Source organism: Phocoena phocoena, chromosome 3, assembly GCF_963924675.1.
Source record: "Phocoena phocoena chromosome 3, mPhoPho1.1, whole genome shotgun sequence".
Classification (NCBI taxonomy): Eukaryota; Metazoa; Chordata; class Mammalia; order Artiodactyla; family Phocoenidae; genus Phocoena; species Phocoena phocoena.
In genome coordinates, this window is record NC_089221.1 from 131,349,529 (window position 1) to 131,493,707 (window position 144,179).

Genomic DNA, 144,179 nt, shown 5'->3' on the forward strand with positions numbered 1-144,179 from the left:
TCAAGGTAGCCTGTGTGTCTGAAAAGGATATAACCTCTAGTATCTAGTGTTTATGATGTTACTTTTGTCTGCAAGTCTTTAAGCAGAAGTTGTCTCAGTCCATAGGGCACATCTGTTCCACAGGTATGGTGAATTTGACTGGCAGTGTTAAAGCAGTTTTTAAAAAGTAGTTGCCAACATTTAAAAATCAAGAGACCTTACTTAAATTCCAGATTTCTGGTATCTGGAAGAAATGGACAGATCTGGCATTATAGGGTCTACATTCCTGCCTGACACTGAGTGGCTGGAGGGAGGCACGTATCATAGTGATATCAAGAGCCTCTTTTAGGGGCGGCATGTACCCTTTAGTTTGCTCCAGTCCCCATTACTCATAACCATTTTAATACCCCGCACACTTTACTCTGTTACGTTAGCTGCCTGGAGTTTGCAACTCCTGCTATGGAGGGTGTAGAATTATGTCTTTAGCCTGGTATTCAGAACTCTCTCTGATCTTGTTCCAGGCTTTTTACTTTAAGCCAAATGTGGCTATTTATTACTTTTGTTGAATGGCTGTTTCACTTTCCTGTATTTGCATTTTTATTTATATAGTGTTTTGTTCTCAACCTAGACTGTTCCTAATTAACTGTATATGAACCTAGAATGTTCTTTTTTTTTTGGCGGGGTGGGGGGCGTGCTGCGTGGCTTGTGGGATCTTAGTTCCTCAACCAGGGATCGAACCATTGGACCGCCAGGGAATTCCCGAACCTAGAATGTTCTTAATAGACCTAGAGTTAGTCAACTACTTCTATTCACATCCTGCTTAGGATCTCCAAGTTGTTGTGTAAAGCTTCATGTTTCTAGTGCTCCTTCTGTATACATCAATGAAATCAGTATTTTAAGGTGAATTTTTGTGCCTGAGCTTGGGGCTTTTCACATAACTTTTATAAATTGAGGTAAAACTTTTATTTATGAATGGTCAAGTCAGCATTCAGTGTTTTGTTTTGTTTTTTTTTTTCCCCCCAGCATTCAGTGTTTTGTGAAACCTTACAATGAGAGATTTTTTCCTTTTCTAGGACACAGAATTTCCAGGTGTTGTGGTGCGACCCATTGGTGAATTTCGTAGTTCCATAGATTACCAGTATCAGCTTTTACGGTGCAATGTTGACCTTTTAAAAATTATCCAGCTGGGCCTTACATTCACGAATGAGAAGGGAGAATATCCTTCTGGAATCAACACTTGGCAGTTCAACTTCAAATTCAACCTTACGTAAGTGTCTAAGACACTTCTCAATGTTATTCTTAGATTTGCTACATTTGTACAGACTGATTTCTAACTGATTTTATTAATTTTAAGTTTTGTTTTCACCAAACCCAAGTAGGGGGTTGGAGAGAGTAGTCAAGCAGAAGATGGAGTAAAGAATCTCAAAAAGTAAAGTCCCTCTTAAAGAACTCTTACAAGTCAACAATAAAAAGACAGCCTAATTAAAAATGGGCACAAGGGGGCTTCCCTGGTGGTGCAGTGGTTGAAAGTCCACCTGCCGATGCAGGGGACACGGGTTTGTGACCTGGTCCAGGAAGATCCCACATGCCGCGGAGCGGCTGGGCCCGTGAGCCATGGCCGCTGAGCCTGCGCGTCCGGAGGCTGTGCTCCGCAACGGGAGAAGCCACAACAGTGAGAGGCCTGCGTACTGCAAAAAAAAAAAAAAAAAAAATGGGCACAAGGACTTCCTTGGTGGCACAGTGGTTAAGAATCTGCCTGCCAATGCAGGGAACACGGGCTTCAGCCCTGGTCCGGGAAGATTTCCTGTGCCACGGAGCAACTAAGCCCGTGCACCACAACTACTGAGCCTGTGCTCTAAAGCCTGCGAGCCACAGCTACTGAGCCCGCAAGCCACAACTACTGAAGCTCACCTGCCTAGAGCCTGTGCTCCGCAACGAGAAGCCACTGCAATGAGAAGCCTGCACACTGCTACGAAGAGTAGCCCCTGCTCGCCGCAAACAGAGAAAAGCCCATGCGCAGCAACGAAGACCCAACACAGCCGTAAATAAATAAATAAATAAATAAATAAATAAAATGGGCACAAGATCTGAATAGACATTTCTCCGAAGAAGATTTAGAAATGGCTAGTAAGCTTATGAAAAGATGGTCACCACCATTAGTCATTAGGGAAATGCAAACCAAAACCATGAGATACTACTTCATACCCACTAGGTGGCTGTGATCAAAAAGACATAATAACAAATGTTGGTGAGGGTGTGGAGAAATTAGAACTCTCATACATTGCTATTGGGAATATAAAATGATGCAACCTCCTTGGAAAACAGGCAGTTTCTCAAAAGGTTAAAAATAGAGTTACCGTATGACCCAGCAATTCCATCCAAGAGAAATGAAGACATACATCCGTGTAAAAACTTGTATGTGAGTGTTCATAGCAGCATTATTCATAAAGGCCCCAAATTGGAAACTGTCCAACTGTCTGTGATCTGAGGAATGGCTATATGTGGTATATCCATGCCATGGAATGTTACTGCACAGTACAGAGAGATAAAGTACTGACATATGCTATGCATGGATGAGTTTTGAAAACATGCTAAGGGAAAGAAGCCAGACACAAAAGATCGCATTCTTAACCACTGCACCACCAGGGAAGTCCTGCTTTTCATTAAATAATGAGAAAATGTGGATCTTTCATAATTAAGATACTTATTTTGTGGGGCAAAAATCCCATTTTTCTTTCTGTCCCAGGTAAGATTACTTTGTGTGTTTGCTAGAATACTGGAAGGAATGAATTGATTTATTCTTAAATTATGAAAGTATTTCAAGAATACTTACTCTCGGGACTTCCCTGGTGGCACAGAGGTTAAGAATCCACCTGCCAACGCAGGGGACATGGGTTTGAGCCCTGGTGCAGGAAGATCCCACATGCTGCGGAGCACCTAAGCCCGTGCGCCACAACTACTGAGCCTGTGCTCTAGAGCCTGCGAGCTACAACTGCAGAGCCCGCGTGCTGCAACTACTGAAGCCCCTGCGCCTAGAACCCGTGCTCCACAACGAGAAGCCACTACAATAAGAAGCCTACGCACCACGACAAAGAGTATCCCCCATTCGCCACAACTGGAGAAAGCCCGCATGCAGCAGTGAAGATCCAACATAGCCAAAAATAAATAAATAAAATATAAAAAAATAAATTAAAAAAAAAGAATACTTATTCTATAATTTATAAGGTGATGGTAATATTGTTGCCCACTACTTCTTTTACCTTACCAGCAGCTAAGAAGTAAACACCTTCTCTTTTTAGAGAGGACATGTACTCCCAGGATTCCATAGATCTCCTTGCTAACTCAGGACTGCAGTTTCAGAAGCATGAAGAGGAAGGGATTGACACATTGCACTTTGCAGAGCTGCTTATGACATCAGGGGTGGTTCTCTGTGACAATGTCAAATGGCTTTCATTTCACAGGTCAGTCTCAAGAGAGTGTTTCTCTCTTCCTTTGGAAGCAAGAATTCTTATGTTATTTTTGCAGTCCTCTTGGCGCTCTTTTGTTGCTCACTAGCAGTTATAAAGTTGAAATGGTAACAGTTGCTCACATGTCAGTTTTTCAGAAAACACTTTGGAGCGCATACTGGTTTCTTTCACACAGTACTAGGCTGTATCATGTGGCTGCAGTGGGCATATGTCAAGTGGAAAGATGGAGGGTGGGGAGGATGGAAGTACTTGGTCATCTTTTTCTTGTCATTTAAATGGCTGGCCTGGAGTTTCCTGGGTACTCAAAAGCAAATTCCCCTTAGGAGAAGTTATTTTACCTTTCAATACCTTTTCTTTTTTTTTGGTCGCCCCGCCTGGCTTGTGGGATCTCAGTCCCCAAACAGGGAGTCAACGTGGGCCACAGCAGTGAAAGTGCCAAATCCTAACCACTAGCCCACCAGGGGACTCCATACCTTTCAGTACTTTTGAATTTTTGATGAATAAAACCCCCATTTATAAACCCTTGGGTTCTCTTATATATCTCCCATATTAATCTGTTATGTGGTTATTTAGTGGAAAGTTCAGAGGACAGGATAATCTACTTTGGAAAACTGAAAGTTCCTAACATGAGGTAGCATCATAAGTTCTGAGAAATGAAGCAGTTGAATGCTGGGGCCTGTTAACTCCTGCTCTTTCACCTTACTGCCTCATTCTCTCCTCGTAGTGGCTATGATTTTGGCTACATGGTTAAGTTACTTACGGATTCTCGTTTGCCAGAAGAGGAACATGAATTCTTTCACATTCTGAACCTTTTCTTCCCATCCATATATGATGTGAAATACCTGATGAAAAGTTGCAAAAATCTTAAGGTACACAATATTTTTCTTAATAGTAGTAACGACGACAAGACAACAATGCAGACTTGTCATTTTGCTTTATTGCAGTTTGTTCAGCATGTGTCCTTCAGTACCTGCTAGGTGCCAGCATGGTGCTAGACAGGGTGTATATAGAGTTGATTGGCAGAGAGATTTGTGTGGTAACTGTCTTTAACCTGGGCACGAAGGGAGCCTTCTGCTACTCTCACCCTAAGGCAGGCATTCTTCACTTAGGGCCCGCCCACGAACCTAGTGAAACAGTTGGAGACATGAGGTATATGTATGATTTGCTAGGAATGAGGTCTACAGTGTACCAGACTCTCAGAGGGGTTCTTAGCTCTAGACAATTTAAGAACTCCTTCCTCTAATAAATTGTTGATATAAGAGGTTTGCCATCTAGAATTGGATTGGCATTTATTTCCCCAACCTTGTTTTACAGCAGTGAGGACTTTCAGGGGCGGAGGTCTGACAAAACTAACGATACAGAAAAGAATGAAGGGAGTGAAAAGTGGAATATAACATAGTGTATCATTTGGAGGGCTAAAAAGGGGATACTGCTGGGGAAGACCTGTTATGTAAATGGCCTGTTCCTACTTCCTGTCACCACAAGAAGTAAACTCAAGAATAGACATAGTTGACTCCAGTAGAGAAGTCGGGTCTGTAATATTATATTTGTTTTCCTTACATCTCCAGGGAGGTCTTCAGGAAGTTGCTGATCAGTTGGATTTGCAGAGAATTGGAAGGCAGCACCAGGCAGGCTCAGACTCACTGCTAACGGGAATGGCATTCTTCAGGATGAAAGAGGTAAGGCAAAGGTTTTTTGGGCTGAGGTTTGTTGAAAATTTATAGTTTCTCTTGGAAGTTGGTGATCACCTTGAAAGCAGTGGGTTGTTTTTCTTTTTTGGTTTGTTTGTTATGCATGTGTTCAGTATATTAGATGTGATATGGGAGGCAAAGAAGCATTCTGAAATGGAGGTCACTCAGAAGTGTACTTGGTGTTCCTAGCACCTCTCATCCTTGCAGTTATTTGCTTTTCTTTTGATTTCTATAATATGAACACATTTGTGAACCTACCCACTTATTTTATGCTAAGTTCTATTAATTATCAAATGTCCCACAGCTAACATCATATTCAGTGGTGAAAAGCTGAAAGCTTTTCCTCTAAGATCAGGAACAAGACAAGGATGCCCACTCTCTCCACTTTTATTCAACATGTTATTGGAAGTCCTAGCTGGAGCAGTTAGGCAAGAAAAAGAAATACAAGGCATCCAAATCAGAAAGGAGGAAAACTGTCACTGTTTGCAGATGACATATATAGAAAACCCTAAAGACTCCACCAAAAAACTGTTAGAGCTAATAAACGAATCCAGTAAAATTGCAGGATAAAAGGTTAATATAAAAAATATGTTGTTTCTATACACTAATAGTGAACTATCAGAAAGAGAAATTATGAAACAATCCCATTTACAATTGCATCAAAAAGAATAAAATAACCTTGGAATAAATTTTACCAAGGAGGTGAAAGACCTGTCTACTGAAAACTCTTAAGACATTGATGAAAGAAATTGAAGAAGACACAAATAAATGGAAAGATATTCTGGGCTCATGGATTGGAAGAATTAATATTGTCAAAATGTCCATACTACCCAAAGTAGTCTACAGATTGAATGTAATCCTGATCAAAATTCCAGTGGCATTTTTCACAGGAATAGAAAAAATAATCCTCAAATTTGCATGGAACCACAAAAGACTCCAAATAGCCGAAGCAATCTTGAGGAAGAAGAACAAAGCTGGCAGCACCATGCTCCCAATTTTGCCCTCTGAGGTACCTTTGGCGATGTCTGGAGACATTTTCGGCTGTCGTAACCTGTGGGAGTTGGGTTGTGTGCTGTTAGCCAGGGATGCCGCTGAACATCCTACAGTGCTACAATACACTGGACAACCTTCCTCGCCCCCCAGCAGAGAGTTATCCTGCCTAGTAGTGCCCAAAAGGGTGAGATACCTTGCTGTGTATGTGCTTCCTGTCCATTTTCTCACTCATAACAACCTATTATTATACTACCCATTTTATGGATAGGAAACCGTGGCTTAAGGAGCGTTGAAGTGATTTTTCTAAGATCACACAGTGAGTCAGTCTGAGTCTAGAGCTCAAGCTCTTCACCATTGCACTGCCTGTTAAAGAGAAGGGAGGAGATAGAGGCAGTTGTATTAAACAGCAACAGCAGCACAGGGATCCTGGCAGTAAAAACTCATGGAAAGTGGAAGTCTGTTCAGAAAGGGGAGCCTATGTAGAGAGAACGGAACATGAAAAGACTGTGTAGGAAAGGTTTGGAGCCTTTCTTGATGAAGTTAGTTTCTAGGTGGCTAGGTTTTCAAGGCTTTAAGAGAGCTGGGAGGTGTTGATGTAGTAGTATTGCGGCTTGGCCTGATTCTTGGCATGACTCTTGGCATGATTCTCACCAGGGGTTCTCTGTCCTATTCTGCAGTTGTTTTTTGAGGACAGTATTGATGATGCCAAGTACTGTGGGCGGCTCTATGGCCTAGGCACGGGAGTGGCCCAGAAGCAGAATGAGGATGTGGACTCTGCCCAGGAGAAGATGAGCATCCTGGCAATCATCAACAACATGCAGCAGTGACGGCGGCGAGGCTCTGCAGGGTGGGCCTGGTCCCAGAGTGGTGCTTAATGTGCCGACTGTGTGTACTTATCTTCCTCCCCAAGAGAAGACGCTTCTTTTGAGCAAACTGTACCTACCATCAGCGTTGACAGAAAGACTTTTGTTTTACTGAAGACAAAAGATGTCTTTTAGATCCGGAAGAAGGGAGTTTGCTCTGAATCTGTAAACACGTCTTCCCTATTCCTCATCCCTAAGCCTCTTCTCCAGTTGCCTCCTGCCACCAGCATCCATGGCTCATTTGACACCTTCTAAAATCCAGGACAAGTCAGAAACAAACTAGTAAAATGTATATAACTCTTACCTGTGTCATTCTTTTTCTTTTAAATTTGTTGCTAATCTCTGAGGATGAAGACTTCTTGCTGTGATTCTCAGCTGAGCTGAGGGCTTCAAGGGAAAGTGGAACCAAGTGGTGGTCTTGTGAAGTGGGTTATAGATGTTGAACCTTTCCTTTCCTTCCTTCCTTTTCGTTTATTTTGACCCTTCTTGAGGACATTTGCTTTCCTCACACTTTGTTGGTCTTTATGTATTATTCCGTGGAAATGAATTACTCAGTGCTGAAATACGAAGACCAGATAATGAAAACTTTCCTTAAAAACAAAATTCTAGAATCTGTCTACCCTTTATTCACAAGGAACTCCAGAATGGGTATTAAGTTAAGCACTTTCTTTAAGTCTGTGTTCCGTTGCGCCACTGAGATTGGCTGTCACATGTGCATCATTTGAAATCATTTTAAGTTTTCATTTCATAAAATACCTTGGATTTGATCCCGAAGGAAACTACTAAGAGCAGGTTTTTGGATCGTAAGTCTGTTACATTTTCAGTAATGTGATTTCAGATGGTCATCTGTATTCTCCTGCCTCTCTTCTCTGTTTTCCCTGCCTTTCCTTTTCAGCAAACTGAGGAGAAGTTAGGGAGATGGATTATGGTGAGTACCAGCGATGTGAGTCTTTAAAAAGTTATAGTGGTTACATGTAAACAGGACAGTAAGGAATTTGGTTTATAGGGTTCTCTTGGAGTAATATCCCACAACTGGGGTAGGAAGCTCAGGACTGTGATTTTTTTTTTTTTTAAACTAATCATTTAAAAAGTACACTGTATTTTTTTTTGAATGACTACAGTATGGACAATTTCAAAAAAACCCAAAAACTCCTTTGGAATAGTGGAAATGAAAACTGGTAACTCACTGAAGTGGTGGAATAGTCTTGCATATTAAAAGCTTATGGAAAACTCAATTTAAAATGATTCAAAAGTGTCAAGTATTATAAGCTGGTATTTAAGATGCTTGTAAATATTATTTATGTTTTTAATTTTGTAAAATAAAGATTTCTTTTTAACCACTGGCATGAAGGTTTGGTCTTTCAAAGCTCTGAATTGCTGGCTTTAGAAGACGGTTGTTCGCTGTCAGTGATATGGAAGCATCTTGTCTGTTCCCTATCTCTTGCCTTCATTTTCCACAAGTTGGCTTGCATTACAGAATGTCTCACTTTGTAGGAAGCTTTTAACGAGCAGCTGTGTAAACGGAATTGTCCCTTTACTTCATACGCCTCGCTGATTATTGGGCCTTACTAGGAAATCAGTTTTAATTCTACTTCCTGGTGCTACTCCATTATATATGGCAGATTCACTTATTAATTAGTGGACTTCTTTTGGATAAATTGAACGTCTGATATCCTAAACTTGGTTCAGGACTTTGTTTCCAGTCCTGTCTATTGGCCCAAAAATGTGGGGTTGTAAGAAGTCAGGTACAGGAGCAGATCTAGGATTTTGACTGGGATGTTCACATACTGGAAGAGATACATTTATCGTAAGATTTGTGGTAAAGCAGCATAGGTCAGTGGTTCTCAACCAAGGTGCTTTAGCATGCTGGTGACTGTGAGCCCTACACATATATCCTTAACAAATTTGGATTTAAAATAGGTGTTTATTTTTGCCACAGTTGACAACAGGCTTACTGACATGTCAGGAGAAATGTTGAGATGAAGGATTGAGGAACTAAGTGTTGAGTAGGGGTGTGCTCATTGCATGGGAGAGATAAGAAACAGCTTATTAAAGTGGTGCTAAAGAAAGGGGCGCAAGTGTAGTAGAACTGTAAAGAACTTTGCCTTGTGTATATATATGAGTGTGTGTAGGGCTGTGTTAGTGGTCATCCTCAGAAAGGGATGGTCCTGAAGAGTAACCAAGAGAATACTAACTATGGGTGTAATTCAGCCCCTCCATATACAGTAGTCTCCCCTTATCTGCAGGGGTTATGTTTCAAGACCCACAGTAGAGGCCTGAAACCATGGGTAGTACTGAGCCCTATAATGTATGCTTTGTGGTCTTCCTATACTAATGGGCAGGTAGTATATACAGCATGGGTATGCTGGACAAAGGGATGAGTCATGTGCTGGGTAGGACGGAGTGGGAACGCCGTGAGATTTCATCATGCTACTCTGAATGGCCACAGTTTAAAACTGATAAAAGTTGTCTATTTCTGGAATTTCCCATTTAATATTTTTGGACTGCTATTGACTGGGGGTAACTGAAACTGTGGAAAGGGAAATCGTGGCTGACGGGGGTGCTATTGTACTGCCAGATGTTCTTGAATTCCTGTGTTCTGCTAACACAGTAAGGTCAACTACCAATCACAAGCCTTAGTTGTCAGCCAGTGCTGGTATCAGTGACCTCAGTTTAGAGTTCTTTAAGTCTAAGCTGTTGATGAGCACTCTTTCTGTTTCCCAACTTATTCAGTTGAAAGTTTCCATTATGTACCTATTAGATACTAGACACTCTGAAGTGAGTGCTAGGGGTAAAATAGTAAAGGGAAGACATAATCTCTACCCTCAAACAAGAGTGTACATGTTTATGATCAGGCAAAGCATTTATAAAGGTAGCTTGTGTTTAAGAATGTAACACTTTGGGTGATTAAAATAGTTTCTCCTCTTTGGACGAAACCTGCATAAGGCTTTAGAGATTATCAACAATCACTTTGCAGGTGTTAGTTCTGAGTAACCACTGCTGGCTTTTCATGATCTTTCTTCCAGTAGGAGACCACAATTGAGTCCAAAGTCAGATTTGTGTTTAAGTGTAGAGTTGATTGAAACTTGACTCTCATTTGTATTATCTGGATCATTGCAGAAACATACAGGGATCAAAGTGAAGGTCTGGCGAGGTGTAAATGCAGAGGTGAAAGGTGTTGGATGTTTTGAATTTGGCACTGTTTCTTAGAGGTGCTTGAAAGTTCACGTGCAGAGGGTCTCGTAGTGTCGTTTGTAAACTTTAGTGCTGCCGTATTTCTGAAGGAGCTCTTGAGCCTGTTGCTGCATTTCCTGGGTCACGAAGCCAGAATATTGGGACCCGATGTGAAGCAGGATGAGGCAGCACTCCAGCACATCTGGGAAGGGCCAGGTCTGAAAGATGACACGGGGATAAATAAGGAAGCATTTGCAAAAAAAAAAAAAGCCACAGACACCTGCACAGAGGCATGAGTGTCTCAAGTCTTATCTCATGACACTTCTCTGGCACAGTTGAGCCATTATCTCTCCTAAGACTTCACCAGTTACTCTAAGGAGAGATGATACTCAAAACTGAGATGTCCCTCTCAAATGATACAATCTTTTCTAGAGCCCTACTCAAATGAATTTAAAACATGATGCTTCTGTTACTACTAGGGCCACATCCAAATATACCTATCCATTTGTAAGCGATCAGATACATGGGACCAACTGTAATTTTACTCTACCTCATCATTAGAAAATTTGTTACATTTCTCTGAAGGCTAAGGTATAAAATTGCTTGTGGTGTCAATAATTCTACTCTCACAAAACATTTTAGCTCACCGAAGGCAACTGGATCTTCAATTTTTAAGCACATACAAATGTGTACAGATTTCAGATGACATTAAAGAATTTGGTGTAGTCAATTGATAATATAAAAAGTAATGTTTTACCAAATGAACTGCTATATAAATCTTACCTTAATACTCTCAGGAAACTTAGCTATTCTCTCATTTGCCTCTGTAATCCTTTTGGTTAATTCAGGCAAAGAAACTGGTTCATTTTTTTCTTCTTTACTAGTGATAATAATAATAAAAAAAGTACAAGTTATACGTCTTGCCCCTAACTTTTAAATCTGTTGTCCTGTAAATAAAATTACTTTGTCACCTGGGTCTTTATCTCTTATCTTTAAATACAAAGGCTAAGAGAAGGGAATTTAACGTGATGTGATGTAAAATTTTCAAAATGCAGTATTGTTCCTCACCACTTTCCAAATCCCCACTTCTTAGACATGGAGCTCCAATGAAAACTAAGGACCTTTAGGGGATTCAATCCGCAGCCAAATGCAAAGGGCTTGGACTTCCCTGGGGAATGGGTTAGACAGAGCCTGGGTTCCTACCCTCAGGGTGTATGGATGCACATTTTTCTGGGAAGAGTGTCTTAAGCTTCTCAAAGGGGCCCTCTGATCCAAACGGTAAGAGCCGCTGGGTTAGAGAACTTTTTTGTGTTTTTCTTGTTACTAAAACCGAACTTAAAGCGCTGCCTAGAATGTGGTAGCTCACTAGAGAAGTAACTCAAAACTCTGACTCAGGATTTCACTTGTAGTATTTTTAGAGCAGCAAATGTAACTTTAATTTTTAAAAGTTTAGTAATAATAGCTATAAGTTTATTGACTGTGCTAGTTACTATATTTTAGGCCCTGTGTTGCGGGGGGACATAATCAAGGTAAAAGGCACTCGGCATAACAACTCATCAGTAACCGTTAATCACTGCAAATGCCCATAGCCAAGTGCCGTGGGATAATGCAAAAGGGCTCTGAAGTGATTAATAATCATCTATATCTACCTGGCCCTTATTTTCAATGGAAACGATTAGGATGCTGCAGCAATCTGATCATTTGGGATTTTTTACAGTTTAGTGTGTAATTCTGTACACTACCCTTTTTGTGTATTTTTTGGGATACTGCTTTCACTGCCGAGGGTGCGGGTTCAATCCCTGGTTGGGGAACTGAGATCCCATAAGTCGCATGGCACGGTGGAAAAAAAAAGAAAAAAAAAAAGAAAATCAGTGGTTTTCATTAATGATTCAATAATGCGACTCCCTATTTTACATGATTGATGATTTAGGAATCTATTGCACAAAAGTAGGGTTTTATTGTACTGTTGTTATTAACAATATTTGTGATTCTGTTTAATTCTCAAGCAAGGATGGAGTTGGTACTCCATTTATGGATGAGGGAACTAAAGCTCAGAGACATTAAAGACTCCTGCCTGAAAAAAAAAAAAAAAAAAGACTCCTGCCTGAGGTCACTGAACAGGGCCAGGATTGGAAGCCCACATCTGACTTCAAAGCCTGTGCCTTAATGACTGCATTGTGGTGCTTCCAAGTGACCTGATCAATCTCATCAAGTACTATGTGAGAATCCAGCAGGGTATTTTAGTTCCATGTTGTATTGAATCAGTACTTACCACTGGTTCTGGGGACTAGAGAGGGACTGTTCTGCTTCCTGTTCAGGTTCATTCTTATCAGGGCCATTTGCTGTGGATTTACAAAGTTGACTCTTCTGGTGTAGGCGGATCATTTCTGCCAAGGTCTCTTGGACTTCAGCAATGGTTCTCTGTGCATTTTGGAGACCAGCGTGCTCTTCTGAAAAGAGCTCCTTACAAGCGTTCAGCATTTGCTCACCTTCTTCTGTGAGTCTCACGTCTAGTTCTAGAGTCCTGCTTGGCTCTGGCTGGGAAGCTTTGGGGTCAGTTTCTTCAGGGCTGACTTTGTCAAGCTGTTGGCTCTGCTCAACAGAGGTTGTCCTTCTGTGAGCAGCCCTTACCCAGACGCTGGATTCGGGGCAAGGCCCGGAGAGAGACCACCAGAATTCATACAGACGTCCATAAATAAAAAAGGCCTCCAAACTTTTGAAAGCTGGTGTGGTGGGGGACTGATGGTCACCCAGTTTGTCTCTTAGGTGGTCACAGCCTAGGAGAGAAGAAGAGGATTTAGGGTTGTTCATTTCTTTATCTGTCAGAAATCTGGCTTCCTGCCCACATGTTGTTTCCTATCACCCAAGAGGCATATCAGATCCCAAGAAACAGAACAGCAGTGATCCATGGGACCACATGCTTTCCACCAGAAGCCAACCACAGCTAAACATTTCTTGGCCTAAGGCAGTGTCCTCATTGCTACAGGCCATTTAAAGCATGATAGAAAAAGTACTTCATCTGTCCCACTGAAGGCTCTGGGGTAAGATCCCACTGTGTCTCTGAAAAACCACAGTGTTTTAGGTTAGTGACTAATTGTACAGCTCAAGGAATGTCTTCTCCATTCCTAATAACTTGTGAGCACACTGCTATTTCCCTGGAGCTGTGTGTAGGAAAGTATACAGGAGGCAGTGAGGCAGGTAGGTAGGACCAGGTAAAGGAAAACAGCTTAGTCATTCTGGCTACCTCTTAAGGAGGTGGGGTAAGAGAATTCAAACTTCCTACTATATGACACACTGGCCCACGTCTGTCTTTCAATAACCTATGTACTCCTGGTGCCACAACACTGGCGGTGGTTATATCATCCTTTAGTGGGTGTGCTACAGCAGAGCTGGGGGTCTTTTACCCTCTGGAAGAAAGGCTGAGTGCACTTCCTGCATGATGGTGAAGTTTCCTGAGGTGTAGCTCCGGATCACAGCCCGAAGCAGTCCTTCCACAGCTGCGTCCCAGGAGGCCACCTGCTGGCTTAGCACCGCCAAGGTCAGGTCATGGCAAATGTGAAGCAGGAGCTGGAGAGAGGAGCCAGAGACTCAGTTAAACATCCTCTCACATCAGGCACTGGGAATGACACCAAAAATGTTCCTATTAACTGCATTTGGGAAGTACACACAGTCCACAATTAAGAAAGGTCCTCCCTATCTCCACCACCCATTTTTGCTTCCTCACTGGAAACTTTCATATTTAGTTGTACAGCAACATACACTGTCTGGTGTTAAAGTCTGTTCATGCTAAGAAAATGCCTTGACATTTGCTAAATGCAAATTAAAACAAAAAATTAAAATTAAAACAAAATTTAAAAAATTAAACAAAAATTAAAACAAAAAGTGAGTTTCTTGAACTAAAAGCTGTAATTAAAAAAAATCTGGAGTGTAATTAAGATTTATCAATTTTAAGTGTGCAATATGATGAGTTTTGACAAATATATATATGTGTATATATATATGTATACATGTATATATATACACACACATACACATGGTATAACTACCACCAAAATCAAGACATAGAACATTTTCATTGTAAGATACTCCTTTGTGCCCCTTTGCATTCACCTCCCCTCTCCCCATCCCTTGGCAACCAGTGATCTAGTTTTTGCCAGTATAATTTTGGCTTTTCTATAATTCATATGAATGGAACAGTAGAGTATGTAGTCTTTTGTGACTTGATTCTTTGACTTACCATAATGCTTTCAAGATTCACTGATACTCTTTTTGCATTAGTAATTTGTTCCTTTTTATTGTTGCATAGTATAGTTTTCCACTCTATGGATGTACTGCAGTTTGTATACCCATTCACCAGCTGATGGACATTTGTGTTGTTTCTATTTGGCTATTATGAACTAAGCTTCTATGAACATTTCTGTACAAGACTGTGTAGACACCTGGGTTCACTTCTTTCAGTGAAATATCTAAGCAATGGGGTTGCTGGGTGTCATCGTGCACAGGTATGTTTAAGATTTTATAAACTGATCACATAAGGAGGCCACAAAATAACATATGTGGTCTGATGCAGGGGCTGAAATTTTTGTGAGCTAGGGCAGGGAAATGGCACTGGGGAAGGAAGCATGAGGGACTTCAACTTGATTCTTCTACCAAAAGCAAAGGAATATACAAAACAAAACCAAAAGACTCCATGAAGCAAAAATGACAAAATGTGAACATCTGTTAATTAATTCTAATTGATGGGTACCTATTATTATATTAGTTTCTGTGCTTTTCTTTGTTTTTAGACTTTTTTCTTTTTATTTTAGAAGGGAATTCGGATCGAAGACTAACTTTAAAGATAAAGGGCTCTAATTCATCTGAAGGGATCTTTCCAGGTTTCCTGGGCCTGGCTTAATCTTTTCTGAAATACAAACTGGCCTTCTACATGTTTTCTTATTATACTAGACATGGATTAGAGAAGTCTTAGACTACTGATTAATATCAAAAGCTCATGCAGAAGGGGTACCTGTTTGGAGGGAGTGTTACTTGTAGCAGATGGGTACTTGATATCTTGCAGCTGCTGAAATGCTGCCTGGGACTGCTCTGGGGAGTCGAGGCTGAAGGCGCTTTTCCATACTGCAGTCACCCTCTCCACAAAAGGCCTCTCGCTGCCTGCGGGCCACGCATTGTAAGAAGAGGAGGAGCTTTTGCCCTCTGAAAGCTGCTTTTCCTCCAGGTGCTTGGACAGTAGCTCAAGAAGGCAAAACACCAATCTCTGACCCTGGAACCCAATAACAAAGGAGAGGAGCTGTTATGCAGGGAAGTGCTCCATTATCTAGAGCTCTCCCCAGTCTCTCAGATTCTCCCCCTTTGCATTTGCAGCAGCCTTCCCCTCTGTGCTGCCAGCCCAGTGAGTCTTGTGGGAGGGAAAAAGAGGTGATCTAACAGACAGTTTTTCCAAATGCCTTTTGGGGGATTCCTACCCACAGCTCTTGGGGCTCAAGCAACCATATTTATTACTTTTTTTTTTAGCAACCATATTTATAATATGACACCCCAGCTATAGCCCTACTCACTGAAATTTAAGCCACATGCAGGCCAGCCACTTAAGACTTGTGGCCCAGTTTGAGAAAAGATGGGCTGGACTCATCTAGTTCTTTTCTCTGCCCAAACTTCAGATTAAAGCGTACAGAAGTTAAAGCATCATAGGCAGAAGGTGCTGGAGCAGACAAGCTGTGTAGATCTGAGAGCTGGGGGAGTGGTTAGGGGCTGTATCCAAGTAGGTTTAACAGAGGGAATCAGCTGGAAGGGAAGAGAGCACAGAGAAAAGGTCTAAAAAAAATCCTCACTTCTGCTGGGTTTTCAGTTGCCATGAGATTCCTTGTATATCCCTATAATATTTTCTCACTTAAGCTTGGGAAGGTCTCTGTTTCATATAGGCAGAATTACAGCTAATAGCTGAAGAGGGCTGCTACAGGTAGAGCAACATGATTTCTGTTAAAGCCAATCCATTTTCTTCAAAGCAGACCCTCTTCCCCTTCATTTTTGTGCTGATGACATCAATGAAGAAACACGGGCTGAAGTGACTGAAGGCTATTCGACTGCTAAGCAGTGGGAATTACTGTCAGTAACCACATTGTCTTTTACTCTGAGTGGGGCAACTGACAAGCCACAGTACTTAAATGGGATAGTATGGCCAGGGCTTGCTGGACACTTCTAAGGATACACACCAAATCGGTACAGCTTGTGCAACTGGGTAATTCACTTGGAATTTGACTAGAAAAGGGTTTGGGGCTCATCCCTCTTAAAAGCAGGAGAGGCAGTAACAGACTGACCTTTAGACTTTCGTGGAGCTGCAGGGCTTCCTGGGCTCCCACCCAGTTCCTGGCCAGAAGCAGTTCTTGGGCACATCTGAGAGCCAGGGTAGCAGACAACTCATTCTCTCCTACGATGGAAGCCAACTCTGCAGCCGTTCTAAGTGATGCCACATCCCCCTTTTTGGCCAAAACTTTGGCTGCATCATAAGCTGAAGTGGCTCCTAAATAGCTAAAATACAAAAGAAAACTCAAGCAGAGTGTCATAAACAGATCGCCTACACCCGCTCCCCAGAGGGTTGAATCATTTCTTTCTGTCCACTTTGCCTTGCGTGCCTTCCTGTGGTCCCAGGTGTGTCATTACCTGTGGCTGTCCCTGTGAAGGCTGAGGCCAGTGCAGCAGAAGCTGAAGAGGCAGCCTTATACAGGTTAAGGAAATAAAGGAACTTCAGCAGTTGCTGAGTTGAACCCAAGCAAAGGAGGCATTCCCTCCCATTTCCCATATTTAATGATACAAGACATCCCTAAAGAAAGGAGTGATTTCCAAGTCCACGACTTGGATTTCTTGAAGTTAGGGTGACTTACATAAATACCAAGTAGGTAGATCCTGATGAATCTTATGAAGCTGCTTTAATACATATACGCTTTTTAATTTGCTAGTTATTTCACCCCCACCTCTAAACTTCTTTCTTCCACCCTTGTCCAGCTCTTTCACAGCTCTTCTTTGTTTGGGTGCACTCCTGTTTCCCTCAGACTTACCATTTGGCTGCTAAGGCATAATGGCCGTCTTTTTCTAGGATGGCTCCCCAGCTGAGGTACAGGTCTTTCAGGATCGGGTCTTCTGGGCGCAGCCGGGCCTTGGCAATTGCAATAGCCTCCCTAGAGGCAAGAATAGGTAATTAGCCAATCTGAAAGAGGCGCTAGGAGGGGCTGCAAGGTAGGATAAGCTGTTCCCTTTGTGTTTTTTGTCTTGTTCCAACTTCCCATAAAAAAACTGTATCCCTGCATTACAGGGCAAGTTAGAACTGCGTGCTGTGTTCAATTCTTCACCTATGTCAGCAGCTCTTAAAGTGTGGTTTGTGGATTCCCGGAGTTCCAAAGGCTCTTTCAGGGGGTTCGTGAGGTCAAGACTATTTTCACAATAATGTCAAGGGGTTATTTGCCTTTTGTCAGTGTGTTGACATTTGTACCGATTATGCGAAAGCAATGGTGGGTAAACTGCTGGCGTCTGGAGCAGGAATCCAGTTAGTGGCCCTTGTCGTTAAAAAATAAAAAAGTTAATTTCCTTGAAAGGCAGAAATGATTAATTTCAGTAAATCCTGCACATCGTGTTAATATTCTATGTGACAAAATGGGAAGAACGTTTTGTATTCTTTGCTGAATTCCAAAGTACAATGGTTCTATGAAAAACCTGTATGAACGGATTGCAAGCTGAACTAGTTGCTTTTTTTTTTAGATGGAATCTCATTACTTCTGGAAAGAATGACTAACAAACTATAGTTATTTAGTGTTGAGTATTTGGCAGATGTTTTCTCAAAAATGAACAAAGCAAGCCTGTCATTTCATGGAAAACGACCAACAGTACTGTTGCCAATGATAAAATTTGAGCTTTCAGGTGAAAATTAGAGTTTTAGGAAACTTGTGCCTGCCACTGTGAGCTTGACGGCTTCCCCAAAGTTAAAGACTTTTCTGATGAAGTAAGCAATGTGATTTTTTTTGATATTTTATAGTGAGATATGTTAACATTTGGAGGATCTGTGTTAACTGACTGAACTACTATTTTCCAAATGACATACAACTTCTGAGTTGCAGCCAACATAAAGTTGTAGCTGGAATAGAAGTGTTTTAGACTAAGGTGATTTAGACACAGCAATATTTAAGAAGTACATAGTTTGAGACCTCTACTTCCAGCCATGATGGAGTGACAACTAGGACCAGACGTATCCTCCTGTTGGAAAATTAAAACACTGGAGAAAATAGGTATGAAGCAACTGTTTGCAGCCACTGGACACCAGGCAGCACAGGACTGTCATCCCGGAGAGAACGAAACAAATGTGAGCCCAATCATGGCCCTGGCTTTCTGCCTAAAACCATTTTCCCAGAAGGAATCCCAGCAGAGCTTCAGCAGTCAGGGCTGAGGGGAGACGAAGCAATTGGAATTTGTGGGGCACTACAGTAGGAAGGAAGAAGCTGTCCAGAGAAAGAGCTCCGCAACAGTGCTTAGGGATCCTGTTGAGTCTCTGGTTTAAACACAAAGCTCTGCATATGTAGGAAAGTCCTTAAGGCTGTACAAAGAATAATCAGGGAACGATAAGCTGAATAATCCCCAGGGCTCACTCAGGTTGTGGAGACATAGAAGTTCTGACCACCCAGACATTTGAGTTCTGATTTGTTGACTTACACAAGGCATTCGGTAAAGACACCAGAAGGCAGGAGGGCAAACTAATTCTAGAGTATGGATTTCTCTGAACTTGCCCTAAGAAAGCTTAAAACAGCCAGGAAAAGATCAAGTTGATCTGCAGGTAACTTTACGGCTTGCCAAAACAGAGTCTGGCATTCTCTAAAGGAAGACAACACACCAAAATAGGATTAAAAGAAAGTCCCACCAAAGCCATCATGAAATGGCTGAAAATCAGTGGTGGAGAAAGTCCTAAAAACAGAGAAAAAAGACATAGTTCCTGTGTAACAAAGATAAGAATAAATGCAGTAGTCAAGTCAACAATGCAAGCCAAGAAAAAATGGAATGATATCTATGAAGCACAAAATGACAGAACCTTCCAATCTAGAAGTCTACACCCACTGAAAGATCCTTTAAAATAGAGGCAAAATTAAAGACTTTTATAGACAAACAAAAGTTGATGGAATATGTCACCAGTGGGACCACACTACAAAAAAAAATGTTGAAGTTCTTCACGGGAAAGAAGGAATTGACAGCAATTGGAAACTTGGATCTACATAAGAGAATGGAAAGTGCTGGAAATAAATATACGGGCAAATATAAGAAAATGTTAAAAAACTTAAAGAAAGGTAATTGTTTAAAGCAAGAATTCTAATATTGTAATGTGGGGTTATAACATGTATATAGTGAAATATAAGACAGCAATAGTGGAAGGGACAGGAAGAAAGAAAGAAGTATGATGTATGCAAGAAGTGGTACAATATTATCTGAAGGTAAACTGATAAGTTAAAAATGCTCATCATAAACCCTAAAGTAACCATTAAAAAAAATAAAGGATTATAGCTGACATGCCAGTATTGGAGATAAAAAAAAATTTAACTAATCTGAAAGAAAGCAGGAAAAGAAGAAATGAAATAGCAACATGGTAGATTTAAATCAGTCGCACTAATATTTACATTAAAACACTCCAATTAAAAGGCAGAGACTATCAGACTGGATAAAAAACAAGACCCAACTGTATGCTGTCTACAAGAAATATTTTGTTGCTTTTGTTTTGTGTAGTTAAATATGTACTGTAGTGGAAGAATAATAATTTGAACAGAAAGGATTCATACCAGTCTCAGAAGAGTGGTTACTGCTAGAGAAGGGATGAGGACAGAATCGGGGAAAGGCAATTCAACTAAGTCTGGAATGTTATACTTCTCACTTAACAGGTGGGGCTTAAAAAAGTTCCTCTCTTAGTAATTCATTAAGCTGTTCATTTGTGTCATGCTCTTTTCCTTATTTGTATTAACAATAAAGAAATTAAAAAAAAATATCAGTAGCAAATATTGCTGAAAGTTAACATTTGTTAAGTATAGGTGGTGGGTGCACTGATGTTTAAGCTAGCGAACATACATTTGTGTACATTTGAGATGTTTAATTACAATAAGGGTTTTATGGTGGTTATAATGAAACAGAACTGTTACGTAGATTAATTTCACATTACATCCAACTGCTGGTTCAACTGTTGGGTCATACAGACCTGTAGAAATGGTTTGACTTGAGCAGCTCCACAGCTTCATACACTTTGTGGATAGAAAGTAGGTGAGAGGCAGCCTTGACATACTGGTCCTGAAAACACAGTTGTTTGGCAAAAGCTTCCACGGCCCATACCCACACGTGGTAACCGGCTTCAAACAAACAAACAAACAAAGAACAGCAGATTTAAGGAAAAAAAGCACGTACATTTGGGTTGAAAATGCTTGTTAGTCACTGTATTAAGCAGAACATTTAGATAGTAATTCAGTTGCTGTTTCATCTGATCGTGTTTCATCTACCTCTCCCCGTCCCTACATTTTGAAACGTAAATTGTTTCTCTGATTATGTAATACATAAAAAATAGTACAAAATTCAAATGTACATGAGTATGGAAGTCAGACAGTGCTTACCCTTGTTGGGGTGCATGTAGACTGACTGAAAGGGAGCATGAGAGAAGCTTCTAGGGTGCTGGTAATGTTATGTTTCTTTTTATGGGTGCTAGTTACAAGGGTGTATTCAGTTAGTGAAATTCAAGTACACTCATGACCTGTGTACTTCCATCTCTCTCTCTGGCATACTTCAATTAAAAGCTAAAAAATGAGGCATGGCATAAAAAATTTCCTTGTTATCCTGGCATCCTTCTACCCAAACTTGTCCAAATTCCTTTCCCTGGAGACAACCGTTATTATTAGTTTCTTTTGAAACCTTTGGCAATAATCTATGAATATATAACCACACATGTATAAGTATCAAGGACAGAGTATTAAATATTCTGTTGTGCATCTATACCTTGATTCTTTTCACTTACTAAATTTTGGAGCTCCGCTCTGTATCAGAATGCACAGAGCTGCCTCGTTTCTTGGGTATCTATAGGAGTTTCTACTGTATAGATATACAAGATTTAACCAGTCTTATACTGATGGACATAGAGGTTCTTGCGATCTTTTGCTATTACAAACACCACTGCAATCATAGTCCATATATAGCTGCCATTTTGCATGTGTAGGTGCAGTTAAATTCCTACAGTTAGAACTGCTGGGTCCAAGGGATGTGGATTTTAAATTTAATTGTTAGACATGGCCAAATTGTCCTTCAAGACAAGTCTGTCTTTAGTGGATGTATCCTAGAGATGCTAGGGCTTTTGTTGAAAAGAACATACCGACTGGTGCCATAGCCACAAGATTGTCTGTCAGCTCCCCTCTTTCTGCTGCAGTCTGCAGAACACCTTTTAGATCTCCTTTCCAAAGCATGAGCTGGTGAAATAATTCAGGGTGGCCATTTTCCAAGTGACCTTTTCCTGTTTGGAGGAGAAATATTTGGAAGATGTTTCAGAAACATGTGTCTGCACTGTCTTCTAGAAAAAGAAAGGCAGGATGAACGACAGGAATAAATTCCTAGAATATGTAGTCACTGGCTGATGGGTAAGTCACTTCCCAGAGTGTTCATAATGGGGACTGAAGCCCACTCAGTCACTTGTCCACCCACCCACCCACTTTCACTTGCACTCAGACACTCAGAATGAACACTGTTTAGGGTCCTGTGACAGATGCGAGTGAGGGGTGTTTATGAACATGTAAATAAGGGAACTCAAAACCTAGTTAGCTGACATGTAAAACTAACCATTACCACACCACAGGATGGCAGCCATAAAAGAGGTATGTATAAAGCGTTAGGGAAGCGTAAAGATGGACAGGATTGTGTTGATTGGACTAGTCTCACCTTCAACCTCAATCATTCTGTACAGGGTAGCCCTGTCTGTGAAAAGCCCCAGGTGAAGTCTTTCCTCAAGATCAGCAGACACATCCTCCTTTGGCTCTGCTAATTCAAAAACAAAAATTCAGATGAAGTCATTTAATAGGTTACTGTTTTCTGTCCAGTTACTTCCAAATGTATGTAACACCCACTACAGATGCTGAGAAAAAGCGTCCTGTGCTCTTGTTTAACCTAACAGAGACCCTGCTGGTTACAAAGTTGGCAAAATATGAAAATACTTTGTTAGGTTTGTTAGGTTTGTTTGTCAGGTTTGTTAGGCTCAGGTTTTATACTGTTTGAATTTCATTTTATCATGTGCATCCCTTTTCAACACATAAAATTCAAAATTACAAGGAAAAAAGTTGCTCAAATGTTAAAATAACACACATTAGGTGAGGGCTTTGAAAAACTGAGACCAAAACACCTTCTATAAACAAAAACTTCCATCAAAAATTTTTAAAGGAACTGCCGTATTAAGGGTTATTTCCAATGAGCAAATGATTTTTTTTTTCTACATGTACATGCTGTTTACTGGGGAAAAACTGTTGATGGAATTGATTCACGCTGAGATATTTAAGCCATCATACCAATTCCAGCACCCATATGGCTGGCAACAACTTGATTTATAATAGAAAAGCAGAGAATTATGTCTCCAAGACACTGGAGAGTGCTGACAGCGGTCAGAGTGTGGACAGAACCTGGCAGCAGGGTGTGGGGGAGGGATGATGCAGAAATACAACAATTTTGGACATTGTTGGCTCATTCATATAACATATAAACAAGCACTTCTTATGTGTCACTTCCCAGAAGACTACGGATGGGCCAAGGAAGTGTATTTCTGTACCTCTGGAGTGTTTTGCAGTGGCTAATACCAAACAGTCCTGATGAAGCTCCTCTTTGGATCTGTGGTCCAGACTTGTACTCAGTGGAAGCATGGAACGAGCTTTTCGCTTCTTGATTAAGGCTTCTGAAATGTAATAAAAGTACAGACTGTCTGAAGAAGAGTTGATTAAAAACACAAAACTGAATGCATGCCCATTGTATATGTAACCTACTGGAGGGATACTGCTGGGCAGAGAAAGTTCCCACTCTTATAAGGAAGCTTTCAAATTAAATTAGCTGGGGGCAATGTTCACAACACACACAAACGTGTCCCTGTGAAAACTTGTGAAGCAACATCAACAACTGCAAAATGACAGTTCCTCAAGTACTAAAAAAATGACCCCAAATTGAAACAATCAAAACACTTACAAATATTTAAAATCTAAAACAAAACGAAAAACTGAAAACTTTTGAGTTTTCAGTTGCATGCAATTTTTGAGGACACTTTAACAAAATATTTTATTTATTGTAATAGCCAAATAAATAAATTTGTTTTTTATTCTTTTTTTTTTTTAACATTTTTATTGGAGTATAATTGCTTTACAATAGTGTGTTAGTTTATGTTTTATAACAAAGTGAATCAGTTACACATTTACATATATCCCCATATGTCCTCCCTCTTTCGTTTCCCTCTCACCCTTCTAGCTGGTCACAAAGCACTGAGCTGATCTCCCTGTGCTATGCGATTGCTTCCCACTAGCTTGGTTTTTATTCTTTTGTTAAAAAATTTTTGGCTGCGTTGGGTCTTCATTGCTGCACACAGGCTTTCTCTAGTTGTGGTGAGAGGGGGCTACTCTTTGTTGTTGTGTGTGGGCTTCTCATTGCGGCAGCTTCTCTTGTTGCAGAGCACGAGCTCTAGGAGCGCAGGCTTCAGTAGTTACAGCATGCGGGCTCAGTAGTTGTGGCTCGTGGGCTCTAGAGTGCAGGCTCAGTAGTTGTGGTGCATGGACTTAGTTGCTCCACAGCATATGGGATCTTCCTGGACCAGGGATTGAACCTGTGTCCCCTGCATTGGCAGGCGGATTCTTAACCACTGCACCACTAGGGAAGTCCCCCCAAATATTTTAATTATTAAATACCAACCTGACTTTTCTTTAGGTGCCTCCTTTTTCAGTAAAGTGACTTTGTTATTAATGGTGACTCTTGACTTTTCAAAGCCTAAGGATGCTGGAGTGCAGATAACTGGTTCTTTAGAGACTACATCATGGGGAAAAAGAAAAAAAATGTGGATAAGAACAATGTAGAATCTAGTTCTTTTTAAAAATAAAGAGTATACCAGTCTTAATGGTGTGATTTTATCTATTACCCCAAATATAAGATGAAATATTTCAGATAGGAAGCATGGGTAGTCTCCCTTTCCCCATCTCACAAACTGCCTTCCAAGAATCTGTAGGTTTATTGCTTAGAACTCTTGACTAATTGATCTAAGGAAAAGTTATAAACGTTCTAGCCTCCACAGCTTTATACCATAGGTCTAGGAGTTCCCAAACTTGGCTTGGGTGACAAAGTACTAATTGCATTTTTAATTCCACAAACGAGGAACAACTTTACCAATAGAAATTTAAAGTGTATGGGATACAGAGTCACAAACCTGAGTGTACACACCATGAACTCAAAAAAACCCACAAAAAAACAAAAAACCCAAACTAAGTTGTTGATCTACAGGGGTAAAAGAACATTTTATGATAAAGAAGTATTCTGATGAATCTAAAAAATAAATCCATTAAACTTTTTAGATCTTTATTTACCCAAACTGTGGGTCCCAGTGGCCATCCCTTGGGATGGAGAGGGTCAGGGAGGACTCTGTACCATATATTTTGGCCATTTTAAATTCTGTCACATCAAAATATTCTGCTGTAGAATTAAACATGAGTCAGTCCTATTTATATTGTTTGCCTGTAAGTTCCCAGAGTGGTGAGTTTCTAGGTCAGATATTTGTAAGGGACAATGGTTTCTTTCAGTAAACATGGCTGATGACATCATATTGTTAAAACTTTCCCCACGTAAGTTTCTATGTATACATTGCCCTAGTTTCACTTTGTCCCACAGTCTTACCCTGCTCAAGTTGATAAGAAGTTTTCTCTATAGAACTTCACTATTTCCATCCCAGTCACCCATTAGATTCCCTTAATACTTCAAAGGTAGACCTGGCTTAGTTTCCTGGTCATGATTACTAAGTCCTAGAGAGTTAGTGAAACACAGGATTTGGCCACATACCTGCCGAGGTGACACCACAGGGTAGCTCTGGCTCCCGGGCTTCCTCCTCAGTCTCCTGGTCTGACACTCCATTCTCAACAGGGCCCGAGCTCTCCTTTACACTCTCTTCTTCATTCCCGTCACACAATTCCTGCTTTACAGGCACTCTCAAGATGGGCTTTTTCTTCTTTTTGGGCTTTGGCTTAGGTTGAGAGAGCCTTTTTTTCTCTAATTCAATATTTTTCTTGCCTATAGAAATCACAGTTCAGAAAAGGATAAATTAAAGTATATATTCTTGGTTAAAAGCACTCTAGGAGATAATCTCCAAAACCTTATTACTCTTGTTTTTGATAACATTCTTGCCCTTTCCCTTCCTTCCCAATGAATTCTTAGTTATATTATCAAAATGTTAACCAAACCAAACCCTTTTGGGATTTCATTAAATCATAAACACAATGCCCTATTTATCCCTGAATACTTGAGTGTGTATCCTACAAACAAGGATATTCTCCTACATCATCAGAGCACAACCATTAAAATCAGGAAATTAACAATGATAATTACTCCTGTCTACTCCCACCTCACTTAAGTTCTGCCAGTTGTACCAAGAATGTCCTTTATAGCAAAAAGAATCAATCCAGGACTACATGTTGCACTGGCTTGTTATGTCTCTACTTTCTTTCAGCCTGAACAGGCTCAGATTTTATTTTGACTTTCATGACTGGAAACTCATGAAGATTACAGGATAGTTATTTTGTCAGATTTCCTTCAAATTGGGTCTGCCTTATGTTTTTCATGATTAGATTTAGGTTATGCATTTCATTGCCCCAGGCAATCACTGATTTGCTGTCACTGTAGTTTAGTTTTGTCTGTTTTAGAAATTCATATGATTTATAACTACATTTCTTTTTTTTTTTTTTAATTTATTTTTGGCTGCATTGGATCTTTGTTGCTGTGCACGGGCTTTCTCTAGTTGCGGTGAGCAGGGGCTACTCTTTGTTGCGGTGCACGGGCTCTTCATTGCAGTGGCTTCTCTTGTTGCGGAGCACGGGCTCTAGGTGCATGGAGTTCAGTAGTTGTGGCATGTGGGCTCAGAAGTTGTGGCTCGCAGGCTCTAGAGCACAGGCTCAGTAGGTGTGGCATATGGGCTTAGTTGCTCCGCGGCATGTGGGATCTTCCCGGACCAGGGCTCGAACCCGTGGCCCCTGCATTGGCAGGTGGATTCTTAACCACTGCGCCACCAGGGAAGCCCTATAACTACATTTCATACTCTGTATTAGCTATACAGTATTTAGTCTTTGTGCCCGGCTTCTTTTGCTAGGCATAATCCTTTTTGAGACTCATCCATTTTGTTGTGTTTAAAAGTAGTTACTTTTTATTGCTGAGTAGAATTCCACTACAGGATATACCATAGTTTATTTACCAGCTGATGTACATTTGGGTTGCTGTTTCCGGTTTGTGGCAATTATAGATAAAGCTATAAGCATTCTTTTATAGGTCTTTATATGGATGTATCATTTCATTTCTTCGGGTATATTTCTAGTTGTTTATATACTCTGTCTAGTTTTCTAGCTATTTCTGGTGAGTGGGCAAATCTGGTACCAGTTATTCTTTTATAGCCAGAAATGGAATTCTGTTAATTATTTCAAGTTCAGATTGTCCCAGATTTGGGTAGCCAGCCCCTTCAAGCTGGCTTCTCTGTCCTTTTGATGATCTCTATTCTTTGAGCACATCCTTCTTTTGTGGCATATGGTATTGCAGGCTCATCTTGTATTTTTCCTCTCCTAACCTGGAATTAGCCATTTCTCCAGAAGCCCTGGTCGGTCCCTTTTAATGGAGAATGATGATATTTAGAAAACAAGATCTGGGTGCTAGGTATACTTGTTACTATTTGGGTGTTGTCTTCAGGCCCCTCATGGCTGCTATCCTTGCTTGGGCTTCCAACCCTACCATCCTGTTGCTGCCGCCCTGCACGAATGTCTTCCTTGCTTGACTCCAGTCAACTCACTTACTGAGGCAAGGAGAAAGGGAATTAGGCAAGCCTTTATGGGCTCCAGGTTTTGACTGACCTTGAGGAGGTCGGGAGTGTTCTTGCATGGAAGTGAGCCATTTGTACACACAGAAGTCATCTGCCCCTGAGTAGATGCAGTCTGGATCCAACGGAGACCATGCGATGCAAAGCAGTCGACCTCGATGTCCTCGGAAATTGCATAGAGGCTCTTCCTGGAGAGTATCCCACACCTAAAACCAAAAGTCATACAAGAGAATAATTTCTCGTTATTCTATTGTTTTTTGGGGGGGTATACATTTTAGAAAAAAATCTTAAAAATCTGTGTACTCTTATTTCCTCTTGTGATTTGTACTTTTAGGAGTTCAGTTTCAGAAAGTGCTATTTCCTGTGGGAGATTTATGTATTCTGGGATATAGAGGCATTCCCATGTGGATGATTTTGAGTAAGCTTTAATGGTGCCCTATGGATTTCACTGTCCTCAACCAGTATCGTATGTTATTTTTGGGCTGGGGATTCAGATACCATGAAGAGAATTCTAATTCAGAGCCCACACCTGCACATGTGATGGATGCTTAGGGTTCTAACTTCTCACAGGTGATTCTTCTGTCTGTGGGAAAATGATCAATTTCCTTGCTGTTTCTTGAATTACTCCAGTCTGCACTGTACAAAGGGTAGCCCATCATGGCTCTCAGCTCTGTGTAGATAGCTCATTTACCACTCAATACTGAGACAGATTTCCATCACAGATGATAGATCCTAAGGTCTCTTCTGGTTCTGATATCCGAAACTCACCCCATACCTCTGGTTTGGCATCTCATCTTTATTTTTGAGAACTTGGAGGTCTGAGTTACCAATTTATTATTAGAAATATTTTTTCATTACTTATAGTCAACATTCTGTGATAGAACAGAATGGGAGGAGTACTTTTCACATCAACTTTAGTCCTTTAAACTGACAGTAGGTCAGAATGAAATCTTTAAAAACATCGGAATTTAGCTAGTTCCTATTAATATTTCCCCTTTCATCTAAGTAAAATACAACCCAAACTTAGCCTGCCAAGGTCCCAGATATATTTAATAAACTAAAATGCCCTCTAGAGCTCAGAAAAATCGCTTTCCATAGAAGATAATGGTGAGGGAAGGAGTCTGTACAAAACTGGGGGAAAGGAGGAAAGAGTTTGAGTTAGAGTACACAGTGAAGAACCCACTGAATCAAGGACGCAATAGTACCTGAGCTGTACCATCATAGGAAGCAGATATCAGCCTTCCGTCATGATGTGGGCTCCATGCCAGACTGGTAATCTTGGCTGTGTGCCCTGAGAGGGTCCGGTAGGGCTCTGTAATGGTCACTGGAGTTTCAGGATTGCTCTCTATAAGACAAGGGGATGATGTCATTTCTACCAGCAACAACAACAGAAAGACATAAAGAAGGGTATTAACATGGCAAGAGTCAAGATTTTGCCACGTGCTTTCTGTGTGATTTTCAATATTGTTTCTACGTGGGCAGTGTTGTTTAGTAGTTAAGTGTGTAGGCATATCCACAGTGCCTGGCACATGGGCTTACTGCAAGAAGTATTACTTATCATTCTTTCTTTCTAAAAGCCATCAAAATGAAAATAATACATTTTGGATGTGATACCAAGAACATATCATGTATATGGCACTCTAGCTAAAAATGTGTGACCTGAATCTAGTCATGAGAAAATAGGAGACCAAACTAAATTGAGGGGACATGTACAAAATAACGGGCTGGCATTCTTCAAAAAAATCAACATGAGGGACTTCCCTGGTGGTCCCGTGGTTAAGACTCCACACTTCCAATGCAGGGGGCATGGGTTCGATCCCTGGTTGGGGAACAAGGATCTCACAGGCCGCGTGGTGTGGCAAAAAAAAAAAAAGGCTGACAGACTGTTCTAGATATAAAGGACAATATTGGATCAATTGACAACACTAGAATAAGCATGGCAGATCAAACTATTGTATTAAATTAATTGAAATTTATAATGGAATTATGGTTATGTACGGGAATAGCCTTATTCTTACAAAATACACAAATATTAAGGGATATGGGGCATGACACATGCAACACAAACAGTTTGGAAAAATACATACATACACACACACACACAGAACAAATCAAATATTACAAAATATAAGTTGTTGAATCTGTGAAAGGGTATATGGGAGTCCTTTGTACTATTTTTGCAACTTTCCTCTAAGTCTCAATTATTTAAATATAAGAAGGTAAAAATAAAATGAAATGGATTCTGGCCATTTTTTTCCTTTTTCTATTATTCAGTAGATATGAAATAAAAAACAAACTAGGGTGACAGTATTACAGTAGAAAAAGATCTGCACTGCTCTTAAGTATTAACTTAATGCTCTTCAATAAGTGATGCTGAGAAAACTGGACAGCTACCTGTAAAAGAATGAAATTACAACATTTTCTCATACCGTATACAAAAATAAACTCAAAATGGATTAAAGACCTAAATGTAAGATCTGAAATCTTAGAACTCCTAGAAGAGAACTCTTCGACATAAATCATAGCAGTATTGTTTTTGGCTCAGTCTCCTAAGGCAAAAGGAACAAAAGCAAAAATAAACAAATGGAACCTAATTAAACTTAAAAGCTTTTGCACAGCAAAGGAAACCATGGACAAAACGAAAAGACAACCTACTGAATGGGAGAAAATATTTGCAAATGACTGATAAGGGATTATTTCCAAAATACCTAAACAGCTCATAGATCTCAGTGTCAAAAAAACAACCCAATTAAAAAATGGGCAGAACACCGGAATAGACATTTTTCCAAAGAAGATATGACCAATAGGCACATGAAAAGATGCTCAGCATCGCTAATCATCAGAGAAATGCAAATCAAAACCACAATCACATCATTTCAAACCTGTCAGAATGGCTATCATCAAAAAGAACACAAATAGGGACTTTCCTGGTGGCACAGTGGTTAAGAATCCGCCTGCCAATGCAGGGGACACGGGTTCGAGCCCTGGTCTGGGAAGATCCCACATGCCGCAGAGTGACTAAGGCCGTGTGCCACAACTACTGAGCCTGTGCTCTAGAGCCCGTGAGCCACAACTACTGAAGCACACGCGCCTAGAGCCCGTGCTCTGCAACAGAGAAGCCACTGCAATAAGAAGCCCATGCACTGCAATGAAGAGTAGCCCCTACTTGCTGCAACTAGAGAAAGCCCATGTGCAGCAATGAAGACCCAATGCAGCCAAAGGAAAAAAAAAACCAAAAAACACAAAACAAAACACAAACACAAATAACAAATGTTGGTGAGAATGTGGAGAAAAGAGAACTCTGGTACATTATTATTTTTTTTTCTCTCTCTCTCTTTTTTTTTTCCTCTAGTACATTATTGGTGGGAATGTAACTGGTGCAGCCACTATGGAAAACAGTATGGAGGTGCCTCAGAAAACTAAAAATAGAAGTACCATATGACCCAGCAATTCCACTCCTGGGCATATATCCAAAAAAAAAATGAAAACACTAATTCTAAAAGATACATGTACTCCAATGTTCATAGCAACATTATTTACAACTGCCAAAATATGGAAGCAACCTAAATGTCCATCAACAGATGAATGGATAAAGATGTGGTATATATGTACAATGGAATATTACTCAGTCATAAGGAAGAAGGAAGTTCTGCTGTTTGCAACAAAAGAGACCTAGAGGGTATTATGCTAAGTGACATAAGTCAGACTGAGAAAGACAAATACTGTATGTTTTCACTTATATATGGAATCTAAAAAATAAAATGAATAAATGTAACAAAACAGAAACAGACTCACAGATATAGAGAGCAAACTAGTGGTTATCAGTGGGGAGAGGGCAGAGGGGAGGGGCAAGATGGGAGTGTGGGATTAAGAGGTACAAAGCTGTATATAAAATAAATAAGCAATAAGGATATATTGTATAGCACAGGGAAAGATAGCCATTATTTTCTAATAACTTTATTATTTATTTATTATTATTATTTTTTTTTGCGCTACATGGGCCTCTCACTGCTGTGGCCTCTCCCGTTGCGGAGCACAGGCTCCGGACACGCAGGCTCAGCGGCCATGGCTCACGGGCCCAGCCACTCCGCGGCATGTGGGATCTTCCTGGACCGGGGCACGAACCTGCGTCCCCTGCATCGGCAGGCGGACTCTCAACCACTGTGCCACCAGGGAAGCCCATATAATAACTTTAAATGGATATAATCTATAAAAATACTGAATCGCTATGTTGTCCACCTGAAACTAATACGATATTGTAAATCAACAACTATACTTCAGTTTAAAAAAATTAAGTTTATGTCCTTTGCCAAAGTAGATATTTAATTTGGAATCAGAGGACTAGGATAAGCTTTCTAACATATCATGCTTATTAGTTACAAACTGTCTGCTATTTATTATTAGAAAAATCTATGTACACTATTAGTTTTCCTGTATTCCTTTTAACTTGAGAGAGTCACTGCTAGAATAAAAATTGTTTTGTTATTACAAATAAAGATTCTCAGGAAATCACTGGAAATTAGTTCTAGAGAAATTTAAAGTGTCAACTTGAAATTTTCACTATGGTTGACAGCACATACTCTCCAGCACTTTGGAAACAGATTAGTGTCACATTATAATTTCTTCATATTAGAAAAAAAAGTAATTACATCTCCTTTACATTAAAAGAACAGGCGCCTCTGACCACTTATTATGGTTCTTCTGGGTGCTGAAGAAATTCAGAGAAGTTTAAGATTCATTAAGGAATACATCATATGAAAAAGATCAACGTGCCAGGCAGGGACTAGTAGTTACTAGAACACATGCAGACTCTGCAATTAGACAATTTGGGTTTGAATCTAGGCTCTATCATATACTAGCTGTGGGACTTATGGAAGTGAGCTAACCTCTCTGAGCCTCAATTTAATCAGGAAAATGAAGAAAACAAAACCTACCTCCCAGGACTGTGAGAATTAGATGCAGTCACACATGGAAACACTGAGGGAAGGGGATATAAACTGGCAAAATCTTTTTGGAGAGCGACAATTTCACACAAGATGAAAAGTCATATCCCTACCCCTGGCCTGGAATAACTATAGCAATAACTATACTTTAGAAAATCTGGAGAAAACATGCAGCAAACTAATAACACTGGTTTTTACTGAGGGATGGGATTAGGGAATTTTGTCATGTTTGAAACTTTTGTTGTATTTTAAATAAGGTGAATATTACTACTTTTGAAAGCAGAAAAATTATAAAAGTATTTAATACCGAAAAGAAAGGAAAAAGGCACAGAAATTGGAACAAGAAGTAGCGGAACACATATACCACCCCCAATATGGAAAGAAACCAAAGTTACCTATGACGGTCTGCAGGTTGTGCACATAAATGACTGCATTGTTGGACCCAGAGGCTATCAGATAGCTCAGCTCTGGCTGGCTGCCATACTCATGATGCCAGCTAATAGTATTCACAAGCTTGTGATGCTGCTGGATGGTGCAGATCAGTTTCAAGTTAGGAACCTTGAATATTTCTATTGATCTGGAATAAGAAACACACCAAGACAAGAAAGATGGATGCTCAAAATTACAGTCCAATGCAAACAGGTATCTCCCTCATCCCATCAGTCAAAGAAAGGTGAAATGGAATAGGATAACCCTATATAAACTGCAGAGGTTACTCTCTCACAAAGAACTAGACACAAAAAGTAGTTCTTTCAAACAGTTTTCACAAATCTCAACAATCTCTGGAAAGTTGTGTTTATCAGGCTTTTACAATAAATGGTGCAAGGAAGAAGCTAAAAGAAGAATTAATAAACAAATGGCTGAAATAGGACTATGTTACTATGATCAACATTGGAAAGGGGAAAAAAAAAACCCCAAAAAAACAAAAACAAAAAGAAAAAGATGTTGGAAAGGGCATGGTGAGGCCTAAAAAGCATTTCTGCCTAGGTTTACTATAAAAAAAATGAAGGGAGATTTAGGCAGTTTAATTCTGGAGATGAGGATTCTGTGAAGCACACAACAGCCAAAACACAGAGTAGGCAAACATTCTCTATGGGCTGAAAATATTTAACTTATTTTGCAGTTCTCAAAAATGCAGAGAGCTGAGTCATTTAAGGATATCAGGGATAAGTCATAATATCAAATACAACTAGGTTTTCCCAACTAACATTACAGATGGCATTAGCTTGTGATCAAATATATGCGCAATTACAAAGTTTTTTTTATAAAGAAACAAACACATACCCATCTTCATTGCCAAGAGCCATGATTTTGCCATCTGCTTTCCAGCTGATCTCTGTGTGTACAGGCAATTTGTACTAGAAAGCAAAACAAACCAATCTTGACTGAAAACATTGTTCTTCTTACAAATCAGTGATGACAGTGTGGGGAAAAAAAAGAAAATCCCTAGTTTAAAAATGTTCTAATTGTACAACAGCCATTCTTATAAATAACCTACATAATTCGCCAAAGAGGTACTAAGAGCAAGTATTTGAAATACGATTTCCTAAATGGGATAAAAAAGAGAGGCCAGTAAATACTACATGTCTGTAGTGTCTAACCTTGTGAAATGAACTTAATTAAAATGATTTTTATCCCACAATAAGACATGAAACATATCCATTGGCTGTGATAACATGGGGGTCGTCGCCTTTTTAATAGAAGTCATACACACTATGATTTTTTCTTCCTATCTCTTCTGTTTCTTTTCCAGAATCTTTTTTTTTCCTAACTTTTTTTTGGTGTTCCCCAAAGCTGCCTGGGCCCTCTTCTTTTCTTACTTGTCTCTTTAGATCACCTGATACATACCTGCAGCTTCTTTAGCTACCATTCATGTGAAGAGACTCCAAATTTCTATTTCCAGCCCAAACTCCTTATATGAGCCTCTGATCCATACATTTAACTGTCACAAAACTAAAAATTTGTTAAGAATAGGAATGTTGTCTCTTTTATTCATTGTTGAATGTTAATGTTCAGATGACATTTAAGACATGAAGGAATACAGTCAACAAAAATAATTCAATTTATGATTAAGTGTTATTTTTATGCTAGCCATACAAAATAACGAGCAACAGTAAAAAATGCTCGTTTGAAAGAGTAAGGAAATCTCAACATTTATGGTTTCATTTAAAAAGACAGTTCTGGCATACAGATACACTGATAGGATGGTAAAGAAAATGTGGCTAAATGTGGAAATCTCAGTCAAGGATATAAGGAAATTATTTGTATTATTTTTGCAACTTTTGTATAAATCTGTAATTATTTCACTAAAAAAATTAAAAACAAAATGACAATTCTGTCTTGAGCAGAATACCTTATATCTGCACTTGAATACCATATTAAAAAATTATTTTTACGAACACCTCACTCTGGAGAAAGTGGCTGGCGTGAAAAGGCTGCTTTATATTCAAGATCGGAAAGTTTATAATAAATCATCATTGCAATTGAAAGAAGCTTGAAATCTGCCTGAGCATAACGGATACCTCTTATAATGGCATTTATCATGCAAGATGAGAAGCCAAGAAGATGGAGAGATCATGAGAAGACTTTAGACCACAAGAACTCACTTTGATTGAATTGGTGTCCCTGATGAGTTTGTTGATGTCAAAGGCCTCTCCACTAAGCTTCCAGGGGTTGTGTTGTAAGACAATCCCTTCCCCTCCACAGCTGTATAAAGTGAGGGAAGGTCTGTCCCCTTCTCCTCCTATATGAGATAAGGAAAGAAAGCGTATCCGTTTTGTACTTCACCAGCTTAACTATTTGTTGCTATAGTATGACCGTATCGTACTATGAGATGTTTTAAAAGAATTACATTAATTTATTGGAATAAAGTCACTGTTCTTTGCATCTGAACACAGTTGTTGGGGGCAGAAATAAAAGGTATACTAATTCTACATTAATATTTATAATACAACATATTTGCTTTAAACATTCTTCTGCCACTCAAAATAGTAGGGGTGCCAAAGCTGGGATCAGAAAACATGCTTTCAAAGTTTTGGGGAATTTACCTTCTCTTACCGACAAGTACTCTTTGGGCATTTAAATATATGGAGCTGCAGGACTTGCTATGACTAAATGTAAGAAGCTGTACTCAAAGCAATGATTTCTTTGGTGTTACAGCAATCATCCTGTTGATTTTTAAGAAGCAAACAGTGGTTCTGGTGGGTTTCTGTAAGGGCAAGTTTTACTTTCACCACTGCTAGAACTGTGCTTGGCACAAATCAAGGATCAACATTTGTTGAATGAATGAATGAATGAACTACCACTGCAATGCTGCTTGAGTTCTGATGATTTACACTGTAAACGTTTACATTATTATGGAAATTTACACATGTTCCATTATATATGGTGAAGAAAAGATTACCAAAGACTTTTGCTGAACACATTCATTTTTAAAATTCTGCAAGACCTACCACTGTAGGCATACGGAAGAGAAATATAAGGCTGAGGGGTTAGAAAAGGAAAAGGGTCAGAATACATCAAAGGCAACAAGAGATCATTTGAGAAATTGTAAGTTTGCTTTAACTGTAGGTGAAAACAGATGATCATTAACATTATAATTCTTTTTTAAAATTTATTTTTAAAATGAATTGCTTATCTTTATTTATTTATTTTTTTGGCCACACTGCATGTCCTGTGGTATCTTAGTTCTCGGACCAGGGATTTAACATGGGCCCTTGGCAGTAAGAGCACTGAGTCCTAACCACTGGACTGCCAGGGAATTCCCAGCATTATCATTCTGATAAAATTAAAAGGTGATAGCAAATTTTAGTGAAAATCATTAGACTAGGTATCAGGACCAAGCATGAGATAACTATATTCACAATGAAAAAATTCAGCTCAAAGAGATCAAATATGCTTTAGTTTGGAGTTTGGAGAGGCTTATTCTGGGTGAATGCTTTCTAATTTATCACCTGTTACAACTGCCCTCATGGACCCCTGGGGACATAGCAGCTTGCTTAAGTAACCACTGCATTAGAATATTTATGACTCTTTCCAGGTTGCACATCCCAGGATTAAGTTGAAAGAAAGAGAATACTCTCACGTTTGTTACAGAATGACTCACACTTACCGGGTGCCATGGAGGGTACCGGTGGCCCCCAGGCTAATGAGTATACAGTCTTCTTGTGATATGTGCTAGAAATCTGTGGAGGCCTGGGGGGAAGGGGGATTACAAACAGAAAGACTTAAAACAAAAAGATATAGTGGAAAACAGACCATCTTTTTCAAAAAGTTACCTGTTATATAAACTTAGTTGCTGATATTAAAGAAAAATAATTTAACAGTACCTTTCTCCAAATAACTGACTGTAAACAAGCAAACACTTAAATAATATACCATGTAATGATAGCTACTAACAAAATAATTAAGTCCCGAACATACTTCACCCAGTAAAAGAATGCTATTAACCTCCCCAACTGGCCAGCTTGGGATCATTCTCCCCATCTCTGTCAATACTCTAATATTACTGTAGTTATATACCAGTGTAAAGGCTATCACAACTAGAGAAAAACAGGACAAGACAGAAAATGCAAACTGTTAAGCCCAGAACTAAGGTTACTGCTAAGCATATATTATCACCATGCAGATGTATCCACCTTATATTCAAGTAAAAGACTGGAAGTCATTTTTGGCTTACCCTGTCATTAACATCACATTCTTTTTTTTTTTTTTTTTGTTGCGGTACGCAGGCCTCTCACTGTTGTGGCCTCTCCCGTTGTGGAGCACAGGCTCCGGACGCGCAGGCTCAGCGGCCACGGCTCACGGGCCTAGCCGCTCCGCGGCATGTGGGATCTTCCCGGACTGGGGCACGAACCCGTGTCCCCTGCATCGGCAGGTGGACTCCCAACCACTGCGCCACCAGGGAAGCCCTATTTTACAGTTTTTAAAGGTTACTTTCCATTTAATTATTACAAAAGACTGGCGCTATTCACCATGTTGTACAGTACATCCTTGAGCCTCTCTTACACCCAATAGTTTGTACTTCCCACTCCCCCACCCCTATAGTCCACCCCACCCCAACCACTAGTTTGTTCTCCGTATCTGTGAGTCTGCTTCTTTTTTGTTATATTCACTAGTGTGTTGTATTTTTTAGATTCCACATGTAAGTGATGGCATACAGTATTTGTCTTCCTCTGTCTGACATAATACCCTCCACATCCATCCAAGTTGCTTCAAATGGCAAAATTTAATTATTTTTTATGGCTGAGTAGTTATTCCATTGTGTGTGTGTGTGTGTGTGTGTGTGTGTGTGTGTATACACACAACTTTTTTGTCCTTTCATCTGTTGATAGACACTTAGGTTGCTTCCATATCTAGGCAGTTGTAAATAATGCTGCTATGAACACAGGGGTGCATGTATCTTTTCAAATTAGTGTTTTTGTTTTTTTTGGATATATACCCAGGAGTGGAATTGCTGGATCATATGGTAGTTCTTTTTGAGTTTTTGATTTTTTTTTTTTTTTTTTTTAAAGAAACATTGCTCTTCAGGGTATTTTTGACGGTTGCTGTGGTGATTAATAATATGTGATGTGTCAGGACAGGGCAGTGCGGTTATTACCTTTAACATATACTGTATTCTTTGTATGATTTTAGAATTCCAGGATTCTAGAACCTATGACTGAACTAACTTAGCTGTTGACTTCTTTATTTCCATGTATCTGACACATTTATCATTATCACTCTAGACAATGAACCAATTTTTCTTTGGCTGAAAGAAGTAGAATAAGCATTTCTGGCTGAATACTAACAATGTATCTACAGCAACATCCTTCCTCCTACTACATACCTTTGCTGGTATCAGTTTAGATATTCAGCTTATAATAACCAAACGATAGTAATTTACCAGAATTAGTCAGCAGTTTTGTGATGACACAAACCTACTTAAATTGATATATAGTTTTGTTTTATTAAATACTTCTTTGAAACAGTGTAGCCTTTTTAAAAAACTAGATATGAAGAAAAATAGTTAATGCGTATTCAGTTATACGTAAGTACCTAAAAAACTGGCATATAAAAAGGCTAGCTGCACAGTATAATGAATGATTCTCACTTAGATGCAAATGATCTTTAGGCAAACTTTTCCTGTAAAGGGCCAGATAGTCAGTGCTTCCGGCTTTGCGAAACAGGCAATTTCTGTCACAACTCGTTTATTCTGCTGTGGTAGCATGAAAGCAGCCTCAGACAAGAGGTAAAAAAGATGAGTGTGGGGCTTCCCAGGTGGTACAGTGGTTAAGAATCCTCCTGCCAAGGCAGGGGACAGGGGTTCAAGCCCTGGTCCAGGAAGATCCCACATGCCGCGGAGCAACTAAGCCCGTGCGCCACAACTACTGAGCCTGCACTCTAGAGCCCGCGAGCCACAACTACTGAGTCCGTGTGCCACAACTACTGAAGCCTGCGTGCCTAGAGCTCGTGCTCCGCAACAAGAGAAGCCACCACAATGAGAAGCCCGCGCACCGCAATGAAGAGTAGCCCCCACTCGCTGCAACTAAAGAAAGCCCATGAGCAGCAACAAAGACCCAACGCGGCCAAAAAAAAAAAAAAGAGTGTGGCTGGGCTCTAATAAAACTTTACTTATGGACAGAGAAATCTGAATCTTATTTACTTTTCATACATTGTGAAATATTCTTTTTCATTTATTTCAAAAGATAAAACTATTCTTAACTCATGGGCCATAATTCTCTAATCCCTGGCCTAGAACAGTGCTGTCCAATAAAGTAGCCCTTAGCCAAATATGGCCCTTGAGCACTGCAAGTGTGGCTCATGCAACTAAGAACTCAATTTCTAATTTTATTTATTTTTAATTACTTTAACTATAAATAGTCACACATGGCCAGTGGCTACCAAACTGAACAGTGCAGGTCTGGAATCTAATCAAGCATCTAGAATAGCTGTGCCCAGTAGATTTATACTGTGAGCCACATCTGCAACTCAAAGCTTTCTAGTAGCCAAGTTAACAGAAGTAAAAGAAACAAGTGAAACTCAATTTTAAGAATGTATTTTATTTAGCTCAGTATATAAAAAGTATTATCTTTTAAAATATAAGAAAATAAATAATTACTGAGGCATTTTACATTCTTTTCTGGGGACTAAGCCTTAGAAATCTCGAGTATGTTTTACACTCAGCACATCTCAGTAGCCACCTGTGACTAAAGACTACTGTAATGGACAGTGCAGCTCTAGACAGTTTATAGGAAATACAGGGAATACAAGGAATATAAGAAATACAGGGAATAGTGAAATGAGTTACAAGTCACCACGAAGAATTAACAAGTCCAAAATGCAGAATATGCTACAAAATAACTTATCTGGAATCTTCAAATTGAAAAGGCAATGTTATGGAAAGAAGTGGGGGATTATTCTAGAATAAGAGACTAAAGAGACATAACAAAATACAATGTGTGATCCCTGATTGAAAAAAGTTTGAAAAAAAAACCACTCGGGAAAACGTTTTTGGCTCAAATGAGGAAATTTGTATATGCACTGGATATTAGCTCATATTATGGATATTGTTAATTTTTGTTAAGTGTAGACAAATAAAGCAAGTGTGGCAAAATGTTAACAACTGGTAAATCAAGATGGAAGGTACAGAGATGTTCTTTGTTCTCGGCTTTTAACATTCTTCGATGTCTGAAAACTTTTGTAAAAAAAATGTTGAGGGAAAACAAAAGCAAATGGTTTATTTTAGTGGTTCCCACAGGTCAGATGGGCTGAACCACCATCACGTGAAAAAATTTTTTTAAATAAAATTCTGAGTTCTAAGCTTAAACTCAGAGTCAGAATCTTAAAGATGCTTCCCAGGCCTATTATGATATACATCCAGGTTTATGAACTCAAAATTAACTCACTGACAATTTGGTCAATGGGCTAAATAGGAATCATCTATTTCTTACTTGTTGGAGTAGGTGTCATACAATCCCACTTTTCCATCATCAGTTCCAAAAGCTAAGCAGCCTTCCTTGGTTGGGTGCCAGCAGAGCTACAAAGAAATGAGGAAAGGGGCAGTGTTAAGGGAGTCCTTAGGTTATACTTCAGGTGTTCAGTTGGAAAACTTTCTTGTTCTTTCTGTCTTCTAATTTTAAAAGTAACAAATTCTCATTATTTAAAAGAGAAACAAAGAAATATTAAAAACAAAGTCACCTGTAATCTCACCATCCAAACACCCCATTGCCAATTCTATATCTTTCTAGACATTTTTTGTGGTTGAACTTCATATATAATTGAAAAAACAAAAATAGGTTCAAACATTTAAATGATGTGCATGATACATTGTTGAGTGGGGAATAAAAGATTCCAGAACAATTCAGAAAATATGATTCTATTCATTAACAAAGCTTGGAAAGATACATCACAAACTGTCAACAGTGGTTCTCTGGATGATGGAAGTGGGAGAATGGAGTCAAGGGTGGGGTAGGAAACATTTTTTGCTTCCTACACTTCTGTACTGTGGTTTTCGTTTTGAACCACAAACCTTTATTGCTTTTAGATTAAATTAAATAGCTACAACAAAGATATCACTTAGAAGAAAAACAAAAAAATTATTCATATTGTTTTGTAATCTGCATTCCATGTTTTGTAATTCGCATTTTTCATGAATCATTAACATTTTCCCACATTAAAGAAAGATCTACATTATCACTTTTAATAGTTTAATACTATTCCCCATGTGGTTATAATTTAATGTATCTCCTATGAATACACATCCAGGTTATTTCTAATTTCTTACTATTAGAAAACACTGTGACTTGAACAAAACCTTAATTTTACAAACAAAGCCAAATTTCTGAATTCGGAGGTATGTAATGGGTTTGGTCAGAGAGAGTCCTTCTGCTGTTCCACTTTCAAATTGCATCCAAAATACCCTTGAAGAAGTCTGAATTCCCAATAGAGTTCATTTATATGAATAGATATTCTCTAAAAGACAATTAGTTATTTGAAAAAAGTTCATGGCAAGCTCAAAGAAAGCTTCCTTACCGCTGTAACCTTGGACTTGACACCCTGCCAAAAAATTTTCACATCATAGTTGTTCTTTATGGAGAATGTATTCCATATACGGATCATGCCATCACCAGCGCCTATCGCCAAACAGCCTGTGTCTACAGGAGAGAAAGCCAGACTGTAGGCAAACCCACCAAGGGAAGGCAGGGTCCAGCAGCACTCCAGGGTGGCCATGTCCCAACATTTTACCTGAAAAGATGAAGGGTTAGGGTCTTTATAAAGAAGGTCAGAGAAACAGGGAAAACAATCAACACTTCAAATAGGATGGGCTCAGAATACATCAGGATAAGGTAACTTAACTATTCCAGTAGGAATGAGAAAAAATCAGTTATAAATTGTAGAGCTCAGAGGGATCTTAGAATACATTTATTCCCTAAGATGCCAAGTGAATTGAGAGCACAATAAACTAGAACCCAGGCTTCCTATTTCCCAGAGTTCAGTGGCCTTTCCACTCTACTGTATCACTGTATTACAGCATTGGTAATTTTCTCATTTGGCAGACTCAAAAAAAAAAAAGATACAGGTGCCTCAGGACAGTGGAAGAATCAGAATCGTTATCTTCAAAAGCAAAATATTTTATCATAGCCAGTGGAAGAGGAGTGCTGAGTTTTTAATCGTCACTTGTTTAACAGTGACTTGGAAGAGAACGGTCTGTCAAACGAGCCTAGCTTATTGTAAAACAGAAAGGTGTCTCAAGTAAAGCCGATTGTCTCTTACAGAGACTGTGCCAAGAGGAGATGGCTCTGCTACCTGAACGATAGACGAGGGTATCTGAAAGCTAAGGCTTGATGATCTCGCATAGCCTTCCATGGACACATCTACTCTTCCTTGTTGTACCTGCTTTAACAAAAAGGCATCTTGGTCGTTTCTCAGCTTTCCCCTACTTTTCTGCTGCTAATGTATTTAATGCCAATCAGTAACAGTAACTCTGAAATTGGAACGCGGGGGCAAGGTGAGGTGTGAGAGATAATGTACGGTTTGAAAAAGCCCTCTAATCCCATGCAAGTCCTCAATCACTGCTGTACAGTGCTGAATGCAAAATAAGCTGTTCTTACATCTCTGTCCATTGATGTGGAAAGCAGCAGCTGTTTGTCATCTTCAGTTTGTAGAGGACATAAATTAAACACAATTCTTGAATGATTCTGCCCTTCTGATGAAGCACTAAAGAGGGTATATTTCCGTCTCCAAGACTGAGTGAGATCCCATAGTAGCAGTTCGCCTCTGTGAAGGAAAAACAAGTATTAGTTCTCTTTCATGAGCAATCTGAAAACAAGTGATTTTGGGCCAGAGAGTGTGGGCCCTCAGCTGCAAAATAATTTCTGTTCATTGTTCCTTTAAGGAGATAAAAATTACATATTCTGAAATAGGCACAAAATAATCTCTGGAAAAACACACACAAAAACAAAAAAAAAGGTCACTGCCTATGGGGAGGGGAACCAAGTAGTGAAGACAGAGGTGGAGAGGGAGCTTTGGAGTTCCCTGGTGGTTTAGTCATTAGGACTTGGTGCTTTCACTGCGGCGGCCCAGGTTCAGTCCCTGGTTGGGAAACTGAGATCCCGCAAGCTGTGTGGTGTGGCCGAAATACTAAAAAAAAAAGGGAACTTTACTATATCCTTTCATTCTTTTTGAATCATACAGTTGTACTGGACTACCTTTTGAACAGATTTTCCTAAAAGCTTTAATTATAAAATGCCACCATAATTTGCAGAGCCACAAAGGCTTTAAGACATAGTATGTCTTTTTTGGAGCAGTGGGGATAGTTGGGATGTGACTAACACTTTGGGGTATTTCTATATGCTTTGCCTGTATTACCTCATTTAAAAGCAGGGAACTTGTCTGTTAAATTCACTTATCATCTCAAGCAACTAGAAGCTGGTGCTCAATAAATTTTGCTTAATGAATGGCCATAATCATCCTAAGAGAGAGGAAACACTTATATCCTCCCCTTTTTTCATGTGAAGTCACTGAAGCTCAGAAAAGTGAAGGGTCTTGCTTATGAACAGCCGGTAAGTAACAGATTGATTCTGAAATTCAGTTCTGCCTGACTTCAGAGTCCACACTTAACCACCAGGCCGTACTTATTTGATCTTTTCACAACTCTTATTAGACAGCACAGGTATTAGTTCCATGATTTTTCCATTACAAATGGCCCATTATAATATAAACCTTAGTCACTGCTTTCTCCATCTTCTGTGTCTAGAAAGAAAGGCCTAGGAATTCCTGAGGCTAGAGAAGAGAACAAAATATGTCAGAGAGCATGACCAAAAAGACTTACCCAAAACAGCTGGATACCAGCTGTGTTGGCTGACCCTTGGGCCAATGGAGTGTCAACCAAAGGCGCTCTTTAACAGTTGGGTCTATACCCCCTCCTCTTCTCTTCAGAAAGGGCAATTTCAAAGTCGTCACCACTGCAGATTAAGAGAAGGTCCATGGACAGTCAAGACAATGAAAGTACATGCATGAAGCCACCAGCAGTTCACAACACAGTTCATGTTTAAAAGTTTGTTAGTTTGGTTGCTTAGAATTCAGACCTCATTTTCTCATGGAAATTTACGCATATAGTGGTTAATACTAGTCTAGCACATTTTGGTCAAACAAGCTCTTACAGGCTGTCTCGGCAACTTAAACATTAAGAATATGGTGTGGGGCTTCCCTGGTGGCGCAGTGGTTGAGAGTTCGCCTGCCAATGCAGGGGACGCGGGTTCGTGCCCCTGTCCGGGAAGATCCCACATGCCGCGTAGCAGCTGGGCCCGTGAGCCATGGCCGCTAAGCCTGCGCATCCGGAGCCTGTGCTCCGCAACGGGAGAGGCCACAACAGTGAGAGGCCCGCGTACCGCCAAAAAAAAAAAAAAAAAAAAAGAATATGGTGTATCTGGGAAAATGAGGTTCCAACTGGGATTGAGAACCCAGGTGGTAACACAACCCAAGATTCTTCAAAGTTGGAAGGAGAGTAGGATTCCATCTTCTGGCTGGCAAGAAATCCAACAACGGGGACAAATTTGGCAGTTGCAGTGGTAAGTTCTCCACTCCTGACATGCTACCGACCAGATGTTCTTAGTCCCTACTGTGCGTGAGAACTACCACTGGTGCTTCTAAAAATACATACGCCAGGGCTCTACCCCTAGAGATTCTGACTCAGCAGATTCGAGGTGGGGTGTAGGCACCTCCAGCTGATTCTGCTGCATGGCCAGAATTGAATACCATTGTACTAGACACATCTGCAAGTTCAGAGATTACCCTTTCGGAGGGATTCCTAGCCCGATGTTGTCCCCAGTAGGGAGTATCAGCCAAAGTGTGTCCAAGAGCAGTCCACAAACCTTAAAAAATTCTGCTTTCCAAAATTATACTACTAGGTACCACTGACTGAACCCTAACTATGTGCCAAGCACTGTGCTACTTGCTTTACGTGTACTAATGCATTTGCACAAAGATGAAAAAACTTCCATGGTTTTACATAAATTGGAGAAAGAAGACTGCTGTAAAGAGAAAAGGTAGATTTTTACTGTAAAGGTAGAATTCAGTCTGCCTGGAGTTCCTCTCAATCTATTCAATATAAACTTAAGGTAAAAGTTCTGTTCGAAGAGAAGCTTGGGAAAGCTGTATGACTGAGGGTCTCTGTAATTTGGGTAAAGTGAGCTTTTACATTTAAACAGGTACTTCTATATTAGGTATTCATTATTAATTCTGCATTTGTGCATTAAAAGCTCTAGCTCTAGAGATCTTTTCCATTCTTCTGATCCAGGCCTTGCCAAATTCAGATATTCCCATTCTCATAATAAACATCTTGCCCTCCAGGCCAGACAGTGATCTTTCTATGAATGCAATAGAAAACCTCATTGCCAACACCAAAGCCAGATGTTCAGAGTGCAGAGAGCTCTAGCCCAGGCTAAAACTTTCTGGATAGAAAAGTAAAGAACTGCTTTCTGACAGATGACACACACTGAGGATAACAAGAAATAATAAGCTTCTACTTCTACTGGATTGATAATAGGTTATATCACAAAGGAAATGTTAAATGTCAGTCTTACCTCGGCCTCTAGAGCAGCTCCAGATACGAATGGTCTGATCTTTGCTTCCAGTGGCTAAGTAGCAGCCTTTTTTTACTGGAGTTTGTGCTATAACTTTCCCATTGGGGATTTCAAGTTCTTCTAGGGTAGAGATGGTAATTTTGTTTTTAATTTGCATTAAACATGCACTTATCAAAGAAAAATTAGTTTGCAAGGGTTCCTGAAACTTAGTTACTGTTTTCATAGATTTGATCTGTAAAATCTAGTTTTAAACATAATTCAAATTGTACTATTCTACCTAATTTGTTCTTTAGGTCTAAAGAGTACTGAACCCTCTTAAATCATCTCTACCTGAATTTTCCTCTTGATTTATGAATAAACAATCTTCACCAGGCAGGGGGCACCAGGCTATGGAGTGGATCTCATCATCGTGGCCTCGAAGCCTGTGTATAACTTCTCCTTTCTTGCTGATGTCAATTATAACCACTATGCCATCCTTGTAGCTAAAAAACGAGAGTTAGAAATATTACTGAAAAATGAAGACAGACTGTCTTTCTAGGAAACATTTTGGCTTAGGAGTTATTGTGCATTTCTAAAAGTTAAGTGCATTTGGGGTGGGGGGAAGGAAAAAGAGCAAGAAGTAATCTTGTTCTGTCCTTATTCCAAAGTACTTATTTCATGTTTTCCAGTTTTTAAAAAACCCTCCCCCATGCCAAACTCCTGGCATTAAGTTATACTATACACATTGCCTGTCACGAAGCTCAAACAGTGGACCATGCCTGTGCCCAAGGGGAACTTAGAGAAGAATACTTCTGACAGGGGCCCAGCAATTTCCCTAACTGGAAATGAATTTGTCCTAATAAACTAAAAATATCTCCTTCCTTTTACAAATGATCTTACTTTTCTAACAAAAGCTGCAGAATTCTAACTTCTAGATCTGGATATTCCAAGGCTGTCATTTTTTGAATTCGGAAGAAACTTAGAAATTGTAATAGTTTTGTTTTTTCTTTTTTAATGATGAAGTATTTCAGATACAAGAAATATCTACTCTCTAGCTTAAGAAAAAAAATATTACCAATACAGCTGAAGTCCTCTGTACGTCCCACCCCAATCAAACCTCTCTCCCTTTCTTCCCCAGAGGTAAACTGCTATTCCTAAATTTTGTGTTACATTAATCCTAGCCTTTCTTTGTATATATTCCTAAATAAGATACAGAATTACTTTGTACATTTAGAAACTTCATATAAATGGTATCATGTTGTCTGTTTTTCTGTAGCTTGCTTTTTTCACTCATTCTTTTTGTGTCGTTCATGTTGACACATGTAACTCTAGTTCCTGGTCAGTCGTTTGTACTATTGCATAGTACTCCACCATATGAATATACCACAAGTTTAGTTACTCATTTTCCTTTTGAAGGGCTTCCATTTTTTTTCTACCATTACAAACAAAAAATGCTATTAAGAATTTTATACACACTTAAGCCAGTTTCAGGTTTGATGCCTAGTAATAGGATGTTAAGATATACACATTTTTGCTTTACTAGAAAGTACAAAATTGCTCTCCAAAGTGGACATACCTGTTTACATTTCCTATACACTAGATGGTCCTACAGGGAAAAATACCACTACAGCTTTATTTATTTTTCTCCTTTTATTAAAAACTTTTTCCCCCATTACAGCTTTATTTAAAAAACATGAAATCATAGAATATATCAAATCTTTGAAGACACAGACTTTGAAAACCATCAAGATATATAACCTAATAGTCACGTGATCAACCTGTTTTACAATTTCAGTCAAGACTTCAGGGACTGTTTTGAACCTCTAAAAACAAATTCTGATTCAATCCTGTTTGATTGTCTTCCACCTGAAAGACTCTTCTTGTGAATTCCTGCTCATCTTTCAAGGTCAGTTTGATTCACGCTTCTCTGACCCCTGCCTACCACCCTTTCTGCTCCCTCTCTTGTACTCCCACCAAGACAATGCTCCCATTTCATGGAGACCTCCGATCACAGACCGCTTCCGTTTTCACTGTTAACTCACCCACACCTGTCTTCCTGTCCTTTGCCCCATGCAGTGCAGATTTCATGATCCATCATTATATTCACTCCTTAAAAAACACCCTTATCTCCTTTGTTCCCCCTTTCTCTCAGGGGTATTTACTCCACAAAACCCCAAACCTGGTTGAACCCCACCATTTCCTTTCTCAACCAGTTTGAGTAGTTTACTTAAAATTCATGACCCAATCCTTGGCTTGGCACTCAACCAGGACCACAGGACCTGCAGTTTCTCTCAGTAAGTTCATTTTCCTCTTCTCTGAGATGACTGTTTACATACCCTCTTCCTGCATCCAGCTCCTTCCCCACCCTGAACTTGACTCCACCTCTTTGACTTCTTCTCCACCTCTTTCTGCCTCACTAAGAAAATCAGCAGCCATCAGAATGAAACACCCTCCTCTTCCAACAAGATCTGTGAACCTTCTTGTACCTATTTCCACATTCTTAGCTGTTCTTTCTACTTGTGGTCTGGATCCAGTTTCCTCTTGACCTCCCATTATCACTCACGCATTCTTCACTGTTCACCCCTGCCACAGGCTCCCCCTTTTCTGCCTCAGCATCAGCATAAAAACATGCCTTTGTTATCTTCCATTTAATACTCCCTTGACCCCCATACACCTCCTCTGGCTTCATGTCTATATGCACGTTGTCACAACGAACTGTGGAAACGTTGTCTCCATGTGTATCTACCTCACCTCCCAGTCTCTTGAATCCACTCCAGTTGAACTTTCTCCTCCTACATTCTTGTGCTTATGTCTAGTATTCAAACTAGAGAGACTGAACATCTTTGGGAGAGAAGTAAATGGAGTGGTGAAGGAGAGGGGATTGTGCTCTCAGGCAGCTCGTGTGAAACAACCTTGGTGATCACTGGGGAGACAGATCCCAATGCCAGATCGCTTTCCCAATTGAGTGGGAGAGCTGAGAACCAGAGACAGAGCTGAGTCATTTGACACTTTGGGAGTAAATGTTATAACCAAGGGTAAGTATGGAGGGAAAAAAGATGAAAGAGGACATTTCTGACATTTGGAGGTTGACTGAAGAAATCAGATATGAAGAATGAGTAAAGTACAGTATCATGGAAACCAAGGAAACCAAAATAGAATGGGAGAGACAATGAGGACCCAGAGGTCACAAGAATAAATGATACCAGGGGTGAAGGGAGAGTGGTTAGTGCCTGTAAATGGTTTCCTATGAAGAATAAAGGGACAGGAGAAGGTAGAGAAAATGCAAAATAAGATCATAAACAAAAATAGATCATCAGTGCAGATGGCACAGTACTTACCCAATGGCTACTAAATCTTCATGATGAGGTGAGCAAGTAAGACAGAAAATTGTCCTGGGTTCTATAAAGAGGTGCTGGCTGTCATTTCTGTTAAGCCAGTAACAGAAAACTACTCCTTTTTCATCTCCAGATACCAGTAAATCCTTTACTAGAGGAGACCAATGCAATGCTGATATTGTATGCTTTAAAACAAAACAAAGATATCTTTGCTTTTCATTTGTCAATGCTGAACTTTTTTTACTTAGTTTTTAACCTGTATAATGCTAGGCACATTATAGGTACTTACTAAATACTGTTAGGACCACTTGTAGAGCAAGACTACATTATAACCAAATGAAAGGAGAATTTAGGCTACTGGGGATCAAAGAGCCATTTAAAAAATTTCTTCCTTTGACAGATTAATGCAAAGTTCTTACTAAGATTAACTGAGTCCTTTCCTACATTCTCTAGGCAGGTATATCAATTAATCATCTAGTTTGGAAACAAGTTTCATTCACTTACAGTTTATATCAGGAGTCTTTTTCATGGTAAAGTGCCAGAGAGTAAATATTTCAGATTGTGTGGGCCATACTGTCTCTGTTGTAACTACTCAACTCTGCCATGGTAGTGTGCAAGCAGCCAGTACTTAAAATTGTAGACAGTACTTAAATGAATGACTGCGATTGTATTCCAATGAAAGAATTCGCAAAAGCAGGCAGCAGTGCAGTTTGCTGACCTCTGATTTATATGTATCTCCTTCCAAAGAAGTTTTGAGGTACCTTACAATACAGAGCTTCTAATCTAATGAACAAACACAATTATAAAAGTTACCTTGCACAGATGAGCTAGCAAAACTATACTTGAAGGAAGAGAACTCTGGTACAGATAAATAATAATGGTCTGAGAAACCAGCAAGTCATGGTACCTGATGGAGCGCATGTTCCGTCACAACTGTTTTTGTCTCTACATCCCAGATTTTCACAGTCCCGTCATCAGAGCTGGTGGCGCAGAGGTTGTATTGACCCGGGTGATGACAAAACGTGAAGCCAGACACCCTTTCGGTGTGTCCCACCAACTCCCCTATGACTTCAAGCAAAACCAGACTCCAGATTAAAGTGCTGCCTAGGATTCCAGAGAGAATCCTTCTGTTGTTAGATGGTGATTGGGGCCTCACTTATCCCATGGAATAACAAACATTTCCAGGGACTCACAATCAGAAACCCCAACTGCTGGTATTGGCTCTGCCACCTGACTTCAGACAAGTCTTTTTATCTTCTTGGGTCTCAGTCTTCTCAACTGTAAAATACCATTCATATCACTTGATGTGCCTAGTTCTTAGGCTGAGGAGCAGCTCAAGTGAAGAATGTAAAAGGGATTCCTATTTAGATCTGGCCAGAAGTCATTTGGAAAAGAGTAAGTATCTGGCATACCATATCCCAAGGCATAATCAAAACCTAGTTTAGAGCCTGAAAGCATCCGGCTCAAGTCATTCATCTTACAGAAATGAGTATCATATATTTGCAGGATCTCTTTTAGGACCTGGAGCTGTAGGCAGCACCCAACCCCAGGAAGGCTCTCAGGGGGCCCGCAGGCACTGGGTTGGGGAGGAAGGGCTAGGTGTTATAAATTCCTGGCGAGACACATGGATAGCTCTTCAGTAAGCCAGCGGATCCACGTGAGAGCGCCAGGAGGCGGGACCACTCAGCCGCAGCGTGGTGTACAGCCAACCTCGGAGATCGGGACACGACTCAGTTTAGATGACTGTGAGCGGACCCTTCTCCCAGCCCGCGTCTCAGTTTCCCCATCAATAGAGCGGGGGGGTGGCTGGACACGCCCACTTGGCACCCCCGGGGAACGCAATTAGTGCAGGAAGGCTGGGGCCAAGAGGTGGGGAATTACCTCGAAATGGAGACGTCCCTGGGATCACGTCCGCTCCCGGGCCCACGCGGACAAGGAAGACAGAGGTCCGCGCCGCGAAGCCGAAGAGGCCCCCGGGCACGGCATCGCTGCATCGGGAGCAGTACCAGTTAGGGGAGGGCGGCAGCGTGCGCGGTTCCTGTCCCATGATCACGAGCAACCGGGGATGAGGAAGACAGTTCGTAGCCCTACGCCGGAGACGGGAAGGGGGCGGGGTTAATTTAGAGCCCCGCCTCCTGGGGCACGCCGCTACGGCGCGCGCGGAGGTCCAGGTCTCACTGCGCGCGCCGCTCCTGCGGCCTCGGGGCTGTGAAAGGCTGGGCCCTGCGGGCGGCTTTTTGCCCCACCAATGCCGCCTGCGGCTGGAGGGTCCGGTGCTGCTGGTTAGGTATTCTCACTTGCTACAGCAAGGAAGGTTAATTAAGAGGTTAGAATGATGGAGTAACCTCCCCGCACTGCTGGTTTATTCTCTGGACCTGTTCAACCCTGTCCCATCAAATATTTTTTTAAAGCTATGTGCCGGGGCGCCTTGGTAGCTCTGGAGATGCTTTAAACGTATCTACAAGAAGACAATTAACAAAGATAAAAGTTCGAATCAGAAATCAAAAACAAGGGTTTCTGCAACTGGGTGGAAATTCTGGCTCTGGTTTTTGATACTCAAGAAGCAGCAGAATAGAGTGACTCTCTTTTGATCTGATTAAGTGCCAACTCTATGAAGGGACTGTTTGTGTTAAGTGCTGTGGAGGAAAAAGAACCAAAGTTTCCTTCCAACTCAAACGTCCTAAAATGCTCAGTTTCTGCGCTTACACTCTTCTACTCCGTATTGCTTGTTTGCATTGGATACCAGGAACTCTTGCATATGTAGCAAACGAAACCAGAACTATCTACGCTAATGAAAAAAAATATACATATACACACATACATTTACTTATTCGGATGTGGGTAGGAGCACTAACTTTGGAGGCACCCAACCCTAGATTGACCACTGTTTTTGCCAGGTATTATCTGAGGGACGTTAACCTATCCTAAATCTTTTTTCTCAATTGAAGACCTGATAATACAGGTCTGGTTGGATTGCTGTGAGGAATACACGAGATTTAGTGAAATGCCTGCTGGCCATATATGGTAGCAAGTTCCTGCTGATTATTAACTCATCTCTTGGAGGTCAACCTGGAGATTAGCATCATACTTTGTATTTGAACTGTTTGTTCTTTATTTTTATTTATTTATTGAAGTATAGTTGATTTGCAATATTAGTTTCAGGTGTATAATATAGTGATTCACAATATTTAAAGATTATACTCCATTTAAAGTTATTATAAAATATTGGCTATATTTCCTGTGTTGTACAAAATATCCTTGTAGCTTATTTATTTTATACATAAGTATGTTTGTATGTTTGTTTTTTATACATAAGTATGTTTGTATGTTTGTTTATTTATTTTATACATAAGTATGTTTGTATGTTTGTTCTTTAAAAGAGCTTTCACACAATCTCTAGTGATCTTCACAAGCCTGTGCCGTAGGGATACTTAGTTCTTTTGAGAAAACTGAAGCCCTCCCAGGTTAGTTGGCTTGGTTCACGGTCTCTGTTTTCCAAATCCTTTCAGACCATTTGTGAGGTGACGCTTCGCAGTTTTTCTGGATCCCGACGAATTTTCGGAAACTCGCTAGTCTTTGACCTTTGTTAAGTAATTCTTTCCCAAGCAAGGCTGATCTGACCACACCTTAAGCGCCGGCCGCGTGTTCACGGTCTCCATGACAACACCTCGGGTGTCAGTTGCGGGTCGGTCTCGCGATAAGAGGGGGGTTAAGTCCGGAGAATTGCGCATGCGTTTTGCCCACACGGCCTCTGAACTCAGAGGCTTCCGTAGAGGGCGGGAGAAAGATGGCGGCGGCAATACTGGATCGTTTGGGTAAGGATTTCTTGGTGGGTGGAGGGAGGGGGTGAGGTGGGAGTCTGAATTGACGGCGTGTGTTGATATTGCAGGTGCGTTATGGATGCAGAATCTGAGGGGGAAGCTGGCCTTGGGGTAAGTCTTTCGCCTTGGAGTTGGGGAAGGGTCCAAGCCTTAGTCTTACTAGTCTCAGTTACTTAGACCCTAAGTGCCAGGCTCTGCTTTAGGCTCTGAGGCTAGCGAATGAGACAGCCAGTCTCTGCTTTAGGCTCTGAGGCTAGCGAATGAGACAGCCAGTCTCTGCTTTGCCACCCTGTGTTTTCACCGCCGTATTGCATAGCCCTGCGGGTATCAGGATTATCTATGACCGAAGACACGTTGTAAATGTCTTTTCTGAACACTTTTTTTTGATCTTTTTAGATATGGTTAGATTCTCCCGCCCAAATTGGGAGCGTACTTTTCTAGTTATCTCTGTAATTATTTGCTTATTACGGGCAGGGACTGTATTATAGACAGGTGCGGTTTACATCGTGCCTGACATTGTTAAAATCTTTGTACGCCTTATCTCCTTCTCACAGCATCCTACGTAGTGTAGGTACTGCTATACCCATTTTTTCAGACAAGGAAATTGAAGCCCTCAAAGTAAGTTGCCCAAGGTCCGTCAGTTACAGGAATTTTGAAGCTTTATACTATATTTTTAGAGCATTCTTTGACCTCAGGACAAAGCGTTAAGGTTAGGGAATGCAGCTGAAGTCAGTACTGGCAAGAGGCTTTCTCTGCTCCCTTCTCATTGTTCTTCTTCTGTAGTACAGCTGTGGCTCTTTGGAGGTTGATAATCTGATTGTAAATTTTCTGACTGATGTATTTGTTAACATTAATTTTGGTTTAGTCCATAGACTTTGGAGACAGATAAGTTGAGTGAGTCCACATTTTAACTGCGATTTTGGAAAAGTTACTTATTCTTTCTAAGCTTCAGTTATCTTCTATGATATGAGAGGAAAATTAGTACTACCTCATATATTTTTAATCAGGATTAAATGAGATAATGCTTATGAAGTGTTTTTTGTACAGTGCATGGTGTATAATAATCCCACCCTAAATCTTAGCTTCCATTAGTGTTTTTATCATTATGAACTACTATTGAGTTCCCATTATATCTAGCTTTGTCTCAGATTCTCAGCTCAAGGGAGGAAGAGGTGGGCTAAAGAAGAAAGTAGGAAGTACTGGCACTTAGGATTTGTCTTCACTGCTTTCGTAGATTATCTTCTATCACTCTACCCCCAACCATGCTGATTTACTTACTTTTTCTGAGTATGCTGTGCCTTTACTTGTTTCTTGGTTTTTCATAATTTTCTCTCACTTTCTGTCAGTAACAGCAGTCCTCATTATTCAGACCCCTCTTTAACTGTTTCCCCTTCACGATCTCACTAAAAATGAAAGAAGTCAATTTCTCCTTTCCTTTAGTATGTGTTCCTTAAATAATGGCTTCATGTATATGTGTCTGTGTCCTTTGCTACCTCATGTGTCCTGGACAGTTAGGGACACTTCTTGTTTTTTTTGTAGCTCCAGTATAGGGTCTTGCACAAAGTGAATATTTTGTTGATTTTTGTTGATTTAAATTGTCCCACATTGACTTATATTGGGAAGCTCTGAGCAAGTAACTAAAGCAGCTTGGCTTCAGTCTTGTCATCTGTGTAATACAAGAGGGTTGGATTTTGCTAGGTAGTCTTGGAGGCTCTTTCTAGTTTTGAAGTTATATAATTTTACAAGTCCCCATTCTGAACTTTCTAGTGGGGAAATGACCACATGAAAACTAAGTAGAAAAGGCATAACTAATGCTTATGATGACCGTGTAAAATTTTAGAGATATCTAATTCAGTGGTTGGAAACTTAATTACATACCAATTGCCGGACAGGTAATAGAAATGAATGAACTAGCAGAAGTGGTCTTTGTAAAAAGAGAGTGGTAGGGCCTGTGGCAGTTGTAGAGTGCATTCCTCCTCTAAAGGCATTGAATTGGATTAAAAAAATGCTGCGACCAAATAAAACTTTTCTGCAGGCTATATTTGGTAGCAGATTGACAATTTCCAACCTTTGAATTTCAAGTCTCCCATTTTACTGATGCATGCATTTGGGAATTTTTGTGACTTACTGAAGGTTACATGGCAAACCTAGGATCTAAACAAAAAATTCTCTGGCTTAAAATAGTGCTGTATCACATCCTGGGAGGGACTGAGTGATGAGCCCTGAAGGGGTTTGTCGGAGGAGTCTTTCTGGAAGAGGTGAGTTTAAGTTTAAAGAATGAAGAGTATATTTTGGTAGTTTAAAAGTTTGAAGGCACTGGTTACTAAGCTGTACATAGGTTAAAATTCTCCACAAGAAAACCCAAGTTGGAAATGTCATGAATCGGCAGTTTGGTGGATAAATGATGAGAACAGTGTGATATATTTGAATAAATACTGGGCTTCAGGTGATAGAGCTGGATTTCAGGTCTCTGTCAGGGACAAGTATTGTGGTCTTGGGCCATTTGCTTAACTTCTGTGAGGCTCATTTTCCTCATATCAAAAAATGAGGATAATATTTAACTTCAAGGGTGGTTGTGAGAACTAAGAGACTAATACGTAAAATGTCTATTTTAGCGCCTGGTACTGTGGAGGTGTTTTGACTGGGGATGATATTGCTGTGAAGTTGTTTGAGAGGAATCGGATTTAATGCTGGAACCAATCAGTAGTTACTCAGCACTCTTAGATGAGATTACATATTTCATCTATCAGCCCTACTTTTGTAGAACAACTGGCAGGAAGGTAAGAAACTGAAATATACATTAGCCTATTCAGTTGAGTCACTCTTAAGAGACTTTTCCAGTGTAAGGGGTAGTAATTACCTCTTGTTTTCATGCATCCATGCTTTCAGTGTTCTGATTGCCATGGCCAGCAGATTTGACAGCCCCGCTGATTTGTGCTCTCTTAAATAGATCTTATCCTATGATCTGAGGGCTTGTGATTCCTTGCCCTTTAGGACAGTGGTTCTTAAATTTGAGTCACAGACCTCTTTGAGAGTATGGCGAAGGCCACAAGAAATATTCCCAGAAAAACGCATATCGCATTCATAGTTTGGCTTGTAATTTCATAACCCTTAGTGTAGGAATCTTTGCACTGGGACATCATAACTAAACAAAAGGACAATAATGATACACAATAATAAATGTAACTACACAGTAATGATTAGTGGTGTAAAATATGTTGGAAAATGTGTCAGGCAGTGACCCTTGGGTTAATGGGTGAAATATTTTCCTCAATATATTTTGAAAAATTTCCGTCGTATAGGAAAGTTGAAAGATTACAGTGTCCTTCAGCTGGATTCATCAGTTGTAAACATAACTCTATAAATATACATGCTTTTTTCCCTGAATCATTTGAAAGTGAATTGTACACGTTATGGTACTTTACTCCTAATCACTTCAGGTTGTATTTCCTGAAAGTGACAGCAGTCCCCAGGAACCACAAACCATGATCAAAATGGTATAATTTAATGATCTTTTATTTTAATGTTTTAGTTAAAAGGATTCAAATAGAAATCAAGTGTATGCTGACATTTACTTTTTTTTTTTTGAGGGGGGTGGGCTGCGCTGTGTGGCTTGTGGGATCTTAGTTTCCCGACCAGGAACTGAACCTGTGCTCCCTGCAGTGGAAGTGTGGAGTCCTAAGCACTGTACTGCCAAGGAATTCCCTGACATTTACTTTTTTTTTTTTAGTTTATTTTTGGCTGCACTGGGTCTTCGTTGCTGTGCCCAGGCTTTCTCTAGTTGTGGCGAGGCAGGGGCTACTCTTTGTTGCGGTGTGCAGGCTTCTCACTGCGGTGGCTTCTCTTGTTGTGGAGCACAGGCTCTAGGTGCATGGGCTTCAGTAGTTGTGGCGTGTGGGCTCAGTAGTTGTGGCTCATGGGCTCAAGAGCACGGCCTCAGTAGTTGTGGCACACGGGCTTAGTTGCTCTGTGTCTTGTGGGATCTTCCTGGACCAGAGATCAAACCTGTGTCCCCTGCATTGGCAGGCAGATTTTTAACCACTGCACCACCAGGCAAGTTCCCTGACATTTACTTTTGAAAAAAGAAAAATTGACCATTATTGAGGCTTGACAATAAGCCCTAAAATGGCCATGCGCTAAAACAAGGAGACCTTATAGATGGACATTTTCAATTCCATAATATTTATGTTTGTTTAGTGAGTCTCTTGTTTATGTGACACTTCATTCCTTTGAAAGCACTCTCAGAACTCTTCTTTCAATCAGAGTTTGTATCTCCTTCAAGCCTAACTCATGGATCTGAAAGGTTTCTGTATTAGTTTCTTAGGGCTGCTGTAAGAAATTACCCCAAACTGGGTGACTTAAAACGAATGAAATTTATTCTCCCACAGTTCTGGAGGCCAGAAATCCAAAATCAAGGTGTCAGTAGGGCTGTACTCCCTCTGGAGGCTATAGGGGAGACTCCATTCCTTGCCTCTTCCGGCTTCTCTCTGTCTTTACCTTACCTTTCCCTCCTTTTTTCTGCTTCAAAACTTTTTCTGCATCTTTCTCATTAAGAAAAACAGAATTACATTTAGGGCCAAACAAGATAATCCAGGATAAGCTCCTTCTCTCAAGATCCCTAACTTAATTACCTCCTTTTCTATAGAATGTATTATTCACAGATTCTGGGAGTAAGGATGTGCACATATCTTTGGGGCCACCATTCAGCCCACAGTATTCTCTTTCAAAACAGGTCTATTGTATCATCTTCAGGTCCTTTTTTTTAGAAAGATGCCCTGTAAATCACACCTTTACTTTTGCTATGCCTTTAACCTGGAGTGCTCTTTTACCAGATTTCTGAATGTGGAAGTCCATACTTTGTAAACACTCAGCTCAAGTCCCAACTCCTTAAAGCCATCCTGATTACCCCAGCCCTCCTGTGACTTCTTCTGACATTGTAATGCCTGTTGCACATTATAGTTAATCCTTTATCTCTCTAACTGAATTTTAAGTCACTTGAGGGCTGGAAATAGGTTTTATGTCTCTTTGCATTCCCATCACCTAGAATAGTACCTGTAGTACTCTATCCTTATTACTTGGTCAGTAAGTGTAAGTTGAACCATCAGTCAGCCTGAACAGATGCAAGTTGTAGTCTGAGAGATTGCCAGAAATGAGATTCAGGTTTTTCCACTCCAGTGCCAAGAAGGAATCCTAATGGCAAATTAAGTATAGGTACAGATTTCCAGCTTTATGTAATAGAATAGTTTATGCTAATTATACAAATTCTTTTCAGTATTCCTTAGGACAAAATGAGGGCTTTAGAAGCTCTATGTACCCATGCAGTTAGTTACTCACTAGAATATGACTGTTATTACTCTGAATGACACAGTAGTGATCTGAAAGGTTTAATGCCTTATTTTCACATGATTATTGACACCAGAGGCTTCCACTAGCTTTTCTGAGGGAAGGTGTTAGATCTGTGAACTAGTAAGTTGAACAAGAATATATTTATAAACTTTCTGATTTATTCTCAGATTCTTTTTAAAAATTGTTCTACTGAGAATTGTGACTTTTTAAATTTGTTCTCATCCCCTCTATAGTGGGCCAAACTCCCCAAAGTATAAATAAAAATAAATGAATAAATATGTGCTATATCATGAAAAAGAAGAGTAACATGGGGGCAGGGAAGAATGAAACATTTTAAATAGCCGCTTTGGGGCTGTGCTAGCTTACCCCGAGAGGTTACAGATTGGAGATCTGTCTGATGAATCAAGCCTACAGATATGTTTTGTCTGTTTGTTATATTGTGTTTAAAACCTTCTTTTTCAATCAGTGTTTAAAAAGTAGCAGCTTGCTCATAAAAATCTAGATTTCTAGATTCTACTATGCATTGCAAAGCGTGGCAACAATTTTCTAGAGCAGAAGAGTGTGCCACTCTTTAGATGGGATGTATATTCTTCAGTTTTCCTCATTTTCCAACCAAGTGTGAAATTTTTACATAGGTACCTATACCCAGCCCTCTTATTTATATTACCTGGCTGCCCCCTGTATTCTCTAATTCATTCTACAAATGTGTATGTAGTGCCTGCTGTGTGCCAGGCTATTCTAGCACTAGGAATTTTGTAGTGAACAAAGAACATAATCATTGCTCTCTTGGAGTGTACAATCTAGTGAGGGAGGCAAATGATAAGTAAAATACAGAGTATATTAGATAGTGACAACTGCTTAGGAGAAAATGAGAGCAGAGAATGGGAATAGGAAGTGTGTGTATACAAGAGGGAGGCTGCAGTTTCAGATAGGAAAGGCCTCATTAAGATAGCATTTGTGTAAAGATCTGAAAGAAACCAGGGAGCAGGCTGTCAAGGCATGCCAGCATCTGGGTGAACACCATTCTAGAGAGATGGAACATAAGTGCAAAGGCCCTGAGGAGGGAACATACCTAGTATGGTCAGAAGCAGTGAGTGAGGAGGGGAGGTCGTAGTAGGAGATGAGGTCAGAAGAAGGAATAGGAGATCATGTAGAGCCTTATGGATCATTTAAGTACTTTGGTTTTTATTCTTAGTGAGATGGGAAACCATTGGTGGATTTTCAGTATAAGAGTGATATGATCGGACTTATGTTTATGGGTGGTGGCTCTTTCTGTGTTCAGAACAGACCAGAGTGGGGATGAGGAGCAAGGATAGAAGTAGAGAGCACTGAATATTTCAAGTTTGAGATTATGGTGGCTTGGATTAGGGTGGCTGTGAAGGTGGGTGAATGGTTGGATTCTGGCAGTGCATTAACAGCAGCTGACAGGACCTGTTGGTGAATTGGATGTGGGTTGTGAGAAAGAAGGGTGACACCAGGGTTTACGACCTGAGCAGATGGAAGCGTGGAGTCACCGTTTGCTGAGATAGGAAGACTTCCAGAGGAGCAAGTTGGGGAGACCATCAGGAGCTCGATTTGGGGCTTGTGAGTGTGAGGTAGAGACGTGAGGATGCAATTGGATATATGAGTTTGGAGTTCATAGAAGGCCTGCGGGTTTGGGAGCCATCAGTGTATGAACGGTATTTAAAGCCATGAGTCTGGTTGACTTCACTATGAGAGTAGATAGAAAGCGCAAGAGTCCAAGGATTGATTCCTACCTGAGGCAGCCAACATTTACAGATCAGGTTGAGGAGGACAAAACAAAGGAGACTAGAGAAGTGTCTAGAGAGGTGAGAGGAAAACCCAGAGTGTGTAGTGTCCTGGAACTCAAGTAAAGAAAGTGCCTCAAGGAAGAGCAGGTGACCAGATGTGATATTATGATTTATGACAAATAGGCCAAAATATATTTCTCATGTATATTTTGTCTTTGTCCATGGTTCTGGCTTACAGCTCCCAAAACCCTTGGAATTTCCTGAGCCATAGGGTTATGGCAGCTTCTTTCGTCATCATATTTGTTCTCTTGTCCTCAGTTTATGGCTTCAGAGCCATAAAGTGAAATGGGTGTCTTGTTATTCCTGACATGGCCCCTTTCCACCACAACTGGGTTTATGCTAATGAGGTGAATTTGGGGAAGCACCTAAGGATGGGGGTTGGTTGTTAGGGGAACCAACCATGAACAGAGGGGTGGAACTTTTAGTCCCACCACCTCCTGGTTTCCAGGGAGGGGAGAAGGACTGGAGGTTGAATCAGTTACCAAAGCCCAATGGGTTAGTTAATCCTGCCTGTGTAATGCAGCCTACATAAAAAGCCAAAAGGAGGGGGTTCAGAGAGCTTCTGAGTGGGGAACCAGAATGCTTCTATGTGTCACTGTGCTGGGCCCCAAGTTTCACGAAGACAGAAGCTCCTTTGCTTGGGACTTTGCCCTATGTATCTCCTCATTTGGCTTTTGATTCATATCTTTTACTGTCTTTCATAAAAAATCAGTAATCTAGTGAGTAAATGGGTTTCTTGAATTTTGTGAGCTGGTGAAGCAAATTAATCAAACCCAAGAAGGGCATCATGAGAACCTCTTGATTTATAGCCAGTTGGTCAGAAGCACAGGTAACAACCTGAGCTTGTAATTGGCATCAGAAGTGGAGGGTGGTCTTGCGGGACAGAGCCCTTAATGTAATGCTGTCCCTAGGTAGAGAGTGTCAGAATTGAATTGAATTATAGGACACCCAGCTGGTGTCAGAACGTTGCTTAGTGGTGGTGTGAGGAATTTATTTTTGGCAGCACTGGATCTTCGTTGCTGTGCCCGGGCTTTCTGGAATTGTTGGGTAGTCAGAGAGCCCTTTTACCAGGGATACTTAGATCATTCTCAGCTGAGGACTGAAAATTGTCCACTGGATTTTACAACACAGATATCTTCCATGACCTTGATAAAGCACTTTTGATGGAATGATGGGAGAGGGTTAAGGATGAATGGGAGGGCTGGAATTAGAGGCAGGGAGTTTAGGTAACTCAGTCAAGGAGTTTTGCAGTAGTAGCTAGAGGGAGTTGGTCAGGGGACAGTTAAGTTGGGAGATATTAGAGTATATTTGTTTGCTGATGGTAGTGTTCCAATAAAGAAGAAAAATTGATGATTTAAAGGGGGAAGAAAGAATTGCTGAAGCAGTGCCCTTGAGTAGATGGGAAGAAATGGGATCTAGGGAGCAAGGGATGAGATTGGTCCTGATTAGGGCATAGACTTGCATTCATAGTAACAAGTGAAGATAGTAAGTGTGTATGGGTATGGATGCTGGTGGGTATATAGATTAGGTGGTGGGAGCTTGTGGAAGTTCTCTTCTTCTTTTTTAAAAGCAACAATTAATTAAATTTATTTAGTTGCGCTGGGTCTTAGTTGCGGCAGGCGGGCTTCTTAGTTGTGGCTCACCTGCTTCTTAGTTGCGGCCAGCAGGCTCCTTAGTTGCAGCTCGCGGGCTCCTTAGTAGCAGCTTGCCAGCTCCTTAGTTGTGACATGCATGTGGGATCTAGTTCCCTGACCAGGAACTGAGCCCCGGCCCCCTGCATTGGGAGCTCAGATTCTTAACTGAGGGAAGTCCCCTGGAAGTTCTCTTTTGATTTTTCAATTTTCTCAGGGAATAAGCACAATTTTCAGCTGAGACTGAGGATGAGGGAGGAGATAAGGGAGGTTTAGCTAGCAAGGAAGAGGTATGAAGTTTGTCTACAGGGGCTAGGAGAGTAAATGGACTAGAGAAATACAGTAGGAATGCCAGGCAGCCTTAAGGGCCCGCTTATTCTTATGAATAAGAATGTAAAATTTAGGCATTCAGTCATTATTGCTTTACAGAGTGAGAAAATCTGACTTACTAACCATCCACATGTGTATGGCGTGATAACTGGAACCTTTTGGAACAGAGAGGTCATGCTCCCTAGTCTGCAAAAACTAGCACCGTCATTTTGTTTTTGTGTTTGTTTTAATGCTGCTTTAGCTAATAGTGACTTCCAATTGGGAGCAGTTTTGTCTCTAACCTCCCCCCAGGAGACATTTGGCAACATTTGGAGGTGCTGCAAGATTGTCACAAGGCAGGGGGTGCTGCTGGCATCTAGTAGGTAGAGGTGAGGGATGCCACTAAGCATCCTTATGACAAAGGCACAGGAGAGCCCTCACAACAAAGAGTGTCCTGCTTAAAATGTCAGTAATGCTGAGGTCGAAAAACTCTGAACTTACCATGGTCCATAGTTGCTGGGATTTCACTTTTTTGTTTGCTAAATTCTTGTTTCCTTGTTTGATTGTCCTTGACTTTCACTAAGTACTAAAATTATACTGAGTTATGAGAATATACATATCACTTCAGCTTTTTATTTTAGATTTTAATGGAGGCAAGAGGGAGGATGTTCTTTTATTCAGCCTCAAGTGTGGGATTAATGTTATCTGAAGTAAATTTGGAACAAAGAACTTTTTACCTTGATGCATCTAATAACATGAGTTTTTTTTTTTTTTTATTGCGGTACGTGGGCCTCTCACTGTTGTGGCCTCTCCCGTTGTGGAGCACAGGCTCCGGACACGCTGGCTCAGGGGCCATGGCTCACGGGCCCAGCCGCTCCGCGGCATGTGGGATCTTCCCGGACCGGGGCACAAACCCGCGTCCCGTGCATCAGCAGGCAGACTCTCAACCACTGTGCCACCAGGGAAGCCCAACATGAGTTTCTTAAGATTGACTCTGAGGCCAGTATCATCTTCACTTGGGGCTTGAGTATACCTTGTACTAAATTTCAAAGTAAACTTTGAGTAACAAAGAGGAAGTATTCTGTCAAATTGTGACTTGAGAAAGTTTCAGATATTCTGTCTTAACTGAGTTAACTCTTCATCCTAAAATTTGGATTGTATCTGCTACTCTTCAATGCCTAATGACTATGGGCAGGATTTGAAACGTGGTACTTAAACTTAATCCTCAAGTATTGGTAGATAGAAAACACCAGAATGATGAGAGAAGGGAAATTCATATGCTAGTTCCAGCATACCATTTACTTTCTGCTTGAGCTCAGGCAATCTCACCGTACTGTGGGAACCTGTGTGTGTTTCGTGTACAAGCGCTCTGGAGTGGTAGTTCATGCCTACCTTCCTTCACCCAGTTTACGGAGATGCAGTGAAGCTAAAGGGATTTGGGTTTCCTAGTAAATGAAAGGGTATAGTAAATACCAGTAGTGATATTTGAGTTTCAAAATGATAAAAGTTGATCCTGGTTGCCTTTTGATTTTTTTTTGTTTTTCGTTTTTTTTGTTTTTTAAGATTTTAATTTATTTTCCTTCTTTAGAATGCTAACAGTAAGCTAGAGCTCTAGGCAGAGTTAAAATCTAATATTTGTTGGAAGAAATTTTACAGAAGGAAATGGATTCTAGCAATAACCCATGCTATCATTTGTTAATTCCAACTTCCTTTTCTTTATAAATTTATTTATTTATTTATGGCCGCATTGGGTCTTCATTGCTGCCCACGGCTTTCTCTAGTTGTGGTGAGCAGGGGCTACTCTTCGTTGTGGTGCGCAAGCTTCTCATTGCGGTGGCTTCTCTTGTGGAGTATGGGCTCTAGGTGTGTGGGCTTCAGTAGTTGTGGCACATGGGCTGAGTAGTTGTGGCTCGCGGGCTCTAGAGCGCATTCTCTAGTAGTTGTGGTGCACGGGCTCCATGACATGTGGGATCTTCCCGGACCAGGGCTTGAACTTGTGTCCCCTACATTGGCAGGCAGATTCTTCTTTTTTGTAATTAATTATTTTAACATTTTTATTGGAGTATAATTGCTTTACAATGGTGTGTTAGTTTCTGCTTTATAACAAAGTGAATCAGTTATACATATACATATATCCCCATATGTCCTCCCTCTTGCGTCTCCCTCCCACCCTCCCTATCCCACCCTTCTAGGTGATCACAAAGCAACGAGCTGATCTCCCTGTGCTATGTGGCTGCTTCCCACTAGCTATCTGTTTTACATTTGGTAGTGTATATATGTCCATGCCACTCTCTCACTTCGTCCCAGCTTACCCTTCCCCATCGTCATGTCCTCATGTCCATTCTCTATGTCTGCGTCTTTATTCCTGTCCTGCCCCTAGGTTCTTCAGAACCTTTTTTTTTTTTTTTTTTTTTGCGGTATGCGGGCCTCTCACTGTTGTGGCCTCTCCCGTTGCGGAGCACACGCTCTGGACGCTCAGGCTCAGCAGCCGTGGCTCATGGGCCCAGCCACTCTGCAGCATGTGGGATCCTCCCGGACCGGGGCACGAACCTGTGTCCCCTGCATCGGCAGGTGGACTCTCAACCACTGCACCACCAGGGAAGCCCACATGACTCTTTTTGAATTATGGTTTTCTCAGGGTATATGCCCAGTAGTGGGATTGCTGGGTCGTATGACAGTTCTATTTTTAGTTTAGTGGCTGTATCAATTTACATTCCCACCAACAGTGCAAGAGGGTTCCTTTTTCTCCACACCCTCTCCAGCATTTATTGTTTGTAGATTTTTTTGATGATGGGTTAGGCGGATTCTTAACCACTGTGTCACCAGGGAAGTCCCCCAACTTCCTTTTCTTGAATTTGTTTTCTTTAGTGACTCTTCACAGGCTTTCTTACATAAAGTGGTCTCATAAAAGCCTTAAGTTTTGGGAATTCCCGGGCGGTCCAGTGGTTAGGACTCAGTGATTTCACTGCCGTGGCCTGGGTTCAATCCCTGGTCGGGGAGCTAAGATCCTGCAAGACGATTGGCACGGCAAAAAAAAACAAAGCCTTAAATTTTGAATTAGTTTTATTTTCGAGCTCTTCGTTTCCTGCTTTAACTTAGTGTTATTCCAATAGTTGGCCAGGAGAGGGCGCATGAAACTTTTTGATTTAGTATACTTCTGAATTAAAGACCCCGTTTGTAATCATATTTTACTTTGATTTGATTACAGTTGTTTAGTATTTGGTTGATAATTCATTTTATGAAGCATTTGAACCCTGAAAGTATTGTAGGCGTTCGGAAAGCTTTGTCATTATTGATTCATAATGTGTTTAATTTATTAGCCATTGTATTTAATTCACTGAATGTGTATTGAGGATTTGAGGAGTATCAAACACTATGCTAGATATGGGGGATATAGAAGGCATGGGCCTCACCCTCAAGCAGTCTTTCAGACTGTTTAGTATAGTAGTGATTTCACTGAAGAGATAAAGAGAAGCCAGGGTGTTCATATTTCTGTAATCCTGCTGTCATCCATGAGATGAAAGAAGAATTAAGGTTTGGAGAGACCCTGGAGATGAAGTACGCCAATTCCTCTTCTCATCGATAAAGAAATTGACAAACTTAGTGCACCCACGAATTACAACTTCATAGAAACAAATGATCATGATTATAAACATGAGAAGAAGGTTTGAAATTGTGTAATATGAAGTTTACACAATTCAGACAGTTTAGACTTTATTTCTTTTGAGAACAGGAGACATGAACTGTTCAGAGGGCCTAATTTAAAGTTAATACTAGCTACCAGTGTTTATCTTGTGCTAGACTTCGTAGGGTGTTCTATGTTAATTATTTATATACCACCAACAGAATGAAGTAGGTATTCTTCTCATTCTAAAAGTAATAATCTCAAATTTATTGAGCCCTATTATGTGTCAGGTTAAGTATTTTCCTTAAAGTATCTCATTTGAGCTCCTTAAGAAGGCTGTGTGGGAGGCTTCCCTGGTAGTCCAGTGGTTAAGACTGTGCTTCTACCGCAGGGGCGTGGGTTCTATCCCTGGTTGGGGAACTGTGATACCGTATACCTTGCGGTGTGGCCAAAAAAAAAAGAAGCCTATGAGGTAATTACTATTACTCCATTTACTGTTGAGAAAACTGAGGTCTAGAAAGTTATATGAATTCCCCAAGGCCATTCTTCTAGTATTAGAGTTAGGATTTAGACCCAGGTCTAGTTGACTCTGTAGTCTCTGCCCTCATCACCTGGCTTATAGTTTTATTAGAAAATTCTGTCCTCTTACATCCAGGAACTCATTCTTCTGCAGCCACCTTACAGTTCAGGAGTAATACAACTCATTGCTGTACGGCTGGCAAGAACAGAGTACTAAGGCAATGGGGGGATTGGTTCTCTTGGAGAAGGGATCAGGTTCACATTGAGGTGACACCTGAGCTGGGACTTAAAACAGGACAAGCGTTTCATTTAGGAGATAATAAGGGAGGAGAAAACAGCATGAGCAAAAGTGTAAAGATATGAAAGAATGTGGCTTGTTCAGGGAACAATGAATGTTTGTGTCGTTAGGCTTTAAGGTGAATAAGCTGAGATGGCCAGGCTGGTGTTAGATTATGGAAGGCCTTCTGTGTCTTGTTAAGGAGTTTAGACTGTATTCTGAGCAGTAGGGAAACACCAGAGTTGTTGTTATTTGGCTATATCCAGATGTAAACAAAAGTAGACAATATGACGAACCCTCATGAACCCATCACCCAACTCCAACAATTATTAACTCATGGCCTATCTTATTTTCTTGTTTTCTCTAGAGCCCCTGCTCTTCCCTATCATATTTTGAAACAAATCCCATATAGTATATTATTTCATCCATAAATATTTCACCATGTATCTTATTAAAAAATATCAAATGCCCAGTTAATGTTCAAATTTTCAATGGTTAAATAACTTTTGTACTTTTAAGATTATAGTAGTCCACACTTAAAAAAGTCTTTTTAACATTTCTTATTTCTTGTAAGATCAGTTTAGTTGTGAGGAACGCTTTTAAGCTTTTGCTTGTCTGGAAGACTCTCTTTCTCCTTCAATTCTGAATAACTTTGCCAGGTAGAGTATTCTTGGTTGGAAGTTTTTTTTCTTTCAGCACTTTGAATGTTTTATGCCCCTCCCTTCTGGCCTGCAAAATTTGTGCTGAAAAATCTGTGGATAGGCTTATGGGGGTTCCCTTGTATGTAACAAGACTTTCTGTTTGGTTTTTTTTGCTGCTTTTAATATTCTTTGTCTAACTTTTGACATTTTAATTATAATATGTCTTGATGTGGGTCTCTTTGGGTTCATCTTACTTGGAACTTTCTGGGCTTCCTAGATCTGAACGTCTGTTTCCTTCCCCAAGTTAGGGAAGTTTTTGGCCATTATTTCTTTTTCTCTTTTTTTTTAAGAGGAATTTGTTGGTTTTTTAAAAATAGGTCTTTATTAGAGTATAATTGCTTCACAATACTGTGTTTCTGTTGTACACCAAAGTGAGTCAGCCATATGCTTACACATGTCCCCATATCCCCTCCCTCTTGAGCCTGCCTCCCACCCTCCCTATCCCACCCCTCTAGGTCATCGCAGAGCACTGAGCTGATCTCACTGTGCTTTGCTGCTGCTTCCCACTAGCTGTTTTACATTTGGTAGTGTATATATGTCCATGGTACTCTCACTTCATTCCAGCTTCCCCCTCCCACCCCATGTCCTCAAGTCCATTCTTCTTTTTTTTTTTTTTTTTTTTTTTTTGCGGTTCGCGGGCCTCTCACTGTTGTGGCCTCTCCCGTTGCGGAGCGCAGGCTCAGCGGCCATGGCTCACGGGCCCAGCCGCTCCGCGGCATGTGGAATCTTCCCAGACCGGGGCACGAACCCGTGTCCCCCGCATCGGCAGGCGGACTTTCAACCGCTGCGCCACCAGGGAAGCCCAAGTCCATTCTTAAGAGGAGTTTTTATGGTAGAGTAGAGGGATAGTAATTTATTTATTTACTTATTTATTTATTTTGGCCATGAGCGATCTTAGTTCCCTGACCAGGGATCAAAGTCTGGCCCTTGGCAGTAGTAGCCTGGAGTCCCAACCACTGGACCGCCAGGGAATTCCCCAGCCATTATTTCTTCAAGTAAGATTTCTGCCCTTTTCTTTCTCTTTCTGGAAGCCCTATAATGCAAACGTTAGTCTGTGTGATATTGCCCCATAAGTCTCTTAAGCTATAGTCAAATTTTTTCATTCTTTTTCTTTTTGCTGCTCTGCTTGGGTGAGTTCCACTGCCTTTTCTTCAAGTTGACGGATTCTTTCTTCTACTTTATCCAGTCTGCTGTTGAACACTTCTAGTGTATTTTTCAGTTCAGTTATTATATTCTTAAGCTCTGTGACTTCCGTTTGGTATTTTCTTATATTTTTCATCTCTTTGTTGAAGATTTCGCGGTGTTCATCCATTTGTCTTCCCAGTTCGGTGAGCATCTTTATGACCATGACTTTGAACTCTTTATCAGGTAAATTACTTATCTCTGTTTCATTAAGATATTTTTCTGAGGTTTTATCTTGTTAACTGACTTGGAACATATTCCTCTGTTCCTTTATTTTGCTTGACTCTCTGTGTTGGTTTCTATACAGTAGAAGAAACAACCACTTCTCCCAGTCTTGAAGGAGTGGCCTCATGTAAGAGAGAAAACTTTTTATTCAGCCCTGCCCCAACTTTCGGTCATCTCTCAAACTTTTGTGCTTGTCCAAGCATCCTGTTATGTTACTAGTAGCTCCCAGTAGTTGAGGATGTGCCAAGAATAGACAGTGTCCCAAAGAGGAGGATTTCAGCACCTAGATTCAGTCGGACTGGAAGCTAGACCCTCAGGCAGCAGCTTTATAAGTATGCAGATATATTCAGTTCTGGGGGGCCACAAATGTAAGCCCTGCTGGCCCCCAGAGCCACATGATCTGTCCCCTGGGCAGCAGTTGCAAAAATCAGGATACACTGTCCAGATGAATGTATAAGCTTCTTTTTTGGGAGATACTGGTGAGCTGGAGCAAGGCAGAGAAAGAGCACCAAGATGGTGTCTCCAGCCTGCATTGTTGAGAGCAGCTCCATAGGCCAGCAAACGTGTGCCAGACTTGAGGCCTGCCACTCAGTCGAAAGCTCCAGGACAGGCAGAGTGGCCTCCTTCACAGAAAGAATGGGGAGTGTGCCTTGGTCTGCTGTCTGCACAGTCTCCTGAGGATAGTAGCCTGCCAAGAACCATCCCTCCCCAATTGCCACAGTCCCATGAGACCCCAGAACACAAGCCCCTCTGGCCATCAGGGCCAGGTGATGGGCATCCTCTGGATGTCAGCCGCAGAAACTGCACCAGCCCAGGATTACAGGCAGCCCTTCCATATGTTGTTTAATTAGAAGCCTGCCCCCAGGCCACAGTCGTCATGATTAGCTGATAGGCCTCCTTCACAGAAAGACAGACCTCAGAGGTCTATTGCCTCTTGCTGTGCCCTGGGGGTGACAGCTGTTTAGGAACTCTTTCTCTGTTGGTTACAGTCCTGGGGGGCCCACAAGCATAAGCCCTGCTGGTCACCAGAGTCAGGCAATGTAGAAGTGTCCCCTAGCAGCAGTCATAAAAATCACGGTGCCAAACAGGGTTATAAACTCCTTTCTGTGTGACACCTATTATTACAGTCCCATGTGACCAAGAGCGCAAACTCCCCTGACCTCCAGAGCCAGGCAATAAAGAGTTATCGCCTAGGGACTTCTTCCCTGGTGGTGCAGTGGTTAAGAATCTGCCTGCCGGGGCTTCCCTGGTGGCGCAGTGGTTGGGAGTCTGCCTGCCGATGCAGGGGACACGGGTTCGTGCCCCGGTCCGGGAGGATCCCACATGCCACGGAGCGGCTGGGCCCGTGAGCCATGGCCGCTGGGCCTGCGCGTCCGGAGCCTGTGCTCCGCAACGGGAGAGGCCACAGCAGTGAGAGGCCCGCGTAACGCAAAAAAAAAAAAAGAATCTGCCTGCCAATGTAGGGGACACAGCAAAGCGAGAGGGCAAAGATGGCACCCACTAGTCTCCATCCCCGTACAGTGAGTGTTCCAGCGGGCTCCTAAATGTGTATGTAAAATTGGATGCCTGATCCACAGGCTGAGGTGTTTTTTGTTTGTTTGTTTGTTTGTTTGCTTTGGGCCATGCCACATGGCTTGTGGGATCTTAGTTCCCCGACCAGGGATTGAACCTGGGCCCTCAGCAGTGAGAGTGTGGAGTCCTAACCACTGGACTCCCAGGGAAGTCCCCAGGCTGAGGTTTTTTTTTTTTTTTTAATATTTATTTATTTATTTGGTTGCACAGGGTCTTAGTTGTGGCAGGTGGGCTCTTTAGTTGCTCCTTGTGGGCTCCTTAGTTGTGGCTCACCAGCTCCTTAGTTGCAGCACATGGGCTCCTTAGTTGTGGCTGGTGGGCTCCTTAATTGCAGCTCCAGGGCTCCTTAGTTGCAGCTTGCCAGCTCCTTAGTTGTGGCACACGGGTTCATTAGTTGTGGCATGTTAACTCTTAGTTGCGGCACGCATGTGGGATCTAGTTCCCTGAGCAGGTATCGAACCCAGGCCCTTTGCATTGGGAGCGTGGAGTCTTACCCACTGTGCCACCAGGGAAGTCCCCTTAGCCTGAGGTTTTACTGTAAGCAGGTGAGCCTCCTTTACTTTACGTATGGGTGCAATCAGCTGCCTCTGAGCTGGGCATTGGGGCAGGTGAGTTTCTGAGCGTGACTCTTTAAGAGGTGTTTCTCTGATTGTCTCCATCTTGTGGGTCTCAGGCCATGAGCTCAATTGGTTTTCAAAATTAGGTGTTTTGGGGGTTCATCTGAAGTGCGTGTCTTAAAAGTTGCAGTTCCTGATGTGGGGTTTGAACCCTTTGTTTCTCAGGGAGAAGCTCTGGGTTTTGAGTTCCCTCCCAGGTATGGGTTGCCATACTGGGGGTGGGGTTTATAACAAGATTGTGAGCCGCCCTTTCCTACCTGCTTTAATGTCGTTTTCTTCTTGTTTGCCTGATATGTAGTTGTCACCCAGCCAGCCTTTAGTTTTTTTTAAAAGGAAGTTGTTCCACATGTAGCTGTAGACTCAGTGTGTCTGTAGGAGGATGTGAGTTCAGGAGATTAAACAATATGCTACTGAATAACCACTGGTTCAAAGAAGAAATAAATACCTTGAGGAAAATGAAAATGGAAATGTAACATAGCAGAATTTATGCAGTGTAGCAAAAGCAGTTCTAAGAGGGAAGTTCACAGCAATAAATGTCTACCTCAAGAAATAAGAAAAGTCTGAAGAAACAGCCTAACTCTACACCTCAAGGAACTAGAAGAAGAAATGAAGTCCAAGGTTAGTAGAAGGAAGGAAATAAAAAGGTTAGAGCAGAAATAAATGAACTAGAGACTAAAAACACAATAGAAAAGATCAAAAAAAAAGAAAAGATCAATAAAACTAAGAACTGATTCTTTGAAAAGATTAAAAAAAGAAAAGAAACCCCAAACCTGACAAACCTTTAGCTAGACTCAACAAGAAAAAAGAGAGAGGACTCTAATAAATAAAATCAAAAATGAAAGAGTAGTGTGACAGTGATACCACAGAAATACAAAGGATCTTAAGAGACTACTATGAATAATTATACGCCAACAGATTGGACAACCTAGAAGAAATGGAGAAATTCCTAGAAACATATAAACTACTAAGACTGAATCATGATGAAATAGAAAATCTGAGCAGACTGATTACTAGCAAGGAGATTGAATGAATAATCAAAAGCCATCTAACAAACAAAAGTCCAGGACCAGATGGCTTCCCTGGTGAATTCTACCAAACATTAAAAGAATTAAAATCAGTCTTTCTCAAACTCTCCCAAAAGATAGAAGAGGGTAGAATTCTTCGAAACATATTTTATGAGGCCAGTATTTTCCTGATACCAAAACCAGACAAGGGTGCCACATACAAAAAGTTACAGGCAGTATCCCCGATGAGCATGTATGCAAAATCCTCAACAAATTCTTAGCAAACTGAATTCACCAGTACATTAAAAGGATCATACATCGTGGTCAAGTGGGCTGTATTCCAAAAATGTAAGGATGGTTCAACATCTGCAAACCAGTCAGTGCAATTCACCACGTTAACACAATGAAGGATAAAAATCATATGATCGTCTCAATATTGACATGCAGGAAAAGCATTTGACAAAATTCAACATCCATTTTTTTTTTTTTTTTTTATGCGTTACGCGGGCCTCTCACTGTTGTGGCCTCTCCCGTCGCGGAGGACAGGCTCCGGACGCGCAGGCTCAGCGGCCATGGCTCACGGGCCCAGCCGCTCCGCGGCATGTGGGATCTTCCCAGACTGGGGCATGAACCCGTGTCCCCTGCATCGGCAGGCGGACTCTCAACCACTGCGCCACCAGGGAAGCCCTCAACATCCATTTTTGATAAAAACTCTCAACAAAGCAGGTATTGAATGAACATACCTCAACATAATAAAGGCCATATATGACAAGTCCACAGCTAACATTGTACTCAATGGTAAAAGGCTGAAACCGTTTCCTCTAAGGTCGACGATGTACACTCTCGCCACTTTTATTCAACATGGTATTGGAAGTTCTAGCTGCAGAAATTAGACAAGAAAAACAGATAAAAGGTATCCAGATTGGAAAGGAAGAAGTAAAACTATGACTATTTACAGATGACGTGATAAGAAAACCCTAAAGACTCCAAACAACTATTAAAACTAATAAACAAATTCAGTAAAGTTGCAAGATACAAAATCAAACAAAAATCTTTTGTTTCTTTATACTAATAATGAACTATCAGAAAGATAAATTAATCAAACAACCCATTTACAATTGCATTAAAAAGAATAGAATACCTAGAAATAAATTTAACCAAGGAGATGAAAGACTTGTATATTAAAAACTATAAGACATTAATGAAAGAAATTGAAGAAGATAGAAATAAATGCAAAGATATTTTGTGTTCATGGATTGGAAGAATTAGTATTGTTAAAATGACCATACCACTCAAAGCAGTCTACAGATTCAGTGCAGTTCCTATCAAAATTTCAATGGCATTTCTCACAGAAATGGAACAAACAGTGTTTTGTTTGGTTTTTTTAAATTTTTATTTATTTATTTATTGGCTGCGTTGGGTCTTCATTGCAGTGCACGGGCTTCTCATTACAGTGGCTTGTTGCAGAGCACTGGCTCTAGACGCACGGGCTTCAGTAGTTGTTGCACACCGGCTCAGTAGTTGTGGCACACAGGCTTAGTTGCCCTGCAGCATGTGGGATCTTACCAGACCAGGGCTTGAACCCATGTCCCCTGCACTAGCAGGCGGATTCATAACCACTGTGCCACCAGAGAAGCCTGAACAAACAGGCTTAAAAGTTGTGTGGAACCTCCAAAGACCCCAATAGCCAAAGCAATCTTTTGTGTGTGTGTGTGTGTGTGTGTTACATGGGCCTCTCACTGTTGTGGCCTCTCCCGTTGCGGAGCACAGGCTCTGGATGCGCAGGCCCAGTGGCCGTGGCTCACGGGCCCAACTGCTCTGTGGCATGTGGGATCTTCCCAGACCGGGGCACGAACCCGTGTCCCCTGCACCTGCAGGCGGACTCTCAACCACTGCGCCACCAGGGAAGCCCCGCCAAAGCAATCTTAAAGAAAAACAAAGCTGGAGGCATCATGCTACCTGATTTCAAACTAGATTACAAAGGTATAGTAATTAAAACAGTATGATATTGGTATAAAAACAGACACATAGATCAATGGGACAGAATATAGAGCCCAGAAATAATCCCTCACACATGTTGTCAATTAACTTATGACAGTAGAGCAAGAATACATGTTGGGGAAAGGGCAGTCTCTTTAACAGATGGTATTTGGAAAATTGGACAGCCACATGCCAGAGAATGAAATTTGATCCTATCCTACTCCATACTCCAAAATTAACTCAAAATAGGTTAAAGACTTGAATGTAAGACCTGAAACCATAAAACTCCTAGAAGAAAGCAGGCAGTAAGCTCTTTGACATAGGTCTTGGCAATGATTTTTTGAATCTGATACCAAAAGCAAAAGTAAAAGTAAACAAGTAGGACCTAATTAAACTAAAAATCTTCTGCATAGCACAGGAAACCATCAACAAAATGAAAAGGCCCCCTACTGAATGGGAGAAAATAATTGTAAGTCATATATCTGATAAAGGGCTAATGTCCAAAATATACAACAAACTTAGACAACTAAATAGTAAAAAAAACCCCAATCAAATTAAAAAATGAGATGATCTGAATAGCTATTTTGCCAAGAAGACATGCCATTGACCAATAGGTACATGAAAAGATAGTCCATATCATTAATCATCAGAGAAATGCAAATCCAGACCACAATGAGATACCACCGCACACCTGTTAGAATGGCTATTATCAAAAAAATAGGAAAGAAGAAGTGTTGGCAGGGATGTGCAGAAAAGGGACTGTTGTGCACTGTTGGTGGGAATGTAAATTGGTGCAGCCACTGTGGAAAACAGTATGGAGGTTCCTCAAAAAACTAAAAATGAACTACCGTGTGATCTAGCAATTCCACTTCTGAATAGAACAAAAACACTAATTTGGAAAGATATATACACACTCACGTCCTTTGCTACATTACAGTAGCCAAGGTATGGAAACAACCTAAGTTTCCATCAGTGGATGAGTAGTTAAAGAAATTGTGATATATGTAAATATATAAACACACACACTCACCACACGCAAACATAGAGGAATATTAATCAGCTGTAAAAAAGAATGAAATCTTGCCATTTGTCACAATAAGGATGGACCTTGAGGGTATTATGTTAAGTGAAATAAGTCAGGCAGAGAAAGACTAATAGCATTTGATATTTCTTATATGTGGAATCTAAAAATCAAAACAAAACAAAAACCAAACCTGCCTCATAGGTACCGAGAACAGATTGGTGATTGCAAGAGGCAGCGGGTTGAGGGTGAGAGAAATGGGTGAATTGGGGTTTTTTGTTTGTTTTGTTTGTTTTTTAGTTTAAATACATTGAATAAAAATTTTTTTTAAAGTCCACCCATTAACTGACTTTTTTCTTAATTCTCGTAATCTGTAGTTTCTTTATTCAGCTCTTTTTTTTTCTCCTTGTAATTTATTTGTTGAAGAAAACGGGCTGTTCGTCTTGTAGAGTTTTGTACAGCTTGGATTTTGCTGAGTGCATCCCCTTTGTGTTGTTTAACAGGTTTCCCTGTCTCTGTATTTTCTGCATTGAATTTGGAGGCTTGATTAATTCGAGTTTGTTTTTGCAGAAAGACTACTTCATGGATGGTGGGTGGTGTCTTTTTACATCAGGAGGCGAATGAAGCCACCTTTATGCATTAATTTCTTAAGGATTAGAAAGTGATGTTATTTGTCTTGATTATTCAAGGAAGTTGAGGAATTCCACAGATCATGTCAGAGATCCTCTGTGCCTTTAAATCTATTTTAGGACTGAGATGACTTACAGTAGAGAATCAATAGTCATTGACCACAATAAAAAGGAATGAAATTCTGCCATTCGCAACATCGTGGATGGACTTGGGTTGGTATTCTGCTTAGTGAAATAAGTCAGACGGAGAAAGACAAATACTGTATGATATCACTTATATGTAGAATCTAAAGTATAAAATAAACTAGTGTATATAAACAAAAAAGAAACAGAAATGTGGAGAACAAGGTGATGATTACCAGTGGGAAGAGGGAAGAGGTGAGGGGCAGAACGGGTAGGAGGTTAAGAGGTACAAGCTACTATGTATAAAATACATAAGCTCCAAGGATATACTGTACAACACAGGGAACATAGCCAAACTTTTATAATAACTGTAAATGGAATGTAACCTTTAAAAATTGTGGCTCGCTATGCTGTACACCTGAAACTTACACCAGCTATACCTCAATTAAAATCTTGTGTTAATAACTGTTTATTATTTGACTTACATGAGTTACTGACTTTTCACTCTTCTTAGCCTTCAGTAAACTACTAGCTCTTTGTGGTATTTTATGTAATCTCGATTCTTTGTTAACAAATATGTCTAGAATGTTTCCACTCGTGATCCTTAAATAGTTGCCATCAAAATGGAGCTGATGTGGTTCAGAAGATAGATAAGCTTTGGAAAAGATTCTAAATGTCTGTTGCTTTACAGGCTTTTTTCATCTCACAGCATTTTACCCCAATCACATATTCACACAAGTGCTTCTCTTGAAATATCTCGAAAATGGGAGAAGAAGAATAAAATTGTTTATCCTCCACAACTGCCTGGAGAACCTCGGAGACCAGCTGTAAGTTTGTGGGTAGAACTAATCTCTTGATTTTGATAAAGCACTCTTGCTCTTGTGTGGCTAGCAGTGATTTATTATTCCATGTTAAGAAAAGAAAAAAATTATACAGGAATTTGCTTGATCCTTTAATTGGTACAGAAAATGTTCTAGATTTATCTTTTTTGTAGTTAAAATGATTGTCTTTGTTTTACTTATTTGCCTTGACTTAACTTCTTGGATAGGAGCCTTAACTCTAAAACTGAGCTAATAGCTTGAGACGTTTCGACTGATTTTTGACTCCAAGAGGCTTGATAATGGAGCACGAGGGGTTGGTAAGAATGGCTTAAGCCATTGGCCAATATTAAAATCATATGTGTGATTTTCCAATGTTTTATACTTGAGTATAGACACACTTGGTTGTGAGGTTTTTCTTCCTTTTTTTTTTTTTTTTTGTAATTTACAAACCTTTGAACCTAAGGTTTGAATTTAATCATTGGATTCCTTCCAGAGATACCTTATTCCTTCCAGACTTTAACTTATCTTTAGTTGCTCAGAATCCTTTTGCCCTCTCCAAATTGCTAGACATTGCTCTAGTCTGAAATAAAAGACAAATTTCTAGCTTAATATGAATTTTCTGTGGGATATATACACATCTCTTAAAAAGTTTAAGTAAGTAATAATAGCATAAACAAGGTGGGAACATTTGAATCCTTAAGAAAATGAACTGTGATAAGTACTTTAGAAATAGGATTACTGTGTTAATTATAAATCATTCAGTTTAGCAAACATCTTTTAAGGTCCTTTGGGATTTAAGGCTACTGGATAATCGATATAATCTAAGTAATGTCATTTGCTTAGTTTTTATATGAACTTGACAGCATGCATTTTATTAAAATTCAGTTGCTATCTAGATATTAGTCTGAATTAGTACAGTTTTATGTTTTTTTTTTTTCTCATTTTGGGGAGTTAATTTATTCATTTAAAGACCTCCTACCTGATTAGGAACTAAGAAGTAAAAGAGATCTTAATAGCTTAAACAAATGAGTTGTTTACTTTCATATTTTATTGTGCCATCAGAGCTTAAAAGTTTGATTTGTCATAGAATCTGTGCTATTAAGCATTGACTCCATTTTGTAATTAACCAAAATTTACACATTTGTACAAATATCATAAATAAAATATCATAAAATAAAATATCATAAATAAAATATTAAGCATTGATTGCTATTAAGCATTGACTCCATTTTGTAATTAACCAAAATTTACACATTTGTACAAATATCATAAATAAAATATTTTCTAGGGACTTCCCTGGTGGCACAGTGGTTAAGAATCCGCCTGCCAATGCAGGGGAGATGGGTTCAAGCCCTGGTCTGGGAAGATTCCCCCATGCCGTGGTGGAACTAATCCCATGTGCCACAACTACTGAACCCGTGCGCCTAGAGCCTGTGCTCTGCAACAAGAGAAGCCACCGCTATGAGAAGCCCGTGCACCGCAACGAAAAGTAGCCCCCTCTCGCCGCAACTAGAGGAAGCCCATGCACAGCAATGAAGACCCAATGCAACCAAAAATAAAGTAAAAATTAAAAATATATATATATTTTCTATAATGAGCTTTCTTTACTTCTTACTTGAGGTCTCTGGACTTGGCTTTAACTGGAAATAAAGAAATCATAATAGTATTTGTCAGGTCCAGAATCTAAAGCGAAATTTTGTATTTTGTAAATACCAGTCTTTTTGGATGTTAAACACACTTCAGGATACATCCTAAATAGCAAAATTCAAATAGTTAACAGTAGATGATCTACCTAACTCTAGCAAATGAAGAACAGTGTCAATTAAATCATTTGTTATATATTGTAATTTACTGAAACTATTTTGGTTAACTTTTGCATAATATATACTTCCATAAGTGCCTGTGTGAAGACATTTGGTTAGATTTTATATAGGCACTTTGGAGAAACCTCATTTAGTTCTCTATTTTGCACAGATTTTGTTTGAGGGAATAATCCTTTTCTGGGACAAATTAAGACTTTTGGAAAATACCTTAACATTTTCTGATTTTAAATAGTATTTAGCAAATTGATTTTGGTGTAGCAGTTATACCTGTTATGACTAAATTATTAGTGCTGTTTATAAACACCTTGCTTATTAACAGGGAATAATTTCCTCACCTAGCCACATAGTTGATACACTGTGCCATTATTTGCAGTGTCCCTTAGGCTTTCCAATCTGCTACCTGCAAACATTTTAAAAATTAGTTTTATCTCATTTAGAGGAAGGCCAGATAATATTTACTATTCTATCTCATTCTGATCTTCAGAATTTGGAATATGTAGTTAAGTAATAGTAGATAGGGCAATGAGTAAAATCCTAAGGCATTTGTAAACTTCTAGCAGGAGTCAGAATGTTAGAAAGTTTTGAGGTTTCTCTGCTTTTATTTGCCTTGAAAAATGTTTTCTAATTTTTTTTTAAGTGGCATTATGGTATAATAGTAGGAAGAATGTGGGTTTTAGAGTCATGAGGGGAACTTTAAAGATACACCTGCCAGACATTGTATTAAGCCCTTCACATACTTCCCTGTGTGGCACTAGCTTACAAACTTTGCTATCTTGCACAAGTCACTTGATTTCTCTGATTTTCATTTTGTAAAAGGTTTATAAAGTGTTTTTTCTCCCAACTCATAGAGTTAGATCATATGAAATATGAAAAGTGCTTTGTGAACTATAAAGTGTTTAATGGATGATTGATTTAAAAATTCAGTAGGATATACCTACCACTATAAATAGAAGACAATAAAAGCTAACGTTTAGTAAGATCTTACCATGTGCTAGACACTGTAAAGTACTTACTTTATATAGGTAGCTTTCTTTAATCCTTATTATAGTTTTATGTGTTAGGTACTATTATCTTCATTTTAAAGAACAAGAAACTTAAGCAGAGAGAAGTTAAGTAGCTGGTAAATGGTAGAACTGGGATTCAAACCGAGGTAGTCTGATTCTAGAACCTGTGCTCTTGACTGAACACTTACAATATTGGTTTTCTTACGAAAATAGTTACTTTATCCATTTTGCCATTGTTCTCCTCACTAACAAGAAACCTTTTTGTACCTTTTCTTTTGTTCTTTTAGCCAGCTAAATGTTTTCAAAATACTTTAGTTTAAGTCTTTTACTATTCCTCGGTATAGCAGCATTGCAAACTTTGTCACAAACTAGCCATTTTACAGTTTGTTTTTCCCTTAGTAATCTTTATAACATAGTGAGAATTTGGAAAAGTATAACTTTGTATAGGGAAAAAGCGTCCCCAAATTCTTTTTTTAAAAAATAAATAAATTTATTTATTTATTTATGGCTACCTTGGGTCTTCGTTGCTGCACGTGGGCTTTCTCTAGTTGCAGTGAGTGGGGGCTACTCTTCGATGTGGTGCGCAGGCTTCTCATTGCAGTGGCTTCTCTTGTTGCAGAGCATGGGCTCTAGGCTCATGGGCTTCTCATTGCAGTGGCTTCTCTTGTTGCGGAGCATGGGCTCTAGGTGTATGGGCTTCAGTAGTTGTGGCACACGGGCTCAATAGTTGTGGCTCGCGGGCTTAGTTGCTCTGTGGCATGTAGGATCTTACTGGACCGGGGCTCAAACCCGTGTCCCCTGCATTGGCAGGTGGATTCTTTTTTTTTTTTTTTTTTTAAAGTTACACAGGTGTTTAGTTGTTTTTTTTTTTAATTTATTTATTTATTTATGGCTGTGTTGGGTCTTCGTTTCTGTGCGCGGGCTTTCTCTAGTTGTAGCGAGCGGGGGCCACTCTTCATCGCGGTGCGCGGGCCTCTCAATGTCGCGGCCTCTCTTGTCGCGGAGCACAGGCTCCAGATGCGCAGGCTCAGTAGTTGTGGCTCACGGGCCCAGTTGCTCCGCGGCATGTGGGATCCTCCCAGAACAGGGCTCGAACCCGTTTCCCCTGCATTGGCAGGCAGACTCTCAACCACTGCGCCACCAGGGAAGCCCCTGGCAGGTGGATTCTTAACCACTGCGCCACAGGGAAGTCTTCCAAATTCTTAATAATGTTTTTATTTCTTATGGCAGCATTTCATTAAACACAGAAAGTAAAAACTTTATTAACAGTGTTTTACTGTCATTTTGATAAAATTGCTTAATTTTTTTTCCTGTTTGTAAGGAAATCTACCATTGTCGAAGACAAATAAAGTACAGCAAAGACAAGATGTGGTATTTGGCAAAATTGGTAAGCTAAAATGACTATTACCGCATAATATATAGGGAAAGAAGCTACAAATTTTACCCCAGGATTTGAAAAAAGCAAAAAAACTAGCCCTGTTTTTTCCAAAAAGTGAGGAATATAATTACATTTTAAGACATTTCGTAGGTAATCCAAAAGTGATAGTTCAGAGATTGGTGATTTTGCTTAATTTTTACCTCCTGACAAACTAAATCATGTTGGATATATAGATACTTTAGAAGAAAGGCATCAAGAACCTGGCTATAGTTAGAGAATCCAGGAAGTAAGCTTATGTATCTGTAAAAGTTGATTCAACCTATTTCAAAACTGTTGCCTTTGTAAGTTTTTTACCTCGAAAATGAAATTTATATATGAGAAAAGACAAAAGCAGCAAATACCCATGTAATACATTTCTTCTATAGGAGAAGGAGATGCCTTTAGTGCCTACTGTGATCCTTGCCAACCTGTGATCTTTCTCTGTCATGTCCACTCTCTTTTATTATTATTGAAACCATTATAATCCAGGTTTAGCGGTTAAAAATTTTAAGTTTGATTTTGACCTACAGAGGGTGGTGGCATCCCTTCTCAAACTTGTTTTCTTCTCTTTTGCCTGTGTTTAGTTAGCTATTTTTATTAATGAAAAAAGTTTTTCCCCACTTTTATTGAGATGTAATTAACGTGTAACTAGTTAGCTAATTTTAGAAGTGATTTGGATTATGTAAGACTTTTACTTTTCACTGAAAAGGGAATGCTGACTTTGTAAACTAATTTGTTTATTTTCTCTTGTCTGTTACCCTTTAATTCTAGATACGAGGAATGTCCATTGACCAGGCTCTGGCTCAGTTGGAATTCAGTGACAAAAAAGGGGCCCAGATAATTAAAGAGGTAAACTAAGATTGGTGGGGAGGGAGCGAATAGTTGGCTTGCTGGTGTTAGTAAGCTTTGCTTAAATCCTGAATTCGCTAGTGTAAATGCATAGTTTATATAATACAGATAAAGGGGACTCAGTTTTATTAATGTCCTTATACCTTAGGAATGTTCTGTGCTTTAAGTATTTTTTTTTTCCTAGATGCTTTTATTTGCACCAGATAGTGATTTATGTTTTATGATCTGTCTGTGAAGTGAAGTGATACATCTTATTTTTAATGATTGGGGGCTTGATAAACTTTATAAAGATTTTGTTTTTTGTAAGTTCCACAACTGAGAGCTTGGGATTTTATAACTAGTTGAGTGGAAAGAGCACTGTACTGGGACTCAGGGGAGTTGGAGTCTTATCTTTTCTCTGACAGTTTCTGTTGTGATTTTGGGCAAGACACTTGTCTGGTTCCATTTTTCTCACTTGTAAACTAGGTGGGGTTGGATTGGATGATCTCTAAAGACACTTCTAGCTCTAAATGTAGCTGATTCACTGGGTGCACATGACTGTTGATATTTGTGCTGACTCATTCTAGGCACATGAGTGTTTTTGTTTCAGGAAGCTGAGTTTAAGAATTTTCAATAAGATTTAGCCCTTGAGCTTCTTGAACTTGACAAGTCTATGAATCAAAGCCATAATGCCCATTACCAAGGGTACTGCTGCAAGTGTTATTATCTCCTCCTTTACAGCTTACACATTCTATTTAAAACTTAGCAGGACCTGGACTGTGTTCTTTGCATTTGCAATTCTTGTCTGAGGAAGGAAAGCTCACTGTATCCCTTTTCCTTAGTACTGTTATAATTTGATATTCTCTTTTTAAAATTGACTGCAATAGGAAGGCATGTGATTAGCAGTCATAGAGATAACAATAAGAAATGAGAAATTTAATTCTGTTTTAGTTCAGGTCAGCCATATGAATGCCTTTCTTTTCCTTATTTAAGGTTCTCTTAGAAGCACAAGATATGGCAGTGAGAGACCACAATGTGGAGTTCAGATCCAATTTATATATAGGTAAGATCTTTAATATTCTTAGCTTTGGAAAATGGCTTCCAACAGTGATGCCAAATTCTTCATCTAATAACAGTCTTTGATATCTAAATACTTTGGACTGTGTTTGCTAGTGAAAATTGCTGCTAATAGCTTATTCTTCAGCCTTCAGCATGCTAATGTTAGTCAGTTGTAAATGGTCCTAACTTTACTGCTTTATTGTTACCTGTTCCATAATGAGACTGCGATCATGAAACCTGTTGCTGATAATTATTAAATAATGGATATCAAGATGATATATAGAGTGGCCCTTTAATCATAGTGAAACTATGGAAGAATGTAACTGATTTTTTAAAAAATGGATTCTTTGTCAACCCAAAGGAGACATATAAAGGATCACAGGTGGACTTAAAAAAATATGTATTTATAATGTGCCAAGCCAGGTGCCTAATCCCTAAAGGTATCCTATAAGTTAGTCTTCAATTACCAGAATGGAAAATCTGTTGAACCCTAAAAGCCAAGGGGCCTTCGAAAGCTCAGATGACCCAGATGTGTTGGTTCCCCTTTGTTATTACATCCTGAAGCATTACCTCAGCTTTGTATGCTTGTTCCACATCACATTAAATTAACGTGTGGGAATATGTTTTGGGAAGCCTGGTACACTGTACAAATGTAAGGGATTTTTTGGTAGCATACCTTCATACTGCTCCTTTTTTAGAAAGAGATCAATGGTTATTACAAAGCTCTCCCCCCACTCCCCTAACACCACAGTAAAGTAGAGCAGTGGCTGGAGTTCCTGCAGCAATTACTGCTAACCTCAGCAGTTTTGTAATCAAACAGAGATGTTGATGTCAAAGCAAAATTTTCTCAGTCTGCCAAACCTGCATATGAGAAGGACTGTTTACCTAAAGCTATTTTAAACTCAAAATATGGGAACTGCTGCTCTCCAGATGGAGGGTAAAAGGCTGAATCATTCTGGGGGAAGTTAGCTGTGCCTTATAGTTTTTCAAAAATTAGAATTTTAAAAAAACATCTAAACTGCACTTTGTCATATAACCTCGGCTCTAATGCAGATATTTATTCTGATTTAGTTAGTACCTTACCTCAACTCACCTGGAATTGATGCTGGCAACCACACCTGCTTCTGAAATTCAAATGAGTTATGATTTTCAACTGAAATATCTTATTTTAAAGCTGAATCTTGTATAACTAATTACATTCTTATACAGAGGGGAATCAAATGGCAACTCAGAAGATGCAGTCCACAGTAATTAATCATAAGCATTTTCTTCTGGGAGCAGCATGAATAAATAATGCTGGAAGGACCCAGAATCATTGGAAGAGATGAAATAAAGAGCAAGACCGTTTGCTTAAAACCTCTTGGTGACCTTTCCTGCTCCATGACTGAATATGAAATCAGATTTATTTAATTTTTTTCAACTTTATAGGAATATTGGCTTCTTAGCTGATAGGCAACATTTCATAATGGAAATCAGGTGCAAGTGAAATGGAATTTGTGTTAAATATGTTTCAACAGTTGTAGTACTGTTGAGAGAGAGGGTGAGGAGCTTAATCCTGTCTTCCCAAATGAAGGAGCAAAGTCCAATGTTGCCTTTAAGCAAAAATCAACTTAACCAGTCCCATGTGTATGGTCCTTTAATGCATTGGTCTCTTTAGGCACATTTCTGCTGAAAAACCTGCCCTTCCTACACCTTCTGTTCATGTAGTTCTGGGTCAAAATCTCTTTTCTTAAGTAGGGCTAATAACTTTGGATTTGTCTTATGATTTTAAAAACTCATTTGCTAAGTATTTTGTTGCCTAATTCCATTATGAAGGAAAAAGAGATGAGTACCCCCAGGAAGATGAAGTATCTGACCACGACACATTAGGCATTTTATCCCTGTATTTGCTAAACTTCCCTGATAAGAATCGTCTGAGGGTCTTATTAAAGATACAGATTCCCAGGCCTCACACAGACTTACTGAATCTGAAACCCCAGGGGAGAGGCCTGGGTAAGTTCTATTCATTCTTACCTATAAAATCTGGGAAATGGATTTATCTTCTTACAGTCTTTGAAAAGGCCTAGACATTTTATTCCATAGACTTCTTTTAGAGCTTTGAAAGACTAGTTACTTGTTGGCTACTGTTTCAGCTCAGCAATAGCTCTTTCAGTCCCCTGAAATAAGTAAGTACTGGCATTTTAAGGGACTTGCTTTTTTGGTAGCATATGTTCTCATTATGTGGTAATTCCCTCAAATGCTTGTCATCAGTCTAAAGCTAATACCTGGTGTTGCATGACCACAGACTTTGAAAGTTCATTTCCTTTTCAGACTTACAGTGATGACTAATGACACTGTGAACAGGCCTTAACAAGTGGACATGGACTAATAAAATGTCACTGCTTCATGATTCATGACATCTATAGCAGTTCACTTCAGGGAAAGTGAACGACTGACTTTGTAAATCAGTTTTCTGGGCTAAGAATGATGAAGGAGGAAGGGAGAGAGTTTCTAAAGTTAAGTCAAGATTCATTTACCTAAATACAAGTAATAGGAAATATTGACAATATTTTAAATATGGTACCTGCTGGGCATTATCTTTAGAAGAGCATTATCTTGGGCATTATCTTTAGAAGGTCGTTTCCACTTTTGAGATGTCTTTATGTTTTTTCTTTCATTCAAAAAGTATTTGAGTGCCTTCAGTGAGTATACCACACACACAGTTAGGTGATGGTATATCTTTTATAGCAATTTAAAACATTTAGCACAAGTAGTTTTGTTCTTTGACAGTAATAGCCCTTTGGAAGAATACATAAATTGTTCTCCCTAGTTGGAACAAAACCACGTACACTATTAGTATTGTATGTACTTGGAAAACTTTGAAATTTATTTTAGAATTTGAGCAAATTTACCAGAGACATCTGTATTAAAAAACTGATATTAATTAGCAGAAGATGTATTTCAAAATCATTTCTGTTCCTTATGGGGCATGAACTTTGGGGACAATACAAGAGGAGTGTAAGTTTTGTTGAGGAAGTAACTTTTACAGGTGAAACATGAACACGTACACAAAGTAGTGTATGGTTTGGGACCAAAAAGAGTAACAGGTAAATGGTATTGTTGGAATAGAGAAGAGGAGGTCAGTATAGGTTAAAATAGTCATGGAGATTTTCTAGACAATTTTAGCTTTTAAAGATACGCTTTTGGGGATCTGAAGGAGTGTCCAAGAGGAAAAATTTTCAAAGTGAGGTAACCACTTAAGCAAAGGCACATAGGTTGGGATGAGCAGTAAGTGTGTGGTACAGTGAGTAGAACAGTGCAGAGGAAGTAGAGGCTTGCCTTAGAGGAGATGAAATTGAAAAGGTGAACATGGCCTAGATTTCAGAGGGCTGAACATGGCAAGCTGTGGCATTTGGTTAAAACAGTATTGACGAGGAACCACAGGAAGTTTTTGGGTAAGAGATTTATGTTATTAAGGCAGTGTTTTAAGACTATTAACTCTAAGCATTGGTTTTGAAATTGTGCTCTGAGGCCTCCAGGGGTGGGGCCTGGGACAAGCAGAAAGGCTTCTTGGTCACTGCTGTATCCTTAGAGCCCAGGATGGCGCTTCACACCCAGCAGGAACTTGGAATTTCTATATGTTGGGTGAATGAATGGCAGCAGTTTTGGATTTACCCTCACCCATGTTTCATTCTTAACAGATTCACGTGAAAGTAGGCATCTACGTATTGTTTCATTTAATTGAAATGGTTCCGTACTAAAGCAGTTTGAAACGACTCCACGCTTCCAATTCAGGGGCCATGGGTTCGATCCCTGGTCAGGGAACTAAGATCCTGCATGCTGTGTGGTGCGGCCAAAAAAAAAAAAAAACCAATTCGGAATTTATACTCTAAGCCCTGATTTCATTCAGATGTCCGAGTGGCTGTGTTGGGTATTCCCATTCCAGAGTGTTAAAGAATCCTGGTGTTTCGGAAGAATTAATGTTTTTGTTTTGACATAAAGAAGGGATGGCATTATTTGCATAAAGGTAAGCAGATGATATTTTATGGATTAAGGAGGAAATCATAACTGGCATTTAGCAGGTATTGAGTGTCTTCTCTTCTGTATTTTGGGAGAGATGGAAGGAAAATGGTAGTTCACATAGACCCTCATAGGGTTGATCATTGTGTTTTGATAGATTATGTAGTCCTGCACAGTTAGCTAATTTTGATATTTCCTTCACTGGAGTAGTATTCCTTATTCTCTGGGTATTTGGAAATTGGTGCTCAAGTTGGGTAGAGTAGCAGTTTTGGATAAAATTAGCTATCATGTTTGTAAAATCTTTTTAGAAGTTTCTACACTCTTCCCAGTGTCACTGTTTTTGTTTGTAGGATTCCTCCTGACAAGTGGATTCAGGGCACCTGGTAGTACTTTATTATAAAGTGATTTGTGTAATGCTGCTTTTTCTGTGGAAAAATTAAATTTTTTAAAAAATTGAGGTATAATTGATGTATAACATTATATTACTTTCAGGTGTACAACTGAATGATTCAGTATTGCAAAGTGATTACAAGTCTAGTTAACATCTGTCACCATACATAGTTACAGAATTTTTTTTCTTGTGATGGGAACTTTTAAGATCTATTGTCTTAACAACTTTTAAATATGCAATACGGTATTATTGAATATAGTCACCGTGCTGTACATTACATCCCCATGGCTTATTTATTTTATCACTGGAAGTTTGTACCTTTTGACTCCCTTCACCCATTTCACCCACCTGCCCCCCACCCCCATCTTTGGAAATTCTTAAATTCATTTCTTTAGTGCCAGTAGATGAAGTTGATAAAAGGGTGGTAGTTCTCTCCTTATCTCACTGAGACCCTAGGCAGTTTCTTAATCACTTTCATCCTTAGCTTTCTCTTTGGCAAAGCTAGGGTGCTTCTGCTGAAACCATTTCATGAGAGGTTTGTAGTTAGAGGGTTGTGGAGCACATACTTTGATATGGTCCCTGCAATATAAAGTTCTGTCACAGTAAAAGAATGGTGAGTATTGAAGTGAATTAATTTGCTACATATGCTATAGATTTTGCCTTTTTAAAAGGCTTATTAAATTAACTGAAAACGTGAGACTAAGTAAGTTCAGAAGGTGGTAGAAGGTAATTACTACCCTGATTTACTGTGGGTGAACAGGTGAACAGATTTCTTCTTGTGCTGTTTAAGAGGTTTCTTCAAATTTTGCAGGGTCAAACTTTGACATGTTGAATGGGGGAGGGGAGATGAGGGGACAGATGTGATACAGGAGTTCCTAAACCTGGCTATGAATCAGAATTGCTTGGGGTGTGGGGGAGTGTTGTTTGCTCAGGATTTAATTTTCAAAGCCCACTCCAAATATAGAGTATCTAGAGATGGGATCTCAGCGTCAGCATTTTAAATATGTTCCCTAAGTTAGTTTGATGTTGTAGCCTGAAGACAGCATTTGGGAATCATTGGTTCCAAAGGAACAGTTAGAATATAATACAGTTAGAATAAAATCAGAACGTCATCCCTCAGCCTCCAGGGCTCTGTGTAATCTTGCCTTCATTTCTGATCCCGTCCCCTTGTTTGTTATCACTCTTTCCCTTGCTTACTATGCTTCAGCAGGTTCTGTTCCTGAACCAAGCCAAGCATGTTCCTACCATTGGGCCTTTGCACTTGCTGTTCCCTCTTCTTGGAACACCTTGCCCCTAGATATTTGCATGAATGATTCATTCTGGTCTTGGATCAAATGTCTCTTCCTCAAGGATGCTTCCTGACACCCCCCAGTCTCAAGTTGCCTCCCAGCACCCCATCAGTCTCTGTCACATCACTGTTTTCTTTATTCGTAGCACTTGTCACTAACTAAAATGATCATGTTTATTTTCTCTCTTTCTCCTCTAGAGTGTGCACTGCACAGAGCCAGGGCCCTTGCTATTCTTGTTCACTCCCATTTCTGCAGCACCTGGAGTAGAGCCTGGTCCTTAGTAAGGAAGGACTCAGGAGATACTTGTCTTGAGACAAACCTGCTGTAGCCAGCCTGTGAGCTCATGTAGTCTTAGAATCCAGTTGAGGAAAGGGCAGAAATTGCTCAGCTGATCAAGCTGTAATCTTGTGGATACAGTTGTTTCCTATAATTTTCTTTTTCTTCTCTGTCTAGCTCAGTCCACCTCAGGGCGAGGCCAGTACCTGAAACGCATCCGATACCACGGCAGAGGTCGCTTTGGGATTATGGAGAAGGTTTTTTGCCATTATTTTGTGAAGTTGGTGGAAGGCCCTCCACCTCCACCTGAGGCACCAAAGACAGCAGTCGCCCATGCCAAAGAGTATATCCAGGAGCTTCGCAACCGGACCATCATTCACACTCTATGATGGGGGTATTAAGACTCCACAGTGTATATATTTTACCATTCATTTCCTAAAACCAACAAAAATTAAAGACAGATGCTTTTTATGATTTGTCATTGAATTATTGAAATATGAAGTACAACTGCTAGTTTTACATGAATATTTATAAAGCTCTGCCCATCTCTCTTGAGCCTCTGGGTATATTTTATGTATTTGCAACTAGGAAGGAGAAATCAGCTTTAAACATAGTGACAGACTATGTAATTCAGAAGGCTTTTTGAAGTGATGTTTGAAGGCAATGTTAGCTTTCTAGCTTGTGCCCTGCAGGTGGTACTTTTGATACTGGCCTTGAGTAGAAAGTTATAGGATAAGAAAACTTGTCCTTACTATTTCACTTGATTTTTCTCCTGGAACTGGGGGAGGGGGTGGTGGACGGGAGCATCCCTGCACATTGTTTCAGTGCAATATTTTAGGGCATTCTATAGTTCAGTTTTTCCTTTCACTGTTGGCATAGGCCAGTGGATGAGGGATTATATTTTCCTTTACTGATTTAGCAGTAACTTGAAATTACAGGAGTTTATTAGATATATTAATCTAAAATTCCAAAAACCATTTAACTTAGAAAGTTTTATTTTACTTAAATAATGACTATTTTATGTCTCCTACCAACAATGCTTTCTATTGCTTGGTTGTCTTGTTTAGGATTGATTCATTTTTCAGAGTGCATTCAAATTAATGGAGAAAGGAGTTGAACCAGTCGCAGGCTTGCATTCTAAAATAATTGATATTTTTAGGACATTCCACCTGAAAGCGGAAGAATACACTTTCTTTTCAAGTGCACATGGAACATTCTCCAGAATAGATCACATCTTGGGTCACAAATCGAGCCTTGGAAAATTTAAGAAAATTGAAATTGTATCAAGCATCTTTTCTGACCACAACACTGTGAGATTAGAAATCAGGTACAGGGAAAAAAAAAAGTAAAAAACACAAATACATGGAGGCTAAACAGTGCTGCTAAATAACCAAGAGATCACTGAAGAAATCAAAGAGGAAATCAAAAAATACCTAGAAACAAATGACAACAAAAACACGACGATCCAAAACCTATGGGACACAGCAAAAGCAGTTCTAAGAGGGAAGTTCATAGCAATTCAAGCTCACCTCAAGAAACAAGAAAGATCTCAAATAAACAATATAACCTTACACTTAAAGCAACTAGAAAAAGAACAAAGAAAACCCAAAGTTAGTAGGAGGAAAGAAATCATAAAGATCAGAGCAGAAATAAATGAAATAGAAACAAAGAAAACAGTAGCAAAGATCAATACAACTAAAAGCTGGTTCTTTGAGAAGATAAACAAAATGAATAAAGCTTTAGCCAGACTCATCAAGAAAAAAAGGGAGAGGATGCAAATCAATAGAATTAGAAATGAAAAAGGAGAAGTTACAACAGACACCACAGAAATACAAAGCATCCTAAGAGACTCTACTACAAGCAACTCTATGCCAATAAAATGGACAACTTGGAAGAAATGGACAAATTTTTGGAAAAGTACAACCTTCCAAGATTGAATAAGGAAGAATTAGAAAATATAAACAGACCAATCACAGGTGATGAAATTGAAACTTTAATTAAAAATCTTCCAACAAACAGAAGCCCAGGACCAGATGGCTTCACAGGCGAATTCTATCAAACATTTAGAGAAGACTTAACACCAGTCCTTCTCAAACTCTTCCAAAAATTTGCAGAGTGAGGAACACTCCCAAACTTGTTTTACAAGGCCACCATCATCACCCTGATGCCCAAACCAGACAAAGATATCACAAAAAAGAAAATTATAGATCAATATCATTGACGAACACAGATGCAAAAATCCTCAACAAAATACTAGCAAACAGAATCCGACAATACATTAAAAGGATCATACACCATGACCAAGTGGGATTTATCCCAGGGATGCAAGGATCCTTCAGTATATGCAAAACGATCAATGTGATACACCATATTAACAAATTAAAGGATAAAAACCATGTGATCATCTCAATTGATGCAGAAAAAGCTTTTGACAAAATTCAACACCCACTTATAAAAGTCTCCAGAAAGTGGGCTTAGAGGGAACCTAGCTCAACATAATAAAAGCCATATATGACAAACCCACAGCAAACATCATTCTCAATGGTGAAAAACTGAAAGCATTTCCTCTAAGATCAGGAACAAGACAAGGATGTCCACTCTTGCCACTATTATTCAACGTAGTATTGGAAGTCCTAGCCACAGCAGTCAGAGAAGAAAAAGAAATAAAAGGAATACAAATTGGAGAAGAAGTAGTAAAACTGTCACTGTTTGCCCATGACATACTATACATAGAAAATCCTAAAGATGCCACCAGAAAACTACTAGTACTAATCAGTGAATTGGTAAGGTTGCAGGATACAAAATTAATGCACAGGACTTCTCTGGTGGCACAGTGGTTAAGAATCAGCCTGCCAGTGCAGGGGACACAGGTTTGAGCCCTGGTCCGGGAAGATCCCATAGGCTGCGGAGCAACTAAGCCCATGCACCACAACTACTGAGCCTGTGCTCTAGATTCCGTGAGCCACAACCGTTGAGCCCGCGTGCCACAACTACAGAAGCTCGTGTGCCTGGAGCCTGTGCTCTGCAACAAGAGAAGCCACCGCAATGAGAAGCCCGCACACTGCAACGAAGATTAGCCCCTGCTCACCGCAACTAGAGAAAGCCCATGCGCAGCAATGAAGACCCAGCGCAGCCAAAAATAAATAAAATAATGATAATAAAAAATAAAAGTAAGGCAGTAGGTGGCACTCACTTCCCTCTTGTTAGCAGAAAATTGTTAAGAGTGTTCAGCACTACCTGATTCTCGTTGATACACATGTTTTCATTGACAAGAGGCACTCTTTCCACAGCCCTAGTCCGGTGTTTCTCAAACGTTTGTATGTAGAGGAAGAACTTGGGGTGCTTGCTTATTAATGCAGACTTCTTATGGGTTTCTCCCAAGAGATTCTGATTCACTAGAAATCTGTTTTAAACAAGCACTTCCAGGTGATTCTGTTGTAGGGGACTGTACTTTGAGAATATCCCTCTAGTCAAATGAAGAATGTAGCTTTAGTGCCATGTTTTAAGATGGCATTAATTATAGATACTATTTACTGGGACCTCATTATTTGACATGTTCCATGCTATATTTTACAAATAACTGTCTCAGGGTCACACAGTTTGTGAATATTGGAGCTATGATTTAAACTCTAGGTTTAAGTACCTGGTTCTGCATACCTAGTGAATATACAGGTATTTTCTGGGCCTCTGCAGTTACCTTAATGTGTGGGTAAAAAGGCAAAGAGCTCAGTGGAGTAAGCCACTGAGGTTTAGGGCAGATTCTGGATCCTAAGCTATTATAGCGTGGAATCATGGAAATAACACTGGAGTGGTGGAAAGGGAACTTTATTCTAGTCCTGGCATACTCATTAACCAGAAGACGACTTTGGGCAGGTCTCCTCCCTCCCTGGCCTCCATTTCATTCATCTAGAAGATAAGAGGCTCAGTGTTGTCTGTAGACCACCTTCTTCAGAATCACCTGAAGGACTTGTTAAAAGATCCAAATCCCTGGGCCCTATCTCAGACTTAGTGAGTCAGGACCTGGTGTGGGAGACCAGGGGGTTTGCACTTGTAACGAATGCCCCAGTGATGTGTGGCTAGAGAATCACGGGGCCAGAGGGTCTCTGGGCTCTCTTTCAGTGCAGATGCTCCGTGAGTTTTGACTTCCTCGGGTGTGACTAAAACATGCCAGGTGGTGATGTGGACTCCGTAACTAGAAGTTACGTAAATGAGGTTGCTGCTTCATCAGGCTGTTAAAGCTGTTTTGAAAGAGTTAAGGACTAAACAGATCTTAGATTCTAATGAAGAAAGTTTGCTTGTGATCTAAGATTCAGCCTTTATTTGGAGCTGCTTCTGGTTAAAGTGTACTAATTGCTAACATGCAGCACTGGGTACCTAGCACTGTTTTAAGCACTGTATATATATTTTTTCTCAATGAATCTTTCCCATTGCGACTGTTGCTAAGTCCGTCTGGTTAGTTTCCGTGGCTGAGAGTGCACTTTCTAACATAAATGAACATTTTGGTCCCCACTTAAAATTAACTTTACATGGTTCAGAAACTAATGTCTTAATTATTCTTTAATGGCAATATCTGAACGCTTGTGATTTCCTTCTTTCTTTGTCAGAGAATTATGATAGATTTAAACTTTTTTAGTTGGTGTGTAGCACATTCAGGAAGTGCACTGATCATAAGTTTAGCTAAATAATTGATCAAGTGGTGAACGTGCCCAGGTAAACAGGTGAAGAAATAGAATGTGATAGCAACCCTGAGTCCCCTTCATACCCCTTCCCAGTCACTACCCACCTATCCAAAGGTAACCATCACCCCGACTGCTACCATATGATAGATTTTTTTTTTTAAAGGTTAGCTTTTGTTTTCTTTAACTCAACATAATTTATTGGGCAACCATCATATGCCTGGTGCTGAGGATACAGACAGTGAAAGAGGAATCAGCCCTTGCTCCTGGAGCTCACACTCTGCTGGGAAAGGCAGAGTAATTCAGTAAATCACTAATTACAAGTCTTCACTGTGTTGAGTGTTACGAAAGCAGAGGGACATGGGCCTATGGGAGCAGACATCAGGGTGCCCTGGAAAACAGTCATTGGATTTTTGGGCAAGTTTATCTTCTTAAAGATACAGTGAGGGAAAGGGTAAAATGACAAAGGTTATATGGATCAGTAAAGGGTTATGTTGTCAGAATGCCGACTTGGGTTTTGTTTTCAACTCTATAAATGTTAGGACCACTTCATCCTTCCAGAAATAAGATGTGGGATGTGTGATGTGGATGGGGAATATACTGTCTTTGGAGCTGACTCAGAGTTACTAAACTTTATGAGGCTCCAGCTAACACTGAGGGGAAAGGCATGCAAAGTGAGTATACTGCAAACATTGCAAAATAAAAGGGATATGTTTTTCTATGTGATGAAAACGATTAGATTTTTTCCAGTCATTTCATTTTATTGCAGAGGTTGTAATTACAATTTTAGTTGATTAAGAAGAGCTCAATCACATGTGTGGGTTTAAAACAGGAAATGTTTTGGCGTAGGTGAGCTTCCAGAAAGATTCTAAAGCAGGACAAAACAATGTAGTTTTGTCTATGTAGATGACATTATTAACACTTCTAAGAATAGGCACCTCTTCTTAACCCACTGTCTCTGATATAACTGTCTAGGGTCAGATATCTATATAAGAGAGGTTCTAGCCTTTATTCTTAAGCAAACCAGCCTACTCTGAGTTATGTTAGTACATAACTTAGGATTTATCTGTATGGAATCACAAATACATTGGATCAAAGAGAAAATATTGGGAAATGAATCATACTTGTGCACTCAAGTAAAATATTTTTTGTGTTTGTCCAATAGGGACTTGAATGAATTTTTATTTTCACTTATGGCTCAAGGAGACATAAAAATTCCACTCTGGAAAGTAAGGGATGGCAATATTAATATCACAAAGTGGAATTTAAGGAAAAGACATAAATGAACCTAAAAGCGTTGTTTAATGCGCATATGGAGGAATACATTCTGCAGTCAATGTGAAACCATTTCTAAACCTCCTGAAGGTCATCGAAAAGTTCCAAGTTTCCATAGTAGACCCCAGCATAAGAAATGATTTAAGTTCATTTTCTCTGGCCACAGTTCTTGACTCTTTCTATATCCATGCTCTTTGCAGTGTGACTTTGCAGTGCCTCTTATTATGAGGTGGAGTGTCTTCTGACCTCTTGAATCTGGGCTTACTTTGTAATAGAAAGTGGCAGAAGTGACAGTTTGCAGGTTTTCAGCCTTGGCCCTGTTTGCTTCCTCTTTCTTTCTTGGACCTCTGCTTCTCCATGTAAACAAGCCCAGGCTGATCTGCTCAAGGACGAGAGACCACGTGGAAGAGAGATGTGGGCCGAGCTTACAGGCAGCCAACCACAAAACACGAGAGAGCCCAGCAGACATCAGCACAGCTGCAGGTGCAGGAAAAACTGATGACAGAAGCATGAATGAGCCCAGGTGAGAACAGGTAAACCACCACAAACTGACCTACAGACTCATGAAGAAATTAGTAAGTTCTTATTGTTTAAGCCACTGAAATTTGAGGTAGTTTGCTACATACTAACAGCTGTGATAAGTATTTCAAACTTTGTACTCTTAAGGAGAATACCTATCCTTTTCAAATGTCCATAACAATTGGTATAATTGATTCTACAAATTTTAGATTCTACAGTTGTAGACTCTAAATTGATTCTACAATTGTAAAATTGATTTACAAAGAAGACCTCACATTATCTCAAGTAAGAATTATATAGACCACTTTAAAAAAATTATTTTTATTTTTGGCTGCATTGGGTCTTTGTTGCTGTGCGTGGGCTTTCTCTAGTGATGAGCGGGGGCTACTCTTTGTTGCGATGTGCAGGCTTCTTATCGCGGTGGCTTCTTTTGTTGCAAAGCACGGGCTCTAGGTGCACGGGCTTCAGTAGTTGCGGCATGTGGGCTCAGTAGTTGTGGCTCACGGGCTCTAGAGCACAGGCTCAGTAGTTGTGGCGCATGGGCTTAGTTGCTCTGGGGTATGTGGGACCTTCCTTGGCCAGGGCTCGAACCCATGTACCCTGCATTGGCAGGTGGATTCTTAACCACTGCGCCACCAGGGAAGCCCTAGGTAGGTCACTTTTAAAAATACTGCCCTAAAACCAGAAATTTGTTCTTAAAAAGAAAGTTTAAGCATAATCTACTTGATAATAAAACACTCCTAATTCTTGGTTCTTTGGGGGAAAGAATCATTGAAATGGACAGATCTTGTAAGTCCAATAAGAAATACAAATGATACAAATAGCCAAGACACGGAAGTGACCTAAATATCTGTCAGTAGGTGAATGGATAAAGATGTGGTGTGTGTGTGTATATATATATACACACACACACACACACACACACACACACACACACACACACACACACACAATGGAATACTACTCAGCCATAAAAAAGAATGAAATAATGCCATTTGCAGCAATATGGATAGACCTAGAGATTATCATAGTAAAGTAAGTCAGAAGGAGAAAGACAAATACCATATGATATCACTTTTATGTGGAGTGTAAAATATGACACAAATGATTTACAAAACAGTAACAGACTCACAGACGTAGAAAACAAAATTAGGGTTACCAAAGGGGAAAGGGGGTGGGGGAGGGATAAATTAGGAGTTTGGGATTAGCATATGCAAACTACTATATATAAAATAGGTAAATAACAGGTCTTACTGTATAGCACAGGGAACTATATTCAATATCTTGTAATTATAATGGAAAAAATATGAAAAAGTATATGTGTGTGTGTATATATATACGTATCTGAATCACTTTGCTGTATACCAGAAACTAACACAACCTTGTAAATCAACTACAATTAAAAAGAAATACAAATGAAAAAATACGTATGAGACAAGGGCATAAAATATACAGAAAAAATTTAAAATTCTTTGTAGGAATGAGCTGGATCATTCTATTTCTCTGTACGGTTCTGGATTAGAATTGATCAAAAGATGAACTTGAGTCATAATTGGGAGTTAGAAGTGATTCTCTCACAATCATTTTGGCATCTTGATACCTATCACAGTGGTGCCTCAGTCTAAGACACCACACTAAGGTAGCAAGTGTCCCATTCCAACATCTTGTTAGACTAATTTAAGCATGGGTATCGGTGACTGGCAGAAATGTCATAGGACTGAACCTTAGCTATAAAGGAGTATAGAAATGTACTTTCTAGTTTTCTGGCCTCTTAAAACATGTCAATGTCCTGCAGCCAGAGACCACCATGATCACAATTATAGTTGAAAAAGTCAGGTTTATTGTTGCAGCAAGGGAGAACACACACTGTGGGGAACCATGGGGAATCCTCAGCAAGAGGATATTAGGATTTGGGCTTTGGCTGAGTGACTTTATAGGATTTGGGCTTTGGTTGATTGAGTTGTGGAGAGTCTAAGGAAGCTAAGGTTTGCTCTGTATTGGATGCCATCAGAAAGTGTGTGTGTGGGAATTCTATGATTATCTCAAATTTTATACATAGGGAGGGCAGACTAGGGTGAGGAAACAGGTGTCATTAATTGATAAAGAATTAACAGTCACTCATTTAAGCAAAAAGAGGGTGATGTTTGGTATTTTGTGGATGGCACAGCAACCTTATTTTTGTCTGTGCTTAGACAAAATTATGTTGTGGACTTGCTTTATATGATTTAATCATGTTCTCAGAATGACCTTGTCTGAATTGGTATCCTGTGAGATACCTGGTTTACGTCCAAAAGGAGAATAACAGCGTTGAGTGCCTGGCCAGCTTCTGAATGTAAGGGGCTGTTCCTTTCTCTTCTTTTTCAAGTACAGGCTGGAAGGGAATTTGAGGGACTGCTCAGTAAGCGAATTTGTTGTATCTGCCTCAGGTTTCATCGTACTTAATGATGAAGCTCTGGAGTTTCCCACCAAAGTCAGGTACAAGTCAAGTATGCCCACCATCCATGGTTATTTAATTTCCCAAAAGTTTAGTCAAAGCAGTAAGATAAAACGAAATAAGAGAAAAATCTTTGGAAAGGAAGAGACAAATTATTACTTGCGTATAATTGCCTCCCTAGGAACCGAAGAAAATCAACTGAAGAATTATTAGAAGTAAGGAGAGTTCAGTAAGGCAGCTGGTTACAAGATCAGTATACAAAAGTCAGTGCTTATGCCTTAAATCAATAATCTTCAGGATATACAATTTTAAAAAGGCATTAAAATAGAGACTAAAACAAAATATCTAGGCATAAACTTGACATAAGAAAAGTATGCGGGACCCATATAAATAAAGCTGTAAAACTTACCTGGGAGACTTCAAGACTTAAATAAATGGTAGGGCATACCACATTCTTGGATGGCATAACTCAATAATTCAGCCATTTCAATTCTAATAAAAATGTCAAAAGTATTTTTCTTTTTAACTAGACAATATAATCCTAAGGTCACCTGGGAAGCTTAATAAAAGGCTGAAGAATTTTTAGAAGATTGAGAGGTGACTTACACTGCTAGAAAGAAAGATTTATTATAAAAGTAGCATGATTCTTGTGTAAGAGTAAAAATAGCCCGCCAAACAGGCTCAAGTATATCCGTATGGTTTAGGATAAAGGTGGAATTGAAATGTTCTTATATTTCTGCTTAAGTTACAGAAAGCTGCTAAGCACATCGCTTCTGTCCTAATAATGAGAAAATGACAGATAAACTACAAAATCGTTACTTTTGTTGAGCTCATGAGAAAGATGAGGTTGTGAGGCAACCAAGTAACCTCATTCGGAAGAGAGACAAGCCCCTCCGAGGAGAAATGGGCTTCACAACTGTCTGCATTCTGGCAGAGCATGGGGAGGAGAGGCACAGCCACTATCCACGTGGGGAGAAGAAATCAGCTAAATTAGAACACAAAATCCATGTGTGGGTGAGTGTGTAAATCTGGGAAAGCTGAGGTAGAAGAGGAGTTTCCACTCAGCTACAAACTCTCTTCCACAGACTTCCACCAGGTGCTCACAAGAAATATTGGGAGCAGGGCAGGAGGCTGGCCCTCTTGAGCCCACCTCTGAGGTCCAGGCAGAGGGAGGCAATCAATGGATGTTGGGGACACAAAATGCCATTGGCGTCCCTGGATTCTCCTCCTTTAGGGATCAAAAGCTCTAAGCTACTGTGGGTAGGGCAGCAAACTCAGTTACCCACAGGGTTCAAAGTGATCAGTGGATGTGAGGCCCAAGGCCCTGCCTACTAACCTGGACAATTTTCCCTGGACAGTAGACTACAACCTCAAGTCTCTGGAGTGGCAGAGTCTATTACTCCCAGGGCAGATGGACCAAGATGTGTTGCTTAATATCTGCATGAAAAGCACTTGATAACATTGAACATCCATTTATGATAAAAACTCAGCAAACTAGAACTTCCTCAATTTGATAAAGGACATCTACAAAAACCCTATGGCTACCATTATACTTAATGCTGGAAGATTGAATCTATAAATTGTGGTACGTCCCTACAATGGAATACTTCTCATCAATAAGATGGATGAATCTCAAAAGCATACGGTAAGTGAAAAAGCCAGACTCAAAAGGCTGGATAAAACATTGGGGAAAAAAAAAGGCTATATACATTGTATAATTATATTCAGTTGACATTCAGGAAAAGGCAAAACTGTATGGACAGAGAACAGATCAGTGGTTTCCAGGAGCTGGCAGGTGGGGATGGGGAATTGACTACAAAAGGGCACAAGCAAACTTTCTGGGATGATGGAAATCCTCCATCTATATGTCTTGATTGCTGTGACTACGCATTATGTATTTGTCAGAATTCATGGCATTATAATCTTAAAGAGGATGAATTACATCTTGAGAGATCTGACTTTAAAAAACTGATTCAGGAAGAAAGTATTATGCTAAACAGTGCTGAAAAAATTGATAAACCATTTGTGGAAAATTAACTTTTGATTCCTCACATCGTATGATAAGATAAATTCCAAATGGATTATAAATAAGAGTGAAAAAAAAATCAAACCATTAGAAACTTAAAAATATGCAGAAAAGATAGGTGATGAATACATACGAGAGCAAAGCATAAAGTAAAACAAGGAAGTGAAGACTGAAACAGGATAGTGATTATCAAGAGATAAAAGGAGTGTGTCCTTGAGAAAGAATTTTCTTTTGGACATTGTAGGAATTTCTGTCTTCTCTCTCCCTCCGTCCCTCCTTCCCTCCCTCCACTCTCCCTTCCTCCTCTTCCCTCCCTCGTTTCCTCTCTCTCCCTCCCTCTCCATCTCAGTAATATGGATAGCAGTTACATGAACATTTGTTTTATGATGGTTGGTTCATCACACTGTGCGGCCCTCTGTATATGTACCATATTTTATAATTTTAAAAAAGGTAAAACTTGGGTTCCAAATGTAATTTCCTATGTTTTACACACAGAGGATTTAGGCACAGAGGATCCAAGTCCATTGGTGAAGATAATCCATTTCCTCATCCAATTCCCCATTCCCTATACAGTGCTCTACCAGCCAGAGCAACTACATGGTTCAGCACAGGTTTAAAGACTGAACCTTATAAACCAAACCCAGTTTAAAAGAACCTAGGTTGCAGTTATGAGGTGTATAAGAAATTAAACAAATATGGGTGAAATCAATCTGACTTGGAACGGAGAAAGCCTTTTTAAATATCAAAGGCAGAAGACATAAGGAAAAGATCGATAGGTTTGATTACTCCCAAGTTAAAAATGATGTACAAATTTTTAAACATCAAAGCAAAAATTGAAAGACAATGTACAATTGGGGAAAAAGTTTAAAAAATACATGGCAGGGTACTTCCCTGGTGGCACAGTTGTTAAGAATCCGCCTGCCAATGCAGGGGACATGGGTTAGATCCCTGGTCTGGGAAGATGCCCCACATACTGCGGAGCAACTAAGCCCGTGCACCACAACTACTGAGCCTGTGCTCTAGAGTCCGCAAGCCACAACTACTGAGCCTGCGTGCCACAACTACTGAAGCCTGCGTGCCTAGAGCCTGTGCTCCGCAGCAAGAGAAACCACCGTAGTGAGAAGCCCGTGCACCACAACGAAGAGTAGCCCCCACTCGCCGCAGCTAGAGAAAGCCCGCGCGCAGCAACGAAGACCCAACGCAGCCAAAAATAAATTAAAAAAAATATATATATGGCAGATAAATGGTTAACATTCTTGAAATGCAAAGAGCCCTACAATCAATGAGACCAATACTGCAGTAGAAAAACAGGCAAGAAATATGGATAGAGCATTTTTAAGGGAAGAAATACATATTACTAATAAACATTTAAAAATATTCATTCTCCCTAGTAATCAAGTAGTTACACATTAAAAGTGTGTACCTGTCACATATATAATTGTCCAGGATTAAAAGAAGGGAAACATCCAGAATTGGAAAGTTGTAGAGAAAAGAACACTCTGAAACACTTGGTAGGAGAGCAGTCCAGCAACATTAACAAGAGTCTCAAAAATTGTATATTCTTTGATTTAACAAGATATGTACAAAGATATTCATAATAAAGATAACTGGAAATGACCTAAAACATTCCAATGATGGGGAACTGGCTAGGTTATGTTCCCTTTGTGTACCTGGGCGTTTTCTAGCTAAAATGCACACCATTGTGTGACTTAGAAAAAAGGCTCCTCTTATTCCAGGGGGACCCCACCCCACGCCAGGCCTACCAGTTTGTGCATGCAACAACTTGGACAGCGGAGATCATAGCTCTGATACACACAATGTGATGGTGTGCTATGGAGTCATTAAAGCACATTTTTGAATGACATAGGGATAGGTTCACAATATGCTATTAATGACATAAAATGTGAAGTGTTAAGACTAATTACTAGTTATTATTTAAAACATAAGTTTTTCACTATGCACAACATGAGTCCAATTTTAAAAAGAGCAAGTAGTAATATGCATAGAAAACTAGGAAAAAAAAACAAACCTAGAAGGATGTATACCAGTATTTTTAAGCATATCTGGTTGATAAGATTATATGTAATTTTTATTTTTCCTTTTTGCTTTTCTATATTTTTGACATTTTCTAGGTGGAACGTATATTACTTAGGTAATTAGGAAAAAAACCAGTAAAATCAAAAATCTCAGAGTACTGAGCAGAACCAGGTGAAAAATGCAGCTTAGCCAGGAGAAATGTGTGCTTTTGGCTATTTTCATTATCTTGAGTTTCACCTAAACGCTTAAGCGTTATAGATGGAGAGAAAAATCAGTAGAGAGCAACTATTTAAAATGACAGTGACAGTGGTGAAAATGTGACCACATTAGAACACTGAAAGGAGATGAGGTTATGTGACACAGGCCATTCTTGATGTGCAGGTTGAACCCGAGCAAAATGCTTCTGACCCAGCCCTGCTCATCACAGATGTTAAGGGGCCAAAGGAAGCTTGGCACGGGTTAGGGGACAGAGGGAGAAGGCAGTGGGAAGCCTTGGTTAAGTCATAGAAGCACGGGAAGCTCCTGTACCCTCCACCCAGTGATTCAAGTGGGAGATAAAGGCAGAGCGGTCTTTTTGGAGTTTGTGCTTAAGCCTAACTTTATTATGTGGCTCGTTACTTCTTTATATCCGAGTTCCCTCTTCTGATAAGGTGTTTGCTGCAAAGTGAGAGTGTTAAATGTGGCGTTTCTGTTAATGGTTTGTTTTCCCTGAAGCCAGTGGAGTTAATTATCTGTGTTGATGGAGAGGAGAAAGCCCATGACAGAGTGAAATAGACAGATGTCTTTGTCCTCTCTCTCTTCTTCTCTAATATTTCCATCCACTGCTTACAATCCTCCAGTGACTCCTCACAGGCTTCAGGACAAAGTGTAAACTCCTCATCTTGGCATAAAAGATCTGCTTTTCATTCTAGTACCTTCGCTCAGCACCACACACTCCAACCACACCAAAGTAGCTTCATCCTCTAAAAACACGTAGCATGTTATCTCATGTGTGGGGACATTTATCATCTTGCTAATATTATCCCCTGCCTACTATGTGCCAGGCATTGTGCTAAATGTATTATCTTCTGCCTCATAACCATCCTATCTCGTAGGCTTGAATATCGTCTCCATTTTATAAATGAGAAGCCTGAGGTTCAAAGAAATTAAATAACTTTCCTAAGGGTCACCCAGTGAGTTAGTAGCACAGTCAGAATTTGAACCCAGGTTTTTTTTTTCTTCACCACTTTATTGAGGTATGATTGACATACAAAAAGCTATAGGTATTTAATATATATAACTTGAAGTGTTTGGAGATAACTATGCAGCTGTGAAACTATCATTACTGTCAGAGCCATAAGCTTACCCATCTCCTCCTCCCAGCCCTTGAACCCAGGTTTGACTCGAAAGCTTGAATACTTTGTTTTTTAAATTGAGGTATAATATATGCAACACAAAACTTACCATTTTAACTATTTTAAGTGTACATTTTTATGCCATTAGGTACACTTACATTGTTGTGCAACCATCACCACCATCCATCTCCAGAACTTTTTATCTTCTCCAACTGAAATTCTATCCGGTAAACACGAACTCCCCATATCTCCCTCCTCCCAGCCCCTGGCAACTACTATGCTACTTCTGTCTCTGTGAATCTTCCCACTCTATTAAGCACCTCATATATGGGGAATCATACATTATTTGTCCTTTTGTGACTGACTTATTTAATGTAGCATGTCTTCAAGGTTCGTCCATGCTATAGCGTGTTTCAGAATTCTTTCCTTTTCCAGGCTGAACAATATTCCATTGTATGAATATATTGTATTTTGTTTATTCATTCACCCTTCAGTGGAGGCTTGTGTCGCTTCCACCTTTTGGCTACCGTGAATATTGGTGCTCTGAACACGAGTGTACAAATATCTGTTCAAGTCCCTGCCTTCACTTCTCTTGAGTATTTATACAGAATTGGAATTGCTGGATCATGTGGTAATCCTATGTTTTGTGACGCGGACATGGTTGAAGATTGTAGGCCAGTCATTTTGTAGAATCTCCTTCAGTTTGGTCTTGACCAGTTGCTTCATGGTTAGACTCAGGTTATGTGTTTTGACTGGAATGTCACAGATGCTTTTTTTTTTCTTTTAATCACACCCCACAGGGTGGCACACGATGTCTATTTGGTTATTGGTATTTTTTTTGTTAAGTTACTATCTTTCTTTGAAAAATTATTTATTTTTGGCTGCGTTGGGTCTTAGTTGCAGCACACGGGATCTTTCGTTGCAGCACGCAGGCTCCTTTGTTGCAGCACGCGGGCTTCTCTCTAGTTGCGGTGCACAGGCTCCAGAGTGCGTGGGCTCTGTGGTTGTGGCACATGGGCTGTCTAGTTGTGGCACTCTGGCTCAATAGTTGCAGCGCACAGGCTTAATTGCCCCGCGGCATGCGGGATCTTAGTTCCCCGACCAGGGATCAAACCTGCATCCCCCGCATTGGAAGGCAGGTTCTTAACCACTGGACCACCAGAGGAGTCCCTGGTTATTGGTATTTTTAACTTTGATTCACTTATTGTGCTGCTGTCTGCCAGGTGTCTCTACTGTAAAATTATTGTAAAGTCTCTTTGTAATTAATAAGTATCTTGTGAGGAGATACTTTGAGACTATGTAAGTATCTCTTTCCTCATCAATCTCTCACCCACTAGAGTTTAGCATCCTTTGATGTTTCTTGATTGAATTAAACATTACTATGATGGTTAGTAAATGGTGATTTTCTAATAACCATCATTTCTTTTGCATTTATTAGTTGTTTACTATAAAGAAGAGCTTTCTTTTCTAATTTATTTATTCATTTACTTCTATAGGTATAGCTTCATGAGTACTTACTTTATTCACTGTATACTAATCTGTTGCTATCAGTATTTCTTTTCATGCTCAAGATGTCCCAGATTTGGCCAGTGGGAGCCATTGCAAGTTGCTTCCTGTGTCCTTTTGACATTTCTTCATCGTTTGAGGACTTTCTTACTTTATGACACAAAAAGATGTTCCAGCCTCATCTTATTATTTCCCTGGATTCAGTGATTTGAGGAGAGCATATTCATCTGTAGAAATAAAGCCACCCCTAAATGTCAAAAACACAAAAACAGGGTGTTACCAGGTAGCTTCACATGCATCCACCACCAGCGAGCCCCATGGGTTTGGGATTTCACCCCTGGTTCGTTACCGGATTCGTGAGTCCAAAAGAAGACATGTGCATTTTATGGCCAATTCAATATCAGCTGTAAACTTGAGCATCCCTGAGGGGGGCGCAGAAAGCAACTGGCACCGACCTGTGCTGCAGGGTTGTTTGCTTTCCTTCTCTAGGGTACTCTAGGGCCTGCTGGCATGGGAGCTCTGTTTAGAGAGAAAACTGTTTTTACATATTTCTCTCTAATGGTAATAGAAGTGAAACTATTGTGAAAAGACACTAGGTTTAGACCACACCATATGGCAGCGAGAGGCGTTCATCACTACAGCGTCTAACGGCTGAACTGAAAATAGCCCATATTTCTGCATTTTTGGAGAATTAACCCCTGACTGCCAGGAAACACCCATTGTAGCAGCTCTTCAGCCATGTAATTTAAAATAATTACTAATTAAATGAGAATAAAATAGAGTCCATAATAATAATCATCGTCACTGTAACCCAAGTTACTGTTTGTTGGAGCATTACCTAGGGGAAGATGCTTGCCAAAGGGAGGAAGAATGGCCGGGGAGCCTCCAGCTTCATCATTACTGCTGAGGTAAGGAATCGGGACCTTTCTGGGGTGCTTGGCAGCTACATACCTAATTTTATATTCCATCAATATTGCTGATCTCATGTTGTCTCAAGGAACTTGCTCACTAATACAGCAGGCAGTGTGCCAGTGAAAACTGAGTATGGGAACAGCTGTATGGCACTTGTCAGTGGATTTGTATCACTGCAGGAAACAACTCAAGCAATTACCTTGTCTTCGACAGGTGTCACTCTCAGCCCCATCTTAGGAAAAGCAAGGCCCCTTTCTAAGGGTGCCGTTGGGTGCGAGCGTCCAGTGCCAATGGTTATGAGCAGGTATGTGGGATAGTGGAGGTGGGACGTGTTTCACATTACTGTACAAAGGCCTGTCTGGGTGTCTAAGAAAGTAAAAGGTGGGGGCTGTTTGGGTTAATGGCAGGGTTTCTGCTTCCCGTTGTTTGGGTGATTTAAAAGAACATGCATTCCTTTGTTTATTCACTCATCAACAAGTGCATACCTACTATGTGCCAGACATTGCAATAAGTGCTGGGACTGTGGATCAAGGCAGACTTGGGTGCTGACCTCAGGCATCTGACCGTCTCCTGGGTAGTGAGGGATGTACAAATAGAGGCGTGCAGAAAGTGCCAGGGCGCTAAAAGAGCACTTGACAGGAGAGAAGAGGCATTCTTTTTGCAATGTGGCAGCTGTGAAGCACCCTTGAGGAAGTTCCATTTATGCTGAGGCCTGAAGTCTAAGGAGTGTTTGGCCTGCAAAGGATGAGGGGAGAACGTTCCGGGCAAAGGCCCTGCGTGAGGATGGAACCTGGTTAGTTTGAGGAACTAATGGAAGTACAGAGTGTGAGGAGAAGCACAGAAGTACAGAGTGAGGGAGGATGTGGCACAAGAATTTGGCAAGGTCACGTGGCTTCAGAGGGAGGAGTCCGCATTGGATTCTGAGTGCAAGGGGAAGCTTGAAGCTGAAGGGTAGCAGGACCCGGTTTAGGCCTGTAAAAGCCCAGTCTGGCTGCTAGTGGAGAGATGCCTGGAGGGCTCGGGGCTTGAGTGTGGAGGTACCAGGACTGGCTCCCAGCTGTCTGGCTGGAGCCCCTGAGTGAATGGATGCACTGTGTGCTTAGGTGGGAAATATCAGAGGGCAACTATATCTGGGCGTTAGAATACTCAGATTTTTCTTATTGTGGTAATATATGTCTTACCACAATAAGAAAAATCCGAGTATCGGCAACCATCATTCTACTTTCTGTCACCATGAATTTGACTGCTCTAGGTACCTCATATAATCGTATAGTATTTGTCCTTTGGTTACTAGCTTTTTCCACTTGCACAGTGTCTTCCAGGTTCATCCGTGCTGTAGGCTGTGTCAGAACTTCCCTTTTAAGGCTGCGTAATATTCCATTGTATGTATATGCCACATTTTATTTATTCATCTGCTTGTTGATGAGCATCTGGGTTGCTTCCACCTTTCAGCTCTTGCTTATTGCTTGTTATTTAATGCTGTTACGAACATGGGTGTACAAATATCTGTTCAAGCCTCTGCTTTCACTTCTTTTGGGTTTATACCTGGAAGTGGAATCGCTGGATCATATGGTAGTTCTATTTTAAGTTTCTTGAGGAACCACCAAACTGTTTTCCACGGTGGCTGCACCATTTCACATTCACACTCAAAGTACACAAGGGTTCCAGTTTCTCCACTTCCTTGCCAACACTTGTTATTTATTAAGTTTTTGGATAACCTCCATCCTAATGGGTATGAAGTGGTGTCTTATTGTGGCAAAACATTCAGATTTTTAGATGTTATATTTGAGATGCCTGAGAGATATTTCATGGCACTGTCAAGTAAATGGTTGGCTATACCAAGCGAGATTTCAAAGAGAGGTCTTCTGGCCCACAGATCAGTTTAAATTCCACTGACCAAGGTGTGCAGCAGGCTGTTGTAAATGCCTCACCGTGGTGAACCTTGTGTATTTGTTCTAAGGCATCCGACCCCTGCCACTGTGCCTGCTATTTCAGGATGTGAGCTTTTGGGCATTTGGGTTCATTTCTGGTGAACGAATGACATTTTGTACCTGGTTCTCCCCTTTCTGATCCATCTTGCAGCTCCAGTGGAAATTAACCAAGAATTACTAACTATGATCAGCAAATAAAAGTGGTAGAAAGTTTCAGAATGAGGGAATTTATCGTTTTGGTCTTGGAAGGGATACGTAGCTGAAGTCAAATATGTTTGATGATACTTTAGAGTGAATGGAAGGCATTTTTGTTTCTTTTCTTGATAACAAGGAAAATACAGCTTTAAAGTGTTTTTCAGTTTCTCAGCTCCCTTTCATTCTCTGATTTCTTTACTCTTAATGGGGTAATATAAACCAGTTTTCTGTCTGTTATTCATCAAAGCTGTCAATTTATCCTGAACAGAACAAAGGCAAGGATGTTATTAAAATAAAACAACTTTCGATTGAGCTGCTAATAAATGCTGAAATGCATCCACATGTCTGCTATTGATTATCTCCAGCCGACAAAAGCAGACACAAGTTTGTACTGCACGCTGCCCGTGGAAATGAAAGATTTAATTAGATGAAAACCGAATGAGCTGGAAGATCTACAGTGCTCAGCCATCAAACGATTGTTATTCATAATTGGCTGTTTGAAATGTCCCTGCTTCCTGAGGCTTTTTCACTTAAAAAATTCCCTACAGTGCATTAAGATGAACACAGTCGTTAGTAAATTTTCCCCCGTGCATTTGACAAGCTCAAGGTCGTGGGCTAGAATGAGCTCTGTCAGACCATAAATCAGGTGTAATAGAACATCTTGAACTTGAGAATTAACAGGCGAGAGCAGGGAGAAGGCAATGTCTTTTCCATTTCAGGCCCATCTCCAAATGCTGAAGGTGGAAGAGGAGATGCTGGTGGGGAGGATGTATGAAGAGGCCCATAAACTCTGAAGGTGGAATTCTTTAGAACTCACTAACTCTGTAATCATGTGCATGTAAACTTTAATGTCTGGTAATGCACAGATATTTAGCAATGAGAGTGTATTGAAAAGTGGGTATTCACTTTGCCAGGAATGTTTCAAGCACCCACCAGGTGGCCTGCTTTTTAAGACAGTGGGGAAGAGAAAGATGGATGTGAATCATTGCCTGTGGCAGCCACGTGGCACTTAACCTGTGCAGGTTTTTCTTCCTGGAACCTCCAGCAAGTTATTAAGATTTAAAAGCTTTGGTTTCCTCATTTGCAAATGGGGGCGTTAATCATACCTATTTCATCGATTCGTCATGAGTATTGAACAAGATAATGTAGACAAAGTGTTTAGCACAGTGACTGGGCACACGGCACGCAGTAAATGAATGTCAGCTACTAGCAATAATATTTCACCTTCCACATCTAAAGGCCCTGAAGGGAAGGCATCATTTCTTCTATTATATTTCCCACAGCATCTTGCTTTGTACCTGACACTCTGCTCTCAGTAATTTTTGACCGAATTAAAAAGAAGTGTCAATCTCTCAATCATCAGGTTCTTGCAAATTCAGATGAGAGCTGACAGTCATTCAACAAGTGTGTATTTACTATCTTAAATTGTTTTTAAAATATTTTGATTTTCTGGTTACAAAACAAGTAGCAGCTGCTCCTGGGCAGAGGCCATAGTGGTTAAGAGGGCAGGTGCCGGAGCCAGATTGCCCAGGTGCGTGTTCCTGTTCCCCCCACCCACAGAATGATTGGACTGTGTGAGGATTAGATGAGTTGAGACACAAACCACGTGCAGCAGGGTCTAGCACATAATATGTGCTCAATAAAGCATAATTCGTGTTGAGTGAAGTACAGTAAAAACCAACCAAGAGATCATTCATTCTCATGACCCTGAGATAACCGCTAATAAATGCTTATTGAAAATGTGCTCTGGGGTTAACTGTGCAAGGCATAATAGGGCATCATGACTAGCCCAGTTATTGAACCCTTGCTGCCACCAGGCACTGTACCCAGTGCTTTGCACAAAATATCTCGTTTAATTCACACAACAATCTTATGGGGTAGGCAATATTATTCCCCTTTTGTGAGATGAGAAAACAAGATCAGGGAGGTTAGGTAACTTCCCAAGGTCATGTAAGTGGTAAGTGATGGAGCTGAGATTCCAATGTAACTCTCTTTGGTTCCAAAGTTAACCATTTTGCCACCCTATCTTGAGAAGCCTGGTATTGAATCAAGACCAGACAGCCGGTATGAAAGAGAGATGCATGATCTAAGTGAGGTGGGAGAGCTGGAGGAGGATCAGAACACAGGTACTTATGATGTCCTATGCTCCATGCTATGACTATAGCTTCTGATTAGGCTTCAGACTCTTTCTTAACACAGTGATTTAGATGTTGGAGCAAAGTTGGCACATGAAATGAAATCCAGCGTGCACAGTGCTGCATATTAAGCAGGGACTCAAGCCCAGATGGGTTTTTCCAGGAAGGCTTTCTTGCTCTCCTGCATGTTTGGGCCTGATTCTTTGTGTCATATCTCACTGAGTTTATGCTGCAGTAGAATCTCAGGCTAGATGTTTTCTCTTTAATATCTGGCCCCCTGTAGTCATCACTGCTTTATAAAAACACCGTGGTATGATAGTTCTTGTTTCTCAAGTGTAATTTGGAGTCAAGTGGAACAGATAAACAATGTCAATGAGAATATCTTCTGCAGACACTGATGGGACTTATCTGTCTTGAAATGAGGAGATAAAGGATGCATGAATGTTTACTTTTTCTTTGCATCTTAATGTAACTACTGAACACCCTTGGTCCCCAAGCAAATTAATTGTCATGAAATGAGAGTAAATGACACGCAAGTCTGTACTGAGCTGTTGTCTGTTGGATCAGCTACCCCTCGGCACAGTATCACACAAGAGGCAGGCCTCTCCAGCAGAGTTGCATGAACAGCTGTGCTGGATTAAGTGTATTAGAAGCTTTCTTAGAAAACTCAGGGCACTGATCTTCTAGCTTGAGGTTGGTTCTTCGCATGTTTGTGAAGTTTCCCTCTCCCTGTAGAAAAGGTCCAGAGCAAGTCCTGATGTGAGGCTGGCTTCCCCACACATCCCTTACTGTGTGACTTTTACAAATCACAGCCTCTCTGAGCTTTATTGGCTTTATGTACAAAATAGAGTTGTGGCTAATAGTTTTATATATATACCCATATATAATTTTAATTTCTGGTTGTGGTGAAATGCACATAACATAAAATTTACCATCTTAGCCATTTTTAAGTGCACAGTTCAGGAGGTTAATTATTGTATTTCAATATAATTATAATGCTACCAACATTTTTATTTTATTTTATTGCATTGTGTTATTTTTTACTGAATGAAAGATTCTTTAAATTCTATACTGCTTTACAGTTTTCGAGTTTCAAACACATGATTTCATGTAGTCCCATAATAACCCTTTTTCTTCCCCTACCCCTATATTGCCCCTTCCCCCTTCCCTCTCCCACTGGTAACCACTAGTTTGTTTTCTGTATCTGTGAGTCTGCTTCTTTTTTGTTTTATTCACTTGTTTGTTGTAGTTTTTTAGATTCCACATATAAGTGATATCATGCAATATTTGTCTCATGTATTTCACTTAGTTAGCATAATGCCCTCCAAGTCCGACCATGTTGCTGCAAATGGCAAAATTTAAATTCTTTTTTATGGTTGAGTAATATTCCATTGTATATATATACCACATTTTCTTTATCGATTCATCTGTTGATGGACACTTAGGTTGCTTCCATACTTTGGCAATTGTAAATAATATAATGCTATTAATATTACCACCACTTGCCCAGTAGAATTGTTGTGAGGATCAAGTGAGAAATAAGGAAGTGAAGATGCTTCCAAAACTAAAAAGTGCTTTGCAGATATTACTTGCTACTGTTAGTGTGACCCCATCATCTCTCTGGGCTCTCTTTCCCCATCGGGGACTTGAACTTCAGATGCCTCTGGCTCTAACATTCTGTGCAAACATTACCTCTACCCAGCAGAGGTTTCTATGTCAACAGGGAGTCAAACCTTACACTAAAAGCTGAGTTTTCTTTAACAAAACATCAGTATTATCGTGCACATGGAGGTTTTGTCACTTTTCTTGTCACCCTGTGCTGGAAGCCATTGGTAAAATCTGCTTGGCTTGTTGGTGACCCCGATATGTCTATATTTATATCTATATCTATATCTGTTCCCGTATCTATCTTCTATTTGTTTGTTTATTCAAAAATATTTATCCAGTACCTCCTCATCGCCTGGGCACTGTCTGAGGTGCTGGGTGTAAAGCAGTGAATAAGAGAGACAAATTCCCTGCCCTCAGGGAGCCTACCTTTCAGTGGGGAAGGCAGACGATAACCCAGTAGATATATAATATCAATAGGAAGAGAGAGATGCTGTAAAGCTCAAGGCAGGAATGGAGGGTGACAGGGGCTTCTCCTTTAGATGGAGTGGCCAGGGGAGCAGAGACCAGCCATCTGAAGGTGTGGGGAGCAGTGGATGGGCGTGGAGGAGAGAACTTGCCACGGAGACCCGGAGGTTCCTCCCCGGTCTGGGCATCTGTAACTGTGGCTGAGCTGATGGTGACACCCATGCAGAAGGACTCTCAGCTGCTTCTCTTTTCCCTGGGTTTCCATAGATGAGAGTATTTCCAGGACCCAGAGCTGTGTGTCAGGGAACTCCGGAGCTTCTCCAGGCAGCTGGCAATCAGTGCCGGGAGAACTGAAAATCTTATTGGTCCCTTTGCCTAATTTTACCCTATGAATAAGCTTCACCTTGAGCCCCTCTCCTCAGAGGCCAAGAGGGTGCACAGCCTCTGCTGGCTGCTGAATTCCTGCAGCCCCGCTTTGAAACAGTCTGCGCTTGCAAGAGCTGCTGATAAAGCATGAAGATGCCAAATTCCTTCAAAACAGGGCTGTGAAATTTGGTAAAGAGGGGACAACGCTGTTAGTGAGGAGAAGAGGAAATAAACATTTATTGAGGCTTTCTGATGATCTAGCAGACACACGAATTACCATAATTCATTCATAATTTTGCATTTGTTCTGATTGATTTAGCTGCTTTAATGGAGAACAAAATAACAGAGGCTTTAATGAAGCAGAAGGTAGTTGTTTTTCTCTCATGTACAAGTCTGAGCTAGCAGGTAGATCTGGAGAGCAGAGCAGCACTGTTCTGTCATATCAGCCTGGGGCCTGGACTCCTGGTCTACAGGGTCAAAGATGACTCACGCCTCCTCTCCGATTGTGTTTCAGCCAACAAGGAGGGGAAAAGAAAGTGAGGACATGTCCCCTAGTTTTAAGGGTGTGAGCTCGGGGTTGTGGACATTACTTTCTCTTATATTCTGTTGGCCATAGAGTTGCCAGATTTAGGAAACAGAAATATAGGACACCCAGTTAAATTTGAATGTCAGATAAACAACGAATACTTTTTTTGTCCTAATGGGGCATACTTATACTAAAAAAATTATTGGACTAGGGACTTCCCTGGTGGCGCAGTGGTTGAGAATCCACCTGCCAATGCAGGGGACACGGGTTCAAGCCCTGGTCGGGGAAGATTCCCACATGCCGCGGAGCAGCTAAGCCCATGTTCCACAACTACTGAGCCTGTGCTCTAGAGCCTGTGAGCCACAACTACTGAAGCCGGCGCGCCTAGAGGCCATGCTCTGCAACGTACAACGAAGAGTAGCCTCTGCTCACCACAACCAGAGAAAGCCCCACGCAGCAACGAAGACCCAAAGCAGCCTAAATAAATAAATAAATTTATTAAAAAAAATTATTGGACTTATAATTTGGGGTATACTTATAGTAAAAAATTACTGGTTGTTAATCTGACATTCAAATTTAACTGGACATCCTGTATGTTGTCTGGCAACCCTAATTGGCTAGAACTTAGTGACACAGACACACCTAGCTGCAAGGGAGTCTGGAAAACAGTCTTTAGGTGGGTGGTAATGTGTTGAACTACAGCTTGGGGTTTTGATTACTTAAAGGAAGAGGGGAGAATGGATATTGGAGACAGCTAGCAGTCTTTGCCAAAACTTATGTGGTCTCATTCATTCATTCATTATACTAATATTTATTAAGCACCTACTGTTTGACAAGTATTGGATAAACGACATAGACAAGACTCTTTTGTCATGGAGCTTATATTTTAGTGGAAGTGACCAATCATAACAATTTATACTCATGTAAAATTTTAAGTAGTGATAAGTGTTCTGAAAAAAATGAGGCAAAGAAGCTTTTAGAGTTTGCTAGAGAAGCTGCAATTGGGGAGGCGAGGGAAAGCTTCTCTGGAGAAGGGACATTTGAGTAGACACCCAGATGAAGTGAGGAAGGAAGCGTGTGAAACTCTGGGGAAGAGAATGCCGGCTGGAAGGACCAGCTAGTGCAGACAGCTATGACTTGGCAGTTTCAGGAACTATCCACAGAAGGCGCCCACGTGGCTGGCGTGGAGGGATCAAGGCGGAGAGTGTAAGGGAAGCAGGCAGGAGTGGGCTTTGGAGACCACAACATACAGTATTTTGTTTTATTTTATTATTTTATTTTATCTTATTTTTTAATTTTATTTGGCTGAGACACGTGGCATGCAGGGTCCTAGTTCCCTGGTCACCTGTACCTGCTTCAGTGGAAGCGCGGAGCCCTAACCACGGGACCGTATATTCTCTACTTTTTCTCATGGAGGAGGAGACAAGACTTTGTTCTAATGAAGCGATTAACAAATAAGACTACCTCAGATCCGGAGTCTCAGACAGAATCAACGCTTGGAAAGAGTGGTCATCTTCATTCTCCGCTCTCCTGCAGTGGAAGCGTGGAGCCCTAACCACGGGACCACCAGGGAATTCCCCCACGACAACGCGTTTTTTAAAATTCTAGGCATGATGAGATGCCACTGGAGGGTTTTGATCAAGACAGTTACGTGACTTAATTTACATTTTAAAAGGATCGCTGTGTCTGCTGGGTAGACAGCGTGGCTAAAGGGAGCAAGGGTGAAAGGCAAGAGATAAATTAGGTGGCTATGACAGGAGATTGGGGTTGGATAGGGCCTTAGGGATTGGCGGAGTGAGGAGCTGTGGGATTCAGGATGTGTACAGCAGTGTCACCCTCACCGTACAGATGAGGGAGGCTCAGGGAGCCAGGATGTGAGCGTAGGTTTGCACAGCGTGCACCTTTGCTGGGAGGGGATGGGGAGTGTAGCTTAGGGGAGTAAAATCTTGTCGCTTCGAGAGGTTTCAGCAATCCTTTAGTCCTTGATTTTGACATTGCCGCAGGAGCCAGAGGGAGGAGAGCGGAGAGTGAAGATGACCACTTTCTTGACGAGCGTTGATTCTGTCTGAGACTCCGGATCTGAGGTAATCTTATCTGTTAATCACTTCATTAAAACAAAATCTTGTCTCTTCCTCCATGAGAAAAAGTAGAGAATATACTCTTGGAAGTTGGCAGCTGTGACACCAAGAGCAGTGTAAACTGCAAAACAGGGACTGTTTTATTCTTTGTGGTCCCTGGGGGCTCCAGGATTGTAGAAGAAAGAGGCTTTGTAATCAGCCACACATGGTCCTGAATCTCATTTACTAGCTGAGCCTTGGTTTTTTCATCTGTAAAGTGGGACCATACACAGCAGCCTCTCAATTGCTGAGAGCTTTACAAGAGAAAATAGGCCTGAAACCAGTAGCATCCAATAAATGTGATTCATCATATGATTCTGTGATTATTTTGGGTCCAGCTCCTCTTAGTGATGTTCTTTATGTTTCCACCAGCTCCTTTACTGCCCCTAATCTTTTAGTTATTCCCCATCCCCTTCCCTTGCTTGCTTCTCTCCTGTGGTGATGTTTAGAGCCCCACATAGGTGGCCTAGTTGGAAAGTGGAGTGAGAAGCAGAGGAAAAATGCCAGGAGGAGGGGTCAGGAAATGTGGAATTGGAACCTGAGCTTTCATTTAAGTCAAGTGAAAGACTTTGCGTACTTGATGGTTCTTGCTTAGCTCCAGAAGCACACAGCTGATGAGAAACAAATTAGAAATCCAAGTTTGTTTGTTTTTTTTCCCCAAGTGCTGTAAAGATGTGTGTTGCTGGTGGAGCTGGTCTTTCCCTGTGGGTCAGTTAGGCTCTCTCTGAAGCGTATGTGCAGATAGAAATGATTCCTGCTTCTGTTGAGGCCGTCAGAACCCGGTATTGGAGTTTGGAAAAGTTATTTGCAGTCCTGTTTATTTGAATCATGCTTAAACACACTGCAAGATGTCTGGCTGCTGGGGAGGGAAGGGGAGGGGAGGGGAGGGGAGGGGAGGGGGTCAGGGAGCAGACCTTTCTGCAGTGGATTTTAAAAGTGGAGCAGCTGGCCAGAGTGGTTATTCACCCTGGGTGAAAAGACTCAAAGAGCTCTGGACTCATAGCGGGAAGAGCCCTTAGAAAGCTAGGGGAACTGATCTTTTTTACAGACAGGGCTACTGAAGCCCCAGAGAGGGGTACTTACTTGCCCCAAATCGCACAGCTTGGCGTGAAAAATAAAGCATGGAAGAAATTTGGTGGGCTTTGGGGTCAGAGAGAGTTGGGTTCAAATCCTGGATCGATCACTATATTCCTTGGGTGAGTTACTTAATTTTCTAAAGCTCCAATTTCTTCACTTTTTAGATGGGACTAATAATAGTTCCTACTTCACAGAGTCAATTTGAGGATTAACAAGAAAATCCATGTAAAATAGCACAATGCTTGGCACTTGGTAAGTGCTAAATAAATACTTCTGTTTTGTAGTGTTGATGATGATATATTTTTGAGGTCCAAGGAACCGATAATAGGAACTCTTTCTATTGTTAACATGCCACAGGCCTCTGGTTTGGTCCTTATTAGAGGGTGTGGGGGGTTGAATTATGTTACCCCAAAAGATGTCTTCAAGTATTAACTCCCTGAACCTGTGAATGTGACCTTATTTGGAAATAGGGTCTTTGCAAGTTAAGATGAGCTCATGCTGGATTACGGTGGGCCCTCATCCAATGACTAGTGTCTTTATCAGAGGAGGGAAATGTGTACATAGGCACATAGGGAGAACACCATGTGAAGACAGAGGCAGAGATTGCAGCGATGCTGCCACAAACCAAGGAACGGCAAGGGTTACTAATAACCACCAGAAACCAGAAGAGGCCAAGAAGGATTCTTCCCTAGAGATTTTGGAGGGAGCATGGCCCTGTCAATGCCTTGATTTGGGACTTCTAGCCTCTAGAACTGTGAGACAATAAGTTTATGTCGTTTTAAGCCTCCCAGTTTGTGGTAATCTGTTGTGGCAGCCCTAGGAAACAGGGTGTCAGTGGAGCGGTGAGTGTTCTGTGCTCCCAGTTCAGCCTCTAGGGTTAGGACTGTTAGCTACAGAACACTCACTTCTGTATTTTCAATCCATTAAATGGTAACCTCCCAAAGAGATCCTGGGTGTTTGCCTACTAACTTAGTGATACTGGAGGGTTGTGTGTGTGTGTGTGTGTGTGTGTATGTTGGGGGTGGGTGATGGTGGTGGGCGTGACACGAGTTCTGCGATTAATGAGAGCGAGAAGGCTTCATGATCCTGACTGGACATTCAGGTTCACAGAATGCCACTCAGAAAAGGCAGGAGGGGACACAGTAGGACCAAGGGCTGCTGTGTCTCATCTGTCCCAGTTCTCCTGTTACGGCTCCCTCCTTCCTCTTCTCTGTCTTGTGAATCTAGGTAGTTCTCTTGTTGGGCTGAGATGCAGAGAATTTGGAACCGACCTAGGAACTTCTTGGAATTTATAAGTCCTTGGTGAATACCTTTTTCTTCATGTCAGGTGCGGACCAGGAGAGAAATTCCAGGGAAATGCTGTGTGCCTGTATAATTTCCCAGAGACAGCCAGGTGGTCTCTGTCTCAATTCATATTTCCACAGGATGGTCCTGAAAGATGTAGAAGTCCTTTTCCAGCACAGAATCCCTCCATCCCTGTTGGCCTCATTGGTCCTGACTTCCCATCAGTCTGTCCTTCTCTGCCTCTCCTACTCTGTACTCTGGCAGTCTCATTTTGAGTAACTCTGAAGCTCTCCTGTGCCTTCTCCAACCTTCTCCATTCACAAACAGGAATGATGAACCAGGCTCACTGCTCACTTCCATAGCTACTTCAGGAAGACTTGAATTCGTCTTGAAAGAAGAGATAGCACATTCTAAGAATGTATACAGTGTTCAGAGCTCCTACGCCAAGGGTGAAGGCTAGCATGGGTGGAAGTGGACATGACAGTGGAATTGTGTGCTCATTGACTGAGGACTCCTGTAGGAGCCCAGGCTATTTGGACTGCTGAACTTCTGACATAATCAGTGCCATTTTGGTCTTCTTTTTTTTTAACTTTTGAATTTTATTTATTTCTTTATGCAGCAGGTTCTTATTAGTCATCCATTTTATGCACATCAGTGTATACATGTCAATCCCAGTCTCCCAATTCATCCCACCACCACCACCACCGCCGCCCCCCCTCCACTTTCCCCCCTTGGTATCCATACGTTTGTTCTCTACATCTGTGTCTCCATTTCTGCCCTGCAGATCGGTTCATCTGTACCATTTTTCTAAGTTCCACATATATGCATTAATATACGATATTTGTTTTTCTCTTTCTGACTTACTTCACTCTGTATGACAGTCTCTAGATCCATCCACGTCTCTACAAATGATCCAATTTTGTTCCTTTTTATGGCTGAGTAATATTCCATTGTATATATGTACCACATCTTCTTTATCCGTTCATCTGTCGATGGGCATTTAGGTTGCTTCCATGACCTGGCTATTGTAAATAGTGCTGCAATGAACATTGGGGTGCATGTGTCTTTTTTTTTTTTTGCGGTATGCAGGCCTCTCACTGTTGTGGCCTCTCCCGTTGCAGAGCACAGGCTCCGGACGCGCAGGCTCAGCGGCCATGGCTCACAGGCCCAGCTGCTGTGCGGCATGTGGGATCTTCCCGGACTGGGGCACGAACCCGTGTCCCCTGCATCGGCAGGCGGACTCTCAACCACTGCGCCACCAGGGAAGCCCTGCATGTGTCTTTTTGAAGTATGGTTTTCTTTGGGTATATGCCCAGTAGTGGGATTGCTTGGTCATATGGTAATTCTACTTTTAGTTTTTTAAAGAACCTCCGTACTGTTTCTCCATCAAGAGAAAGAGGGAGAGGACTCAAATCAATAAAATTAGAAATGAAAAAGGAGAAGTTACAACAGATACTGCAGAAATACAAAGCATCCTGAGAGACTAGTACACGCAACTCTATGCCAATAAAATGGACAACCTGGAAGAGATGGACAAATTCTTAGAAACTTATAACCTTCCAAGACTGAACCAGGAAGAAATAGAAAATATGAACGGACCAATCACAAGTAATGAAATTGAAACTGTGATTAAAACTCTGTCATTTTGGCCTTGACCTTCTTGAGCCAAGAGAAGAAGGGTTGAGTCATTAGATTTCCTAGTCATCGGCTCATTGGTTGGGAAAGTTTTTTTCTTTTTAGAGTGAAGGTATAAGGGAGGTGGGGAGAGGGGGTGGGCGCTCAGCTCAGTGGCGAAGTAGGAAGTCAGGGTAGGCAGCGAGAGGAGAATGCTTTCTACCCTGTGCTTTGAGGACTGCTTCCCTAGCTACAGAATGAGTGAGTTGTGAGCTATGATCACCCATGAGAAATCTACAGGTAATTGCATTCTTATGAAATATTCAGAAAAGGTAAACGCATAGAGACAGAAAGCAGGTGAGTGCTTGCCAGAGGCTGAGGGAGGAGGGGATGGGGAATGACTGTGTAATGAGGTATGCTTCCGGGGTGATAAAAATGTTCTGGAACTAGATAGAGGTGGTGATTGCACACATTGTGGATGTACTAAATGCCACTGAATTGTACAACTTAAAATGGTGAGTTTTATGTTATATGAATTTTACCGCAAAAAACAGAAGCCCAAAATAAATAGCACCCCTCCCCCCCCCCCCCCCCCCCCCCCCCCCCCGCAGCCGCCGCAGTTCCCTTTAAACCACACTGACCCTGTGGAGGTGGCCTCGGGAAAGATAATGGCTCTGCTGGGGCTCTGAGCCTGGTGCAGTTCCCTGGCCTGAGTGTTGAGGGAGTATGGGGGTCCTTCCTCCTTTGCCTCCCCCTGTCCTGGCCCCTCCTCAGAGGAACCCATTGGGCTGCCGAGAGGTTAAGTGCATGGGCTTTCAGCATGGGCTTTTAATCTAAGTGCGGATCCTAGCCTGGCCACTGCTGCCGGTGTGTCTGGGTGTTACGGGATCTCTCTGAGCTGTGGCTTCCTCACTTGTAAAATGGAGGTGACTACCTGCCTCATAGGGTTTTTGTTAGCCTGCACTAAGTGTGTAAAGCATCTAACACAATGCAGGGTGCATGATTACCACTCAAGAAACAGGAGTGGCTGTTGTAAATAATAGTAAATTCTGTTATCTGTGGTATCTGTCCGAACATAGTACTGATTGCCAAGACCCACAGGTAGCAAGAAGTTTTACCTTCAGCTAAGTCCTCTAAACAGAATCCCAAATCCCAACAACCTGCTTGTGGGATGAGGACAGAAGAAATTCAGCAACAGTGGAGGATATTGTTGTCTTAGTTGTAGTTTTGAAGGGCTTGGATAAATAGCATCCTTCTTCTTTGCTTGAACCAATGGAAAAATTAGACAAAACCTAAGGAGATAGGTGACCAAAATATCACCTTTATCCCAATCAGACAGATTTTGGAGATTAAAGGGAATTTTTATTGCTGGACAACAGAATGAGACTGCTCACCCTGTTACAGACAAAGCTGGATCACTGCAGAGCTGCCCAAACTGGGGCCTGACCTGCTAAAAACAAGGAGGAAGGAACAGAGGGCTGTGCTGGTCCTCCGTGAAAGGGGCTCCTTCCCAAGCTCACCGATCAGGGCAGACACTCCATCTCAAGGTGGAGAGAGGCCAGGAATGCTGCCTGTGGCACCCCATCCAAATGGAAGAAGTACGAGAGGGACAGAGGTGGCTTAACACTGGATTGATGTAGGACCCAGGAGTTGTCTCCATGGCCAGGCAGAGGCTGCCCCGTGTCCAGATGGCGCTCCACCTCTTTCTCCACGAGGTCTGGCATCGTGATAGACACTCCAGGACCAGTGCCTCCTTCCTTTACGTTCAGCAAGGAGGCTTCTGTTATGAAAGGAAATAGAATAGCAAAAACAAAACAGAACAAAAAACCCAAGAAAATAAACAACCAAAAACAACACCTGGACACAACCTCATTTTGCCAAACATTTGGGGAATGATAAAGTAAATTATAGAACATTCATTCAACAGAATGTTAAGAAGTCGTTAAAAAAGGCTGTTTACAAAGGGTTTATAATGATGTGGGAACAATATGATAATGTCAAGTGAAAAAAGTGTGATACAAAATTGCACATATAGTGTAAACTCAGCTGTATGAAAATCTCCCTAAGATTATGCATAGAAAAATAAAAATATTGCGTGGAAACTTCAGAAATATTAACAGTGGTTGTCTTTCTGTTTAGTTTTTTTTCCTATAGTTTACAAGTTTCTGTAATAAGCATCTTTTTCTTTCGTAATGGAAAAAATCAACTTTGTTTCTAAAAAAGCTATTTTTAGAATGGTGTGAGTTACACATTATCAGTCAAACCAACAATTCAGAATTTCATAGAGTCATAAGATTTCAGAATGCGCTAATGCTGCAAAGAGACCGTAAAGATTTTCCTAGTTTAAGGATTTAAAATATTTTTGGGGATCACAGATTCCTTTGAAGATCTCCTGAAAACTGTGGCTTCTCTCCTTAGAGCATTTCACAGATAAACATAATACTATCATTTAAGTTGCTTTGAATTTCAAGTTACAGAAGAAGCCCTATTCAGAGCAGCTTAAACAGTGGAGGAAATTTACTGGTTTATGTAATTAGAAACTTTAGGGGTATCAGGTGAACCTTGATCCAGCACTTTCAACAATTTCGCCAAGACTCATTTGTTCTGTCTCTCTGCTCTGCCTCCTACAATGTCAGCTTTATCCCAAGGCTGGCTCCTCTGTGGGTTCCAAGATGGCTGGTAGAAGCTCCTGGCGTTTCATTCTTAATAGTATATGTCTAGCAGGAAAGGATGTCTCTGTTGTAGCATTCCCAATAAAAGTCACAAGATTGGATCTGGTTGTAAGTTTTAGGCACATGCCCGTCTCCAAACCAGTACCCTTGCCAGGAAATAGAGAGCACTGATTGCTTTAGCTAGATCACTTGCTCTGCTGTGGTGCTGGTATGACCACATTATTCCCCCAAATAGAAACTGGGGACACGAATGTTCCTTACACACATGACCTACTTCATATAATTGAGGCTTATCCTTAAATCCCCCAAAGCTTGCCCATGTATCCCAGGTTAAGAATTCCTGGTCTAATCCAATCCTCTTAATGTAGAGGTGGGGATTCAGAGACCCAGAAAGAGGTCACAGATGCTCCAAACCATACAGTTGCCTCATTGTCAGTGTGCTGCTTGTCTCTCCCCCAAAATTCCCTCCAACTTCACATGCAGTCGTAAGTCAGAGAAGAAGAGGTAATAAGTAGGACCCTTGTCAAATTCCTAAGCTCCTCTAGGACCCAGGACAGATGTGTTTTGATAAAGAGATAGGGAGGATCCTAAGTTGAAGGGGCAAAAGGGTCCAGAGTGGGAAAGGTGACTGCATTGAGCCACTGGCTAGAAGCCTCCCATCTAAGACAGCCTGGAAGGGAAACGTTAACAGTGAGGAGAGAGGAGGAATAATTACATTATTCATGCCTATATCTGGAAGATAATCATTGTAATTTCCCTTCTAAAAATACTGCTTGCTCAGAGAAACAACTGTATTCTAATAAGTACTTGCTTATGAAACACACAGTAATTGGATTGGAATGTGAGTTATTAAACTGAATGTGGGGTGGCACTTCTTGCCAGGTGTTTAATGATTATGTTCAAATGTGTAGGGCTGGTCTGTTGGCTGGGAAATTAATACTCCCAGGAAGAAAATTGTTTAACTCTAGGTCAGGACTTGAGTGGCTTTCACAGACATCTAAAAGAGCTGGGCTGAAGAGGACCTTACAAATTGCTTAGTTCAGTTGCCTCATTTTAGAGAGGGAGAAACAGACTCAGTGGGTGAAAGCACTTGTTGAAAGCTGTACAGTGATCACACTGACAATTAGTTGCTCTTTTACCTAGTCTGTCATCGTATTCATATATCCCTTGTAGTAGAAGCCATGCCTTGGCATTCTCAATTGCCATTTCCTCTTCCTTCTACCTGGAGAGATTGGAAAGGTAGCTCATCTTTCTTGCAGCTAGGATTCCAGATGCAAGATAAATTCCCCCAACTCATTGTCCTTGCATGAGATCTCTCTGCAGCCATGGCCACTGAGAGTCAAGGTGGTGGAAATGTGTTAAGAGGCCGCTGTGGTGACTCACTCAGCATCCCAATGCCTAGTCACCAGCCTCCAGGGGCCCTAGGGGCAGGGGTGGCAGCAGGTGGGATTGCAGCTATGGTAGCATGTCATTGATCTCCCCAGTCCCTTGGAGACCCCTTGACTTCTACCCTTTCTAGCCTTCCAGTGCTCTTTTTTTTTTTTATTTTTGAGTAATTAATTCCCTGTATTAAATCTCCTTCTGCTTGACATGTAGAGTGATTTTGGTTTCCTGCACTGAACTCTGACACCCCCCTCTGTGTTAGCACGAGTCACACTTATGGGAGGTAAATCTTTTCTCCCATGGATCCTGATCTTATATTTCCTATGTCCTATAGAATATAGCTCCGTTCATGTCATCCTAGAATCTTAAGCTCACGAAATCCAAAACCAACCTCATTACTTTCCCTCCCAAACTTACTCTTCCTATAGACTTCCCTTTGTCCATTCTCATCCCTACTTCCTCCCAATAACTTGAGTTTGGAGGTACCTTTGTCTTTCCTTTTCCTGCTGTCGTGTACTTGTCAAATCTTACTGATTTTATTTTCTTTATTAGTTGGACTGTTGGTTTTAAGTTATCCAATTATATTGGATTAATGAACAGAGAGAATGTAATAACCTGAATAACTGGGTTTTTTTGACAGTTTTTTAAACAGCTTTATTAAGATACAATTCACATAACATACAATTTCCACATTTTAAGTGTACAGATGAACATAACTACAAAATGGACTCAGGTATAGAGAACAGACAGAGGTGTGGTTGCCAGAGGGGAGGGAGTCTGAGGGAGGGATGGATTGGGAGTTTGGGGTTAGCAGATATAAGCTATTATGTATAGAATGGATAAACAACAAGGTCCTACTGTATAGCATGGGGAACTATATTCATATCCTATGATAAACCATAATGGAAAAGAATATGAAAAAGAATATATATATGTATAACTGAGGCACTTTGCTGTACAGCAGAAATTAACATTGTAAATCAACTATACTTCAATAAAATTAGAAAAAATAAAAATAAAGTGTACAGAGTCTCAGTGAGATCCCTGTAGTCAAATTGGTCTCTTGGTTCTCCCCAAACATATATGGTCTTCTATCATTCCATTTCCTTAACAATTCATTAAAAAATCATAATTGAGCACTTAACTATATGCCAAGCATTCCTACCTGGAATGATGTTTCTTTTTCACTTCTCCAGACTTAACCCCTAGTTCAGTTAAGTCTAGTAACTAATAACTTCTTATACTAATTTGTACCAGAAGTTCCTTGATTGTGACTTATGCCAAGTAATTATGAATATGTATTTTTTCTTCTGAGTATTGCATGAAGGCTACCAAGTTGGAACAGGCAAGTAGTGGATGTGAAAGCTTTAATTATCTACCTCATTCATGTGTTATTTCTGTAGCTATAGTCTCTATTTTCTTATTTGATGACCACTGAAGTGTTCCTAGGCCCAGTTGTAAACCTAAGCGTTGATGTATTGATGGGAGCAACTGGAAGTTCAAGATGTTGTTGTGATTCCTTTTTTCTTAATCCCTCATTGGTATATGTGATATTAAGCCGATGATGAAGCGTTACTTTTGAGGATTTAACAAGGAAGGAGAAAGAAAGACCCACATTTCTGGGTGAAGTCTTTGCCCTTCTATGTGGAAAAGTGGATTGCGCCTGTTCTCAAGTCTATCTCTCGGTAATTGCACCTGACTTTAGGCTCCAAAAAAATTTGTTTTGCCAAGTTGTGCCTTTCCTTCTGGAATTGTAAGTGAGCACAATAATAGTACCTGTTTACACTGTGAAGTGGATATTATTACAGAAAATACACCAGAGGCTTTCTCACTTGTTAAGGTAATAATACCTTGTGAATGTATGATCTACAGAGAAACCGCGGTAGTTTTTATCTGCTGATGCTGTCTGTTGGAGGATGAATTTTGGATGGTTCTTTTTTTCACCAAAAAAAAAAAAAAAAAAAAGGTTTTTTTTTTAAATTACAAAGCTACTTTTAATACTTTGGGGTGAGCCCCACAGGAATAAAAAACACTGGGAAGGGGTAACCCCCTCATCCCCAGGAGTGGCCCAGGGGGAGAGAGGCTACCTGAGGGGAAGGAAGCACAAAAGGGACTCGCTGCGGACTCAGGGCAAAGGGAATGCCATCGGTGCTGGGACCTGTGAGCACTACGGGAGAAAACGCGAGCGTGGTGGCACTGGCTCCAGGCACACAGGCGAAGGGCAAGAGGGTTGGACATGAAGCCACAAAGCTACTTGGGTTCCTCCTTCTTCTCGTTTGCCTTTTTCTGTTTCTGCTACATGATCTCCGAGTCCCTCTGCTTGCGGGTGGCAGCAGAAAGCCCGTCAGCTCGGTGCTTTCCCTTAACCAAGTTGCTCTGCTTTTTCATATTCTTCTGGCAGGTGAGCTCCTGCTGGTTACCACGGGTCATGGCAATGGCAGCGGCTCCGGCCTGCTCCGTTCTTCTTTTTTTTTTTCTGTTGAGGAAAAGCGGCATCAGGCGTGGGTGGATCCAGGGGCTCAGAGAAAGCCATCAGCATTTGTTCTATCTCTCCCTCTTCGGGCTCTGCTTTCTGCCAGTCTCTTTCCACTGGTGGGCTGGTGGGGCCCTGACAACTCTGTGTTAACATAATCTTTACATCAAGGCTTGTGGGGTTTATTTCTTTTAATTAAAACAATTATTTATTTTTGGCTGCATTGGGTCTTCGTTGCTGCACGTAGGCTTTCTCTAGTTGCAGTGAGCGGGGGCTACTCTTTGTTGCAGTGCGCGGGCTTCTCATTGCGGTGGCTTCTCTTATTGTGGAGCACGGGCTCTAGGCACGCGGGCTTCAGTAGCTGTGGGACACAGGCTCAGTAGTTGTGGCTCATGGGCTCTATAGTGCAGGCTCAGTAGTTGTGGCACACGGGCTTAGTTGCTCCGTGGCATGTGGGATCTTCCCGGACCAGGGATCGAACACTTGTCCCCTGCATTGTCAGGCGGATTCTCAACCGCTGCGCCATCAGGGAAGCCCCAAGCCTTGTGGGGTTTATCTTTTCCATTAATTCCAGAAAAAGTTTGAGAAAGAGTCTTTTTGAGTAAGATTGAACCAGCCAATTGTTATGGGTTGAATTGTATCTGCCCCCCTCCCCTGGAAAGATACGTTGAAGTCCTGACCTCCAGAATGTGACGTTATTTGGAAATATCTTTGTTGTAGATATAATTAGTTAAGTTATAATGAGGTTATATGGGAACAGGGTAGGCTAGTAATCCAGTGTGACTGATGTCCTTATAAGAAGAGGATAGAGAGACACAAATTAAGTAGCTTAAACACAGAAATTAATTTTCTCACAGTTCTGGAGGCTAAAAGTCCAAGATCAAGGTGTAGGCAGGTTTGGTTTCTCCTGAGGCCTCTCTCCTTAGCTTCCCTGGTGTCTCTTCCTTTTCTTATAAAGACAGTAGTCCTATTGGATTAGAGCTCTACCCTAATGGCCTCATTTTTTTTTTCACATCTTTATTGGAGTATAAATGCTTTACAATATTGTGTTAGTTTCTGCTGTACAACAAAGTGAATCAGCTATATGTATATATATATCCCCATATCCCCTCCCTCTTGAGCCTCCCTCCCACACTTCCTATCCCATCCCTCTAGATCGTCACAAAGCATTGAGCTGATCTCCCAGGGCTATGCAGCAGCTTCCCACTAGCTATCTATTTTACATTTGGTAGTGTGTATATGTCAGTGCTACTCTCTCACTTTGTCCCAGCTTCCCCTTACCTCCCTTGCCCTCAAGTCTGTTCTCTTCTACGTCTGTGTCTTTATTCCTGCCCTGCCACTAGGTTCATCAGTACCGCTTTTTAAAATCCCATATATATGCGTTAGCATATGGTATTTGTTTTTCTCTTTCTGACTTACTTAACTCTGTATGACAGACTCTAGGTCCATCCACCTCACTACACATAACTCAATTTCATTTTTTTTTATGGCTGAGTAATATTCCATCGTATATATGTGAAATGGCCTCATTTTAACTTAATCATTCTTTGAAGCCCGTCTCCAGATATGGTTATGTGGTTTAGGGGCCACCCGTGTGAACTCATTGAACCTTTACCTCTTTAAAATGCCCTATCTCCAAGTAAGGTTACATTCTGAGGTGCTGGGGGTTCAGACTTCAACATTTGGATTTTGGGGTGGACACAATTCAGTCCATAACAGCACTTAGAACTTTCAATTTTATTTTATTGATATTTGTGTGTTTATTTTAACTCCCCTAAAAGATGGTAAGTTCCTTGAAGGCAGGAAATATATCTTGCCTATATCCTTTTATCTCCCATAGTGTTTAATATATTTCTTGGATTTAATAACTGCTCAGAATCTTTTGTTGAGTAAATGAATGGTATGTAAAGTAATTCTTGATTAATTAAAGAGTTTCTCACTTCTCAAACTTTTGGTATAAAAAAGGTATATAGTGCAGGTAGCCGTGGACTGGATATCAAAGACCCAGGCTCTTTTCTCAACTCTGTCACTTTCTAGCTGAGATCTTGAACAAGTCAATCATTCTGGGCCTCAGTTTCCTCATCTGTAAAATGGGAATAATAATGCTTTTGTGTTTGTTTTACAGAGTTGGTTATGAGTATTAATGAAATAGGTTAGTCATTCAGAAAATATATGGGGGCGCCTACTGTATACTAGGCACTGTTCTAGGCATGTGGGATATAGTGATGCACAAGCTAGGCAGGGTTCCTGTCCTCATGGTTCTGCTGGGGGAACAGGTGATTAACATGATCACCAGTTTAGAAAATAATTTCAGAAAGTGCTAAATTCTATGTAGGCAATAAAGCAAGGGATGTCAGAGTGAAGACTTACCTGCTAGAAAGGGTAGTTAGGGAAGACCTCTGGGGAGATGACATTTGAGCCAAGATGTGAATAACGAGTGGCTATTCCCCGGGGGAAGAGCATTCCAGGCAGAAGGAAGGAGGAGCAGAGGTAGTGAATGTGAATGCCCGTGCAAGCCAGCAGAGTAATGACGTTTAAAATGTGAGGCTCTGTCAATGTGCAAGGCTTTCCGGGCATCGCAGAAAGATCCGTGGAGTCAGTTGTCCCTGACTCAGCCACATGTAGAGTTGGGACATCACTTCTCATGGGTGTGACCTTAGGCACAACATTGCCTTGAGTGGCTTCCTTCTCCGTGTCCTGCCCTGCCTGGCTGCTAGCACTGGGACACCAGGTGGGTAAAGGCACTTTAAAAACATAAAGTGCTGTACAATTTCCAGGTGGTATCATTATTTGAAAACATGGTACCCACGATTAAGAGATTTGGACTTTGAATGCAAATAGCTTGCTGATCAAATTTTCTGAGGAGAGCTGCAGTTACCCTGTTTAGGGCTCAAAAATGTCTCTGTCAGGCTTTTCCAAGCAAATTGATAGGAATTAAGCAGACGCTGTAGCCCTGTTCTGCAAGCCGTCTTTTGTGCAGGTTGAATTCCAACCTTCTTTGCTACTGAGCCTCTGTACATAAGATTTGGTATGGGCAATCACTCTGTTGGGGCTTTTGGATGCCTCTGAAAATATCCTGGGGTCAGGTCACTTGATGTGTGTGTGTGTATTTAGTGTTTTGCATTGGAACAGAATATTCCAGAAGAGTACCTTCTGCTCAGATATCTTAAGCATTCCCCTATCACCAGAACCGATGTGATTGAACCCTGTACACATATTTCTTGAGTAGTGAAATTGTACCCAAGACACATATAAATGACCTAGTAACAGAGCTTTCTTTAAAGGAGAGCTGATTACTTCAAAGTCCTTGGTAGTAAAGTGTGTTTCCTTTGAACTTGTTCCCAGGTTTCTCCCGCACTCCCCGTGAACCACCTCCCCACGCTTCCTTCCCCCCAACCTTATCTGCTTTACACTTAAACTTTCATGACGTAAGCATCCTGAAGTGTGCACGGACTCCCCATTACTGCTCACTCTCAAGGCTGCCGGCTGCCAAGGCCCTTAAGATAATGGCTCTGCACACTGGAAGGTCATTGCTGAGAGGGTCTAGGCAGTTGTGGAACTGTCAGGAAAAGGAAGCCCTGCTTCCCATTTTTATCTGTGATGAAGGGAGTAAGAAGTCCCGGGGCACTTTTTACCGAGTTTGGGTTTGGAAAACAACCAGGATTGTGCTAAAAACCTTCCTAGGTGATGGTTTGGCTGTTGGAGGTTTGATCCATTCATCCTCTCTCTGTTTCTAACTCCTCCCTCTATGTCTGTTGGTTGGACTCTTGGTCTCTGTCTCAAACTCTCTGTTTCTTTCTGTCTCTCTCTTGCTCTTCCCTGCCCCCTCATCCGTTATTGATTCGCCTCATTAGAATAAAGTTCTGTTCCACTAGTAGGGTTCCATAATTGAAGCTCTGGGGCATATCAAATGGAACAGCTAATGGTGACTTTTTTTCCCCCCCAAGACAGGTTATCTATTATGAATGACCAGGCAATCAGAGATCAAAAGGCTTCTCTTTCCCCCAATGAATTAGTGGATTTTAGAATGAGATGAGATGAAATGGAGCTAATAGGCATTTTTTAAAGAGAAGAGTTTGGAGCTGGAGGTCTGAAACTCAGGACTGTGGAGACTTCTTGCTTTGGTTTCAGAGTTTTGGACAGCTTGTGTGCAAAGCTAGGGGGCCGGCAGTGTGTGCTGGGATGACTGGGAAGCTTAGGCACATGGGAGGTTTTAGCAAGCTGGCGGGTGTGAGTGGCCTCTACTACTTCCTGAACCTACCATCAACTGCTGGCACCGTGTTCTCTGTCTGCCTCAGCTTCTCTTAGCCAGGCTCCCCAAGCAGTGTTGGAGTTGTGATTTCCAGAGGAGTGATGCCGGGAAGAGTCTCTGGACACCCCCAGGTGGAAACATTTTTCTTAAGGTGTTATCTTTGCTGCTTTCCTGGGTTTACTCTGGGGAGATTGTGGCAGCTGTTGTGATTGTTCTCTGTCTGTCTCTCTGTCTCTGTCTCTGTTTTTGTCAGCCTCTGTCTCTGTATCTGTGTCTCTCTGTCATACACACACCCTGCACCATGGCTTCCTTTCGCAGCATAACCGGAAACCCACATTCTGAGCTATAGAGACAGAAAATCCTGTGCAAGCCCATTGGGCTAATGAGGGAAAGTGACTAGTGACTAACTTTTATAGCTTTTATGAATTCACTAGAAGTGAATTGTTTAGACGTTACTAAATAATACAGGTTCGATGTAGAAAAATCAGAAAATAGATAAACAAAAAAGAAAGTTAATTTACTCAGTGTATAAGGAATTTCTTTTTTATTAAATACTACTTCTTGAAATTGAAAAAGTAATCTATGAACAGTAAAAAACATTCAAACATTTTAGAAGAGCATGAAATACAGTAAGATGCCCTCTCAATGGACCCCCAGAAAGAGAAAATTCCAGACAGAAAGTCCAGAAATTTACTTTGTTCAAATTGTGGGGGCCTCCCTGGTGGCGCAGTGGTTGAGAGTCCGCCTGCCGATGTAGGGGACGCGGGTTCGTGCCCTGGTCCGGGAAGATCCCACATGCCGCGGAGCGCCTGGGCCTGTGAGCCATGGCCGCTGAGCCTGCGCGTCCCGAGCCTGTGCTCCGCAACGGGAGAGGCCACAACAGTGAGAGGCCCGCGTACCGCAAGAAAGAAAACAAAAAAACAAAACAAACTGTGTGTCTCTGTGTATATGAACTTAAAAAAAGAAAAAAGGGAACATAATGTACATACTATTCTGCATCTTATTTTTTTACTTAAGACATTTTGGCCATCTTTTCATGATAGTACATACAGATGAATTGTTTAATATGGCAAATATTCGTTAGTCATGTGCAATTATGAATACCATGCTAATTTGTGAATAACATATTAGAACACAAGCAGAAAGAAAATGGACCCTCAGCACTACTGGGAAATTACACTTCATTATTCAAGAATCTATCACATTTATGCTATCTTTGTGGAAGGATTTGACAAATTAATTAGTCTTTTCTCTAACGTAGGCACTCCCACCACACAAACCCTCCTGCACTCTGCCTTCCTGTCTTTGATGTCAGCAGAGCCACGATCCACAAACCTTCGTGGCATTTGGACTCAGCCATCTCTTCAAGGATATGGGGCAAGAGGTGAGCAGAACTGCTTCCCTGGAGCCTGAATGGCATTCGTCTGAAAAGCAGGTATTTAGGGAATGGGCCATGCTTGCTATAGTGTTGAACACTGACGGACAAAGGTGCCCATGTGTTATTCAAGGAATATATTTTTTTCTGACGTGAGGTCTTCTAAAATGTGGGGGCCAGAGTAGGACCCTTCCTGTCAGTCTCTGGGTGGTACTGTACACTGATGTGACCCTAGTGGTTGTTAAAAATGTTGAGTTACATCCCTATGGTTGGTAATACATGCTGCTCCGAGACCCACCTGATCCCTCCACAGGACTCCTGCTGACCTGGTCCTCCTTAAAGACCACGTCCCTGACCCTCCCCATGATCCAGAACTAAAAGATTAATGCCAAACTCAGTGAAGGCCTCCAGAACACTCCTGTAGAGCTGTTGCCTGTACTTGTTCTGATTGGATGGTAGATGTGCCAATCAGGTTGTTAGATATGAGTAAATAACCAATGAAAACTATACCCTTGCTTCTGTAGAGTCAATTTTGCGAGAGGGAGACCAGTGATGATAGGAGCAAGGTGGGTACTATGAGAGGACAAAGCCCAGGTAATGGGCTGGGATGCTACAGGTTACCTTCATTTGATCGGAGGGTACATTGAGGCTACCCTGACCACTTTGGTTTCCTCAGAACAAGCATCCTTGGCAGGAACCTGGGAGCAAGGCAAACTGGACTCACGAAGGGTGATTTATGTTGATTAATTAGCTTGAGGGTTATGCTTAGGATCTTGAAAACATCCTGCCTGGGACCAAGAGTAGAACATTTAGAAAAACATAAAGTTGATGCCGACTTTTCTTTATTTGTCTGCAACTCCAATAAATAAGCCCTGCTTTCTTTTTAAGACAGCTGGCATTTGATGGGTCGAATTTAATTGGATGGTTTGGGTGGAAATAGAGAAAGTTGTTTTCCTCTGTCCTTATTTCTGTTAGGTAACCAGGGACCAATTGAAATAAATCCATGATCTGACTCACTGGAGATGACATCTGTTAGCATATTTTCTCCTTCCAGTCTTTTTTCTATGCATATAAATCTAAATAGGTATCTCTTTTTTTTTTTTTTTACAGAATTGGGATTATTATGTTTTATATAGTTGTGTGTTATGTTGTTTAAACAACATTTTTGGAAAGCAATAGCCAAATCATTAAATATTCTTCTAGGGCAGGATTACTTAATGTCTATATAATATTTTTTCATAGGGCTACATCAAAATTTATTGAACACTTTTCCCATTTTGAACATTTAGATGATTTCTAATTTTTGCTAATATGATAACTATATGATGAACAATATAGTTAAAATAAGGAATCTTAGCTTCAGAGGTATTCCTTTCTTAGTCACATACGAACACTTTGTTGCCACCATTAGGTTTAATTTTCCTCATAACTTTTTTTTATGGTTTCTGGACTAAACACCTTTTTTTTCTTTTTTCATTTCTTCCAGTTTTATTGATATATAATTGACATAAAGCAATGTATAAGGTGTACAGCATAATGATTTGACTTACATATATCATGAAATGATTATCACAATAAGTTTAGTGAACATCTATCATCTCACATAGACACAAAATTTAAAAAATAGGAAAAATCTTTTTCTTATGATGAGAGCTTTAGGATTTACTCTCTTAATTTTCATATATAACATACAGCAGTGTCAATTATATTTATCATGTTGCACATTATATCCCTAGTACTTATTTGTCTTATAACTGGAAGCTTGTACATTTTGACTCCCTTCATCCAGTTCCCCCTCCCCCGACCCCCGCCTCTGGTAACCACAAATCTGATCTCTCTATCCATGAGTTTGTTGGTATGTTTTTTTTTTGTTTTTGAAGTATAATTGAGCTACAACACTATTTTTGCTTCCTGTTACACAACATAGTGATTTGCTATTTCTGTACATTTTCAAAATGTTCACCATGATAAATCTAGTTATGTAATACCATACAAAGATATTACATAGGTATCGGCTATATTCTCCATGCTGTACATTTCATATCCATGACTCATTTATTTTGCAACTGTAAGTTTGTACCTCTTAGTCTCCCTCATCTATTTATTTCCTCCCCTAACCCTCCTCCCCTCTGGCCACCACCTTTTTATTCTCTGTATCTATAACTCTTTTTATGTTTTGTACATATATCACATCTCCTTTATCCATTTACCTATTGATGGACACTGGGTTGGTTACATATCTTGGCTAGTTAAATAATGCTGCTATGAACATAGGGGTACTTATATCTTTTCTAATTAGTAGTATTTTCATTTTCTTCAGATATATGCCCAGGAGTGGAATTGCTGGGTCATATGGTAGTTCTGTTTTTAATTTTTTGAGGAACCCCTTTACTGTTTTCCATAGTGGCTGTACCAGTTACATTCCCACCAACAGTGTGTGAGGGTTCTTTTTTCTCCACATCCTAGCTAACAATTGCTATTTGTGGTCTTTTTGATGATAGCCATTCTGACAGATGTGAGGTGATATCTCATTGCGGTTTTTTTAAAAAAAATAAATTTATTTATTTACTTTTGGTTGTGTTGGGTCTTTGTTGCTGTGTGTGGGCTTTCTGTAGTTGCAGTGAGCGGGGGCTACTCTTTGTTGCAGTGTGCGGGCTTCTCATTGCGGTGGCTTCTTTTGTTGCAGAGCACAGGCTCTAGGTGTGTGAGCTTCAGTAGTTGCGGCACGCGGGCTCAGTAGTTGCGGCGCACAGGCTTAGTTGCTCCGTGGCATGTGGGATCTTCCCGGACCGGGGCTTGAACCTGTGTCCCCTGCATTGGCAGGTGGATTCTTAACCACTGCGCCACCAGGGAGGCCCCCTCATTGTGGTTTAGATTTGTGTTTCCTGGATGCTTAGTGATGTTGAACATCTTTTCATGTGTTTGTTGGCTATCTGTATGTCTTCCTTAGAAAAATGTCTATTCATATACTCTGTTTTTAATCAGGTTGTTTGCTTTTTTGATGTTCAATTGTATGAATTCTTTGCATATTTTGAATGTTAACCCCTTATTGGATATATCATTTGGAAATATCTTCTCCCATTCAGTAGATGGCCTTTTCATTTAGTTGGTTTCCTTGGTTGTGCAAAAGCTTTTTAGTTTGATGTAGTCCAATTTGTTTATTTTTGCTTTTGTTTCCCTTACCTGAGGAGACATATCCCCCCAAAAAAACCCCACTAAAACTGACGTCTAAGTGCATCCTGCCTATGTTTCTAATTTCTTCTACTAAATACCTTCTTGAATATTCTCTGAACTCTCAAAAGCTCTATAGAAATAATCTGTAAGCTGATTAGCAGGCCTAGTCCTTGGGCACCTCTGACTTAGGGATATTCCAGACCATTGCAGGTAATGGCCATTGCCTCAGGCTCCTTGTACAAGCATCTAAAAGCAGATGGACTTCACAAGGAGTATAACCAGTATTTTATAATAACTAAAAAGGGAATATAACATTTAAAAATTGTGAATCACTGTTGTACACCTGAAACTTGTATAATATTGTACATCAACTATACCTCAATGAAAAATAAACAACAACAACAAAAAACTAACTTCAAAAGACCAACTTCTGGGCTTCCCTGGTGGCACAGTGATTGAGAGTCCGTCTGCCGATGCATGGGACACGGGTTTGTGCCCTGGTCCGGGAAGATCCCACATGCCGCGGAGTGGCTGGGCCCGTGAGCCATGGCCGCTGAGCCTGCGCATCTGGAGCCTGTGCTCCGCAACGGGAGAGGCCACAACAGTGAGAGGCCCGTGTACTGCAAAAAAAAAAAAAAAGACCAACTTCTAACAGGAAAAAAATACGAATAAATAATTAAAATTTAAGAAACGGAATCTTTCTCTCTTCCCTCCTCCTCCTCCTCTTCTCCCTCCTCTCCCCTCTCCCTGCTCACCTCTCCCTCTAGACCCATAAACTGTAGGCCTGGTAGTGTGGGTTGCTTTGAAGGAATATAGCAGCTCTACTATAGCCCTGTGTATAATGGGACAAAGAAGAAATTCCTAGAAAATAGACACTGGCCGAACAAAACAACAGGGTGCACAACAGTTGGGTTTGATAAGACAGGGTTCTAACTCAGGCTCTGCTACTTACTTGCTATTTGACCTTAAGCCAGTTGATCCCTTTCTCTGGAACTCAGGGTGTTGATCTTTGAAATGAGACAGTTGGCCTGATTGATTCCAAAATTCGTTTAGGGTTCTTTAGCTTGTTAGTGATAAAACTGAGGCTCCAAACCAGGGCTTCTGTTTCATGCTGTGTCTCCTCTGGCTAGCAGCCGCCTCCAATCCATGTTGTTCTTTACAATGAGTTCCCTAACTTCGGCCTCTGCTCCACAGGGTGCGGATAAAGACAGTTAACCTTCGCAGGTAACCTCCAAGGAAGACCGTGTGTATGTTTCTTGGTTTATGTTATAGGTGAAATGGGAATGAATGGAATTTGGGGGAGTAATTTTTCCCCATTGACTTTGTAATTACCTTGTGATTCCAGAATTGTTTTTTCTTTAGAGAATTCAGAGAATGTGAGACATTGGAAAGCTCTTAGGAGTCATTTTGTCCAGCAGTTCTTAATCCAGGAATCCAGGGTGTGTAAACTTCTGTGGTCTGGGAACATACAGAAATTACAGGAGGAATGTTGTGTGTATATACATGTACGGATCTATGGAGAGGATTCTTTTTTTTTTTTTTTTTTTACGCGGGCCTCTTACTGCCGTGGCCTCTCCCGTTGCGGAGCACAGGCTCCAGACGCGCAGGCTCAGCGGCCATGGCTCACGGGCCCAGCCGCTCCGCGGCACGTGGGATCGATCCTCCCAGACCGGGACACGAACCCGTGTCCCCTGCATCGGCAGGCGGACGCCCAACTGCGCCACCAGGGAAGCCCCGAGAGCATTCATTTTTAAAGCCAGTTTAAATTCAGGTATACTTTACATTAAAAATCGTACAGATTAGGTCCTCGCGGGTGGGGGCGGAGCCATGACTCACCCGGGCCGCGGCCCTGGCCCCGCTGCGCCGAGTGCACAGGAGCGGGCGTTGCGCTCGTTTCTGATTTTAGCTCCGGCGGCCCTGGTGGGGTCCGGCAAGGTAAAGGCGGGCAGAGGGGACATGGGGGCTGCGGGCGCGGTTCTCCCGGTCCCTTGCTGGCCCTCTCTTGGTTCTTCTGGAGGACGGGTCCCAGCCCGAGGCACTGGAACGCCGGCGCTTCCTTAGGCCAGGGCGAAGGGTCTCCTCCGCGTGCCAGCCCAGCCCTGAGCTCAGCGTAGGCGTTCAATAAACGAATTGGGGTTCCCTCCTGGATGCGACTCGGGACTTCCCAGAGAGGGCCAGGGTTCTGGAAAGTTCCCTGGTGGACGGGGTGCGGTGTTGGCTGAAGTTAGAACAGGAGTGGGGCTCGGCGAGGCCTCGGGCAGGCGGTGTGGACCGAGCCCATGGGGGCATCGGTCCTAGGTGACCTCGGTGGGGCGGTCGCTTAGCCTTTCTGAGCGGGGCCTCGGGCTTGGCCGGCGTTGCCAACAGTGGCTTGGGGGGGGGGCGGGCAGCCGGGCCCCCACTGAGCCGCCGTGTCTCTGAATCAGTGGCAGTGGTAGGCATGGTGCTTTCCGTGGTGTGAAGGCGATCCAGGGGTCGGGCTAACCACAGAGGCCTGAAGGTCACCGGTTGAGGAGACAACGCCCATGGTCAAAAACCTAAGCGCTGTATCCTGAGCCCTGGGAGTACCGAGGTGACCTTCCAGGAATCAGATGAAAGCTTCGTTTTGAAGAAAGCAGGTCCAGACGTCTTATAAAATCGACACTTACCCGTTCTTTGGGGCGGGTGTGGGGGGGAGGCCGGGGGCGGGGAGGGAGTTCTGGAAAGAAGCTGTGAGGTTAAGTGAACTACAATTTTGACTTTGCAGAGTGGTCTGCCGTATCACAGTGACCGGCCTTCTGTTGGTGTGGCATCCTCAGGTTTCACAGGGATTGTCTCTGTAGGTAGCTTATAAAACACTGTTCAAGGAACTTCTGACCTTGTTAGGTGAAGGGTGTTAGATGTTACAGAAGAATATGAAATAGAATGATAAACGGGCAATGTCAGATGGTAGTAGGGGAACATTTTCTAATTGTTAGATCATTCGAATTTATATTTCAAGTTTTTGAAGACTATAACCTTAAAAAAAAAAACCTTTTCATATACCCTTTTCTTAGAAAGAAATGGTGGAAAGTTGTGGAATAAAGGTAGCTTTTAGGATTATGACATGAATGAATGACAGAAATCCATAAATCAAGTGTGTAGTTTTCATTTTTTTCCCCAGAAATACCACATTGGCCTTGGTAAATTGGAGATTTTTCAGATGTAAATACGGAAACTGCAAGCGTTTAGGGCATTATTCCTTATTCGGTATCCATCTTAACAGTTTAAAAAGGACTAATGGTTTACAATCCAACAACTGAATACATCCAGAGGTATGCGTAGTGTTTTATATCGTTCTATAGCAGCAAGTCTCTCTGTCCTAATTCTGGGGAGTTGCTACCACATGTTCCTCAGTGTAATGCGTATTTGGGGAGGGACTTAAATTGAGCAGGTGTGAATGATGATGAATCATGTTCTCAAACTGAGCTAATTTCCCTTGGTGTGGGTTATTGTTGTGTGTGTATACAATAGATTATAAGAACCTGAACGTACAGTTTTCACGGTCAGAAATTAAGGTTTTTAGTCTGGAAATTGAGTTTTTGCTTTAAAAATACTTAACCTTGGAATGGACCACCTGCATCCTGAAGACAGTCTGTAGGCGTTTCTGTGAAGTCTTCCCTTTCCCCAGGTTGTCCCTGCTTTCTTTGAGTCACACCTGTTATTCGGTTGTTCAATGTGCTGTGATTGTTCACTTACATGTTTCTCCCACTAGACTAAACTCTTGGGGCTATGAACTAGTATCTATCTTTGTATCTCTAGCATCTAGAATAGGGCTAGCATGTAGTAAGAGCTACAGTTTTTGTAGTTTTGTTTCATTGAGTAAATGTGAGTTTTCCAAACCAGATTGCCCATTTTGGGAAGGGAGAGTTTTTTTTTATAGTTCAGAGGATTGGGCAGTGGACCTATATTGCTGCTGTAGGGAACACATTTCCCTTCTTTTCCAGGCCCACCTTAACCTCTCCCCCAGTTCCACCACTAGCACCCATGAGGAAGGAGCCAAGGAAAATAAAACCAACGACCAGACTCTTAAGTTATTTTGGGATCTCAGTAGTGTGCTGTAGTTTTACATTCAAGATGATAGAACTTTGTCTGCTCTCCAGGCCAGAACTAATCCACACACTGGCATTAGTCAGGTTCTTTTCACAGAGGAGTTGGCCAGTCTTTACTCTTTTAAAAAATGGGAATTTCAGAACCTCCCCTGCATCTGTGGATAGTTAAGTCTGGTTGCTAAATGAAATGTTTACATTTGAAATGGAATCTGTTTCTGCACAATGATATTTCATGCTTATCCTGAGAAAAGATTTAAGAATATAAAATGAAAATATCATTCTCTTCCTTAAAATTGTCAAAGGGAGGGGATTTTTACAGTAAAGCGTTACTAGCCAAAACTCTTAGTAAACTGGAATTGATGCCACACTTAATTTTATGAAAGGCTGACAGCAAAATAAATTGCTATGAGAGATTTAGTTTTGAAAATACATCGTGCATTACAGTGATTATTAATATTTTCTGTAAAAACTCAGTACCACTGCAACATCCTAAGTCAGAAGGGCTACATTTTTACATCCATTATGTTTAAGTCAAGAAAAAGTGACGTATATTTGGAAGATTTTTTAACAAGATTTTAATTAGGGTTTTAGAAAGTGGTTCAGCTGAATTTTCCCATACAAAGAGTTACATGAGAGAGCTGAAACAGAGAAGTAGCTTTCTTGAAAATAGGGGAGAACACTGGAAGGAAAGAACAAGGGACTCTTTGCTGTTGACTAGGTAAAGCTTTGACATTTCCTACACACGTTCCTACCACCCTCACCAAAAATACATCTTTAGGTCCTGTTTTACCTGCATTTTCTCCTCAAAAGAGAGCCTTCTATAATAATAATAAAAATAATGTCGACAACAACTTCCATTTATTGATCACTATGTGTCAGAAACTGTGCTCAATGCTTTGTGAAATTATTTCAGTTAATCCTTGTTACAATCCTGTGCTAAATGGATTTTTAAGTATTTCCATTTTATAGGCTCAGGGAGGTTAGAGGGCTTGCCTAAGGTCACACAGTTATTAAGAAACAGCCATAATTTGAACCCAGGTTGTATTAGGGTTCTCCAAAGAAACAGAACCAATAGGATGTGGATATATGTGTGTGTATGTATAATATATACATATATAGAGAGATTTATTATAAGGATATAAGGAATTGGTTCATTTGCTTATGGAGGTTGGCAAGTCCCAAAATCTGCAGGGTGAGTTGCAATCTGGAGACCCAGGAGAGCCAAAGGTATCGTTCCATTCTGGGTCCAAAAGGTGGGAAAAAGCCGATGTTCCAGTTTGAAGGCCATGAGGCAGGAAGAATTCCCTCTTACTCGAGGAGAGTCAGCCTTTTTGTCTCTTCAGGCCTTCAACTGACTGAGGGCCACCTACGTTATACAGGGCAATCTGCTTTAGTCATCTACCAATTTAAGTGTTAATCTCATTGAAAACCCACCTCACGGAAACACCCAGAATAATATTTGACCAAATATCTGGTTAATAAATAAATTATCATTCAGATCCATTTGATTTCCAAAGCTCATGCTTTTAATGTTATTTCACAATGTCTCCCTCCCACTCTAGGTTTCGCAAAGTAGCTTTAACCCTGGATCTTTTCCCCCCTCACCTGGAATGTCTATCAAAGTTCACCCCACTCATACCAGATGAACACCTAATTAGTGCAGGTGTTTGAATATCAGTAACCAACTCAGAATCCCTTTCCCAACAGCACACACAACACAGCCATTTTCTTCCTTAGAATAACTTCCCAGCCTCCTGATTATACTCCAAGCATTCTGATTTTCTGTGCGTGTTCTCTTTGAACTAATTCCCACCACACTAGCAAGTCTTACCTGACTCCTTGTTCATCCTCTTCCTTGACATCTTTGAAGACACCAAGCCCTGATGGTACAGCGCAGCGAGCCCATAAGCTTCCCCTTCTCTCAGCTCCCTCCTTACAACCAACCTTTCTTATCGTTTACTCTTGACTCCTGCCATCATTGTCACTGTCATTTTAGAACTCTAACCTCTCTACCCCTCCCCCCAAAAGAAGGAACTCACTGCAGGGATTTCGCTTGGTTGAGTCTTGTGAACCCACATCCCAGAGATTGCATATTTAAAAGTACTTCCATGATCTATGTACTTTTAATAAATACTGTTTATTAAATTAAAAAAAATTGTACAGATTAAATATTCATTTTGACAAGTTTCCACAAATATATAACTTGAGCAACCACCATCCAAAACAGTATATAAAACATTTCTGTCACTTCAGGAGGTCATCCTTTGTGCCCTTTTCCAGTTAATCTTCCTCCTGTCCCCTCCCCTGACAACCACTTTTTGACTTCCGTCACTATAGATTATATTTTCCTTTTTTAGAATTTCGTATGAATGCAATCATGCAGTCTTTACTTTTTGGTGTGGCATCTTTTGCTCTGCGCCATGTTTCTGAGATTCATCCATGCTGTTGTGTATATTAGAGTTTGGTTCTATTATACTGCTGAGTAGCATTCAATTGTATGAATATATACGTGTGATTATCATTTTCCTATTGATGGGTATTTGGATTATTTCCATTTTACACTATTATGATAAGGCTGCTATGAATATACTTGTATGAGTCTTTTTGTAGACTTATATTTTTACTTCTCATGGATAAGTATCCAGAGATGGAATTGCTGGGTCATAGGTAGATATGTGTTTAATTTTAGAAGAAAGTGGCAAACAATTCTTCAAAGTACCTATACCATTTTACACTCCCATCAACAATTTTTGAGAGTACCAGTTGTTCCATATCCTAGCCAACATTTCTTTTTGTCAGTTCTTATAATTTTAACCATTCTAATGGTTGTCAAATGGTACTCATTGTGATTTTAATTTGCATTTTTATTATGACTAATGATATTGAATACATTTTCATGTGCTTATTGGCCACTTGTAAATCTTCTTTTGTAAAGTGTTCAGATCGTTTTCCCAATTAAAGACAGTATGAATGATTTGTTAACTTACAAATGAAAGAGTTCTTATCAAATGAAATCCATATGTGAATATGCAGATACTCTAGAGTAGTTGACACTGGTGTTGTGTATTGATAAAAGGGTAAGTGTTTATCATTTGGGCAAAGTACAGCAGGTGACTCTTGGCAGATGAAGCAGTGTGAGCAAGGCTACAGAGGCAAGGAACAGTATACCCCATTCAATGAATGAACCACAAGTAGTGGAGTATAGCTGAGAACGGAATGTTGGAGACAAGGAGTAGAGTTTTAAAGCATAGCAAGACATAGGGCTGGAGAGACAGGCATTATTTGGCCTTATGTATAATGCTGAGGAATTTGGACTTTTTTCCAAAGTCAGTACAGAATGACTTGAGTTTTACTGAATGGAGTGGCATGATCAGATATCACAGAAAAATTAAATTCACAGAAAAAAATGTACAAATGGATTGAGTTATGGAAGACCCCCTGGAAAGATACCCTTTGTGGAACCTGAAACACCTGTCACTGGAATGTCATACTTTTTTCTTCCAGTGATGAGATTGAAAGACTACGATGACTATTGTCAAGCAAGATAAGCTAAGGTCTTGGTGCCCTTAAAAAATATAGGCTGCACTTTTGTAATAAGGGATAGATTATATAGTTTCTGAAAAATCATTGTTTAAAGCCCCAATATTTAGAAATTATGCTTATTTGTATTTATGTCTTTGTAACATATATGAAAAACATACCTTTCAGTTTTGATGGGGGATGCTGCCATGGATTTTAAGTTGCTTTTAAGAGGCAAACAATGAAAGGGGTCAGAACGGTCCTGTTACCCACATCTGAGACTATGTGAGACAATCCAGCTCAAGTGCTCAAGGTAGTCTAGATGGTTGAAGAATCCTACTTTTGGTAGAAGGTAGGAGCAATACTACCAGAAATATCGTCTCTCAGTTAGGGTTCTTAATTCCAAGCAACAGAATCCACTTTTGCTGGTTTATTTAAGAAAGGATTTCATTAAAGGACATAGGAGGCTCACAGAATCTCAGGGAAGGCCAGAGATGAAGCTTGAGGCTGGCTATGTATTCAGAAACAAAGCCCAAATGACACTGTGGGGACACTACAATGAGGACAGCACAACCGCTCAGCATAAAAATTGGTGCTTTCACTGGTAATGTTAGGGACAGAAGCTCTGTCACAAATGTCCCCTAGATACTTTCACAACTTTGTTCATTAAAATGTGGATTTGGCATAGTGCTGCTTTCCCTTGTGGTTCCTTTCCAAATTTAAGGCTTACTTGTATCAGGTTGGCAAAACTAGGTCATACACTTAAACTCGAGCTGCAAGGGAGGCTGGGAAAGTGAGTTTCGGCTTCTTCCTTGGAAATGATGGACTTATCGGATGTTCCCAGGATACTGAGTGGCCAAATTGTCCATTACATATTATGACATCACTGAACACTGCAATTGAGATTACAAGGAGAATGAAAACACTTTGAGCAATCTCTGTCTCTGTTTCCTGAAAAATTAAAAACAAAACAAAACAAAGAATGAGTAGGGAGAGGAGACATCGCTCATTTTGGCAGGCTGTGAAGGAGATTTTGTGAGTTTATTTGACATATTTGAATGCAGTTTTATACGTTTACTTATTGATCTACTTGTTCTGTAACTGAGTTAGCGTGCTAACAGCACTGTAAGATTAAAGATCGTTTGGGGGCTGGTCTGGGAACCTAACCGCCGTGTGTAACATTGTGCAGTGAACAGAGACAACAGCAATATCCAGGACAAGACTGCCCACTTCATGACTGACAGCTTCCTGTGGCACCCACAGCCGGGCTGGCCACCAGAAACATCTTGGCAGGATAAAGAATTCATCTCTGGCTTTGTGGAATTTTTTAGGTTGCAATTAACAGAATCCATTCACACTAACTTACACCAAAGAGAGAAGTTTATTGGAAGGATATAACAGTATCTTATTGGAGTTTGAGGGTAGAGAGTGCAACCTGGTCCTGTGAGGAACTGAGCCAAGGGCTCTGAAGACCCTGAGAAACCAAGATGGAAGGTCTGTGTCTCTCTTTGTCTTTCTATCCATCTCAGCATGTTTTGTTATCTCTGCTTCTTTCTACAGATCTTCATTCTTTTCCTCTCCGTAGTTTGACTTTCTCTGTTTTACATACATGGAAGGAAATGGCCATTCCAGCTCCTTACATGTCTCTTCTGTTCCAGAATTAACAAAGACAAATAAGTGTTTCCAAGTCTTAATTCCAAGTACCTGGGACAGAGAATCCCTGTACTGGGTTGAATGATATCCCCCCAAATGCATGTTGACCTGGAACCTCAGAATGTGACTTTATTTGGAAATAAGGTTTTTGCAGATGTAATTCATTAAAAAGAGGTCCTACTGGATTAAGATGCACCCTAATCCAATGACTAGGGTCCTTATAAGAAGATGAAACAGAAGAGACATAGGCACGGGGGAGAATGCCATGTGGGAACAGAAGCAAAGATTGGAGTTATTTTGCCACAAGCCATGGGATGCCAAGCATTGCCAGCAGCTACCAGAAGCTAGGAGAGAAGCGTGGGACAAAAATTTTCCCTAGAACATGAAATAGGAACCAACCCTGCTAACACTTTCATTTTGGACTTCCAGCCTTCGGAACTGTGAGAGAATAAATTTCTGTTGTTTCAAGCCACTCCACTGTGGTTCTTTGTTATAGCAGCCCTAGGGAACAAATACAATGTCTTTGGCCAGGTTGAGTGAAATGCTCGTCCTGTCCATCCATCTGGTGAGCTGTGACCAGGGTGGAGGGGTTGAGCCAGAGGCCCTCAAGAAGACTCTAAGAAAGAGGTGTCGGGAGGGGAAGAAAAACTGATGAACGGATATTATAATCCTCTCTTGCTGCCTCACAACCAGAGATGACCAGAGAGGACAGTGAGACTCCAGGAATAATTCCTGATCAGTAGTCCCTTAGGGGCAATTTACTTCTTGCTCTTTGTGGGAATGGGATTTTAGTAGATTGCAAAAAATGGTAATAATCCTTCATTCCTCCCTGTATTCTTGGCTTGCAATGGGTCTTTGTACCTCTTCCCATTAAGAGGTAAAATCTATTTTTCTTCCCCTTGATTCTGGACTGGACTTGTCCCTTTCTTTAGCCAATAGAATGCAGCAGAAGAGGTGGGTACCACTTCTAAGCCTAGGTCTCAGGAAGCACTGCATGTTTCCACTTGCTCTCTTGAAACGTTACTGTTGCCATGTAAAACGCCTCAGCTAGCCTATTGCTATAATACGATATGATAAAATATATGTGGCCCAATCACTTCCTTTGCCTTCAGCCACCAGTCACACTATTGGCTTGGCATGTTAGTGAGACCAGCTGGATCCCAGCTGACCAGCCACGTGACAGACACGTGAGCAAGGCCAGTGAAGATTGGTTGAGTCTGGTCTAGATCAACAGAATTGCCCAGCTGTCCCATAGATTCCTGGGCAACATTAAAGGTTGTTTTCAGCTACTAAGTTTTGGGGAGGTTTGTTATGCTGAGATGGATAACTAATACAGGGAGATCGGTAATGTGGATTTTGGTAAACCACAAGTTTGAAAATGGGGAGAATTTGTTTATAAAATAAAGGTGGTTCCTAGCTTCCATATTAATGGCTGTGTCAACCTGGGCAAGTCAGTTTAACTTTATTATGTATCAGTTTCCTCATCTCCTAACTGAAGTTCATAAAACCATGTCTTCTGACTGGGTTGTTGGCAGAGCCAATGGGAGATTGTGTGGGGCAGGACATTGTAAAACATCAAGGATGTATCATTTCTCTATATTCTGCCTTTTGTTTCTTCATCAAAACATGAATAACTTGAAGGGCGAATACAGCGAGTCCACTTTGTAGAGTGGAAAGCAACTTGCTCCTTACCATGGCCATGG

The 144,179-nt window shown here is 40.8% G+C and overlaps 3 protein-coding genes across 6 annotated transcripts in view; 2 read left to right on the forward strand and 1 right to left on the reverse strand.

Annotated features, from left to right (window-relative positions):
• CNOT8 (CCR4-NOT transcription complex subunit 8) overlaps positions 1-7,296 on the forward strand; it is a 13,125-nt gene extending 5,829 nt beyond the window's left edge. Inside the window, exons 3-7 of one of the 2 annotated variants that reach the window (XM_065874004.1) lie at positions 1,053-1,246; positions 3,279-3,440; positions 4,171-4,315; positions 5,015-5,125; positions 6,808-7,296. In XM_065874004.1, coding sequence (XP_065730076.1) covers positions 1,053-1,246; positions 3,279-3,440; positions 4,171-4,315; positions 5,015-5,125; positions 6,808-6,957 — 762 coding nt within the window. In that variant the 3' untranslated portion in view covers positions 6,958-7,296. The remainder of the gene's footprint in view (positions 1-1,052; positions 1,247-3,278; positions 3,441-4,170; positions 4,316-5,014; positions 5,126-6,807) is intronic. The other variant, XM_065874005.1, reaches the window with a different exon arrangement.
• Positions 7,297-9,807: 2,511 nt separating this feature from the next.
• On the reverse strand, positions 9,808-50,615 carry GEMIN5 (gem nuclear organelle associated protein 5). Of its 2 annotated transcripts, none has more exons than XM_065874100.1 (28): positions 50,450-50,615; positions 49,476-49,636; positions 48,572-48,753; positions 45,585-45,736; positions 45,255-45,371; positions 43,502-43,634; positions 42,282-42,447; positions 41,203-41,415; positions 40,122-40,207; positions 36,302-36,384; positions 34,797-34,933; positions 33,475-33,548; positions 32,586-32,767; positions 28,453-28,592; positions 27,282-27,453; positions 25,234-25,461; positions 24,100-24,213; positions 22,979-23,101; positions 22,102-22,197; positions 21,542-21,679; positions 20,387-20,534; positions 17,223-17,342; positions 16,485-16,695; positions 15,176-15,430; positions 13,572-13,734; positions 12,440-12,944; positions 10,951-11,047; positions 9,808-10,385 (listed from the first exon to the last, which is right to left on the reverse strand). In XM_065874100.1, the coding sequence occupies exons 1-28, from the start codon at positions 50,613-50,615 to the stop codon at positions 10,218-10,220; spliced, it is 4,530 nt and encodes a 1,509-aa protein (XP_065730172.1). In that variant the 3' UTR covers positions 9,808-10,217. The 2 variants fall into 2 exon arrangements, with proteins under 2 accessions (XP_065730172.1, XP_065730171.1); XM_065874099.1 differs by having other exon boundaries at positions 45,255-45,374.
• A 1,718-nt stretch (positions 50,616-52,333) lies between these two features.
• Positions 52,334-88,342, forward strand: MRPL22 (mitochondrial ribosomal protein L22). 2 transcript variants are annotated; one of them, XM_065874909.1, is made up of 7 exons: positions 52,334-52,383; positions 52,458-52,500; positions 75,671-75,788; positions 79,931-79,996; positions 80,798-80,875; positions 81,848-81,917; positions 88,046-88,342. In XM_065874909.1, the coding sequence occupies exons 1-7, from the start codon at positions 52,356-52,358 to the stop codon at positions 88,255-88,257; spliced, it is 615 nt and encodes a 204-aa protein (XP_065730981.1). In that variant the 5' UTR covers positions 52,334-52,355; the 3' UTR covers positions 88,258-88,342. The 2 variants fall into 2 exon arrangements, with proteins under 2 accessions (XP_065730981.1, XP_065730980.1); XM_065874908.1 differs by having other exon boundaries at positions 52,340-52,383; positions 75,653-75,788.
• The last annotated feature ends 55,837 nt before the right edge of the window (positions 88,343-144,179 follow it).

Bases quoted from the DNA above. Each gene is read 5' to 3' on its own strand.
- GEMIN5 (XM_065874099.1), bottom strand. From the start codon at position 50,615: ATGGGACAGGAACCGCGCACGCTGCCGCCCTCCCCTAACTGGTACTGC. The intron at 43,635-45,254 runs GTAAGACTGACA...CTTAATCTGCAG, and splicing joins GAGCTGCTCTAGAGGCCGAG to TGGTGACGACTTTGAAATTG. The intron at 17,343-20,386 runs GTCTGTATGACC...TCTTGCCTCTAG, and splicing joins AAGTCAAACCATTTCTACAG to GGAGGCTATTGCAATTGCCA.
- MRPL22 (XM_065874908.1), top strand. From the start codon at position 52,356: ATGGCGGCGGCAATACTGGATCGTTTGG. The intron at 79,997-80,797 runs GTAAGCTAAAAT...CTTTAATTCTAG, and splicing joins TGTGGTATTTGGCAAAATTG to ATACGAGGAATGTCCATTGA. The intron at 81,918-88,045 runs GTAAGATCTTTA...TTCTCTGTCTAG, and splicing joins CAGATCCAATTTATATATAG to CTCAGTCCACCTCAGGGCGA.